At 44.0% G+C, this 144179-nt stretch overlaps 1 protein-coding gene across 1 annotated transcript; it reads right to left on the bottom strand.

The window, feature by feature from the left end:
• Positions 1-24601: 24601 nt before the first annotated feature.
• On the bottom strand, positions 24602-142221 carry LOC126470710 (uncharacterized). The gene is made up of 2 exons (XM_050098711.1): positions 141826-142221; positions 24602-24829 (listed from the first exon to the last, which is right to left on the bottom strand). Exons 1-2 carry the CDS (start codon positions 142219-142221, stop codon positions 24602-24604), a joined length of 624 nt encoding a protein of 207 aa, XP_049954668.1.
• Between the last annotated feature and the right edge of the window lie 1958 nt (positions 142222-144179).

Here is a 144179-nt window from a genome sequence, read left to right as displayed (position 1 = left end):
CCGAAATGAGCACTTCACAACAAGTAAGTTAAAGTCGTCCTACAAATACAAACAGTACTTCGCATAGTAGTTTATGTGTGGTTTCTTTTTTCTTCGTTTTCTTCTTCTTCTTCTGCTACAGCTACTACTACTACTTTTTTTTTTTTTGTTCTTCTTAGCTTCTATGGGACTCGAAGCTCCCGTGTCGATCTCACGTGCGACTTCCCACCATATACTTATGCCCGTCCTGTTGAATATTGTTTTAATTTCATTTACCTATGTACTCCTGCATCTCACCCTCGGTCTCTTTCAAGATGACTTCTCCATGAAGTGGTTTACCGAGCGAGGTGGCGCAGTGGTTAGACACTGGACTCGCATTCGGGAGGACGACGGTTCAATCCCGCGTCCGGCCATCCTGATTTAGGTTTTCCGTGATTTCCCTAAATCACTCCAGGCAAATGCCGGGATGGTTCCTCTGGAAGGGCACGGCCGACTTCCTTCCCCATCCTTCCCTAATCCGATGAGACCGATGACCACGCTGTCTGGTCTCCTTCCCCAAACCAACCAACCAACCATGAAGTGGTTTGCACTTCTACAAAAAGAGTGATATATGCAACAATGGCGTTATTGAAACTATTGTGATAGAACCTGAGATGACACAACGGTAGCCTGACAACAGAATCTATAAAGTAACTGACGTGATGTTCGGGATATACATGGGATATTCGGCCAAAACTTATCCATTAGTTAATCATAATTTTAACTAGGACCTTTACTGTTTACTTACAGTGCCAAATTACTCGATGGTGAGCGTAGGGGCTAGATACCGGCTAGGGTCAGATAAACTTCCCATTACAACTTTGTGATTCGATACTGTCTAAGGTTATTCAGAGTACTGTAAACAATCTCGCCCACTGGATGCATTTAAAAGCGCGTTAAGCCTCATTTATACAATTACAAATATGGGCCTTAAATTAGATACAATTAATACAACAAGTTCGTAAACATCTGCAAAAATTCTCTTCTTTGAGACTATAAAAATGAAATACAAGACCACTGACTATTAGTGTGTAGCTCAGTATTGGTCCGGAAAAACAAAAATATAAAAAAAACAAGCGACTTTGTCTTTGCCTGTGTATACGAATGATGGTATTTATCAACTGCATGAAATATTTACAGAGGAAAGTGCAGAATAAATAACAATTTACACTCCTAAACTTTTAAACAGTACAGTAGCGAGTACTGATATTGAAAATACATGGTGATACTGTAACAGCAATATAACGAATATTCTATCTATTAAATATGACAACTACAGACAGACAACAAAATTACATGTATTCATTATATGCTCAGGAACGCTTTTGTAATATCTGTATAACAATTAATTATAGGAGGAAGTGACAATAATGAAGAGGACCCTATGAAAGATTTTAGATACCATTCCAGCTTTTCCACAAATTCTGTTAGAGAATAAAATGAGTCGTATGTGGTACATATATGCAGAAAACCTCGTAATGCCAAGATATCTGATAGGGCAGGAGCCGAAAAAATAAAAAACAGTACAACAAATTCTTATGATATACGTGTTCCTGTTACTATCTATGAATCAATAATTTTCTTAATTTACAAGTAGGTGAACAGCGAAAAGGTACTTTATGCACATACATGATACGGTATATGATAGTTCTTTATTTTGACCAATTTATATTTTTTAGTGAGGAAATTACACATTACTAACCAATTACCGGAATACGTAAAGACTATGCAAAAATGTGGAAGAGAATAATATAAATAACTGATGGAACAAACATGAGAATTCTGCCGATCGCAGCATCGAAGAGCCCTGGATCTCGACGACCCGTTGTACGCATTTCTACGTGGAACCTGTGAGTTTACTGTTGGACATCCGTGCATCCTTTCTGATGTTCAAATGGCTCTGAGCACTATGGGACTCGACTGCTGAGGTCATTAGTCCCCTAGAACTTAGAACTAGTTAAACCTAACTAACCTAAGGACATAACAAACATCCATGCCCGAGGCAGGATTCGAACCCGCGGCCGTAGCGGTCTTGCGGTTCCAGACTGCAGCGGCTTTAACCGCACGGCCACTTCGGCCGGCCCTTTCTGATGTGTCCACTTCAATTATGTCCAGTTCGCAACACTAGCATGCAGAAAGGTAGCAGCATTGTTAATTCACTGAAATGTACACAAAAAGAATAATATCATTCTGGGACCTACAACTTCCCTGTGGTACCAGTATTTTGAGCAGTTTGTGTCAATTGCCCTTACTGATGACATTTATGACGGCTCCACAGCACCAAGTTTCTCCTTTGACCGCAGTGATGCACGTAAATGTGATCGAGAACATGGCTATGAAGCATTGATAGTAGAGGTTAAATTAATCACACCAAGAGGAAAACGAACAAATTGATGAACGCAGTATTCAAATGTTAGAAAAAATTTGAATATGACAAGAAACTTAGATCATTCATGGTAGGTATGCAAATGGTACAATTAAAGAGAGAATCATCTCGTTGCTTGGATGACGTATACATAAAGAAAATGATGTTGAAGAAGCAAAATTAACGTAGTCTTTACTGAAACTACGTCCATGTATAAGAACAACATGCAAGGTGACGTTCATAATTCCTTTGTCCACTGGTATTTTCTATATTTGTGTAGTTCCTAAACGCGGCGTCAGAAGCGCTTTTGCTGAATCCTTTTTTTCTTTTTTTGAAGTCTGGTTCATGCAAGGAAAAGAGTTTTTATCTAATTAAATATTTATTCAAACAGTTTTCGTAACAGTGTAAAGACATTATGAAATTGATCCGCATTTCGTGAATCCGGAATGACGTCATCTATCTAGGAAAGACACACACACCGATTGTTACCTACATAAGAATTCGAATCATCATCCTAGGCAGAAGAGAAGAGTCATAAAAACTTTAGTGGGCAGAGCTGATAACATCTGTGAGCCAATTTACTTGTGAGATGAATTAAGCCATTTGCGAACAGCTTTCAAGAGAAATGGGTACACTGACAAGGAAATAGATCGAGCACTCCACCCTAGAAGAAAAGTGTCCGAAAATACACGACAACAACAACCGTCGGCTGGAAAAGTTTTTCTTCCATTTATTCATAACATCACGGACCGTATTGGTAAAGTTTTGGCCATGTTTGAAGTGGAGACAATCTTTCGACCTACCAAGAAAATTAGAGAAAGTTTAAGATCGGTGAAAGACGCACGACACCCCTTAGCTACCTCAGGTGTGTGTAAAATTCCGTGTAGCTGTGGCATGGTTTATATTGGAACAACTAAAAGGAGTGTTAATACCCGCCAAACGGAACACAAAAGCAACTGTAGATTGCGACAGATTGACAAATCAGCTGTAGCGGAACACGTTTTCAAAGACGGTGATCACGATATAAAATTTAGCGAGACAAACGTGATAGTTAGGCCCTCACATTATTATACTCGCATGTATAGAGAAGCTATAGAGATCTAAAGTCGAAAGCATGTGTCGAGTGGTGACGCCATCTAAGCGCTCTATATAAGCGGGACCACCAGCGCCTAGCAGCCAGTTGCCGACTCAACTCAGAAGATGTTGCCCGCAGTAGCCAACGAAACGTCAGGAAGGAGAAGAAGTTTTATATATGGACCACGGCAAATCAGCCCGGAAGTTTTAAATAATGATGACGTCATCTGTTCATGACAAATGAAAATTTGTGCCGGACCAGGACTCCAATATGGATTTTCTGCTTATCGCCTTAACCACTTCGGCTATCCGAGAGCGCCTCCAGGACCGACCCAAACTTCCATATTTCACAACCATTACGCTCGTACATTTCATGATACCTGCACAGGTAGGGACTAATATTTTATCGTCATTTTAGCCCGTCGAGGTACGTATATAGCATGACATTTCTCCCATCCATATGCGGCTGAACAGTTCACTAAACGTGCAATGGTTGTTGTGAGTTCTGACTGGTTAATATGAGACATAAGGCCCTACACTTCTCTCCTAAACCTCATAGACAAAAGAAATAAATACATGCAACGATAGCGCTATGAACCAGTACAACCGTACAGTGACGAATTTCACTCAATGTGCCTTTTCTTTAACCTAACAAAAAAGCAACTGGATACTATAAGCCGGCCGCGGTGGCCGTGCGGTTCTGGCGCTGCAGTCCGGAACCGCGGGACTGCTACGGTCGCAGGTTCGAATCCTGCCTCGGGCATGGGTGTGTGTGATGTCCTTAGGTTAGTTAGGTTTAAGTAGTTCTAAGTTCTAGGGGACTTATGACCTAAGATGTTGAGTCCCATAGTGCTCAGAGCCTTTTGAACCATTTTTTGGATACTCTGCGATGGAGAGGAATATGGACGAAAGCAAATGATAATTAGTATACAATTGTCTAAACATTTGAAACTTCCTGGCAAATTAAAACTGTGTGCCGGACGGAGACTCGAACTGTCTAAACATTTATTACAGAAATTCAGTTACAGAAGCTTAACATTATTCACTACCCATGCTTAAAATCAGAGCCGGCTGGTGTGGCCGAGCGGTTCTAGGCGCTTCAGTCTGGAACCGCGCGACCGCTACGGTCGCAGGTTCCAATCCTGCCTCGGGCATGGATGTGTGTGATGTCATTAGGTTAGTTAGGTTTAAGTAGTTCTAAGTTTTAGGGGACTGATGACCTCAGATGTGTAGTCCCATAGTGCTCAGAGCCATTTGAACCATTTTTTTTAATCAGAAACCTAGTATAGTACATTGGTTGCGAGAATTGGACTCATTTGACTCTGGAGATTTGTTTTCAGGTTTGTGATGTTGTGACAGGGAACCGGACATGCACATTACCAAAAGAACCTACACAGACTGAACTAGGTGCTTCGCAACCCTAACCACTTTTGAGAAACCAAAGAAAGGAGTCTGTAACAGACGCTCCACTGACTTTATTATATGACTACGTAGGTGGTTCGTGGTTAACACAAGATCCAAGTGCTCGATCTAAAATTTCACACGAAATATTTAAAATACACCATCGATAGTCACAAAGAATGTAGTGAATCACTGCCTAGCCCTGCTGTCGCTGATGCTTTCACGTTTGTACGCGAGGTAACACAAATTTCAACGCGAATTAACACATGTTCTTGTAGGAACGTCAGTAGTCATCGAAGCCTGGAACAAGAGTGTCCTCTTGCCAAGAAATAACGGCCCTCGCTGGACGCTAAGTCCGGAGCAAAAATGTTGTGGTGCAGGCGATCTCCGCCTACCTCCGACGCCCACTACACAACGAAACACTAATTTTATCCTCGAATTCTTCCATTTGGTCCGTGTTTGCATACAAAAACAACAATATGGGAACTGTAAGTCTGCCTTGATGCAAAACACTTTTGTTATTTTTTTTTATTCCCCAAATTAGTTTCAGCGATATTTGTCGTTGTTTTTACAACGAAACACGCTAAGCCAAACAGAGGGACTGGAAAGAAAGCACAGGATGCTTACGGCCTCAGTGCCTTGAGGACAGAGGACTTTCAAGGAGATTTTGGTAACTTCCTCGGGCTATCTCCCCGACAACAATCAAAAGCCTTGGTTCTGAAAACGTTGCGAAAACGCGTTGCCGTCTTTGTACATCGCACCTAGGCAAGTCTCAAGAAAGCCAACGAATTTCCCTTGTCTCTGGTGTGGAGGAAAAGAAGAAAGGAATCGCCTCAAACTAGGCAATTTACTGTTTTCTTGAACATATAATATGTACCATAGAAAATGCTGTACACTGATGATGTGATGCTTGCGGCGGATACCAGCAAATACCTTGAAACACAAGTCTAAACATGGCGTGATAGTCTGTAAAGGTTTGGCCACTGTTCAAACATCCACAAAACGGAGTACTTCGAAACGATTCTACCTCCTGGAAATACACTCTTCTCAGCACTCTTCTCAGCAGGGTGCATACATTTCGACACCCAGGTTCTCGATTATAGAGTGACGGCTATGTCAGCGAGGATGTGTGAGCAAGAATCAAAGCGATCTGGAAGAGAATCAGAGATGTCACTGGCGTTCCTTGCGATAAGAATATGCCTATCCGCGGTTCTAGGCGCTTCAGTCCGGAACTGCGCGACCGCTACGGTCGCAGGTTCGAATCCTGCTTCGGGCATGATGTGTGTGATGTCCTTAGGTTAGTTAGGTTTAAGTAGTTCTAAGTTCTACGGGACTGATGACTTCAGATGTTAAGTCCCATAGTGCTCAGAGTCATATGCCTATCCGCCTAAAATCATGTTGCATCACACGGTACCGAGTGCTGATCGCATCTAGAAGTTCTGAGCATTCTCCGCATCTCATGTAAATGCCAATACTGAGAAGATCATTAAGCATTTCTCTGCTCAACCATATTGACAACAGAACGAATCGACGACTAACTGGAGTGGCTAGAGTCAATGATAAGAAGCAAGAAGAATGAGAACTTTGTTGGTATGGACACATCGTACCAGCATGGTTCAACTCACAAATCAGCTCAGCCCATCATCCTTCTGTAGAAGGCCAGAAACAGTGTGGAAGTCCAAAAATACAATGGCTGGACGTTATAAATGCAGATGTTAGATCAAGAAGTCTAAATCCACGGGAAGCGTTATATCGCAACAAATAGCGTGTTACAATGGGACGGCGCTAGGAAGAAGAAGAAGAAGAAGTGTAGTGAAAACAAAAACTTAAAATATCATTGAAATTCTTTTCAGTAGTTGGTGCCCCATTTGTACCACCGTACGCCGCTGTGAAAAATCTTTATTATCTTGGGATGGTTTGGGTTGTTTGGGGGAAGAGACCAAACAGCGCGGTCATCGGTCTCATCGGATTAGGGTAGGACGGGGAAGGAAGTCGGCCGTGCCCTGTTCAAAGGAACCATCCCGGCATTTGCCTGGAGTGATTTAGGGAAATCACGGAAAACCTAAATCAGGATGGCCCGACGCGGGATTGAACCGTCGTCCTCCCGAATGCGAGTCCAATGTGCTAACCACTGCGCCACCTCGCTCGGTTTATTATCTTAACGTCGCAAGGTTCATCAAGTTTTTCAACTACAGTATCTATGAGGATACGTTACATCTCATTCTACACAACATCAAAAACCCAAGTTGGACAACATACTTGAATAAAAAAGTTGTATTATTGACATATTAGATCTTCTGAACAATGTTTAAACTCTATATGCTGAGTTCTGCTGTCCATTTCGTGCTTTGACACAATGTCTAGTGAGACAGAATGTCATGTACGTGTCCACACTGAAACTGTAATTGCAAATATTCATGTATCTCATGATGATTGGTTGTAGCGAAAATTGGTAACAATAATAATGATTTTCGTAGCAGTTGACTGTGGTACCACATGATATAATTCACCGTGTTTATGAATGAATTTGGTATGATTTGTAATGTCACATATGAAATTCTTCATTATCTGGGTAGAACCTGAACTAATAGATCCCAATCAGGCCCTTCGATGCACACGTAGCACAACTAACGTGACGAGTAGTTAAAAAAAAATAACGAATAGTAAAAGGAAACACAAAAAGTTGGGAACTGTAGTGAGATTAAGAAGTTCACCAATAAAAGCAAGGAGACAAATTTGATAAGAAGTACGTTTACATGTTTTTGCGTAATTGCGTATTGAAATGTTGAGAGCACATTCTATTTTTTAGGGTGAGTAAATAAGAGAGGAAGGTTTAACTAATTATAAGTTCTTCAATATTAGTTATAAGAGAGCTTGCATAACAGAATGTTGATCTCCAAACATAATGACATCATTCGGGAAAGACATCGGAAAGAAGGTACATACACGGAAAGCCACTGTTTGGTGGATGGTGGAAGATAGTTTCCTGTCATATCTGCGATAGAAAGTGGGAAAAATGAATGCTGCCATGCCTCAGTAAGTGCATTCACCCATTTATAGCGGCGCTCCTGCGAAAGAAGCGAAACAGTTTTACAATCTATCACGAATAATGCTTATTAGCGTTGATTGAAAAGAATGTCGCATGTCCTACACTTTTATTAAAATTTATATATTGCTTATTTATGACTGTAGCTTAGTAAGTTTTCAGAGCACCTATCTAACACTTTCGTATTGTGGTGATAAGTCAGTATGATTGCACGTAAGTGCTGAGACTTCGTAGTATCAATTTAGCAATCACTTCTTAGTTATGCTGCTAGTAATAACTCAACGGCTGCACACAGTCCCAGGATGCCTCTAAATTCCGTTCGTCTCCTCCCTTAATCCTAATTGATGAGAATCCCAAATAACTGCACAGTAGTCAAGAACCAACATGCTTCCAGCTGAAATACGCTTACTCAGAATCCTCCCAGTAGACCTAAGTTTTCTATTTTCCCCCCTCCCTGATCCCACAGCATTTAATTTTATGTTAATGTCACTTCAAGTTACTTTCGAACATTACTCTAAGACATTTAACTGGCTTTTTTCAGTAACTGAACTCAAAATCTACTACATAATTATTCGGCTGACGTGTATTATTTTGTGTTTATCCAGATTTAATGTCGGCTACCATTCATTACATGAAGTAGATATTCTGTCTAAGTGGTTCGGAATTTCACTTCAGCTACACAGCGGTAAACATACCAGAAGTGTCTATAGCAAAAGTCTGAACACGCTTATACATAGCCAACTCATGAAATTACTAACAGTTCTTAGCAGCGCATTTCGAACTATAGTGCCTGAAAGAAAGGTGAAAAGGTGAAGCACTCAGAATGGAGGAGGAAGCGAAATGAAATTTCACGGACTGAAAAGGTATTTGACGTTATTTCAACGATTACAAAATCGAGTCATATTTGCAAAGAACTTGGCAGTATGAGTCCATTTATCGGTATGATGTCTCATCCCCTCTATCCTGGATGCATGCACTTCTTCGGTTGTGAAAGGTATCCTAAGGCCTTTGTATCTCTCTTAAGTCAAGCTGACCAACAGCTGTAACTAGTCTTCGATATCCCGAACACTGGCAGCACTGTGCCTCACATTTTCAGTCGGGGACAGACCTGCGGATCTTGCTGACCACGATAGTACCTCAACATCAGGCAGACAGTTATTAGAAACCCGTGCCATATGTGTACGAGCATTGTGCTCTTGAAAAATGGGACCACGATACTGTTCCATGAGAGGCAACACACGAGGACGCTGAGAGTCCGTGACGTACCGCTCGCTGTGTCGTCAATGTTCCTCAGTCACTGACAGCCTTGACCTGAAGTCTTATTCGATGGCTCCTCACACCATGACAACAGGAGTAACACCGTTGTAACTCTCCAAAACATTCGGAGAATAGGATCTCTCCCTAGGTCGCAGCCGTATTCGCCGACGATGGTCATCCGTGGTACTGCAGAACTGCAATTCATCGCTGAACACAAACCGATGTCATTCTTCAGTGGTCCATGCTGCTGATAGCATCCGGCCAGATGTTACGATGTGCTTGGTGCACAATACGGCGATTGTCCATTGCAGTGGTCAGACGTGGTCGGCTGGGGACGACGTATATGCCTGCCCTCACATTCCCATATCTGAATACTGCACGATTCGACCATCTGGCCAAACTGAAGCCGACAATGAGGCACCCTTTCAACCTTTGTCAGGTGCTGATAATGCTGTCTCGCGCGAGTACGGAGTATCTCCATGTCGTTCATAGTGATTACGCAACGTCTGTCGTAGTTCACGCCTCACGGTAAACACGAACAACACTAATGCATTCTGTTGGCATTTCTATTTGTCACAGGGAACTGCAGTATTAATCATTTACATACCCGCTGATGTTGTGTACGTTTACAAAGTTGCAATGAAATACGATCGTGTCCTCTAGGTGCTTCACTTTTTTAGTCAGACAGTGTAAATGTGGCTCTCTGTGACTAGAATACTTCACATTCAGTGTTTCTGTCGCTCTCGCTTGATGTAGCGAAACGATCTCAAGGCAAGTTTATGGTAATCTGGACTGTTTCCTTTTCACTTTGCCTTTTATTTCTCGGAATGATTTCACGATCTGTCCTGTCGCTTGAGTACTCTAGACTTTGTTTCCCTTTCAGGCTGAATTTCGACTCTGTAGGGAAGTAGACGGTTTGGTAATGTTATGTTCTAGTAGTGTTGAGCCGTGTGTCGGCTCTCAATATACACTCCTGGAAATGGAAAAAAGAACACATTGACACCGGTGTGTCAGACCCACCATACTTGCTCCGGACACTGCGAGAGGGCTGTACAAGCAATGATCACACGCACGGCACAGCGGACACACCAGGAACCGCGGTGTTGGCCGTCGAATGGCGCTAGCTGCGCAGCATTTGTGCACCGCCGCCGTCAGTGTCAGCCAGTTTGCCGTGGCATACGGAGCTCCATCGCAGTCTTTAACACTGGTAGCATGCCGCGACAGCGTGGACGTGAACCGTATGTGCAGTTGACGGACTTTGAGCGAGGGCGTATAGTGGGCATGCGGGAGGCCGGGTGGACGTACCGCCGAATTGCTCAACACGTGGGGCGTGAGGTCTCCACAGTACATCGATGTTGTCGCCAGTGGTCGGCGGAAGGTGCACGTGCCCGTCGACCTGGGACCGGACCGCAGCGACGCACGGATGCACGCCAAGACCGTAGGATCCTACGCAGTGCCGTAGGGGACCGCACCGCCACTTCCCAGCAAATTAGGGACACTGTTGCTCCTGGGGTATCGGCGAGGACCATTCGCAACCGTCTCCATGAAGCTGGGCTACGGTCCCGCACACCGTTAGGCCGTCTTCCGCTCACGCCCCAACATCGTGCAGCCCGCCTCCAGTGGTGTCGCGACAGGTGTGAATGGAGGGACGAATGGAGACGTGTTGTCTTCAGCGATGAGAGTCGCTTCTGCCTTGGTGCCAATGATGGTCGTATGCGTGTTTGGCGCCGTGCAGGTGAGCGCCACAATCAGGACTGCATACGACCGAGGCACACAGGGCCAACACCCGGCATCATGGTGTGGGGAGCGATCTCCTACACTGGCCGTACACCACTGGTGATCGTCGAGGGGACACTGAATAGTGCACGGTACATCCAAACCGTCATCGAACCCATCGTTCTACCATTCCTAGACCGGCAAGGGAACTTGCTGTTCCAACAGGACAATGCACGTCCGCATGTATCCCGTGCCACCCAACGTGCTCTAGAAGGTGTAAGTCAACTACCCTGGCCAGCAAGATCTCCGAATCTGTCCCCCATTGAGCATGTTTGGGACTGGATGAAGCGTCGTCTCACGCAGTCTGCACGTCCAGCACGAACGCTGGTCCAACTGAGGCGCCAGGTGGAAATGGCATGGCAAGCCGTTCCACAGGACTACATCCAGCATCTCTACGATCTCCATGGGAGAATAGCAGCCTGCATTGCTGCGAAAGGTGGATATACACTGTACTAGTGCCGACATTGTGCATGCTCTGTTGCCTGTGTCTATGTGCCTGTGGTTCTGTCAGTGTGATCATGTGATGTATCTGACCCCAGGAATGTGTCAATAAAGTTTCCCCTTCCTGGGACAATGAATTCACGGTGTTCTTATTTAAATTTCCAGGAGTGTATGTATCACGCTGTAAAGATTGTTCTGAGTCCTTCCATTCCATCGTTAATTGATTCTTTCATATTTATCGTTATGCTGAGTAGATTCTGTTGAGATTCCCCTCTGGCGACGTGTCTGGTCTTATCGATCTTCGAGTCGTTGCTTCCTGTTAGCCTTGTGTAAGGGAATAAGATCTTTGGGGGGATGGCCGGTTGGTTGCCTAGCGGTGACGAGTCGGTCGGTCGGGTTTTAAAATCGGGAATTAGAGAATGTCCCACGATTAGACCGCGGCGTGGCGTGGCGGTGGAGAGTTGGCTGTTGTTCCGAGAAGCCGCGTGGTCTATCCTGGCGGTGTGAGACGAGTGGTACGAGTTTACGGGACAAGGCTGTAAGCTCTGTGATTACCCGGGGACCACGGCTGTGGTTCCGAGTCACTACTCGGTGCGAGCGGCAACGGATGTCTAAATTTTCCGTCTGGAGGCAGGAATGATGGACTAGTAACTCGCCTAACCTGAGGAGTGGTATTTCGTCGCTGTGGGTACAGAGAAGACGAGGGCTCCGGTGACAGAGCGCGTGGCTGCGTGACTGTACCCAGTTGGGTACGCTGGCGACGTGTACACGGTCGGGTGTGAGGAACCTTTGCATCGGAGTTCACCTGCTGTTTCTCTGATAAACTGCAAGTTAAGTTGGTTAAAGGTTTAGATGTTAATTGAAGAATTTTGGTTTGCGCAACCAGCGTCTTTTCTGCCTTGTGGCTTCCTGCGTTCGGGTTTCCTGTCCCTGTCGCCGGTGTATTTATAGACAGTGATCTTTCCCGCTTCTTATTAGTACTGCCCGGTAGGAAGTGTATTTTTGGGCAGTGATTATTGTTTTAGATTACCTTTTTTTCTGCATTGTGGCCTCCTGCGTTCGGATTTCCTGTCCCTGCCGCCGGTGTAATTATAGACAGTGATCTTTTGGCTTCTTATTAGTACTGCATCGGAGGAAGTGTATTTTTGGACAGGGATTATGGTTCTTGATTTGATTCCTCCTCCTCCCCTGGCCTCGCGTGAGGTGGATGTGATTGCTGAATGTGAGGCGTTGTGGGTCTGTTAGTCCGCTTCTAGACTGAGCATCCATCGGGAGACAATTATGGCCGCCCTTACACCCGGTCGGTCAATTATTTCTATCCCAGGACATTTTGGTGGCAGGACATGGTATTAAAGTTGTTAGTTATTGTAAAATGTTAAGTTGTTGTATTTTACTATGATTGTTTTTTGGCCACTGCTTAAAAAGGTTCAGTTTGCCTTTCATTGGTGGGTTTTTAAAATTACGTGGCTTTAAAATTGTTAGTTATTGTAAAAGGTGAATGACTGTATCTTTACGTTGATTATTTTAATCTACTTGGCATCCTTTGAAAATGCTAGTTCTGCCTCCCTGTTAGCGAGCCCTTGTAATTTATATCTTGTTGTGCCAAAGTTTGAAAGAAGTCGGCTCCCTACATGTTCGATAGGGAAATTGTATGCAAATTGGTGGTTTTTTGTTTCATTACTTGGAAAGTTTTAATTTTGTTATTAAATGCTTTATCAAAGTCTGTTTTAAGTAAAATGGCTTGGCTATTAACGGTAAAGTTTTTAATTTCATTACTTGGAAAATTTTGATTTGTTATCAAATGTTTTATCAAAGTCGGTCTTAAGTAAAATGGCTTGTCCGTTAACTGTAAAGTAAATTGTTTTGAAAAGCCACTCATGCTTACTACCTTTTTTGGATCTGTTCCTGGTCAAGCGATAAAGAAATGACTTTTAATGGTTGAAGTAATCAATAAAGAAATTGTAAATTGCAACTCGACAGTAACCAACTAATTTGGCCCCGTTTCCCAACTGGGGGTTTTCCTTGATTAATCGTAACACCCTTCTCAAGTGTAAATAGTTCAACGTTCTCATTGAGCTCTCAGCTCCCAGGATTGCTGGGGCAGTATTTCGCGTTTGGCGCTTTGAATCTTCCAGTTTTACAGTATTTGCCACGAAATCTACTACAGTGAATACTTTTGCAGGTCCTATGACGGCCATAAGTTATGTTTATTTTAATGACTGCTGGGCACCAAACGTCTGAAGCAAACTATACAGCAAATCCACCGGCAATATGATCAGTAGGCAGTGATCCATGTTGCCATGTTCGATAACTGTCCGACAGATGGCTCAGAAAACCATCACTGAGCGAAATCAGACAGATAGTAAGCTAACATCCAGCATGAGCAGCAGTTTTCAGTTGGGTTGGGTTGTTTTTGGGGAAGGAGACCAGACAGCGAGGTCATCGGTCTCATCGGATAGGGGAAGGATGGGGAAGGAAGTCGGCCGTGCCCTTTCAAAGGAACCATCCCGGCATTTGCCTGGAGCGATTTAGGGAAACCTATTTCAGGATGGCCGGACGCGGGATTGAACCGTCGTCCTCCCGAATGCGAGTCCAGTGTCTAACCACTAGTTTTCAATTGTTCGGTCTCCTCTCTTCTGTACTTTATGAGACACTAGTTTTCGTTCATTCTGCGTCATTCTTTAAAAGTAACACGTTATTCCGCCAACGTTAGAAGTCGTTACTAGCCGTTCAGTCTTCTTTCTTCCTCCCAGTTCTCTTAATTTACACCTGAATCGATGTGAGGTCATGGTTGTACTCAACATAAAATCTAAAATGTCGGTGCAGGTGCACGTAATACAAAAGAACCATTTAATGTGTTTCGAAGGTACATGGCTTCCTCATCAGAAGTATAAACATACAATAATTTTCATTATACTGAATACTTTTACAAATATTGATCCACTGAAAGTCCCCAGAGTAATACCATCATTGCATAAAGGTTAAAAAGATAAAAACATACAAAAATCAGTAATAATTTCGTAGTCACTTCTCTGGGAATCGTGTTGTCTTCTTGGAACGTATGCCGTCAGCATCTGAACTTCAAAAAATAAATCAATACGCTCAGTATGTGCTGATTTGATTCCTTGACTTGCGCCATAGGGTGGTGGGGTTTCGGGTTCCGCTGAATAGGTCAGGAGTTCAGCTGGCGGCTACACGGGTAGCGGAGGCTGTGTGGCGTGGACTGGACGGTTTTTTAGGTTAGAAGGCCTCGGGAAAGTACGGGGTGGGCTGCAGTCTCAAAGGGTGCATGGCAAATACAGGACGTGCTTGGATCAAGGAACAGTCGGAATTGTAGTTGTAAATTTTGTAGTTGTGCTGGGAAAGTCCCTGAGCTTCAAACGCTAATAGAAAGCACAGAAGCTGAAATTGTTATAGGTACAGAAAGCTGGCTAAAGCCTGAAATAAGTTCTGTAGAAATTTTTACGAAGTCTCTGACGGTGTTCAGGAAAGATAGATTAGGCAGAATTGGTGGTGGAGTGTTTGTGTCTGTCAGTAGTGGTTTATCTTGTAGTGAAGTCGAAGTGGATACTCCGTGCGAATTGGTATGGGTGGAGGTTATACTTAACAGCCGAACTAAGTTAATAATTGGCTCCTTCTAACGACCACCAGACTCCGATGATATAGTTGCTGAACAGTTCAGAGAAAATTTGAATCTCGTAACAAATAAATACCCCACTCATACGGTTATAGTTGGTGGGGACTTCAACCTTCCCTCGATATGTTGGCAAAAATACTTGTTCAAAACCGGTGGTAGGCAGAAAACATCTTCCGAGATTGTCCTAAATGCTTTCTCAGAAAATTATTTCGAGCAGTCAGTCCACGAACCCACGCGAATTCTAAATGGTTGCGAAAACACACTTGACCTCTTAGCCACAAACAATCCAGAGCTGACAGAGAGCATCATAACTGATACAGGGATTAGTGATCACAAGCTCGTTGTAGCTAGGCTCAATACCGTTCCTTCCAAATCCACCAGAAACAAACGCAAAATAATTTTATTTAAAAAAGCGGATAAAGTGTCACTAGAAGCCTTCCTAAAAGACAATCTCCATTCCTTCCGAACTGACTATGCAAATGTAGACGAGATGTGGCTCAAATTCAAAGATATAGTAGCAACAGCAATTGAGATATTCATACCTCATAAATTGGTAAGAGATGGAACTGATCCCCCGTGGTACACAAAATAGGTCCGAACGCTGTTGCAGAGGCAACGGAAAAAGCATGCGAAGTTCAGAAGAACATGAAATCCCGAAGATTGGCTAAAATTTACAGACGCGCGAAATATGGCACGGACTTCAATGCGAGATGCCTTTAATAGGTACCACAACGAAACATTGTCTCGAAATTTGGTAGAAAATCCGAAGAAATTCTGGTCGTATGTAAAGTACACAAGCGGCAAGACGCAGTCAATACCTTCGCTGCGCAGTGCCGATGGTATTGTTACCGACGACTGTGCCGCTAAAGCGGAGTTACTGAACGCAGTTTTCCGAAATTCCTTCACCAGGGAAGACGAATGGAATATTCCAGAATTTGAAACACTAACAGCTGCTAGTATGAGTTTCTTAGAAGTATATACCTTAGGGGTTGCGAAGCAACTCAAATCGCTTGATACGGGGAAGTCTTCAGGTCCAGATTGTATACCGATTAGGTTCCTTTCAGATTACGCTGATATAATAGCTCCCTCCTTAGCAATCATATACAACCGCTCGCTCACCGATAGATCTGTACCTACAAATTGGAAAATTTCGCAGGTCGCACCAGTGTTTGAGAAGGGTAGTAGGAGTAATCCATCGAACTACAGACCTATATCATTGACGATCTCAAGTTGATTCCGTATTTCTAGATTTCCGAAAAGCTTTTCACACCGTTCCTCACAAGCGACTTCTAATCAAGCTGCGGGCCTATGGGGTATCGTGTCAGTTGTGCGACTGGATTCGTGATTTCCTGTCAGTAAGGTCGCAGTTCGTAGTAATAGACGGCAAATCATCGACTAAAACTGAAGTGATATCAGGTGTTCCCCAGGTAAGCGTCCTGGGACCTCTGCTGTTGCTGGTCTATATAAATGACCTGGGTGACAATCTGAGCAGTTCTCTTAGGTTGTTCGCAGATGATGCTGTAATTTACCGTCTAGTAAGGTCATCCGAAGACCAGTATCAGTTGCAAAGCGATTTAGAAAAGATTGCTGTATGGTATGGCAGGTGGCAGTTGACGCTAAATAACGAAAAGTGTTATGTGATCCACATGAGTTCCAAAAGAAATCAGTTGGAATTCGATTACTCGATAAATAGTACAATTCTCAAGGCTGTCAATTCAACTAAGTACCTGGGTGTTAAAATTACCAACAACTTCAGTTGGAAAGACCACATAGATAATATTGTGGGGAAGGCGAGCCAAAGGTTGCGTTTCATTGGCAGGACACTTAGAAGATGCAACAAGTCCACTAAAGAGACAGCTTACACTACACTCGTTCGTCCTCTGTTAGAATATTGCTGCACGGTGTGGGATCCCTACCAGGTGGGATTGACGGAGGACATCGAAAGGGTGCAAAAAAGGGCAGCTCGTTTTGTATTATCACGTAATAGGGGAGAGAGTGTGGCAGATATGATACGCGAATTGGGATGGAAGTCATTAAAGGAAAGACGTTTTTCGTCGTGGCGAGATCTATTTACGAAATTTCAGTCACCAACTTTCTCTTCCGAATGCGAAAATATTTTGTTGAGCCCAACCTACATAGGTAGGAATGATCATCAAAATAAAATAAGAGAAATCAGAGCTCGAACAGAAAGGTTTAGGTGTTCGCTTCTCCCGCGCGCTGTTCGGGAGTGGAATGGTAGAGAGATAGTATGATTGGGGTTCGATGAACCCTCTGCCAAGCACTTAAATGTGAATTGCTGAGTAGTCATGTAGATGCAGATGTAGATTTAGTTTTGATGATACAATAATGACTCATTTTGCATAGCTGGACATATGTGAATTTATTCAGTTCAAATGGTTCAAATGGCTCTGAGCACAAATGGGACTTAATTTCTGAGGTCATCAGTCCCCTAGAACTTAGAACTACTCAAACCTAACTAACCTAAGGACATCACACACATCCATGCCCGAGGCAGGATTCGATCCTGCGACCGTAGCGGTCGCGCGGTTCCAGACTGTAGCGCCTAGAACCGCTCGGCCACTCCGGCCGGCAATTTATTCAGTGCAGTGGAGATTCTTGTGTGTACATATTTCTGATATTGAAGACATATACGTTAGAAATGCGTTAAACTAGTGCTTTTGCAATATGTGTGACTGAGCCCATATTTTAGCTATCAATTTCCCGCTAGTTTATCGACGACCCTCTTTCGCTCACATTGTTTGTTATATTTCGCCTAGATGCTCGAAAAGCACCTCACTATTAGATTCCATCAGTTTGAGAAAGTAATACACACTAAGAGAAAAAATCGCAACACCAAGGAGTTGTGCGACATAAATGAAAGCTGATGGGCGTGTTTCTCCATGTCTATGAAAATTTCGCGCCAGTCACATAGGAGTGGCGTTAGTAGTACGACTATGAGGATGCCAATCAGGTTTGTTTTAAATCCATGCCGTAACTGTCGCGAGGGTTAGCTACCTATAAGATTGGACGTAGTGAATTCGTGGTAGTCAAGAATGCCTTCAAGGCGACAAAGATGCCATTATGAACACCTCATTGAGTTGAACGAAGTCGTGTAATAGGGCTACGAGAAGCTGCATTCTCTTTCTGCCACACTGCATAAAGTCTTGGCAGAATTATAGCCACTTTACATGATTGGTGGCAGCGGTGGTCATGAGAATGTACGGTTCGAGATGATCAGGTTCCTGACGGCTACTTGGCACTACCGAGAGGACAGACCATTGTGTTCGGCGTATGCCTCTGGCGCATTGTACTGCATCTGCAGCAGGAATTTGAGCAGCAGCTGGCACCACAGTGACACAACGAACTGTTACAAATCGGTTACTTCAAGTACAACTCCGAGCCAGACCCCATGTCCACTCATCTCAAACCTCCGTCATTAACGACTCCAGTGGTGTCAAGCGAGAACTCACTGGAGGGCAGGTTGGTGTTTGGGTTCAAAATGGCCATCTGGCGGCAGTCTGAAGCTGGACAGTGATGCTGTCCAGTCTGGTCTGCCCCCTGTGTGAAATGTTGGAACTCTAAGGGTAGCCTGGCCACCACTGCGTGGGCCGAGTTTCCGCCGACAGGTAACCATTCGTTTGTCCCACTGCTGCCCCAGCTGCAGTGCTAGGAGCTATACAGACTGGTTCGAGACTTTGGCTACCGCTCGTAGGCACCTCATTAATGATTTAGCATAGTACTCGCAGTTGGCGGGATATTGTGCAGTGTACTGAGACGCAATAAAGTGGTTTTAATATCCAACCTTGTTACGTCTTCTTATTTGTGCGACGGTGGAAACGATGATAATCTCTCGGATCTCTACATCATCAACAAATGTACGTGGGAACCAGAGGCGCGTACAGGTGGATATCTGTTGTGTTTTGTGATGAAAGCCGGTTCTGCCTCGGGTCAGTGTTGGTTAGAAGGATGCCAGTTAAAGACCTACGACCAACAAATCTGCGTGCTAGACGCGCAAGATCTACCCATGGAGTTATGGTGTGGTGTGTGGTTTCGTTTGAGAGCACTGCTATTTTCAACAGGATAACACTTGCCTACATACCACTGTTGTCTCCCAACATGCTCTACAGACTATCGATATGATTTCTTGGCCTGCTCAATCAGCAGATCTGTCTTCAGTCAAGCACATATTGGGCATCGTAGGACAACTCCAACGTCATCCGCAAACAACATTAACCGTCCCTGTCTTGACCGAGTAAGTGCAACAGTCATGGATCTCCATCACACCAAAAGACATCCGGCAACTGTGCAACTCAATGCCTGCACGTTTGCATGTCTGTATTCAACATTGTCGCAGTTACACCGGTTATTTATGTACCGTCATTTCACATTTGCAATGGCTTACCTCGCGCTTACATTAACCTGCAAAATTTCATTGCTCTACATGAATTATTATTCTTGCGATTTATTTCCGTCAGCGTATTATAAAGAATAAGGCAAGTAAAGAAATTAGACAGATTTCCTACTTTTTGTCTAAAATATTTTCAACTTGATTTTTAGATTATAATAATGTACTTTTTAAAATAAAAACAGGAAAATCAGGTCTACGTATATATAAGAGTTACAATTCAAACTATAAGTAACACGCACACAACAAATAACTAGCTGCCTGATTAGACATGTAATTGAAATGTTTTCTTTTGGCGAGACTACTTTCTTTAAAACAATGTGCGCTTTCTTCAGATCGTCTCGGGAGATCTCCACTAACTCGTACAATGAAAGTACTGACAATCTCACGAAACTGGAAAATTTAACACTGTAATTTTTTAAATTGGTGTAGAGCGCGTGAAATAGTCCGGTTACATCACTATCAAAAATGAAGGAAAGTAGCCAGAACTTTTTTCCTGGATTTTCTTTTTATTTCGAAGTCACACGCAAAGTTACTAGCTCTTTAACTGAACGCAACCTGAATGGATTCCTCTTGCCACTCTGTTGACATCTTGTACTGCGCAGCCGAGCGCTGCCAAACAGACGTGCCGCAGCATCCCACTACTGCAGGGCCCTATCAGTGTGAAGCACAGTTCCCATACAAAAATATGGAGGCAGTTACCATGAACTACTCTACGCATAGCAACATCTACATCTACATCGATAATCCGCAAGCCACCTGACGGTGTGTGGTGGAGGGTACCTTAAGTATCTCTATTGGTTCTCCCTTCTATTCCAGTCTCGTATTGTTCGTGGAAAGAAAGATTGTCGGTATGCCTCTGTGTGGGCTCTAATCTCTCTGATTTTATCCTCATGGTTTCATCGCGAGATATACGTAGGAGGGAGAAATATACTGCTTGACACCTCGGTGAAGGTGTGTTCTCGAAACTTCAACAAAAGCCCGTACCGAGCTACTGAGCGTCTCTCTTGCAGAGTCTTCCACTGCAGTTTATCTATCATCTCCGTGACGCTTTCTCGATTACTAAATGATCCTGTAACGAAGCGCGCTGCTCACCGTTGGATCTTCTCTATCTCTTCTATCAACCCTATCTGGTACGGATGCCACACGGCGAGCAGTATTCAAGCAGTGGGCGAACAAGTGTACTGTAACCTACTTCCTTTGTTTTCGGACTGCATTTCCTTAGCATTCTTCCAATGAATCTGTCTGGCATCTGCTTCACCGACGATTAATTTTATATGGTCACTCCATTTTAAATCACTCCTAATGCCTACTCCCAAATAATTTGTGGAATTAACTGCTTCCAGTTGCTGACCTGGTATATTGTAGCTAAATGATAAAGTATCTTTCTTTCTATGTATTTGCAGCACATTACACTTGTCTACATTGAGATTCAATTGCCATTCCTTGCACCATGCATCAATTCGTTGCATTTTCTCCTGCACTTCAGTACAATTTTCCATTGTTACAGCCTTTTGATACACTACAGAATCATCCGCGAAAAGCCTCAGTGAACGTCCGATGTTATCCACAAGGTGATTTATATACATTTTGGACAGCAACGGTCCTACGACACTCCCCTGCGGCACACCTGAAATCACTCTTACTTCGGAAGACTTCTCTCCACTGAGAATGACATGCTGCGTTCTGTCATCTAGGAACTCTTCATTCCAATCACACAATTGGTCTGATAGTCCATATGCTCTTACTTTGTTCATTAAACGACTGTGGGGAACTGCATCAAACGCCTTGCGGAAGTCAAGAAACACGGCATCTATCTGGGAACCCGCGTCTATGGCCCTCTGAGTCTCGTGGACGAATAGCGCGAGCTGGGTTTCACACGACCGTCTTTTTAGAAACCCGTGCTGACTCCTACGGAGTAGATTTCTAGTCTCCAGGAAAGTCATTATACTCGAACGTAATACGTGTTACAAAATTCTACAAATGATCGACGTTAGAGTCCTTTCTTGAAAACGGGGATGACCTGTGCCCTTTTCCAATCTTTTGGAACACTACGCTTTTCTAGAGACCTAGAAGAGGGGCAAGTGCCATAAGCGATCTGTCATAGTGTATCTCTAAATATGTCAAAATAAGGGCTATGTCGAAACCAGCATCGTTCATTTAGGTAGTCCATGTAGCTCTGTTTTTAACGGTTCACACACACTGATGAGCAAACCATTATGACCACTGCCCACTGAGAGACTTTATGCTCTCTGGTGGCGCTAGGGCACGTGACGCTGTAAGAGAAGCGTATGAGCGGAGCAGAGACAAATGGGGAATCATTCTAGCTACGATAAGCGTCGCTAATGTGGATATCCCCCTATTTAAGCGACTTTGACAAAAGCCAGATTCTCGTGGCCCAGTGCCTAGGAACTTGCATCTCGCAAACGGCGAAGCTGGTCGACTTTTGGCGTGCTACTGTCGTGAGCATGTGTGGAAAGTGGTTGAAGAATGCCGAAACCATGAGTAGGCGAAAAGAAGGTGGACGTCCATACCTCACCGCAGGACATAGGCTTGCCTGCTCTCTAAAGCAGGATAGACGGCGATCTGTGGCAGATCTGACGTCAGAGTACAGTACTGACGCAGGAAAAAGTATTTTGGGGCACACCGTTAAGCGCACAGTGTTGAACGGGATGTTCCCCAGCAGATGACCCCTGCGTGTTCACATGTTGATCCAACAACATCGTCGATTATAATTACAGTGGTCACGGGAATATCGAGAATGGACCTCTGATCAATGAAATAGTGTTTTCTGGTCTGATGAATCCCTTTTATTGGTAAACCAGGTCAATTTTCGTGTCCGATACTCCGTCATCCAGACAAACGGCTGCTCGAAACACGCAGCGCGCCACGGATTCAGGCCGGTGGGAGCAGTGTTATCTTATGGACGAGCTTCACCTGGGCTTCCATAGGACCTGTGGTAGTATTCGAAGGCACCATGACAGCTATGGACTATGTGAACGTTATTAGGGGCCACTTGTAACCCCTCATGCTTAATGTCTTCCCCAACAGCGATGGCATCTTTCGGCAGGATAACTGTCCGCGTCACAAGGCCACAATCTTCCTGCAATGGTTTGAAGATCATGAGAGTGAACTGACGTTGATGTCTTGGCCATCAAATTCGGCTTATTTGAATCTGTTGAAACCCAACTGGAACGCTATCGGGCGCCAGCTCCGCACCCACAAACCAACCGCCCGTAAGTTACGAGAATGGTCTGACCAGTGCATAGGTATCTGCTACCACAAACCTCTCGATACCTATCATGTACTTGTCGAATCCATGCCACGCAGATTCACTACTGAATAGCTCAACAGCATTCCAAAGGTGCGCCAACACGATTTTAAGTAGATCATGTTTTGGCTATCAGTGTAGATATCTGACCTTTTTCTCTCGATGTAGAACTCTTAAATATGAGAGAATGTTTTTACCACTTTCTGTTTAATTAAAAAAGTGTGCACTTTTTGTCTTGCGAAAAATTATCTGCCCTTTTGGCCAATTTATTCTTTATCGGAGCTTCCACACTTGTGTTTGTACTGTCCCGAGATCAATAACTTTTTTTTTCCGTTCGCCGCATATTATACACTGAAGACCCAAAGAATTTGGTACACCTACCTAATATAGTGTAGTGCTCCCACGAGTACGCAGAAGTGCCACAATACGACGTGGCATTGACTCGACTAATGTGTGAAGTAGTGCTGGAGGGAGCTGACACCGTGAGTCCTGCAGGGCTGTCCATAAATCCGTAAGGGTACGAGAGGGTGGAGATATCTTCTGAACAGCACGTTGCAGGGCATCCTAGATATGCTCAAGAATGTTCATGTCTGGGGAGTTTCGTGGCCAGCGGAAGTGTTTAAACTCAGTAGAGTGTTCCTAGAGCCATTCTATAGCAATTCTGAACGTGTGGGGTGGCGCATTGTCCTACTGGAATTACCCAAGTCCGTCGGAATGCACAATGGACATGAATGGATGCAGGTGATCAGACAGGATGCTTACTTACGTGTCAACTGTCAGAGTAGTATCTAGACGTAACAGGGGGTCCATTATCTTTCCAAGTGCACGTGCCCCACACCCTTACAGAGCTTCCATCAGCTTCAACAGCCCTGCTAACATGTAGGGTCCATGGAGTCATAAGGTTGTTTCCATAAAGGTACATGCCCATCTGCTCGATACAATTTGAAACTAGATTCATCTGACCAGTCAACATCTTCCCATTAATCGATAGTCCGATAGTCCAATGTCGGTGTTGACGGGCCCAGGCGAGGCGTAAAGCTTTGTATCGTGCAGTCATCAAGAGTACACGAGTGGGCCTTCGGCTCCGAAAGCTCATATCGATGATGTTTCGTTGAATGGTTCTAACACTGACACTTGTTCATGGCCCAACATTGAATTCTGCAGCAATATGCGGAAGGGGTGCACCGCTCTTACATTGAACGATTCTCTTCAGTCGTCGTAGGTTGCAGGATCTTTTCCCGGCCGCAGAGATGTCCGAGATTTGATGTTTTACCCGATTCCTCATACTCTCGGTAAGATCGTAAGGGAAAATTCCCACTTGATCACTACCTCAGAGGTGGTGTGTCCCATAGCTTGTGCGCCGACTACAACATCTTTTCAATCTCACTTAAATCTCGATAATCTGCCATTGTAGCAGCAGTAACCGATCTAACAACAGGGCCAGACACTTGTTGTCGTATTTGGTCGTTGCCGATCGCAGCACGGTATTTCTCCTGTTTACATGTCTATGTATCTAAATACGCAAGCATATACCAGTTTCTTTGGCGTTTCAGTGTATTATGCTTTTATTTCCTTTCTAGTGTGTTCATGACTCGGAAACCCATTTTTACGACCCCACTGTGCCATTTTATGTGATATTCGCTCGTTGTAGGCCATTTTAGGATACTTTGCTTTCTCACCGTTGCTATTATTACAGGAATTGTTATTCGCTAAATTCACAGAATTTTCCTCCTGAACGCCTTTTTTGTTTTCTTGTGTAGTCTCTCAATTGTATTAGCGTGATAGTTATTATTAATCGCTACTTGTTTCACAACTGCTAGTTCTGTGTTGCTTTCCTATTTGAGAACAGCCAGACATAATGCTTTGCGTAGGGAAGGTGGCAGGAGCAGCCCAGCATGTTCACAACTATTTTAAATAGAGCTCACCTTGGTACAGCGGGCCTTCTTGCAGAGGAAGTAGCCGTTGAGCTTGGCATTGTCGCGCTCGCTATCGATGACAAGGCCATCCGCCTTGTAGGTACACTCGTGCATTTTCGACATGCCGTCACAATGGCCGTTTTTACACGAGTAGAAGCCGGTCAGCGCTCCACACTCCGACCCGTTGTTACAGTTGAATTTTGGAAGTGATGAGGGATTAACCTGCAAAAGGGAGGAAAACATGCCATGTATTCCAACTAACAATGTCTCTTGTCAGAAGAGAAGGCTGGCGAACAGCTGTAGGCCAGGTTCACTACTGCAAGCTTAAGAAGACATTCGTAAAAGAGAAAAAAATAAATCTACATACATATCTTATGTAATATATTCAAAAGTGTTGACAAGCGAACTTCATCACACTCCACAGTACGCATATCTTGCTGCCGTCCACAACGTGGAATTTCGTTTTGTTTCGTGTAGATGCAAACCGTACAGCCGACATATTACTGGATAATACACTGAGGTGAGAAAAGTTGTGGGATACCTCCTATGTAAAATCGCTAAGTGGGTCTAAGCGTTCCATCCAGTCACCTGCAGACCAGTCTCATATGGCAGCTGAGGGCAGCAAAATGAAAGCCGACGTTTGAAATTTAACGTTTAAGAAATCGTTCCCGCAGGAGAATCATACAAACCTACAGTTGTTTGACCGCCGAACAGACTCCTGTACGGACGACATAGTTATAAATATCCCTGGCGTACAGAAATAACTGAAGGAGTTGAAAACAAGCAAGTCATCAGGTCAGGATGGTATCCCAATTCGGTTTTTCAACGAGTACTTAACTGTATTGGCCCCATACGTAGCTTGCTTTTACAGCGAATCTCTCACCCAGCGACTGGGAACAAGCGCAGGTGACTCCTGTGTATAAGAAGGGCAGAAGATCGGAACCCCCAAAAATTACAGACCAATATCCCTGACCCCGGTCTGCTGCAGAATCCTTGAACGTATACTCAGTTGGAATGGAATAAATTTCCTTGAAACCTAGCAGATTATGTCTACGAATCAGCATGGTTTTAGAAAGCATCGCTCGTACGATACTGATATACTGCAAACTATGGATGAAGGGCGACAGGCGATTTCCATATTTCTAGATTTCCGGAAAGCATTTGACACAGTGCCCGACTGCAGACTGAAAACGAGGGTACGAGCGTATGGAATAGATTCCCAAACATGTGAGCGGCTTGAAGGCTTCTTAAGTTGGTTCAAATGGCTCTGAGCACTATGGGACTTAACTTCTAAGGTCATCAGTCCCCTAGAACTTAGAACTACTTAAACCTAACTAACCTAAGGACATCACACACATCCATGCCCGAGGCAGGATTCGAACCTGCAACCGTAGCGGTCGCGCGGTTCCAGACTGTAGCGCCTGGAGCCGCTCAGCCACGCCGGCCGGAACTTCTTAAGTAATAGAATGCAGTATGTTCCCTCGACGGCGAATGTTCATCAGAGGCAAGGGCATTGGCAGGAGTGCTCCAGGAATGTGTGATAGGATCCCTAATAATCTATATATACATAAATGATTTGGCAGACAGGGTGGGCAGCAATTTGCGGCTGTTTGCTGATGATGCTGTGGTGATCGGTAAGGTGTTGAAGTTGAGTGACTGTAGGAGGATACAAGATGAATTAGACAAATTTTCTAGTCTGTGTGATGAATGGCAGATAGCTCTAAATGTAGAAAAATGTAAGTTAATGCAGATGAGTGGGAAAAACAAACCTGCACTGTTGGACTACAGCATTAGTAGTGTCCTGCTTGACACAGTTGCATTGTTTAAATATCTGAGGGTAACGTTGGAAAGCGATATGAAATGGAACAAGCACATGAGGATTGTTGTAAGAAAGGCAAATGGACGACTCGGTTTATTGGCCGAATTATAGGATGACATGCAGGTATTTCAGAAGCCGGCTGCTAGATTTGTTACCGGCAGGTTCGAATAAATGCAAGTGTTACGGAGAAGCTTCGGGAACTCAAGTGGGAATATCTGGAGGGAAGGTGACATTTTTTCGGGGAACACTGTTTAGAAAATTTAGAGAACCCGTGTCTGAAGCTGACTGCAAAACGAATCTGTTACCACCAACATACACTGCGCGTGAGGACCACGAAGATAAAATACGAGAAGTTAAGACTCATACGGAGGCGTATAGATAGTGGTTTTTTCCTCGTTCTATTTGCGAGTGGAACAGGAAAGAAATGACTAGTAGTGGTACGGGGTACCCCCCGCCACACACCGTAAGGTGCATTGTGGTCTATCGATGTTGATGTAGATGTAGAATATCGTGCTGATTGTTGTTGTTGTGGTCTTCTGTCCAGAGACTGGTTTGATGCAGCTCTCCATGCACTCTATCCTGTGCAAGCCTCTTCATCTCCGAGTAACTACTGCAACGTACATCCTTCTGAATCTGCTTAGCGTATTCATCCCTTGGTTATCCTCTACGACTTTTACCCTCCACGGCTCCTTCTAATACCAAATTGGTGATCCCTTGAGGCCTCAGTTCCTACCAACCGCTCCCTTCTTTTAGTCACGTTGTGCCACAAATTCTTCTACTCCCCAATTCTATTCAGTACTTCCCTATTAGTTGCGTGATCTAACCATCAAATCTTCTGCATTCATCTGTAGCATCACATTTCTAAAGCTTCTATTCTCTTCTTGTCTGAATTATTTATAATCCATGTTTCACTTCCGTAGATGGCTGCTCTCCGTACAAATACCTTCAGAAAAGACTTAGTAACACTTAAATCTATGCTCTATGTTAATACATTTCTCTTCTTCAGAAACGCTTTCCTTGTCATGGCCAGTCTACATTTTGTGTCCTCTCTACTTGAGCCATCATCAGTTATTTTGCTTCCTAAACAGCAAAACTCATCTACTACTTCTAGTGCCTCATTTCCTTATCTAATTCCCTCAGCATCGCACTATTTAATTCGACTACATTCCATTATCCGCGTCTTGCTTTTGTTGATGTTCACCTCACATCCTCATTGCAAGACAGTGTCCATTCCGTTCAGCTGCTCTTGCAGGTCCACTGCTGTCTCTCACAGATACACCTCCTAATATCGTATCGGACCTCGTTTTGCCCGGCGCAGTGCGGCAACTGGACTTGGCATGGACACAACAATTCGCTGGAAGTCCCCTGCAGACATACTGAGACAAGCTGCCTCTATAGATGTCCATAATGTCGAAAGTACTGCCGGTCCAGAATTTTGTGCACAAACAGATATCTCAATAATGTCTCATAAATGTTCGATGGAGTACATATCGGGCGATCTGGGTGATTGAATTATTCGCTCGAAAGTTCCAGAATGTTCTTCAAGCCAATCGCGAACAATTGTGGCCCTGTAACATGGCGCATTGCCATCTATAAAAATTCCATCGTTAGTTGGGTTCATGAAGCCCATGAATGGCTGAAAATGGTCTGCAAGTAGCCGAACATAACCAAGGACCCAGTGCATTCCATGTAAGCCCATGCCACACCATTATAGAGCCACCACGAGCTTACACAGTGCTTTGTTGACAACCTCGATCCATGGCTTCGTGGGATCTGCGACACACTCGAACCCTACCATCAGCTCTTACCAACTGAAAACGGAACTAATCCGACCAGGCCACGGTTTTACAGTCGTCTATGCCCAACAGACATGGTCACGAGCCCAGGCGATGCCGTGCTGTTAGCAAAGGTGGTACTCGCGTCGGTCGCCTGCTCCCGTAGCCCATTAACGTCATATTTCGCCGCACTGTCCTAATGGATTCGTTCGTCGAACGTGCCACATCGATTTCTGCGGTTATTTCATGCAATGTTGCTTGTCTTTTAGCCCTGACAGCTCTTTGCAAACGCCGTTGCTCTCTGTCGTTAAGTGAAGGCTTTCGGCCACTGCATTGTCCGTTGTTAGAGGTATTGCCTGAAATTTGGTATTATCGGCATATCCTTGACACTGTGGATCTCCAAATATAGAATTCCCTAACGATATTCGAAATGAAATGTCCCATGGGTCTAGCTCCAACTACCATCCACGTTCAAAGTGTAATTTCCATCGTGCGGCCATAATCACGCCGCAAACCTTTTCACAGGAATCACCTGAGTACAAATGACAGGCCCGGCAATGCACTGCCCTTTTATACCCTGTGTACGCGATGCTACCGCCATCTGTATATGTGGTTTACGCTATTCCATGACCTTTGTCACATCAGTGTAAACGTCTGTAGCCCAATGTGAGCAGCTCGTGGCTTGGGGAATGGGTGTGTGTGTTGTCCTCATCAGCATCTGATCATCACCGGCGCGCAAGACACTGAAGTGGAGCCAAATAAAAAGACTTACACCAATCGGTCCAGCTCCCCTTGAGGGGACTTCCGGACAAAAATGCCATACGCACATGTGATTTCTGTAGAAGCAAGAAAGTTCATCTGAACAGAGGTACGCACGAAAGAACACAAAATTAGAAAGCCTACTGGAGTGAGAGATAAAGCACGTCTGCATTGGAGCATAATATGATAACCACATGCAGTCAGACTAAGAAACTGTTTACTGCACTACGATTAGTGGGGAATATGCTTATATTGTGAGACAGGTTTTGTTACTACTGCGCTTATTGGAGCGTCATCTGACCATCTAATCACACCGCAAGGAAAAAAAATAGTACGCCAGGAAAGACGACGTCAATTTTGATCCGACGACGACATATGCCATCGGGGGATTGTTGATGTACTGATAATGATTTCAACGTCGTCCGCCAACAGATAGCGTTGTAGCATAGCTACGAGGGAGCCATCTGTGTACAGCCTGCAATAGGGAATGCTCATAGCCAGAAGGCTCAGTGTGGTGCAAACGTGTGAACCAAGCAGACAACCATGTCACAGAGACACACTTGTGCTTCCTACACCCAACGGAGCGAGTTTGATAGGAGTCAAATTGTTTATTTATTGTTCCGTGGGACCAAATTAAGGAGAAGTCTCCATGGTCATGGAACGAGTCAATACATGAAATTATAACACGATATTAGAAACTGATAAAATGATATATAAATAAACATATTCAGGTGACAAGTCGTAAGTTTAAATGAAGAAAATCAACAATGTAACACTGGAATTTGCTTAATTTTTTAGCTCTTCCAGGAGCTCCTCGACAGAGTAGAAGGAGTGAGCCATGAGAAAACTCTTCAGTTTAGACTTAAAAGAGTTTGGGCTACTGCTAAGATTTTTGAGTTCTTGTGGTAGCTTATTGAAAATGGATGCAGCAGAATACTGCACTCCTTTCTGCACAAGAGTCAAGGAAGTGCAATCTACATGCAGATTTGATTTCTGCCTAGTATTAACTGAGTGAAAGCTGCTAACTCTTGGGAATAGGCTAATATTGCTAACAACAGACGACATTAAACAAAATATATACTGTGAGGGCAATGTCAGAATTCCCAGATTTTTGAATAGGGGTCGACATAAGGTTCTCGAACTTACACCACATATAGCTCGAACAGCCCGTTTTTCAGCCAAAAATACTATTTTTGAATCAGAAGAATTACCCCAAAAAATAATACCATACAACATAAGCGTATGAAAATATGCGAAGTAGACTACTTTTCGTGTTGAAGTGTCACTTATTTCAGATACTGTTCTAATGGTAAATAAAGCAGCATTTAGCTTCTGAACACGATCCTGGACATGGGCTTTCCACAACAGCTTACTATCTATCCGAACGCCTAGGATCTTGAACTGTTCCGTCTCGCTTATAAAATGCCTATTCTATCTGATCAAAACATCGGTTCTTGTTGAATTGTGAGTTAGAACTCCTTCCTAGTGGCAGAAGGGTCCTTTCGGAGAATTGCCACTCAAGTTGGACGAGCTACGTAAGTTGTGAGACGATGCTGGTATCAGTGGTCATGGAAAGTTCAGTTACTCAGTTGCAACTGTTCACTATCCCGCATGGAACGGTTCGGCTCTGCTACTGACTGTTTTCGTCTTTGACCGTTTCCTCGCGTCTCTCCGTTCAGACTGTCAACAGAACATTTCTCACAACGAGCTACCGCTGATAGAGCAGAGGGAACAGGCTCTTGTGAGCGCCCTCTAAAAGTTTGTTCGTGGAGATTCTTTACTGCATTACAGCATTGGATACAGCAACCGTGAATGTCAAACATTTTAGAAACAGTACGAAATGGAATTAACCACGTAGGGGCTTTAGAAAGTAAGTTACAAATGTCATCCACGTTAAGACTACTGCGCAACGGGAGTGTCGCATTGTCAGTAGGGTAGGCAAAACATCAAAGCTGTACGTAGATTCATCGTGACACTCTTGTTGTCGATGTACCAAATGCAGTATCGCTCCCAGTCGCAGAAAAACGGTCCCAACAATATGACCAGGACCATATGGACGTGGGTGATGTTGATTTATTTTATTTTATTTACACGTCAACTTCCGTAGGATCAAATTGAGGAGCAAATCTCCAATGACATGGAACGTGTCAATATATGAAATTACAAAATAATAGTAATAACAGATAAAAATAAATGTTCATGAACCTGAAAAAAGTCAGTCCACAAGTTTAAGTAAACGCTAACAGCAATACAATAAGAATCAGCTTAACTTTTCAAGGAACTTCTCGACAGAATAGGAGTGACCCATGAGAAAACTCTTCAGTTGCGATTTGAAAGCTCGTGGATTACTCCTAAGATTTTTGAATTCGAGTGGCAGCTTATTGAAAATGGATGCAGCAGTATACTGCACACCTTTTTGCACAAGAGTTAAGGAAGTCCGATCCAAATGCAGGTTTGATTTCTGCCGAGTATTAACCGAGTGAATGATGCTTATTCTTGGGAATAAACTAATATTGGTAACAAGAAACGACAATAAGGAATATACATACTGAGAAGCCAATGTCAAAATACCCAGATTCGTGAACAGAGGTCGACAAGAGGCTCGTGAACTTACACCACGTATTCCCCGAACCGCCCGTTTCTGAGCCAAAAATATCCTTGTAGATTGGGAAGAGTTACCCCAAAATATAATACCATACGACATAAGCGAATGAAAATAAAGTAGACTAATATTCGCGTCGAAGTATCACTCACTTTTGATACCGTTCGAATAGTAATAATGGCAGTATTAAGTCTTTGAACAAGATCCTGAAGTGGGCTTTCCACGACAGCTTACTATCTGTCTGAACACCTAGAAATTTGGACTGTTATGTTTCACTAATCATATGCCCGTTCTGTGAAATTAAAACGTCAGGTTTTGTTGAGCTGTGTGTTAGAAACTGTAAAAACTGATTCTGACTGTGATTTAACGTTAGTTTTTATTTTCTATAAGCCATGAACTGAGGTCATGTACTGCACTATTTGAAACCGAGACAATGTTGCACACAACATCCTTTACTACCAAGCTAGTGTCATCAGCAAACAGAAATATTTTAGAGTTACCCGTAATACTAGAAGGCATGTCATTTATATAAATAAGGAACAGGAGCGGCCCCAACACTGATCCCTGGGAAGTTTAGATCTTGCATCATGTTATTTCCATATTTTCGGCAAGCTGAAAGCGCATCTGCGAGGTAAGAGATTTTCCGACAGTGAGTACGTTAAAATGGACGTTCTCGAATGGCTACGTGACAAAGGAGCAGATTTCTATAATCGAGGAACTGAACAACAGGTAGGACCCTTCGACCGTTGTTTACAGAGACTCGGTGCCTATGTTGAAAAATAGTGTCATTTATCTGTGTCACTTTTAAATGTAGTGCAACATTCAACAAAACTGACCTGCCCTGGCACAATAACGTGTAAGTTATATTTGGAATTCTCGTCGTAGGAACGGAGCTACCGGACGCCAAGGCCGAACACCATTTTACACCCAAAGTACGGCAGCGAATAAGGTGCTCACAAATTCCACGACATCCACTATTCATACGACTTGTGCTGCAGCTGTCTACGTTTCAAAAAATGGTTCAAATGGCCCTGAGTACTATGGGACTTAACATCTGAGGTCATCAGTCCCCTAGACTTAGAATTACTTAACCCTAACTAACCTAAGGACATCACACACATCCATGCCCTAGGCAGATTTCGAAACTGCGACCGTAGCAGCAGCGCGGTTCCGGAGTGAAGCGCCTAGAACCGCTCGGTCACAACGGCATCGAGTTTAAGTGTGGGTCTACGTAGTTTATCTACAGAAAAATGTTTGAAATTCATTTAGTTTCCTAAGAATTACGTATATTTACTATCATGTAAGAGTTTGCGATGGAACGATTCTTTGCAAAGCAAGTGTAATCGAATTTGCGATTCTAAAAATTGCTTCCCAACTATTCATAAATTTCCCGTAAATGAAAAAGCGATCGCAAAATTACTATGCAAAACTGCTGACATAGACCTCTTTCTAAATAACTGTTCGTGAAGTTCACTATTCAAAACCAATTTATTCTATGAATAGTATTACGTCAATGCATTCCTACACCACTGAAACAATGACGTTGCGATCTGCTACCGCAGTGAACGTTCCCCACTCATATACGTGTCCGTCTCCATCTGGCTAGAACCGTTCCCCCAACCAATTAACAGTTTAATGTTCCCATTGCAGCACGGCCATGCCACCTCTTTCATCGCAAATGCATTGTACTGCTCAATGTCTCACGGCCGACAAGATAAACGTTTATAGGAACAACAATAATAGTTTATCTAACGTAATTAACTGCTTAATTACAAACTAAATTTTGTTCAGCAGAAAATGTAACGGTTGGTTGGTTGTTTTGGGGAAGGAGACCAGACAGCGTGGTCATCGGTCTCATCGGATTAGGGAAGGATGGCGAACGAAGTCGGCCGTGCCCTTTCAGAGGAACCATCCCGGAATTTGCCTGGAGTGATTTAGGGAAATCACGGAAAACCTAAATCAGGATGGCCGGACGCGGGATTGAACCGTCGTCCTCCCGAATGCGAGTCCAGTGTCTAACCACTGCGCCACCTCGCTCGGTAAAATGTAACGTATTGCCCATGTCACAAGTAGGTCATGTATGAGAAATTTACAACACTGCGCTATATACAATATTAACAAGAAATTAAATTACTTACGCCCGTAGAAGACATGTATTCGTAAATTGCGAATACGATTAGACATCAACTGTACCGTTTATTAGTTATTTATTATTGCGCCGGATCGCAACTCGAAACCAGATTTCCCGATTGACATGAGAGGTTGCCTTAACCATTCTGATTACCCATGCACGTTTCGCCGGTCGACCCCAACCACCATATTTTACCGTGTCCTGTAATCGCTCACTATCTCTGATTCCCGCGCAGGGAGAGATTTCATTATTATTGTTGCGCGCCTATCTATCCAAGTAATACAGTTTTGCAGTGTCTTTATATTAATATGCAGTGTCGTTCAGATCTACATCTACATACAGATTTCTCAAGCCACCGTACGGTGCGTGGCGGGGTATACACCGTACCACTACTTGTCATTTCCTTTCCTGTTCCAGTCGCAAACAGAGCGAGGCAAAAACGACTATCTAAACACCTCCGTATGAGCCTCAGTTTCTCGTATCTTATCTTCGTGGTCCTTACGTGAAATGTATGTTGGTGGCAGTTTAATAGTTCGTCAGTCAGTTCTCTAAATTTTAACAGTAGTGTTCTTCGAAAGGAACGTCACGTTCGCTCCAGGGAGTCCCACTAGTGTTCCCGAAGCATCTGCGTCACACTTACATGCTGTTTAAAACTACCGGTAACAAATGTAACAGCCGTCCTTTGAATTGCTTCGATGCCTTCCTTTAATCCGACTTGGTGCGGATCCCAACCACTCGAGCAGTACTCAAGAACAGGCCACACTAGCGTCTTATATGCGGTCTCCTTTACAGATCAGCCACACTTTCCCAAAATTCTCCCAATAAACCGAAGCCGACCATTCGCCTTCACTACCACAATCATCATGTGCTCGTTCAATTTCATATCGCTTTGCAATGTTAAAAAAATGGGTCAAATGGCTCTAGGCACTATGGGACTTAACATCGGTCATCAGTCCCCTGGATTTAGAACTACTTAAACCTAAGGACACACACACATCCATGCCCGAGGCAGGATTAGAACTTGCGACCGTAGCAGCCGCGTGGTTCCGGACTGAAGCGCCTAGAACCGCCCGGCCACCGCGGCCGGTTGCAATGTTAAGCCCAGATAATTAAACGGCGTGGCTGTGTCGAGAGCAGGACACCACTATTGCTGTATCCGAACATTACGGGTTTGCTTTTGCTACTCATCCACATTAACTTACATTTAAAACTAGCTGCCATTCACCACACAGACTAGAAAATTTGTCTAAGTCGTATTGTATCCCCCTACAGTCACTCAACGACGACCTCTTACCAAACACCAGAGGATCATCAGCAAACAGCTGCAAATTGCAACTCACCATGTCTGCCAAATAATTTATGTATGTAGAGAGTAATAGCGATTCTATGACAGTTCCGTGGGGCACTCCTGACGATACCCATTGTCTCTGATGAACATTCGCCGTCGAGGACAGCATACTGCGTTCTATTACTTAAGAAGTCTTCGAGAAACTCTCATATCTCGGAATTTATTCCGTATGCTCGCACCCTCATTTACAGTCTGCAGAGGGCACCGTGTCAAATGCTTTCCGGAAATCTAGAAAGATGGAATCTGCCTGTTGCCCCTCATCCATTGATAGCAGTATATCAAGTGAGAAATGGGTAAGCTCAGTTTCGCGTAAGCGATGCTTTCTCATACGGTGCTAATTCGTGAACATAGCTTCTCGGCCTCAAGAAAATTTATACTAATCGAAGGGAGAATATGTTTAAGGATTCTGCAGCAAACCGATGTCAGGGATATTGGTCTGTAATTTTGCGGGTCCGTTCTTTTACCCTTCTTATATACCTGCGCTTTTTTTTGCGCTGGGTGAGAAATTCGCGGTAAATGCAAGCTCCACGTCTGAAGGAGCAGACACTGTAGACGATCTACGGCTGCATGAAATAGAAGAGAAGAATTCGAAAATTATGAATACATTAGACATCAGCTGTACAATTGATAAGTGACACATAAAAATTTGTCCCATACCAGAACTCTAACCCGGATTTATCGTTTAACACTTAACTTCGGCTATCCGTGCATGTGTCCAGTACCGACCCAGACCTCTGTATGTCACTGCGTCCACGTCCTGCATTCATACACAGTATATGATTCCAGCACAGGGAGAGACATTATTACTGTCGCGATCTATAAAGTGGTATATAATACAGTTTTTTTTATTTGATAGTGTCTAGTACTATGCAATGTGCCTAAGACGTGGCGTGCCGCGGTTGTCTAGTGGTTCTAGGCGCGCAGTCCGGAACCGCGCGACTGCTACGGTCGCAGGTTCGAATCCTGCCTCGGGCATGGATGTGTGTAATATCCTTAGGTTAGTTAGGTTTAAGTAGTTCTAAGTTCTAGGGGACTGATGACCACAGATGTTAAGTCCCATGGTGCTCAGAGCCATTTTGAACCTAAGACGTGCATGCATGTCTGTAGAGCGTTGCATATTACTATACAGATACAGTAAAACACAGGCATTGCAGATTTCTATTAAGATTAGATTAGATTTTCGTTCCATAGATCCGTGCTGAGGAGATCCTCGTGGATGTAGAACATGTCTTTTTTTTTAAGCTGAAATAACAATACTAATAGTACGAATATGTACAATACATCATTTGTTTCTATTAAAAAATTCGTCAATGGAGTAGAAGGAGTTGGCCACTAGGAAGTCTTTCAGGCTCCTTTTAAACTGATCTTTATTTGTAACTAAATTTTTTATGTTTGCTGGAAAAATATTGAAGATAAGTGTTCCTGAGTAGTGGACCCCTTTTTGAACTAAAGTAAGCGCTTTTAAGTCCTTGTGCAGATCATTTTTGTTCCTGGTATTGTATGTATGAACTGAGCTGTTTGTTGGAAAAAGAGATATATTATTTAATACAAATTTCATTAAGGAGTAAATATACTGAGAGGCAGTAGTTAGTATACCCAGTTCTTTGAAGAGGTTTCTACAGGACGTCCGTGAATTTACTCCACAAATAATACGTATTACACGCTTTTGGACTCTGAAAACTTTTGACTTGAAGAGTTACCCCAAAATATTATACCATACGACATTATGGAATGAAAGTAGGCAAAGTATGCAAGTATGCCAAGACAGGCCACAGCGACGATAGTATCATCGTCTCTCACTGCTCGGGAAACGTAGAAGTCTTCGAGCACTGAGGGACGTAGAAATAGTGATATATGAAAGTTTGACTCAGTCCCGAATGGATGGCCTAAGCGTTTAAGGTGATTTCTCTGGTAATGCGGCAAGTCCAGGCTCAAGTGACAGTCCGGCACAGATTTTCGTGTGTCACTAATAAATTGTACAGTTGATAACTAGACGTACTATTTGCCAATACAACTCTTCTGTTTCACTCAGCTGCAGATTGTCTGCAGTGTCTGTTCTTTCAGACGCAGATGCATGTCTGGAGAACATTACATGTTACTGCATTACGATATGACACTACAAAATTGCATTACGTCTGCTGCTCTAGTGTTTTGACTAAATGGACGTTTATAGCTTTCTTGCCTGTTCATATTCGCTTTCCTTTCACAAATAACCTTCACTCCACATTATAAGAGTGGCTCAATGCACCTAGTGTTGAAGATGTGAACCCACGAGAGATTTGTTTATATCTGATAGTAAAATATGATGAATTACTGCGATTCAGTTATATTTCGTATTCGGATTACAAATGTGACGACGAAGGATGCGGACATTTCAGACAGCGTTCTGGTCTGTGGGATAAATTCGTTTTTTTGTAAATTGGTTGCGTGAGGAAAGAGTGTTCGTGGAATGGCGTGCAGAGCGCCCCAGGAGGCGGGGAGGCGGCCGTCCCGCGAGTGCGCCGCCACTGCCTCTCCGCACGGTTTCCTATTACCACTCGAGGCCAGCCACTGCTCCCCTCTACCGCTTCGACTACATTTCCTCTAATTGCCCCATGTAGTAGACACAACACAAAGGCCTGCACGCAGCATCCGAGAGAAACAAAATGGCATTTTCCATTAAGGTTGCCAACCCGCCCAGGCTTCCCACGGGTGGAACTAATCGTAAGTAGGCTATCCACGGCCGGACGACTTCCTGGTATAGTGGTAATAAATTATGTACTCAGACCTTTCTCGTCACTCAGTCTGTCTATTAGTGGAAACTGTATCAAAATCCCTACAGTAGTTCGTGAGCTTAGTCTTCACATACGCACAGAGAAACGGAGCGGCGATTTAAATTATAATATCTAGTGACAGATATGTCCCAAATCCTAATAAATATGAGACAGATAACTCTACACTAGAGTTGTAAAAGTACCGTAGGCCACTGTAGACTACCAGAGATAAGTGTAGACTACAGCAGTTTCCCTAGTAGACATGGTCAGTTAAGATCGTTACTGCATTACTTTTACGTTAGGTATGTAGCATACCTGTCGAGCGTTATCTCATTTGGAACAACTCGTTTGCGTGTGCGGTCAGTGTCTTAGTAGATTCCACTAAAAACCGGAAGTGGTGAACAGCTTAGAAACTGTGTAAGGCCATATACAGGGTGTTACAAAAAGGTACGGCCAAACTTTCAGGAAACATTCCTCACACACAAATAAAGAAAAGATGTTATGTGGACATGTGTCCGGAAACGCTTAATTACCATGTTAGAGCTCATTTTAGTTTCGTCAGTATGTACTGTACTTCCTCGATTCACCGCCATGATTTCATACATGATACACTACCTGTGCTGCTATAACGTGTGCCTTTACAAGTACGACACAACATGTGGTTCATGCACGATGGAGCTCCTGCACATTTCAGTCGAAGTGTCCGTACGCTTCTCAACAACAGATTCGGTGACCGATGGATTGGTAGAGGCGGACCAATTCCATGGCCTCCACGCTCTCCTGACCTCAACCCTCTTGACTTTCATTTATGGGGGCATTTGAAAGCTCTTGTCTACGCAACCCCGGACCAAATGTAGAGACTCTTCGTGCTCGTATTGTGGACGGCTGTGATACAATACGTCATTCTCCAGGGCTGCATCAGCGCATCAGGGATTCCATGCGACGGAGGGTGGATGCATGTATCCTCGCTAACGGAGGACATTTTGAACATTTCCTGTAACAAAGTGTTTGAAGTCACGCTGGTACGCTCTGTTGCTGTGTGTTTCCATTCCATGATTGATGTGATTTGAAGAGAAGTAATAAAATGAGCTCTAACATGGAAAGTAAGCGTTTCCGGACACATGACCACATAACATATTTTCTTTCTTTGTGTGTGAGGAATGTTTCCTGAAAGTTTGGCCGTACCTTTTTGTAACACCCTGTATAGGGCCGTGTAGCCTAAAGAACGTTTTTGTTCTACATATCTCTGTCCATGTGTGTTACTTAAAAATAAACATCATTTATAGCAAAACTGAATTTGTCAATGTTTAATTTATGCTTTATTCGAATTTTTTTGTGAAAAGAGGAATTTTGCAGCAAAAATAAAAAAAACTATACAGATTTATGAGGTAGCACTGGAAAATGTTATTTCCATAAAAAAGGGGAAAAGAAAAGAAAACGCAAGCAGTCGTCGGCTCCCAGTTTCTCTCGCCTACATTCAGTAATGTTTCTTTCTCACCACTGCTACCAATACTACCTTTAATCCTGCCATTTACTATGTCATTTTTGTACTGTACCAAAACTGCCGAACTATAATTTCGGTAGTGCGCAATTCTACATATATTTAACACTTATCATTGTTATATAATTATGAATTATATTCACAAACCGCCCTCGTGAATCAGTCTATTAGTGAAAATTGTATCAAGAACCATACAGTAGTTTCTGAGAGTAGTTTCGCATAAAGACAGAAAAACGTGGTGGGTTGCTGGAAGAGGGGATATTTAATTTATAATATATCCATTGATGTCTCTCGACTGGTCTCAGGTCTGGAAAAATGACTTACACGTTGAAATTGTGCGATATACGAATAATTGAATTACCTATAGAATAATATATTACCATCACACATCTATTTCATAAAACCAGCTAATGATGTATCTCCTAAAATAAGAATATTATGGTTCAAATGGTTCAAATGGCTCTGAGCACTATGGGACTCAACTGCTGTGGTCATAAGTCCCCTAGAACTTAGAACTACTTAAACCTAACTAACCTAAGGACAGCACACAACACCCAGCCATCACGAGGCAGAGAAAATCCCTGACCCCGCCGGGAATCGAACCCGGGAACCCGGGCGTGGGAAGCGAGAACGCTACCGCACGACCACGAGATGCGGGCAAGAATATTATGTTGAGTGATAAGTCAATGAGCTGCATAGAGAAAAACATTTATGGACGTAAGAGTCAAGGAGAACAAAAACGGCAGGTCTGCATCTGTATAGACGTTTTCTTCAATATAGTAAATAAGAAAATGCCCAAGCCTACCTGCAGAAGTTCGTTAGATTTTGTATTTTGTATAGGGGAGGGAAAGGATCCACCTTGGTACAACAAACATATTAGGAAGTTGCTGAGAAAGCAGAGAATTTTGCACAGTCGATTTAAACGTAGACACTGCCCCGCTGACAAGCAGAAATTATGCGAAATGAAAGCAGTTGTCAAAAGGAGAATGAGAGACTCTTTTAACGAATTTGAAAGCAATATTTTATCTGCAGATTCTAAAAATAACCCCCAAAAATTTTGGTTGAACGTAAAATCTATGAACGCTGCAAATAATTCAATACCTTCTCTTGCTGACAGTACGGGTAACGTAACGGATGATGATAAACAGAAGGCCGAAATTCTAAACCTAGCTTTCAAAACCTCGTTTACGATAGAGGACTGCAGCATTCTAGATTGCGGTTTATTGGTAGAATCCTGAAGCGATGCAGTCCTTCAGCAAAGGAAATAGCTTACAATACGTTAGTTCGTCCAGTCTTAGAGTATTGGTCACCTGTGTGGGACCCTTACCAGTTCGGTCTGATTCCAGAGATTGAGAAGGTCCAAGGAAGAGCGGCAAGATGCGTGACTGGTACATTTAGTCATCGCGAGAGCGTTACAAATCTCATAGGAAGTTTGATGTGGGACACACTTGCAGATGGACGACGCGCTGAACAGAAGGGGCTGCTCACTAAATTCCGAAATCCAATCTTCACCGAGGATGTAGAGCATATATTATTACCTCCAACTTTCAAATCGCGTAATGATCACCACATTCAAAGATAAGGGAAATAAGAGCTCGTACTGAGGCGTTCACACAGTCTTTTTTCGCTCGCGAGCTCCGGGAGTGGAACGGAGTGGGGGAAATATGACTTTGGCGCGAATTGTGCCCTCCGCCACACATCGCTTGGTGGTTAGCGGAGTATATATGTAGATGTAGATGTAGCGCAGTTGGGAAGGGGAGGATGTGATATATACATTACATAAATGGTAAGCAGAAGTTGAAACAAATTGGAATGTGATACTGGCAAAGAAAGTAAATAGATAAATGCGCAAGAGGAATGGTCGCAATCGAAATAAGCCAGTCCAAAAATTGAGAATTCAGTTACAATATCACAGACACAAATTACATCCTTACTTGTCTAGGATTAATTAATTTGATGATAGGAGAAACAATAACACGGAAAAACTTACAAGAAATGTATTTAAGAAAACATGCAGAGCCTTAGACGACGGGAAGGTACGTTTGGAAGAAGCAACAATAAACTTCTGTTATAAGAAAGCATTGCTATTGCCGCCAGTCATATCAGGGCACTTGAAGTGCTGGGGGCGTAGCAGGTCGCTTCCCGTCAGACGATCCGGCCCAAATAAGCAATCTCCGCCTCGTCGGCCGTGACACCTGAGATAGCAGAAGGGGCTCAGCTTACTCCCACCCAACACACGTCCCCTCCTGCATCATCACCTTAATATTACTTCACGTTATTATTATTGATGACGTATAATCATGCAAATATCAGCGGTTCCTATCGGTTAGCAGTGCGATCTCGTACAGTTGACACAGTGGCTGCTCCTAGCAAGGTGACTGACACAAATAAAATAGAAGCAATGAAACTATTGAATATCTGTAAGAGTGTCGGAGTGTGAAGGGCGGAAGAGGGGGAGGCGGCACGGACGGACAGGTAAGAACAGTCTCACAAAAATCTTGATATTAGGTCGATGTGTTCTTATATAGATAATTGAAACTAATGCCATCTACAGCCTGTTATCTTTTTAAGAAACTGCCCAACAACGTGGTGCAACGTTAAGACGCTGTATTTCCAATCGTGAGGATCGAGTTGCAAATCCTGTTTGGCTATGCAGCTTCAGGTATTCCATGGTTTCCCTAAATCGTTTAAAGAAAGTATCGGGACGGCTCGATTGAGAAGGAATCGATGAAACTACTTTCCCACCAATGTCCGTTCTGAGTTTATGTTTCGTCACTACTTTATTCGTTGTTACTAGAACGCTAAACCCTAACTTTCCTCCTTTTTTTAACAACTGTTTCAAACTGTGTGAATGAGGTGTGCTACTAATATGAAATATTATAGGCATTGAAATATTTACCGCCACTGTTATTTCAATGCGATATTGCATACAGGGGCTGAGAAATAAATGGTTCAAATGGCTCCGAGCACTATGGGACTTAACATCTAGGGTCATCAGTCCCCTAGAACTTAGAACTACTTAAACCTAACCAACCTAAGGACATCACACAACACCCAGTCATCACGAGGCCGGGAAAATCCCTGACCCCGCCGGGAATCGAACCCGGGAACCCGGGCGCGGGAAGCGAGAACGCTACCGCACGACCTAGAGCTGCGGACAAAGCTGAGAAATAACTTTTGAAATCCTGAAAGGTGTTTCTGCAAGTCAAAAGTAAGTACACTACTGGCCATTAAAATTGCTACACCACGAAGGTGACGTGCTACAGACGCGAAATTTGACCGACAGGAAGAAGATGCTCTGATATGCAAATGATTAGCTTCTCAGAGCATTCACACCAGGTTGGCGGCGGTGGCGACACCTACAGCGTGCTGACATGAGGAAAGTTTCCAACCGATTTCTTATAACAAACAGCAGTTGACTGGCGTTGCCTGGTGAAACGTTGTTGTGATGCCTCGTGTAAGGAGGAGAAATGCGTACCATCACGTTTCCGACTTTGACAAAGGTCGGATTGTAGCCTACCGCGATTACGGTTTATCGTATCGCGACATTGCTGCTAGCGTTGGTCGAGATCCAATGACTACCCCCTGCGGGTCCAGGATAACAATAGGCCCGAGGTATTCCTGCCTGTCGTAAGAGGCGACTAAAAGGAGTTTCAACCGTTTCGGCCTTCCATGTGATGGTCCCCCTTGGGGTTTGACCTCCATTTCTCAAAATTCTACAGAAGTACGAGCCTTTTGGGGAAGGACGCCTTACGTGGTGTACCACGGGTCCTCAGTGCACTAAGACCTTGTCACTCAGCATTGTACCGGCGTTGTAACCCTACCCACTATTCCTCAAATTGGGCCTAAACGCCTGATGGGTTGTACAAGTTACGCCCATAGTGCGTCCCCATCTGCACCTACGATCATGATGGACTTTCCATGGCACCAGAAATCCAGCACGGTAGCCAGCCCGTTGTGGTGGGGTCGTCATGTACCCTCGAGGTTGTAGCCCCCTGACAACACAGGGATCGTACTGCCGATACCTGAGCTGCACCCTCCCCACGTCGGCCAAGGAGTAGATGCCCGTCTCCTTGGGGCATCAGGACTCCCGGCAACGGTCATTCTGCCAGGTGGCCCTTGCTGAGGCTGGGTGGCGCCCGTGGGGAGAGCCCCTGGTCGGAGTGGGTGGTATCGGGGCGGACGTTTCGCAGATGAAACGTCAACACGTATCAGGTCACTCTGCGGCCGAGTCTTTCAAAAGGAAAGGAACTGTCTCTGGTTCTGGTTCTCCTGCCCTTTCCCCCTTGGCCACTCCCTCGGAGGAGGGACAGGCCCGCTATTTGGTCTGTTCTCAGACCGATGGGGAGACGTTCGCCACCTCCAAGCCCATGTTCTTTGTTCAGCACATTGAGGACATCTTCGGGGAAATCGAGGCTCTCAGTAAGATGCGTTCGGGGTCCATTCTTATAAAGACCACCTCCGCCACACAGTCGGCAGAGCTCCAGGCGTGCGACCGCCTAGGGGACATCCCAGTGTCCATTGTCCCGCATCTGGCACTAAATAGAACGCAGGGGGCTATTTTTCATCGGGACCTCCTGCTGCAATCTGATGACGAGCTCAGGGCCAACCTGGAGCGCCGAGGCGTGCATTTCGTCCGGCGAGTCCAGAGCGGCCCCAAAGACCATCGCATCGACACCGGGGCCTTTATCCTCGCCTTCGAGGGGGACGTTCTCCCGGAGAAGGTAAAGGTAATGTGCTACCGGTGCTATGTGCGACCTTACGTCCTACCTCCTATGCGCTGTTTTCGGTGTTTGCGCTTAGGGCACATGTCATCACAGTGTGAGGCTGAGCCCCTTTGTGGCGATTGTGGACGTCCTCTTCGTGAGGAACATACATGCACCCCACCACCTCGGTGCGTTAATTGTCCTGGCATCCACTCGCCTAGATCCTTAGACTGCTCCGCGTATCAGAAGGAGAAGAAGATACAAGAACTCAAAACTTTGGATCGTCTCTCTTATTCTGAGGCCAGGAAGAAGTATGACCGCCTCCATCCCGTGCCATTGACCACTTCGTTTGCCTCAGTTGTGTCCACTCCTTCCGCAGTATCCTCACCCCTATCCTGTCCCCCCTCCGCCTCCTCCCCCCATCCGGGGTCTATGCCTCCGCCTCCCAAATCCCTCCCTTCCAAATCCTCCTCCCCCGTGGCCCCCACCCCCTCTACCCCAGGGGCCACCCTTCCTCCTCCTCCTCCTCCCCCCCCCCCGCCACCTGAGAAGCGATCCTCTTCTCAGGCGTCCATCGGGGAAACGTTCCGGACCCCAGCTTCCGAGGTCCGGCGTTCCAAAACGGACCCCGCACGTGAGGACCTTCTTCGGGTCCAGCCCACCATCCCTGTGCCTCCTCGGACTTCCAAGAAGGCCTCCAAGAAAAAGTCTCTATCCCCCTCTCCACCCCGGCGCGTTTCGTCTGACGCTCCATCCGTGAGTCGCTGCTCCCGGCCGTCCTCAGTTTCGCCGGGACGCTCTGCTGCCAGGCGCTCAGCTGGCCTCTCGTCGGCAAATGATGCTGCCCCTCCTACACAACCAGGGACAGCGGCCGCAGCTGGCGACGACTTGATGGAACAGGATCCGCCTCCCGCCAGTTGTAGCGTTGTTCCCTCGAAACCTGGCCCTCCGCGGCCGTCGAGGTGACCAGTTCTTCCCCTGTCTCGTTCCCCCTCTTTTTTGACTAGCGATGGCCTTGTTACATTGGAACATAAGAGGTATTCGATCTAATTGGGAGGAATTACAACTGCTCCTCCGCCTGCACTGTCCGCTCGTCCTTGGTCTCCAGGAAACCAAGTTGTGCCCAACTGACCATATTGCCTTTACCCACTATACCTCGTAGCGGTATAACCTCACCCCTGTGGACGGTATCCCAGCTCATGGTGGGGTCATGTTGCTCGTTTGGGACGATGTCTATTACCATCCCATCCCATTGACCACCCCACTCCAAGCAATAGCTGTCCGTATTACTCTTTCTGCTTTTACTTTTTCAGTTTGTACCATCTACACTCCATCGTCATCCGCTGTTAGTCGGGCTGACATGATGCACCTGATTGTTCAGCTTCCCCCGCCGTTTTTATTGTTTGGCGACTTCAATGCCCATCATCCCCTTTGGGGCTCTCCTGCATCCTGTCAAAGAGGCTCACTCTTGGCGGATGTCTTCAACCATCTCAATCTTGTCTGCCTCAATACTGGCGCCCCGACTTTCCTCTCGGACTCTACTCATACCTACTCCCACTTGGACCTCTCGATCTGTTCGACCACTCTTGCCCATCGGTTCGAGTGGTATGTCCTTTCTGACACCTATTCGAGCGACCACTTCCCCTGTGTCGTTCGTCTCCTGCACCACATCCCATCCCCACGTCCTTCGAGCTGGAACATACCGAAAGCTGACTGGGGACTTTACTCCTCCCTGGCGGACTTTCCGGACCACGATTTTCTCAGTTGTGACAGTCAGGTCGGATACCTCACGGCTGTTATCATCAATGCAGCCGAACGTTCCATTCCTCGTACTACCTCTTCTTCACCTCGTGTTTCTGTCCCCTGGTGGAACGAGGCTTGTAGAGACGCTATCCGTGCTCGACGACGTGCTTTACGCACCTTTCGCCGCCATCCTACGTTGGCGAATTGTATTGGATACAAACGACTCCGAGCGCAATGCCGTAGAGTCATCAAAGACAGCAAAAAAGCTTGTTGGGCCTCTTTCACCAGCTCCTTCAACAGTTTTACTCTCTCTTCCGTCGTATGGGGTGGCCTGCGCCGGCTGTCGGGCATTAAGGCCCACTCCTCGGTACCTGGCCTGACCTCAGGTAATGAGGTCCTCGTTGATCCCGTGGCTGTCTCCAACGCCTTCGGCCGGTTTTTCGCGGAGCTTTCAAGCTCCGCCCATTACCACCCTGCCTTCCTTCCCAGGAAAGAGGCAGAAGAGGCTCGGCGACCTTCCTTCCACTCGCTGAATCAGGAAACTTATAATGCCCCCTTTACTATGCGGGAACTCGAACTTGCACTTGCACTGTCCCGGTCCTCTGCTCCGGGGCCAGATGCCATTCACGTTCAGATGCTGGCACACCTTTCTCCGGCGGGCAAAAGCTTCCTTCTTCGTACCTACAATCACGTCTGGACCGAAGGTCAGGTCCCCATGCGTTGGCGTGACGCCGTCGTTGTTCCTACACCAAAACCTGGGAAGGATAGACACCTTCCTTCTAGTTACCGCCCCATTTCTCTTACAAGCTGTGCCTGTAAGGTGATGGAGCGCATGGTTAACGCTCGGTTAGTTTGGATTCTTGAATCTCGACGGCTACTTACTAATGTCCAATGCGGCTTTCGTCGCCGCCGCTCCGCTGTTGACCACCTTGTGACCTTGTCGACATTCATCGTGAACAACTTTTTGCGAAGGCGCCAAACGGTAGCCGTGTTCTTCGATTTGGAGAAGGCTTATGATACCTGTTGGAGAGGAGGTATCCTCCGCACTATGCACGGGTGGGGCCTAAGCGGTCGCCTGCCCCTTTTTATTGATTCCTTTTCAACGGATCGAAAGTTTAGGGTACGTGTGGGTTCTGTATTGTCCGACGTCTTCCTCCAGGAGAACGGAGTGCCTCAGGGCTCCGTCTTGAGCGTAGCCCTTTTTGCCATCGCGATCAATCCAATTATGGATTGCATTCCACCTAATGTCTCAGGCTATCTCTTTGTCGATGACTTCACAATCTACTGCAGTGCCCAGAGAACATGCCTCCTGGAGCGCTGCCTTCAGCGTTGTCTAGACAGCCTATACTCATGGAGCGTGGCAAATGGCTTCCGGATCTCTGAAGAGAAGACGGTTTGTATCAACTTTTGGCGCTATAAAGCGTTCCTTCCGCCATCCATACATCTCGGTCCCGTTGTTCCCCCATTCGTGGAAACAACTACGTTTCTAGGGCTCACGTTGGACAGGAAACTTTGTTGGTCTCTGCATGTCTCTTATTTGGCGGCCCGTTGTACACGTTCCCTTAATGTCGTCAGAGTTCTTAGTGGTTCATCTTGGGAAGCAGATCGCACAGTCCTGCTTCGCTTGTATCGGTCCATAGTCCGATCGAAGCTGGATTATGGGAGCTTCGTCTACTCGTCTGCTCGGCCATCCCTCTTACGCCGTCTCAACTCCATCCACCATCGGGGTTACGTCTTGCAACCGGAGCCTTCTACACTAGTCCTGTCGAGAGTCTTTATGCTGAAGCTGCCGAATTATCATTGACCTACCGGCGCGATGTACTGCTGTGTCGATATGCCTGCCGGCTGTTGTCTATGCCCGACCACCCCTCTTACCAGTCCTTCTTCGCCGATTCTCTCCACCGTCAGTACGGGTTGTATGTGTCTGCCCTGCTGCCCCCCGGAGTCCGCTTCCGTCGCCTGCTTCGACAATTCGATTTTGCCCTCCCTACCACCTTCAGAGAGGGTGAGAGCCCGACACCACCTTGGCTCGAGGCTCCGGTTCATATTTTTCTCGACCTCAGCTCACTCCCGAAGGAGGGTACTCCGGCTGCAGTGTACTGCTCACGGTTTGACGAACTTCGTGCTCGACTTGCCGGTCACACCTTTATTTACACCGATGGCTCCAAAACTGACGATGGTGTTGGCTGTGCCTTTGTCGTCGGGGCCGCCACCTTTAAATACCGGCTCCTCGACCAATGTTCCAGCTTTACGGCCGAGCTTTTTGCTCTCCATCAGGCCGTTCAGTATGCCCGCCGCCACCGCCATTCATCGTATGTACTCTGCTCTGACTCACTCAGTGCTCTTCAGAGCCTTGGAGCTCCCTATCCGGTCCATCCCTTGGTTCAACGGATACAGCAGTCCCTCCATTCTTTCGCTGATAATGGTTCTCCTGTCAGCTTTCCGTGGGTTCCCGGACATGTAGGAGTGCCTGGGAATGAGGCTGCAGATGGTGCAGCCAAGGCTGCATTCCTCCTGCCTCGGCCAGCCTCCCATTGTGTCCCGTCATCTGACGTTCGTGGGGATGTTTATAAGAGGCTTGTGTCGTTGTGGTGGGATGCTTGGTCATCCCTCCAAGGAAACAAGCTCTGGGCAGTAAAACCGCTCCCAATTGCTTGGACAACCTCCTCCCGACCGTCTCGGCGAGAAGAGGTCCTTCTGACCAGGTTGCGGATTGGGCATTGCCGGTTTAGCCACCGCTACTAGCTCTCCGGTGACCCAGCCCCGCAGTGCCCTTGTGGTCAGGCATTAACAGTGCGCCATGTTTTACTGTCGTGTCCCCGCTTTAGTCAATCTCGTGTTGTCCTGTCCCTGCCATCTACTTTACCGGATATTTTAGCTGATGACGCTCGAGCAGCTGCTCGTGTTCTGCGTTTTATAACTTTGACTGGCTTGTCCGAAGACATCTAACTTTTTTACTTATATCTGCATCTTTGTCAAGCCTTTCTGGTGTGCCCCCCCCCCCCCTCCCCTTGAGTTTTACTAGATTCCATGTGCTCTAACCACTGTGACTGGGCGCTAATGACCTCAGTTGTTGAGCGCCCTTAAACCCCACAAAAAAAAAAAATCCAATGACTGTTAGCAGAATATGGAATCGGTGGGTTCAGGAGGGTAATACGGAGCGCCGTGCTGCATCCCAACGGCCTCGTTTCTCTAGCAGTCGAGATGACGGGCATCTTATCCGCATGGCTGTAACGCATCATGCAGCTACGTCTCGATCCCTGAGTCAACAGATGGGGACGTTTGCAAGACAACAACCATCTGCACGAAGACTTCGACGACGTTTGTAGCAGTATGGACTATCAGCTCGGAGACCATGGCTGCGGTTACATTTGACGCTGCATCACAGACAGGAGCGCCTGCGACGGTGTACTCAACGACGAACCTGGGTGCACGAATGCAAAACGTCATTTTTTCGTATGAATCCTGGTTCTGTGTACATCATCATAATGGTCGCATCCGTGTTTGGTAACATCGCGGTGAACGCACATTGAAAGTGTATATTCGTCGTCGCCATACTGGCATATCACCAGAGGTGGTTGTTCTGGGTTCTGATTTCTCAGGATCTATGCACCCAAATTTCATGAAAATGTATCACATGTCAGTTCTCGTATAATATATTTGTCCAATGAATGAATACCCGTTTATCATCTGCATTTCTTCTTGGTGTAGCAATTTTAATGGCCAGTGGTGTACATTCGAAATTGTTAACAACAAGATTTCTATCAAGGATATATCCACGGATGAGCCAAAACATTATGACCACTGCCCACTGCGACGTTGGATGCCGCCTGGTGGCGTTGCAGGCACGTGACGCGGCAACTAAAGTATGTAAGCGGAGCAGACACGGACGGGGGATCACCCTAGCGAAGGTATGGGCTGCAAGTGGGGAAATCTAACGAGATAAGCGACTCTGACAAAGGGCAGATTATTCTTACGCAGAGCCTGTGAACGAGTATCTCGAAAACGGCGCAGCTATCGAATGTTCATGTGCCGCTGTCGTGAGCACCTACGGAAAGAGGTGGAAGAACAGAGGAACTACCACTAGGCACTAAATGGTTGGACGTCCATGACTGCTCACTGAACATGGGGTTTGGAGGCTTGTGTACTCTGTAAAGTACGATAGATGGTGATCTGTGGCATCGCTGCCGAAAGAGCACAATGATGGTGTACACACAAGTGTTTCGGCGCACTCCGTTCGTGGTAGACTGTTGAACGTGGAGCTCCGCAGCAGACCACCCCTATGTGTTCACATGTTGAGCCAACGACATCGTCAGTTATGATAGCAGTAGGTGCGGGACCATCGGGATCGACCGTTGATAAATGGAAACTTGTCGGCACTTCGGGTGAATCTCATTTTTGCTACACTAGCTCGATGGTCGTTCCTACAAACGCTGTCGTCGATGTGAACGGTGGCTCGATACTTGCAGCGCGCCACGAACGCAGATTTGTAGGAACACTATTATCCTGTGGGAGATATTTTACTGCGCTTGCATGGGACCTGTGGTAGTAATTGACGACACACTGACAGCTGCGAACCATCTCCTTTTCATGCTTGATGTCTTCCTCGATGGGGATGTCTTTTAACGGTATAATCGTTTGTTTTACGGAGCCAGAACTGTGCTACAGTGGTTTGAGGAGTACTATCGTGAACTCACGTTGATATCTCAGCGACCAAATTCGCCTGAAGTAAATCTTATGGACCCCATCTGGGACGCTATCTGGTGCCGTCACCCCGTACGCAAATCAGCATGGGCGCTGATGACCGCGCTGTTTAGCGCCCGTAAACCTCAAACACACACACGCAAATCAGCAGCTCGTCATTTATGCCTATTACATGAGCTGTGTGTAGACATCTAACGCCACATACCTCCACAAACCTACCAACAAACTGTCCGATCCTTGATACATCGAATCAATTATGTATTTCGTTCCAAAGATTAAAAACAAGCTACTAACAGGTGGTCATACTGTTTTGTCTCATCATTTTATTTATTTTTCTGGTAATTTTTACATGGCAACTGTGATTTCTTTCTAAACAAGACGACATATGTACTTTACAGTATTCTAGAGCTCTTGAAGAAATGGAGTATGGTGATCGACAGATGTAAAGGTAATTTTAGGAGTATCCCAAGAAAATAAGGCCGTCCGTTACTCTTTACAGTAACTGATATACTGTAAAATGTCGGTAGTCCCATAAAGCTGTTCGCAAATGTCATAAGTAATAGTTAGCAACTCCGGAAGACTGTACTGAATTGTAGAAAGGCCCTCGTAGGATCGATGACTGGTGGAAAAAGTGGCAATCGTCCCCAGAAAGTAAATAAATATAGATGATAGGCGCATATTGGTGAAGAAATACAAAATTGCAGAATTACAGTATTGGTGACAAGTCACTCGAACCTGTAACAACCATCAAATATAGCCGCGTGGTCTTAGGCGCCTTGTCACGGTTCGCGCTGTTTTATCAGCAGTCTATGTGTCTGAGACTTGCCCTGTGGTTACATCACGTTGCGTTCAGCGAGTCTCCCAACAGTAGACTCCACTGTTCAAATAAGACTATTACAATCGTTGGATTCCAAATGCTGCGTAATGCATTATGAGGCAGTCACAACCCTAAAATAATCAAAAGGCTGTTGATAATGACTGTACAGCCGAATCTGGTACAGTTACTTCATCACTTTGACTGCAAAAAACTGTATTACTCTACAAAGTGTGCATGCAAATGGTGGTCATGACTGCTTGAAAGAGTGCTGTCAAGACAAATACCGTATACACCGCCCGTCCAAAAAGTTACGAGACTAATTATATTCACGGAGCATAAGCGACGTCAGCGAAGTAACTACGGCGGTAGCTTGAAGTAACAGCTGTAAACAATAGACGTGTATTCGACCAGTCAGTTGCAAGCAGGCGGTGTTAAGTAGTGCACTTGCGGCAATAGTATGTCAATGCTTTTGAGTCGCAAATCGCAGTGTGTTCAAGACATTCTCCTAAATGCTTTGGCTCGCGAATTGAAACAACGATGCGTGGATGCTTGCAAAGAGTTGATTGAAACGCATAACAGGGGCAATTCTTTTCAGGAAAAAATCATCATGTGTGACGACGATTGGTGCTATCAATTCATACCTACAACATAACGACAAAGTGCAGAAATTCGCATGACGACGTAACTGACAATGAAGCCAGCGCGACGCCTGTGCTGAATAACATCCGAAAGAACTAGTTTTCAGACGGTTTGACATCGTTGCGTGAACGTTTCGTCCGACGTGCTCAAGTGGAAGGAGAACTCCTGAAGAATTAAAAACACCATCTTAATATTTGTATATTTTTTATGAATTAATTTAATTTAGACTGTCGGGATATAGTAAGCTTCTGTCACAGATTCAAGACCATTGTTAATACACTCCTGAAAATTGAACTAAGAACACCGTGAATTCATTGTCCCAGGAAGGGGAAACTTTATTGACACATTCCTGGGGTCAGATACATCACATGATCACACTGACAGAACCACAGGCACATAGACACAGGCAACAGAGCATGCACAATGTCGGCACTAGTACAGTGTATATCCACCTTTCGCAGCAATGCAGGCTGCTATTCTCCCATGGAGACGATCGTAGAGATGCTGGATGTAGTCCTGTGGAACGGCTTGCCATGCCATTTCCACCTGGCGCCTCAGTTGGACCAGCGTTCGTGCTGGACGTGCAGACCGCGTGAGACGACGCTTCATCCAGTCCCAAACATGCTCAATGGGGGACAGATCCGGAGATCTTGCTGGCCAGGGTAGTTGACTTACACCTTCTAGAGCACGTTGGGTGGCACGGGATACATGCGGACGTGCATTGTCCTGTTGGAACAGCAAGTTCCCTTGCCGGTCTAGGAATGGTAGAACGATGGGTTCGATGACGGTTTGGATGTACCGTGCACTATTCAGTGTCCCCTCGACGATCACCAGTGGTGTACGGCCAGTGTAGGAGATCGCTCCCCACACCATGATGCCGGGTGTTGGCCCTGTGTGCCTCGGTCGTCTGCAGTCCTGATTGTGGCGCTCACCTGCACGGCGCCAAACACGCATACGACCATCATTGGCACCAAGGCAGAAGCGACTCTCATCGCTGAAGACGACACGTCTCCATTCGTCCCTCCATTCACGCCTGTCGCGACACAACTGGAGGCGGGCTGCACGATGTTGGGGCGTGAGCGGAAGACGGCCTAACGGTGTGCGGGACCGTAGCCCAGCTTCATGGAGACGGTTGTGAATGGTCCTCGCCGATACCCCAGGAGCAACAGCGTCCCTAATTTGCTGGGAAGTGGCGGTGCGGTCCCCTACGGCACTGCGTAGGATCCTACGGTCCTGGCGTGCATCCGTGCGTCGCTGCGGTCCGGTCCCAGGTCGACGGGCACGTGCACCTTCCGCCGACCACTGGCGACAACATCGATGTACTGTGGTGACCTCACGCCCCACGTGTTGAGCAATTCGGCGGTACGTCCACCCGGCCTCCCGCATGCCCACTATACGCCCTCGCTCAAAGTCCGTCAACTGCGCATACGGTTCACGTCCACGCTGTCGCGGCATGCTACCAGTGTTAAAGACTGCGATGGAGCTCCGTATGCCACGGCAAACTGGCTGACACTGACGGCGGCGGTGCACAAATGCTGCGCAGCTAGCGCCATTCGACGGCCAACACCGCGGTTCCTGGTGTGTCCGCTGTGCCGTGCGTGTGATCATTGCTTGTACAGCCCTCTCGCAGTGTCCGGAGCAAGTATGGTGGGTCTGACACACCGGTGTCAATGTGTTCTTTTTTCCATTTGCAGGAGTGTATTTAAGATCTTTCGCTGCAAAAAGAAATTTTTCTGTAATGCTTCTCGTTTCACATCACTATTTTTATTCTATTTATGTGGCTTCCCATCCACCAATGTTACGGCATTCCGTAGCTTATCAAATATTTACTCACAAAATATCGACCATACGTCGTTTAGACAAATGTTATTTTTAAATAAAACCAATACCGCATCTTGTGGCGGAGGGCTTGGGCCGAGGACTTTCGGTTCTACAAGTATACTAAGGATCCAAACCCGAAATTACGCCGAAGCTCTTCTTCATCTGCCTGCCTTCTTCTTCTATTGCATCTTCTTCTAGCTAGGTATCTCTACATATCTAAATTAAAGTCTCCAACTGTGGTTTCTGTCTGTATGTTCGGGCTAACATCAGGAACTAATGTAGGGATTGTAGCACAGTTTTCACTAATAGATAGACTGATTAACAAGGAAGGTTTGTGTGTATAATTTATAAATATTTCGTTAAAATTGATATAACTACAATGAATTAAAGTCCCCTGCCGCTGTGGAAACAATGCCATTGCCACCTAGCGGTGACTGCGATAAGCTTTACGCCATCCAACTTAAGTACCAGGCCGAAGCGAACTACCGGTGCAGGGAGACCAGCGTGATCTAACACCGAGATCTTCGGTAAGCATGTCAAAGTGCTTGACACCGTTTTTTGTCCTTTACACTTTACTATCAGCTCGCAGTAGAAGGCATCACGGGTCTGCACTGAATATTTCAGAACAATATTCCTCTGTTTATGTTAGTGATATTAATTTAAATGTGTACAAAAAGAGAAATGCATATATTGCCCTGTTACGAATAGCATTCCTCTGTAATTTTGTTATTATTAGTATGATTTTCCGTTCTGTATCATGGTTATTTCGAAGCATACATTTCACCATGTGGAGGTTATTTATTGTTATTTTCACGCATATCAATACCGCCAACTGCATTCCGTTGTTGCAAATATTCCACCAAATACAAGCAGGTCACGGGAGTTACGGGATAGACGCTCGGCACAGCGGCTCATTACCCAAAGTTCCTTGTCATCAACTATAAAACTGTACGGCAAGGCCCGAATCAATATCAGCTGTAAATCTCCTGCTCACCAAACAATGAACCACTTCAGCGTAATGCATCCAAAGTGGCAAAAAACTTTAAATTTTGGGGAACTACATTCGTGACTTGAGATTCATTATTCGGAATAAGATATCTTCGTGTAAATACGAAACTGAAAACTCACCTACGCATATGACAAATTTAAGTCCCTCGGCACATTTTTGAATGTGAAGGTCAGTCTCAGGAACTACTGTGGAGATTCTGATACGGTTTTCAGTTGTAGATACGCTGATTTACGAATGAGAGTTGAATATATAATTTATTACCACTACGCCAGACAAGATGTCCAGCCTTAGACGCTTTCCTTTACAAGGAGACATTACTAACTCGAGCTCTTATTTTAAGGAGAAAAAAGCGCATCTGCAGGAGATCAGCGCCAGCAATCGATCTGGGCGAAAATTTGGTCATTATTCTGATATTACGCAGTTATGACCTTTTGAAAGTACAGTTTGTAAACACGCAGGAGCATTACTTGTTTGATATTCGCTCTACCCCACTGTGCCCGCTTGATGCCTGAGGGCGAAGTACTGTACAGTGGAGCGGGTAAGAGGTTTGTACAGGGTGTTTGAAAAAGGACTTTACAACTTTGAAAATTCGTATAAATTACTTCGTAGCACCTACAGAGATGATTGTAGTGTCAGTTTTCAGGGAAATACATCAAATTTTGTCTCGTGTGGTTCTCTAGTGCCGAATCGCACCGTAAGGAGCGCTAGCGGCATTTGCGTTAAAGATGGCTGTCTTCGGCGGACCCGAGCTAGCTAGCAGTACGTTTTGGTTTGAAGAATCTAATTCGGTGACAACAGTTCAGCGTAAATTTCGTAACAAGTACGCTAAAGATCCTTCTAGAAGGCCTACAGTTTTTGAGTGGCATAAATGTTTTGTAGAAACAGGGTGCTCGGTAAGACATTGGAAATCTTCAGGTCGTCCAAGCACATCTGACGACGTCGTTGAGCGAGTGAGACAACGTTTTGTCAACAGCCCTACGAAATCGACCCGGCGTGCATCTCGCGAACTGCATACGACTGTTTGGCGTCTGTTGAGAAACCGTTTGCATTTGAAACCGTACAGATTTACGATCGTACAGTCGATAAAAGACACTGATAAAATAGCTCGCGAGAGCTTCTGTGTGGATATTTTAAATCGATTAAGTGAGGATGAACATTTCTTGGACAAAGTGATCTTTTCTGACGAGTCGACGTTTCACTTAAGAGACAAGGCCAACACACGTAACTGTAAGATTTGGGGCAGTGAAAAACTACATCAAACATTGCAGCATGTTAGTGATAGCCCTAAATACAACGTTTTTTGCGCATTGAGGAAGAACAAAGTGTACGGCCCCTTTTTTCCGTGAGAGAACCATCGACGGGATAGTGTACCTGGATATGTTACAACAATTTTTGATGCCACTCATCGATGAGGATGACCAAGAACGAAATGTTTACTTCATGCAATATGGTGCACCACCCCACTACCTGGCTGACGTCTGGAATTTTCTCAGTGACCGCTTTCCAAGTCAATGGACGGCCGTGATGCGCCCACGTTCCTCAGACCTGATACCACGCTATTATTTTTTGTGTTTATTCATCAAGGATATCGTGTTTGTACCTCCTGTGCCAGAACTTACGCCACCACTGAGAAAGTTACACCTGCAATGCTACAGTGAGTTTGGGAAGAAATTAACTTCCGATGGGATGTGTGCAGGATAACCAACGGAAGCCACATACAGCATCTTCAGTTTAAGGTAAAAAAAAAAAACCTTGACGTGTTTCCCTACGGAATAACACTAAACCCAGCTCTATATCTTCTTCAATAAATGTATATGAGTGTTTAAAGTTGTAAAGTCCTATTTGAAACACCCTGTATTTGTAATGTCGGTGAACCAGTAACCGATAGTGCAGTGGCTCCAGGAGCGGTGCAGAGTGACGCCCAAATTGCAACGTTTAAAGGACAAAGAGCGAGACCTCCGGAAAGTCGTGATTAGTAAGCATCATTATATGTGGCTATTCGACTATATTTTATAAAAGGGAAACGAAAGCTGATGAAGTTTATTTTGTGCTATTAATTACACCTTTCAGTTTAACTACAGAAATCGTGAAAACTTCACGACGAAGACGTGCCCGATACAGAGCAAAACAGTGGACTGACATTCGCAGGTTATTTACAAGAGGATGACGATAATGAGGCTGCTCTTTCACTACAGTCACTTTCGTCAAGTAGCGCCGTCGGCACAAAGGGACAGGGATGTGAAAACGAGGAAGCAAGTTATGACGAAGCCCGCTTTGAAGACCTAATATCGTAGGATAACAATTTGCCTCCGTCTGTTACAGAACAGTATATGAAACGAGCTGTCGCTTTCTGATAAAGTGGAAAGAAGGGGAATCTGTCTTTCTGGACCGCCAAGAGGAACCTTAGATTATTAAAATAAAAAAGAGCGCTGTACATCTGCAGTAGATATCTTGAAAACCAGGGTACGCATCAACGAAAGCTTTCCAAAATCAACACAATGCGTCTATATAAATTTAATAAAACAATCAGGAAAAAGAAGACGATTCACGATGGTTATATACGACAGTGGGACGTTAAAGCTGCAGTGGAAGTAAAAAGCTTAAAGCGTCTGCTGGGTGAGTGTATGTTTTCAAGAAGTAACATGATATTGTGGCGCGAAAAATAACCCATCTTACTACAACTAAAAAGCTAGGTAATAAGACATACATACTTACTACGTGTGAAGAGTCTGTTGCTAACACCAGAGGTAGTATGGAAACCGACAGTGGGCAGAATGTGCGCAATATGGGTCAGAGAGGTTTTAACTTAGAAATGACGCCCGATCGATCTTTAGCCAAAAAAGGGACGAAAGACATCGACAGAGTCATGCAACCCATCAGTAACACGACGCATAGCTACACAATAATGCCAACGGCTTCTGGAGATGGACACTGGCTGTCACCTTTGTTTATAACTTTAAAAGAGCCGATCGGGACGTTTGGGATGCGAGTCAAACAAACTTTATTTCATCCGAACAGTGTTGTAGCAGTCGCCTAGTCTTCTGGAACAGTCAGCAAAGAACATTTACAGATGTGGTGACGGAAGGTGTTTTCTAAAGTCGTACAAGACGACAGAAGAACAATTTTAATCGTGGATTCGTTTTACGGCCATGAAAGATTGCCAGTGCATGAAGAGAACAGAGAAGAAACACTGCCGTTTCTGCATTGACCATACCGCCATGTAGAAAAAAATACTGTCAACCGCCGGATGATTTGGCTTCCGCATATCAAGGGCTTTACCAGCAGATTTACCAGCTCGACACGACTTCTGGGTGTCGATTTGAATTTCGACCAGCATAACATGATCCTTCAAATGCTATCTCGTCTTTACGGATCGTTACGTGCACCAGTATTTTGTCCAGTCTTCCAGTGCGCTTGGTATTCAAGCGGGTACACCAGTTACCGGCCAGATCAATTTGAACATTCAGTGAAATACTGTTTTGACGAAGGTAACTTGCTTCTTCATTGTGTCAAAGGCCGCGGTTTCTGACGTGTATCTACTACCAGCAATGTCTTTGTTTCGAACATTTTTATGCTGCGATTTGCAAATGCGTTGTAAGTGACTGGAACGAATGAGTGTGTCATTAAAGAAGTAGCGTAGCGGTACTTAATAATTTTCTTTGGACTGTAAAGCTGACACTTTGAAAGTGAAGTACATTTGCAGAGATTGTGCTATTCATTAATACAAGGGCACTGGTTGTCACTGTGCTGTACGGTACTTCACGCTCGGACATTAAGCGGGTGCGGTGGGGCGGAGTGAGTGACAAACAAGCGCTGTGCGCGTGTGTGTTTAAGACTTGTACTTTCAGAAGATCCTGACTGGGAACTAGCTAACTACTGGCCCGAATTTTCATGTGGGGCTCGATTGCTGGGGCTGATTTTTTTCTCCTTAAAATACGAGGTCAAGTTAATGATGTTTCTTGTTAGAGATACCCGTCTTAAGCCGGGTTGAGTTGCAAGCGTTATATAAAATTGTATTTTAATGTGGGCACAATGTAGCTATGTGGAACGAACGAATTATACTGAAAAACCGGAAGTAGTGTAGTAAATCTCGTACTGTAATACCTGCTGTTCATCTGTAATATTTTTTATGCTTCTGAACTCAGTGGTATTTTATTACAAAGATTTAAGGCATGCAGACACAGAAATTTTATGTTATCAAGATGATTCAGCGGTCGCTGTGGCCTAGTATACAGGGTGGTCCATTGATAGTGACCGGGCCAAATATCTCATGAAATAAGCATCAAACGAAAAAATTACAAAGAACGAAACTCGTCTACCTTGAAGGGGGAAACCAGATGGCGCTATGGTTGGCCCGCTAGATGGCGCTGCCATAGGTCAAACAGATATCAACTGCGTTTTTAAAAATAGGAACACCCATTTTTATTACATATTCGTGAAGTACGTAAACAAATATGAATGTTTTAGTTGGACCGCATTTTTCACTTTGTGGTAGATGGCGCTGTAATAGTCACAAACGTATAAGTACGTGGTATCACGTAACATTCCGCCAGTGCGGACGGTATTTGTTTCGTGATACATTACCCATGTTAAAATGGACCGTTTACCAACTGCAGAAAAGGTCGATATCGTGTTTATGTATGGCTGTTGTGATCAAAATGCCCAACGGCAGTGTGCTATGTATGCTGCTCGGTATCCTAGACGACATCATCCAAGTGTCCGAACCGTTCGCCGGATAGGTAGGTTATTTAAGGAAACAGGAAGTGTTCAGCCGCATGTGAAACGTCAACCACGACCTGCAACAAATGATAATGCCCAAGTAGGTGTTTTAGTTGCTGTCGCGGCTAATCCGCACATCAGTAGCAGACAAACTGCGCGAGAATCGGGGATCTCAAAAACGTCGGTGTTGAGAATGATACATCAACATCAAATGCACCCGTACCATATTTCTATGCACGAGGAATTGCATGGCGACGACTTTGAACGTCGTGTACAGTTTTGCCTCTGGGCACAAGAGAAATTACGGGACGATGACAGATGTTTTTGAACGCGTTCTATTTAGCGACGAAGCGTCATTCACCAACAGCGGTAACGTAAACCGGCATAATATGCACTATTGGGCAACGGAAAATCCACGATGGCTGCGACAAGTGGAACATCAGCGACCTTGGCGGGTTAATGTATGGTGCGGCATTATGGGAGGTAGGATAATTGGCCCCTATTTTATCGATGGCAATCTAAATGGTGCAATGTATGCTGATTTCCTACGTAATGTTCTACCGATGTTACTACAAGATGTTTAACTGCATGACAGAATGACGATGCACTTTCTCAACATGATGGATGTCCGGCACATAGCTCGCGCGCGGTTGAAGCGGTATTGAATAGCATATTTCATTACAGGTGGATTGGTCGTCGAAGGACCATACCACGCACGTTCACCGGATCTGACGTCCCCAGATTTCTATCTGTGAGGAACGTTGAAGGATATTTGCTATCGTGATCTACCGACAACGCCTGACAACATGCGTCAGCGCATTGTCAATGCTTATGCGAACATTACGAAAGGCGAACTACTCGCTGTTGAGAGGAATGTCATTACATGTATTGTCGAATGCATTGAGGTTGACGAACATCCTTTTGAGCATTTATTGCATTTATGTGGTATTTACAGGTAATCACGATGTAACAGCATGCGTTCTGAGAAATGATAAGTTCACAAAGGTACATGTATCACATTGGAACAACTGAAATAAAATGTTCAAACGTACCTACGTTCTGTATTTTAATTTAAAAAACCTACCTGTTACCAACTGTTCGTCTAAATTTCTGAGCCATATGTTTGTGAGTATTACAGCGCCATCTATCACAAGACGAAAAAAGTGGTCCAACTAAAACATTCATATTTCTTTACGTACTACACGAATAGGTAACAAAAAATGGGGGTTCCTGATTTAAAAAATGCAGTTGATATCCGTTTGACCTATGGCAGCACCATCTAGCGGGCCAACCATAGCGTCATCTGGTTTCCCCCTTCAAGCTAGACGAGTTTCGTTCTTTGTAATTTTTTCGTTTGAAGCTTCTTTCGTGAGACATTTTGCCCGGTCACTATCAATGGACCACCCTGTATAACATATTCTATATATGTGCGACGATGCTATGCTGATTTTGTGTGTGTGCCTTTTGACGATGTCACTACTTGATCACTATATTAGGACATGTTTAAACCAGATCTGAAGATGGTCATCGCTGACCAAAACCGGTGGTCTAAGGACCTTCGACTTTTATGACCACAGACGGAAACAAAAGAAATTTATTTTACGCTTTCAGGATCGCTGTTGCATTAGCTGCCGTGTCTCAACCTGTGTTGCTGCTAATTACTCATTAACTGTAAATGAATTCAAATACTTCCACTGTTTTTCATTGTAATGAGCTATACTTACCATTGTATTTGTACCGTAACTGTATTTAGTTTCGCATTGCACCACATGCTTGTGTAACTAATGCAGTGTGGAAAACAATAGGACAAAATTAAATTTCAAAATTAATTTATTTCTAGTATTAAACAACGTTGCAATAGAAAATATTTAAAACATACATCACTGGAATTGGCGGAATTAAAACTCTGAACAGTTTCTGACCTAAAACGTTCTTATTCGTCGACGACAGCAAACAATCGATACGGCCTTTTAATCGAGGGATAAGTTTAAACCATGCTTCCCATTTTTCGTTGTTGCTGCTTTGCGCACATTACCAGATATTTTCGCAGAAACGATGATCTTACGGTATCTTGAATTTAAGCACTGTTGTTTTAAAATCCAATTCTACATCGCATAGAGAAGAAATTGGATGAGTCATAAGTGAGGAAACACATCCTGAGGAGCAAACGATACTATCTATTACAGGCCAATATTCATTGTTACTTAATCATTGTTATTTTCTCTCCCAATCTTCTTGTTTACAAAATTTTAGGAAAAAGTTATCCACTATATGAGACACTAACGAATCTTAAGATGGTTCAAATGGCTCTAAGCTCTATGGGACTTAACATCTGAAGTCATCAGTCCCCTTGACTTAGAACTACTTAAAGCTAACTAACCTAAGGACATCACAGACATCGATACCCGAGGCAGGATTCGAACCTGCGACCGCAGCAGCAGCGCGTTCCCAACTGAAGCGCCTAGAACCACTCGGCCACAGCGGCTGGCGAATCTTCTACATCTACATCTACATTTATACTCCGCAAGCCACCCAATGGTGTATGGCGGAGTACATTTTACGTACCACTGTCATTACCTCCCTTTCCTGTTCGAGTCGCGTATGGTTCGCGGGAAGAACGACTGCCGGAAAGCCTCTGTGTGCGCTCGAATCTCTCTAATTTTACATTCGTGATCTCCTCGGGAGGTATAAGTAGGGGGAAGCAATATATTCGATACCTCATCCAGAAACGTACGCTCTTGAAACCTGTACAGCAAGCTACACCGCGATGCAGAGTGCCTCTCTTGCAGAGTCTGCCACTTGAGTTTGCTAAACATCTCCGTAACGCTATCACGCTTACCAAACAACCCTGTGACGAAACGCGCCGCTCTTCTCTGGATCTTCTCTCTCTCCTCTGTCAACCCAACCTGGTACGGATCCCATACTGATGAGCAATACTCAAGTATAGGTCGAACGAGTGTTTTGTAAGCCACCTCCTTTGTTGATGGACTACATTTTCTAAGGACTCTCCCGATGAATCTCAACCAGGCACCCGCCTTACCAACAATTTATTTATATGATCATTCCATTTCAAATCGTTCCGCACCCATTCTCCCAGATATTTTAGAGAAGTAACTGCTACCAGTGTTTGTTCCGCAGATCTTAAGATCTGTTCATGGTATTCTCTCATAGAAACGAGGCGTATTTGGAAAATAAGGTCCGATTAGGTGCGAAATGGAAACCACTGTGAAAATCCGATGAAACTCTGCACAGATGTGTTGGGCAGTGACTTTAGAGTGCCTGTCGATTGCTTCACGTCGCTCTTTTCACTTCAGACCGCAAAATGATCACGTAGAGATGCCTAAAACAACAGTGTATCCCGACAGGTATGTGGATCTCGTGAGAGATTTCCCCTGAAGCTATGCAGCCCACATAACATAAATCTCATGCGTTTCTTTCTTCAAGACAATTTTCAGCCTCATTCTGAAAGGGCAATGAAGACGCTCCTGCTGCGTTTTCGACGGAAAGTGTGTGATCACCGGCTCCCCCCGATGTTCATCTCTGCTCATATAAACCGCTTTCTAGGAAGACAACATTTTGACACAAACAACGAAAAGGAGGGCCGGCCGGAGTGGCCGAGCGGTTCTAGGCGCTACAGTCTGGAACCGCGCGACCGCTACGGTCGCAGGTTCGAATCCTGCTTCGGGCGTGGATGTGTGTGATGTCCTTAGGTTAGTTAGGTTTAATTAGTTCTAAGTTCTAGGGGACTGATGACCTCAGAAGTTAAGTGCCATAGTGCTCAGAGCCATTTGAACCATTTGAACGAAAGGGAGAACAGCGCAGAGAATCGGCGGAAAGCGCAGGCGGCGGTTTTCTGTGGCAAGAGCCCTGGACAGTTTGTTCAGTGCCACGACAAATGTCTAAGTCGGAGCCGGCCGGACTATCCGAGCGGTTCTAGGCGCTACAGTCTGGAACCGCGCGACCGCTACGGTCGCAGGTTCGAATCCTACCTCGGGCATGGATGTGTGTAGTGTACTTGGGTTAGTTAGGTTTAAGTAGTTCTAAGTTCTAGGGGACTGATGACCTCAGAAGTTAAGTCCCATAATGCTCAGAGCCATTCTAAGTCGGAGCGGCGACTATTTAGAGAGGTGGCGGGAGATGTAGCTAACTTTTGCGAATAAAAAATTTTTGATTTGCACTGTGGTTTTCATTTCGACACCGATCGGACTTTACTTTCCGAACAGCCCTCGTATATCAAATGACACACAAGAGTCATGACTTTTATCAGCCATCGTAGAGCATTAACAGTCGTAGAATAACTTGTGTACTACGTGTTGTTTACCGTGAGAGCACGTACACTATCGTTTCTTTCTCGTTCTGGTCGATCCAAACGCAAAGGAGCATTCAAAAGTTCACTTAATTTTCCCACATGTGTAAACGTGTTAGCGATAGGGGACACCGTCGGTATATAGATGGTCTACAACGCAGAACATCATTTGCCTAATTCAGTTTTGAACATCAAGTGGATATTCATACCATCCAGAAACATCTCCTCAAATGGGTGCCTCTACCGATCACACTCTAGTGTTCCGCTCGGAAGCGATGAGTCGGATACATCACTACCATCAGAAATGGGAGTGGAATGGAGAACAAATGACTCTTTAAGTTTCAGATTCGCCAGTGGTGGCACCACATACGGGAGGTCACTTGCCCCAGAGCCACGCCACTTGCGACTGGGATACCGTGGAAGTCGCTACTGCACTGCTGTGCTCGGTCAGTACGTTGGCACGCAGAAATCGCCTGCCCGCCGATCGAATTTCGGCCATCGGCCGTTCCGGCGCGCACAGTGGGCTCGCTCACGCGTCCACCGGCGAGAGAATTTTGTGAGCGCGGCGCTCCGGCGTCCCAGTGCCGTTCCCTTCCGCTGCGTCAACCGAGATGCCTTGCACGTGGCCCACGCTGACCGACAATGGCCGACGTTCCTTTCGTGGCACGAAACAGCAGGCCACGTGTCTCTTCCACGGCCTACGAACACACAAGTCCTTTGGGACGTAGAGCAGTTTCGAGGTCTGCTTTTAAATCTACATAAATGCTACATGCCACTGTACTGTGGAGGGTACTTTCTGTCACTGCTGGTCGTATAGTTACTCCACGTCCTGAAACGCTGTTACACTCAACAACATGGATTTTACACTTCATCGGAATGCTGTTGTAAAACCAGTAACAAAGTATTTTTTGCAGATAACTTACAATTAAATATTTTACGTATTTATCTGTTTGCTTTTAGTTGTATATTTACACCCTTCATACAGTTTGAAGAACGCCAATGTAAGTAGGCTGTTTAGATTTTTATGTTGGTAACGCCACGTAGCGCTCTGTATGAAAATCACTGACTGTGCTGTATGGAGTCTGAGGCTGGTCGGTATTGTTGCAAAATTTGCCATTGTAGTGTTGGGCAGTTGGCTGTTAACAGCGCGTAGCGTTGCGCAGTTGGAGGTGAGCCGCCAGCATTGGTGGGTATGGGGAGAGAAATGGCGGAGTTTTGAGAGCGGATGATATGGACGTGTGTCCATCAGAGACAGTAAATTTGTAAGACGGAATGTCATGAACTGCTATATACGTTATGACTTTGAGCACTATTAAGGTAAATACATTGTTTGTTCTCTATCAAAATCTTTCATTTGCTAACTATGCCTATTAGTAGTTAGTGCCTTCAGTAGTTTGAATCTTTTATTTAGCTGGCTGGCATTAGTGGCGCTCGCTGTATTGCACCAGTTCGAGTAACGAAGATTTTTGTGAGGTAAGTGATTTCTGAAAGGTATAGGTTAATGTTAGTCAGGGCCATTCTTTTGAAGGGATTATTGAAAGTCAGATCGCGTTGCGCTAAAAATATTGTGTGTCAGTCTAGTGTTGATCAGAATAGGTAAAGAGCGAAATGTCTGAGTACGTTCAGTTCTGCTCAGCTGTTTGAAAATCAAATATGGTAAGAGGTTTATCAGGACAGTAATTCATTCATTTTTCTAAGGGGAGGTTTCAATATGAATGCTATTGTGAAACCAGTAACAAAGTATTCTTTGCAGATAACTTACAATTAAATATTTTACGTATTTATCTGTTTGCTTTTAGTTATATATTTACACCCTTCATACAGTTTGAAGAACGCAACACAGAAGAATAAATCTGACTTTCTAAGTCTGTAGCTGGCGATGATGACAGTCCGGCGTTTTCTGTACTTCAGCGAGAAACTTCTGAAATATTCATCTAGCCATGGTAAATGAAAGCTGGAAAATTATGTCCGTCATTTTCAGCTTCTGCTTTCCTGCTTAATTTTTTTTTTTTTTTTAGTTTATAGTCGTTGTATTAGGCCCATTTGTCCCAGGCGGGCGTTATGTGGCCTATAGGTAGTACCATTTAGCGCGCTAATCAGCCAGAGACATTTTAAACACACAAACTATGTTTAAAAACATAACAAGAAATTAAAATTACTCGTCGTTTGTAAATTAAAATAGAGATTTTTTCGTTGAGTTTTCTTAAAAATAAAATGTAGTTTTCCGTGATGATTGTATAGATAAAAACTCATGTTCTCCACTAACTTTTTTAGCATCGTTTGCGATGCTCGTCATGATTTTGTTTTGTGACTTTCAGGGAGAAGGTGTGGATGAAAAATGGGATTTGTTGATCGTGAACATGAAATGAGCATAAGGCTATGTGAGTTTTGAGAGAGATCTTTGGGAAAAAGTAAGTGGGATGAAAATAATGGCGAAGAGGGCCCCGAAGCAAGCAGATGCGGGGGAGGGAGGACCACTGACAGAGAGAGCGAAAGGAGTGCTGTATTAAATCTAGAGGGATAGATCCACCTCTGAGCAGGTTTCATTGTCATTACGGCGAGATGGTTAAGTTTTCGTTCGTACCTGTTGCGGAGGCCTTGTATATGAATGGTTGTGGAAACGTAATGGTATAAACGCGGCGGAGGACGGTGGTTGGAAATCAGGGATGAAAACGTAGAGTATCTGTGCAAGTTTGCGGAACCTGTAGGCGATTAAAAGGTGTTCGGTTTGGTGGAGATGTGGTGGAAATTAGTAAACTGATACAGACTACTCATGGGAGGCGGTAGGTGGATGCAGAAGGCGAGGTGGAGAGCTTGACGTTTGAGGTGTTTGAGGTGGTGATAGAATTTTGTGGCGGCAGAAATGGAGGAAACACTGGTATAGAATTGGAACGGTCGGATCATGGTTTCATAGATGCGAACGATGGTGGACAGATGCAAGTCTCATGTCTGCAGGTTAATAGCTTTAGCAGTACTAGTCTGTTGTATGGTTAGTAAGTGAGATTCAACTTATTTTACGTTCGAGGTTATTCTGACGTATTTTAGTGTCTTAGCCAACTGGATAGGATGGTTGTAATTGTTGACGCAGAAATCACAGGGGTGGAAGTCTCGGGTGGTTGGTCCTGTTATTGCTTGAGTCTCGGCAGTATTCGTCTTGAGAATCCGCCAGCAGGTAAACTGTTTGAGATTAAAAAGATCGTTCGGATCTTGGAAGGAACTGTACAGGGTCAAGGGAGGCAGTGGCGTCGACATGCTAGATGAGGCAGGCAGGAGGAGCGGGTTTGGGCAATGCAGAGTATATACCGGAGTGCAGAAAGGGGAGAGTCTTGGAACATACACAGAATGGGTGACTGAATAGAAGGAATGAAATAAGGTGGACATACTTTATTGGAAGAATATGACTCTTAAGTTTCAATAGGTGAAGGGAACGCCATACATGGCCGAGCGCTATTTCAAAGCAATGGGGCACAAACATGGCAGATTTACGGTTGTGGCGTTGACAGGACATGGTGTTCATAAAGTATACGTACTACTCCACTCATCAGTGAAGAAAGGGAAAGGACAGTACGAAGGAGCGTCTCGGTTCATTACACACAGAGAAGTTACAAACTACTAATTCGCATTATTGGGCTACGTTACAAATATTCGTAACACACAGATTTCCACACGTACAAACCATAGTCACATTTGGTCTTTCTTATGATACAGAGAAGGAAGTTAAGATTAGTACCGTCATTGGGAAGTTTGTGGAACATATGTTGGGCATAAACCTTCTGATATGAGCTACTATATAACACGCTACAGGTTCATAACGTAGGATCCCGTGTTCGATCAAATTAAAACGTAACACCTATCTCCTGTTAACTACCTTATTAAGAGGGTTTTGTCTATTTTCGGAACAATATGTCAAAAAGATGATTTCCTCTATTATCTGTCGAAAACGAAGAATATCTTTTCTTCAAAGCACAAAGATTTCGTTGCCGCTTTACGTCAAAAAATTAAACAGTATACAGTGACTATATAAGGACAGGTCGTCGGGGAGAAAATTTCTTTTATAGTAAAAAATGTTACGGAAACCAGGCTCCAACATAATGGATGTTTTGAAATACTTTGTATATTGCTAGAATGTCAGCAATAAAGCCCTTTGACCGAAACTACTCCGGCTTTCGCAATACAAAAACAACCCCTGCACCCGCGCTCATCAAGCGGGGGTTAAATCGAGAATGCGTGGGATAGCGAGGCAAAAGTTAAAAGAACTTCTGTTTGTGAAAACAGTGACCAAAAACAAAAGCTTCAGCGCTCAGTTTCAGTCCATGTCGCACTGCACGGCTCGTAGAGTGCACAGACGGGCTATAAATTCCCTGCTTTCGACGACCAGTCAGCCCTGAGCTTGCCAATCTAGGAAGTGAGTGAAAAACAACCTATCTCGTATGCAGTAAAATTAAGGCCATTGTGTTTTATTCGCGAAATGCATCACTTTTATCAGTAAAAACAACACAGTAACACGGTCTTTATTACCTTGCTTTGAAAATATTCTTAGTTATACCGTGCTCTTGGAGTCCAGTGATAAAATTCCTTTAGCTTTGTGCCTAGTAACTTTCAGCCATTGCTCGGTGGTAACTAGATGGCTTGCAGTCGGTGACTCCATTCTTACATATTCGCACTACCGACCGTGACGTCACTGGTACTTAGTATGACGCCTTACTCAGCAGTGCTTCCTTCACGTGTCCGTCGGGCTACCTTCAACCTTACTATGACTCGATCTCAAGCTGCGCTGATATGCAAGTCATTGCCTTTGTTGGTGGGTGTCTTCTGACATTCTGATTTCAACTGCTCCTTGTTTCAAGCCAACCTAGAAACAATTGTTTTTGCTGATATCTGCCACTGAAAGAGCGTCAGTGAGCACATTATTTTGGACAAGTTTATTTCACTCAATGCTCACAGAAACAGTTGCGTCAAAGCGTGATAGGAACCATCATTTCCTTGAGGCTGCTACTACGAGGCTGTTGATAGTGATTACTCTACTGAAACTGTTGTAGCAATTAAACAATTTATGTGATCATCGTATGAAATTAAATTTATAGTGATAAATTGTTCGTGTGATAACGCAGTGGGCGTTTAACACAGTTATGTCTCTGTTTTCTGGTTTCGTCGCATTATTGGGGCTGACCACTTGTCTGTCTGGACATAGTGCACATATATAATTAAGGCGAGGAAGGTCAACGATCACTTCAGTGAGGATTCAGACCACGCTCAAACTCTACAAGAATCGGCGAAATACCGCGAGTAATGAGGATAATGAGCAGTAGGGTCCGGATAAGTTGGGAATTTGAATCAGATGGGAGGCGTGCTAGGGTTGCGATGACCACTGTGTCTGGATGTGACACTTGTCAGCGCGTCTGCCTAGTCAGCAGGAGGGACAGGTTAGAATCCTTGTCTGGCACAAAATTTCCCGCTTTCCCCATTGATTTAATAAATGCCCACTGGCAGCTAAAGTCATTAAATCTTTTGGGTTTTGATTCATAGTGGCTGCAGGAACAGAATTGTATCCGTTCTTTCGGGCGTGTCAGGCTAACTGAAAGCGTTTGTCGAGTTAAAATTATAGATTATGTGGTCCTACTGACAGTTCCTGATCTCTGTCCGTCGTACAAGCTGGGACAAACATTCCAAAAGGCAAAACACATTTTTGACACGTGAAAATATACATGCATGGTTGTATCATAAATTCATTATTATTATTTCATGTCTTTTAGTTCATTTTTAAAGCTGTTTTCTCTTCATTCCCACAACTAGCCCTATCCCAACGATTACACTTACTCCGAACACTGTCATTATTTACAACTATAAAAGTACTTCCCGCCACCCCTAATGTTCAGTTCAGTTGCTTGTGGACTGGAAATCTGACTATATCGGGTCTCGCTTTGCAGACTGTGTATCTTTGTGTTAATGTATTTTGCTGTGAATCTTCGACTCTGATTTTGGATTGTGCTTCACGACTGACTCAATAAAGGTACATTTACCAGCTATTAGAACGGATTAATTATTTTCTCTTGTGCAGACCTCTAACGGCGACAATTCGCTGCTCTGCTGCTCCTGGCCACCTGTCTTCCCATGTTAGTATCTCACAGAGGGACACCACAATTCTTATCTTTGCTTCCAATATAATCATGTGTTACAGATGTGCGATAGACACTCTGTTGTGCACATTCTGAACTCGTTATTCATCAAAGAGCGTTACCTGTTACCTTAAGACTGGCGACTGGCGACTGGCTACTGGCTATCAATAATGCAAGTATACAGTGTGACTCAGCTGCCTTTATCTATGGGTTTCATGCAACCCGCAACGCCTTCAAAAACGACGTGCACGATTTTCATATTCTCTCGCTCGCTACGCACAAACTACTAATCCTACAAAAAAAATGAAAAGAACTATTTGTAGTAAATTTAATTTAGTTACATTTTGTAGCAGAGTACGCTCTCCCTAGAGGCCACAGTTCTCGAATTACTCAACAAAAACGTACAAAAGTGACCTTCAAACGCGTTTTTATTAATTTGAAATCCAAGACCTCCATCGAAAACGTAACCCAGTACGAAACTTACGTAAATTAAATTTAGTTTGCTCATAGCAAGCAAGAGAATATGAAAATCTCGTCTCTAGTTTTTGAAGGTGTTGCAGGTTACGTAAAACCCATAGGCAGGGCCATCTGAATCGCTCTTCAGTAACAGTAGCCGGTCGCAGTGGCCGAGCAGTTCTAGGCGCTTCAGTCTGAAACCGCGCGACCGCTACGGTCGCAGGTTCGAATCCTGCCTCGGGCATGGATGAGTTTGATGTCCTTAGATTAGTTAGATTTAAGTAATTCTAAGTTCTAGGGGACTGATGACCTCAGATGTTATGTCCCATAGTGCTCAGAGCCATTTGAACCATTTTGAACCAGTAACAGTTGTCTGTGATTATAAATGACTGCGCCATTTCAGAAACTGATCACAGCATACAAAAGACTTGGAATAACAGTCCACACACGTATCAAAAGTGACGGTGACACAAATTGATTCAGCGGATAAAGCAACTGAAGGTTTCGATTTATTGGTAAGGTATAATGAAACTGCAGCTCTGTTGCAAAGTATGGTGCTTGTAAATGCTCGTGTGTGATACTCCTGCATATGGCATGAGTGTATGGATAGGCGTGGACTACTACATATTCCCAAAGCATTAAAAATCGCCTCAGTTCATTCGAGCGTGCTGAACAGATCTGTAGTGGTAACCACCTGTAGAACGGCACTGATCATTACGTATGAAGTAGCTCAGAGAAATTCCAGACATTTCCATTACCGGTATTCTGCAGATTCCTATATAGTATTAGAGCATGGAAAGGTAATGAAGAATTAAAGTAATAATGACAAGAAGCGAAATAGCACCACATCTGATGAAAAGTATCTGGAGACCTATTAGTTAGCATTAATATGGAATGTGTCTACCCTTCAACTTTAGTACGGCTTGAAAGAGCCGTAACCAGAGAAGGGAGTGTTGTTGGAGACTGACGTAACGAGCGAAGTTGAAGTTTTAACTCATACCAAAGGTGTTCCATGGGCTGAGGTTGCGACTATGAGCACGACAGTCGATTTCAGGAATGTTATTGTACATAAACCATTGCCAGCGTCACGGATGCTGCTTTATCACAGGATGCATTGTCATGCTGATATACACTAAAGAGCCAAAGAAACCTGTCAGCTGCTTAACATCGTGTAGCGCTCCAACGAGCACGCAGAAGTACCGCAGCACGATGTGGCATGGACTTGACTAATGTCTGAAGTCATGCTGGAGGGAACTTGTGTCATGAATCCTGCACGGGTGCCCAGAAATCAGTAACCGTACGAGGGGGTGGATATCTCTTCTGAACAGCAGGTTGCAAGGCATCCCAGATATGCTGAATAATGTTCATGTCTGGAAAGTTTTGTAGCCAGCGGAAGTGTTTAAACTCAGAAGAGTGTTTCTGGAGCCACCGTGTAGCAATTCTGAAAGTGTGAGGTGTCGCATTGTCCTGCTGGACTTGCCCAAGTCCCTCGGAATGCACAATGCACATGGATGGATGCAGGTTATCAGACACGATGCGTACGTACGTGTCACCTGTCAGAGTCGTATTTAGACATATCAGGGGTCCCACAGCACTTCAACTGCACACGCCTGACGGCATTACAGACCCTCCACCTGCTTGAAGAGTCCCCTGCTGACGTGCAGGGTCCATGGATCCATGAGGCTCTCTCCATACACGTACACTTCCATCCGCTCGATAAAATTTGAAACGAGACTCATCCGACCAGGCAAAATATTTCCAATCATCATCAGTCCAACGTCGGTGTTTACAGGCGCGGGTGAGGCGTAGAGCTTAGTGTCGTCTACATCTACATGGTTACTCTACAATTCACACTTAAGTGCCTGGCAGAGGGTTCATCGAACTATTTTCATACTACTTCTCTACCATTCCAGTCTCGAATGGCGCGTCGGAAAAGGGAACACCTAAATCTTTCCGTTCGAGCTCTGATTTCTCTTATTTTATTATGATGATCATTTCTCCCTACGTAGGTGGGTGTCAACAAAATATTTTTGTATGGTGGCGTGCTCATAGTCGCAACCTCAACCCATGGAACACCTTTTGGGTGAGTTAAAATTTCAACTTCACTCGTTGGTGAATGAAATTTCGTAAATAGATCTCGCCAAAAGAAAACCGCCTTTGTTTCAATGACTGCCACCCCAACTCGGGTATCATATCAGTGACACTCTCACCCTTCTAGCGCGATAAAACGAAACGAGCTGCCCTTCTTTGCACTTTTTCGATGTCCTCCGTCAAACCTACCTGGTAAGGATCCCATACAGCGCAATATTGCAGCAGAGGACGGACAAGTGTAATGTAAGCTGTCTCGTAAGTGGGTTTGTCGCATCTTCTAAGTGTTCTGCCCACAAAGCGCAGTCTTTGTTTCACCTTCCCCACAATATTATCTGTGTGGTCTTTCCAATTTAAGTTGCTCGTAATTGTAATTCCTAGGTCATCAAGGGTACACGAGTGGGCCTTCGGCTCCAACAGCCCATATCGATGATGTTTCGTAGAATGGTTCGCACGCTGACACTTGTCGATGCCGAGCGTTGAAATATGGAGCAATATGAGGAAGAGTTGCGTTTCGTTCAACGATTCTCTTCAATCGTCGTTGGCTCTGTTCTTGCAGGATCTGTTTTCCGGCCGCAGCGATTCGGAGATTTGATGTTTTACCGGATTCCTGATATTCACGGTACGCTCATGAAATAGTCGTGCGGGAAAACCCCCACTTCATCGCTACATCAGAGATGCTGTGTTCCATCGCTCGTGCGCCAACTGTAACACCACGGTCAAACTCACTTAAATCTTGATACTCTGCCATTGTAGCAGCAATAGCCTATGTAACAACTGCGCCTGACACTTGTTGTCTTATATAGGCGTTGCCGTCCGCAGCGTCCTATCCTGCATGCTTGCGTATTTGTATTTATATCTGTATTTGAATATGCATGCCTATACCAGTTTCTTTGGCGCTTCAGTGTAAATAATCATAACCTCCAAACTGTTCATCTATTGTATGTGGTACATAATTATTAAGGACAATAAGAAGACAACACTCGAAACACGAAAAACACCCGCATATGGTAAACTCCAGACTCCACTGTTGGTTTTACGTGTGATGGCAGCTGACATTCTTCAGGAATTCGCGAAATCCAAACCATTCACATGGACTGGTGCAGGGTATAGCGTGACTCATAGGCGCAAATCACTCGTTTCCAGGAATCCACTGTCCAGTGGCGTCGCTCCGTGACTACAGGAATGCGTGGCTTATGAGGAGCCACTTTACCATTGTATCCCATTGTTTTTATACGCAGTCACTGTGCTAGCTGGACTGCTGGTAAAACTTTGGAAGTCACGAGTGATTCCGTCTTCCACTTTCATGCGAATTTTACAACTGTCATCCGCAATACTCGACGAACTCTGCACGTTAATACGTGAGGTCTGCATGGTCTGCATGGTTGTTCCTTCGCGTTTCCACTTCACAATCATATCATCAACAGTCGACTTTGGCAACTTTAGATGAGTTAAAATATCCATGATGTATTTCTTACGCAGGTGACATCAAAATGAATACCATTATCGTCGTCACTGAACTCTTCTGATCCACCCGAGTGTTACTACTTCTCTAATGACAGCACAGTACTTTCCTCCTCCTTTTATACTGGCAGGTCCACCTGTCATAACATATATTGGTAAGTTCTGCATTACATAAGGGTGTCCGGTTACAATGATCAGATACTGTAAGTGGTAAGTTAAAATCATGTGCCCTGCTAGGCTTTGAACTCCGATACCTTTGTTTTGCAAGAAATTACTCACTGACCTATCGCTTTTAGCGAGTGAGGTGGCACGGCGTTTTGCGCAAAGGACTCACGTTCCAGATGGTGATGCTTCAAATCCCTACCTGGCCATCAACATTTAGTTTTCCGTAGTTTACTTAAATCGCTTAAGGCGTATGCCGGGATGGTTCGATTGACAAGTACATGGTCGATTTCCTTTCCTATCCTTCCCTCATTCCCAATTTGCACTCAGTGGCAATGGTCTCATAGTCGACAGGAAGCTAAATCCTAATCTTTCTTACTTCATTGCTTTCGTCTTGACTTTTAACTTCCAGATTCTGGAAAGTTTCTTCCTCGGTGGTGCGACACTAGACCTCTGTAATAAAGGATCCTGCTCCAGCACACAGTTTTAGCACGATCACAGCAAATACACAGCTTAAAGTGAAACAATAACCCTGAGGCTGTGGTGAAACAAACTCAGTTGTAATCTACGGCGTACAGTCATCACAGCATATAGCCTCCCATGCTTGTAGTAAAAGAATTAATACGACATATTCCCTGGATTAATTCTAAGGGGTTCATTTTTATGAAACTTCGAGTTCATGCATATAAGCAGCTTAAATTACTTATCCAATATGCATGAGTTTCTTCGTTTTCACGCAGCGCAATAACCATTCCATTGTAAGGGGGTGTACGGATTTTCGAGAAACATTTTTTCGAACCGTATTCTGGGAGTACCTTGCCATCCTGGACAATTTCGAATTCTAGAAGCTCTTTGTCACTATTATATTGTGTGTCACTCTGTCCTGCACAGTTTGTGAGCAGTACACGACGATAAACATGTAGCAAAAGTCATGATGTCATTGGCACTCTCGGGCTGCTAAACGCTTTTGCATGGACGGTTCACCTGTGAGAAAATCACACACTTATTCAAGCTAATTCTCAAATGGCCATGTAGGAGGTAAAGAACACTCAAATTTATCTCTCCAGGTATGAGGATGAATCCTGTTGACGGCGTTCCAAAACACATGGAATTTCTTCTTGGATAATAAACATTTATGATCAAATTCTTCTCGCACTACTCTCTGATGTGCTGCCCAGCTTCCTTGATGTCTTGTAAACCAGTCTTCTCTACCCTCGTCTCCATTATGACCCTCCTAGTGCACAGTACAGTAAACACCTCCACGTGGTCCCTACGGAAAACTAGATTCATGCTGCACACAATGCCATCCATCAAGGCTAATTTCAGGAGCTCCTTGACTGAGGAGTAGCAGGTCTGGTGTAGGTGACTGACATACGGCCGGAAGAGCGGTGTGCTGACCACATGCCCCTCCATATCCGCATCGAATAACACCTGAGGGCTGAGGATGACACGGCGGCCGGTCGGTACTTGTGGGCCTTCGTGGCCTGTTAGGGCGGAGTTTAGCTTAGTTTGGTTTTAGTGTTAAATCTGATACACAGATGAAACTTCAGTTTCATAGTAATTATGGCAGAAGAAAATTAAAAGGCGTTCTCGTATTCGAAAACATACCCTGGTAAGCAAAAAAGTGATCTTTCTGTTCAAATTTCTTTTGCAGTCCATTTAAATCTAAAGAAACACATGAAACACAAGAAGAAAACGAAATTTAGTGCTAATAATGGAGTACAGTGATACGAACTGAAACCTGGCAGGATACACAGTCTAACATACACCCACTGGAATCATACATCGGATTGATTTCGTGGCTTACCTGCTGGAAAATCCTTCATAACAACACAATTCACGAAAAGAAAACGATAAACGTGTAATCTGAATCGTCAGCAAATACTTCGTTCTCATCACCTGCAGTCTCGCCAACGACTTTAAGTCATTTGCTCCAGAGGTTCCTCCCCTCAACTGCTCATTTTAAACACATCACACAAGACGCACGAAACAAAGAGAACTTTAACGTCAGCTAACGCTTAAAAAACAGGAGACGATAGCAAAGGTTTCAAAAATGACGAATTTTTCCGTTGATTCCGCTATTACGAGTACCATCTGGCAAAGACTACTAAGTCTGCAGACGTCGCAGACGTTTGTGGGAGCGGTAAATATACGTTTGACGCCGCAGAAAATCATCATAACCGACGCGACGTAATATCACGCCCGCTGCGCATTCCCATTTCCCGCAAGCGCCGCAATATTCCGTCAGCCGCACGCTTAGCGCTACACACGCGGACCGCTCAACTGCGTATGTGGCCGCTTCAGAGACGTTGATCGGCAGCAGCGAGAATGCATAAACTGAATCTGTGCCTACGCGGTCGATAAATGGTGGGATAGTGTTGTATCATTACGAGACGCCCTGTAGCGACGTTTTCGCGAGTTTATTAAAGGAAGCGTCGAATTCCGTGATTTGCCCACGTCAAAAGTGCTATCCTTGGTATTTAAATTCTTTACTTAAAAAGATGAAGTCGAAGGTAGTATTCCGGCATTTTAACAACGCATAGAGTGAGCGGTGTCGACGCAGTGATCTGCCACAGACGATTTATTGGGCTGTAAGAGCCGGCTGTACCCACTGCTTTCCACACATGTTTCGTGGACTACATGAGTCGCTATCGGATTTACAAAAGGTCACACTCGCATAGGATCTCGTAAGCCCCCGCTTTCTGAAACATCACGTCAGAAGCACGTTTTTGGTTCCGTCAAAGATGACTTTAGGCTACAATATATCAAGTTAACGTATTTTCACTTTTTAATTTTACTAATTACTTATATTTTATGATTTTCTTCTTCCGTGTCCGGGTGCACCAATTATATCTTCCCTTCCCAGTAATTAGCAACGTAGATTGCTTTGTCATTGACTTTCAAAATATCATCTTTAGTGCATGTCATAGACATGTCTGGGCAGATCAGTAGGTGGTCCAAGTCCTGTATTGCTCCTCATTCACACCTATCGCTATCACTGTAACCCCATTTAAATAGGTTTGATTTGCACCCAGTTACTCCAGTGCGCAGCCGGTTTAATGACCTCCAAGTTGTAAAAGGTAGTTGAAATCCTGCAGATCCCTCCTCAAGTAGTTCCATTGTGGAGTGTGGCACCATTTCTTCCCAGAGAGATAGTCGCCTTGCGACGGGCTTGGTGGCGAGCTCTTCAGTAGTTTCCATGAAACTCCTGCGGGATTTCAGCCGGACACGTTGTTTTCGGTGCATATACATCGGGTGTCGAGGACCATTCTTTTGTTTTGATCTTTCGATCTCGGCGGCTACTTGTCTGCGGATAGTGGGTGGTGCTATGCCTATGATGGGGTAAATGATGTCTGTGGGGGTTTATTTTATGATGCAAGAATATCCTTTACAGCGTATCAATGTACTAGACAATCACTCGCTTACATGTCACATGACTGCCTATACAGATTTCTCCACAGCATCCTTTGTATTTTTACGTTAATTGTATGTAATTCACACCACTGTTGATAAGTTACACCTGGCGGTGCCAGGCAGGTTCGGGTTCGTGGCCTTATTTGTGGAACCTGTTATGTAACACTTGTGTTACTTTCACATTGTCACCTCTCTTTCCTTTCCCTATCTTAGCTCTGAATAGGATCAAAAATGGTCCAAATGGCTTTGAGCAATATGAGACTTAACTGCTGAGGTCATCAGTCCCCTAGAACTTAGAACTACTTAAACCTAATTAACCTAAGGACATCACACACATCCATGCCCGAGGCAGGATTCGAACCTGCGACCGTAGCGGTCGCGCGGTTCCAGACTGTAGCGCCTAGAACCGCTCGGCCACTCCGGCCGGCTGAATAGGATCTGTTGCACTGATCGGAAACGGCACTTATTACTAAAAAAAATGGGGATACATGGTGTTTATTCTTTCATTATAATCATTCCTCCCACGCGCCACTAACGAATGGAACACTGAAGGCAAGAAAAGATAGTGTTGCCAGTAGTACCCCTTCCTCACGCACCGTAAGATGGTTTCCGGAGCACAGAAGTTTGGAAACACCATATTTCGTCCTGGCTTACGTCATACGGCTTACTTTCTCTAGCATGGATCTGCCGTCTATTGTCAACCCAAACCAGGGAGTTTCCAGGGTGACTGCTTGTCCCAACATTAGCATATAGCAGCAAGCTTCGGCCAAATGCCATTTACTAATTCCATTCTTATATACCAAATATTTGATGTTAATTATTGACTAATCGGATGGCTGTACAAAACATTTCATCTTAAAATATTTAGTACTCATAAAAAAGGGGGATTAGAGTTAAAGGACTCATCGATGACTAGGTAAATACAGATGCAGTACACGTTCGAGGTATGGAAGGTAAACGGTCTTTTCCTTGTCAAAGAAACCATCATGACACATGCGATCTGGGGAAACTGTTGAAAACTTGAAACTGGATGGCCGGACAGGGATATGAACCGTCTTCCTCCTGAACAAGAGTCTAGGCCACTGTCTCAGATATTACGGATGTGTCATGTTGGCAAATCATCGATGCTGGTTTCGGTTTCATCAACCACGTCTAAATATTGATGGCCGATAATAATAGACCACAAAAAAGATACACTATGTGATCAAAAGGACCCGGGCATCTGGCTGGAAATGACTTACAAGTTCGTGGCACCCTCCATCGGAATGCTGGAATTAGCCTTGATGACAGTTTCCACTTTCGCAGGCTTACGTTCAATTAGGTACTGTAAGGTTTCTTGGGGAATGGCAGCCCATTCTTCACGGAGTGCTGCACTAAGGAGAGGTATCGATGTCAATCGGTGAGGCCCGCCACGAAGTTGGCGTTCCAAAACGTCCCAAAGGTGATCTTTAGGATTCAGGTCAGAACTGTGTGCAGGCCAGTTCATTAAAGGGATGTTATTGTCGTGTAACCACTCCGCAACAGGCCGTGTATTATGAGCAGGTGCTCGATCGTGTTGAAAGATGCAATCGCCACTCCCGAATTGCTCTTCAACAGTGGAAAGCAAGAAGGTGCGTAAAACATCAATGCAGGCCTGTGCTGTGATTGTGCCACGAAAAAAGAATAAGGGGTACAAGCCCCCTCCATGAGAAACACGACCACACCATAACACCACCGCCACCGAAATTTACTGTTGGCACTACACACGCTGGCAGATGACTTTCACCGGGCGTTCGCCATACCCACACCATGCCATCTTATCGCCACATTGTGTACCGTGATTCGTCACTCCACACAACGTTTTTCCACTGTTCAATCGTCCAATATTTACGCTTCTTACACCAAGCGTAGCGTCGTTTGGCGTTTACCGGCGTGGTGTGTGGCTTATGAGCAGCCGCTCGACCATGAAATCCAAGTTTTCTCACCTCCCGCCTAATTATATATATGAAGATAGTAACTGTCCTCGAAAGAACAGATACCACTGATGACCGTGCAGCTTCTCTAGAATAAATGATAATAGTGTGCGCGAGTAATGAGTAGATGGGCAAATATCTGGCCTGTGGGCGAATGCTCAATGTCTTTACAACCCTTCCGTGAAGGGGCAAAGTGTTTTTCCCGGGCGACTGTACAGTATATGGCAGTGAAAAAGCGAGAAACTTTTATTTCTGGAGTAAAGAAAACCCACATTTTTATGAAGAACTTGAACACAACCCACCACCTGTCATATCTGGGCTGCAATGTCTGCAACCCTCTTGGTAGGTCCATGTTTGTTTGACGGTGCTGTTAATCACATTGCGTATCTCACCACGTTACGAATTTAGTTTATTCCACATCTGCAAGATCGGCGACGTCAGAAGCAACGAGCATGTATAAAACATATAAAAAGTATAACTAACTAATATGAGGAAGTTGTATGCAATACGTTTGAAACAACGTGGCATATAATTCTAATAAACAAAAGAAATGAGCTGATTTTCACACGTCATGCGAGGTGCTACGTAATTAAAACAGTGCCTATTTTTTTAATTGAAGTTGATCATTCTACAAATCTTTTGAATTGAGGAGGGAATGTTTACATATTTCAGATTCTTCTAAAAGGTTTATTTTATAGCCTCTGTCAACTGTATGCAATTGACGACTGAATTTTATTCTGAAAGTCGTTATTTGGTCTCTAACATCAAAGTTACGACGTTTCAAACATTTTAGCATCAATATTGAAACGTGGATGTTAATCTCACAGCATCGAACATCGCTATTAGATCCTCGTGTAGACCTGTTAGCAGGTGAACCACTTCCAGTCAGTCGAGCTCCACTGAAACTGAAAACGTTTGTTATAGATACCAATGGATGGCAGGAATGTTGTGAAGCGACAGCATATTTCATGTGGATTCTTGGAAATAACTAGTGTAGGTGTACCTGACATATGGAGAACTGCTACGAATTTAAGATCCAACCGACAACGTAAAATTTGGACTCAATTAAGACAAGATTTGGTGAAAGGACAGTTAAACAGTCTATATATTGAGATTAACTGAAATATTGGACAAATAATACGAGGATGACTAAGGCAAGATTCGAACCCACTCGACCATTTTCCCAGCGCGTTGCTTCTCTCCGTATTACTCGGAACGAGGCCGCGCCGGCCTCTCTGGCTACATGTTTCGTTACCGTGCCGTGTTCGTGCGCTTTAAAACGGAAACTACGTACGCAGAGAGCGCTGGTCTCCCCGGGGAATGGCGTGTTGCGAGGCGCGCATTAAAGAGGGAGCGAGGGAGAGGCGACGCGTCCTAACTCACGCCGTATGGCCTTGTTTTGCTGGCCTCCGCTTCAGTTCCTCGGCCTTGCTATCGATCTCGCAGCTCGACCTTTCTTTCGCAGCCTTATGTTTACTCTGCTCGGTCTTTCATTCCTTCACCACTTGCCACCCTTTCCCCTCTCTCGTTTTTAATTTTCTACTTTCCTCCGAGCCCGCCTTAATACCTCGTAGCGCAGACTTAACAACGGGCTCGTCTGGCTGCCTAACACTGTGACGGCTCCTCGATAGAGCGCCAAAGAAGAAAGAGAAATTGCGTCCGACTGTAAATGCACAATATTTTCCGGGGCTCTCTTTCTGCCCATTTCGGTACGGAAAGCTTGCCGTTATCACAGCGGGTACGGCGCCGTGCGGCCTTCGGAACTCCCGAGAATGGGAATACACGGGGGCTTTATAGCTGCAGAGCTGAGAGGCACTTAAAACTTGGCAAATTTTTTCTCGTCGACAGTGGGATGGTGCGTGACGTGTCTAGAGCCGCGTCCTAGTTAAACGCCACGCCCTCCACGTGTTCTCGTCAGCTGGCGAGGCGTGGCTCGCAGCCAGCCGAGTGGATTACGTGATCTAGCTGGCACCGGCAACCTTCGCCTTGTCTGTTTACACAGAGGTGGCTGCGGACTTACGTGATATTACACCGAGCCGTGTGACGCAGTGCTATTATTATTCAACATTTCAGAGCTAGCCCTAGATTACTAAACCCTCGTAAAATTTGCGATGGCAGTAGAGTATAAAACAGGACTTTTGTACGTAATCTGGTGTTTAATATACCGTTGGAGATACGATAATGGTAACTAGCTTATGCGTAACCTATAAATTATGACTTCTTTGAATAAAATGTGGAGTAGTAAATTTGACAATGGTTTAGTAGCAGTGTAACATTTACCCCCTTTCGTGTTCTAGGCTTAACTAAAAGATTGTAATAAGTGAAAAGAGCATTATAGACTTTCACCTTACGTCCACCGCACTGGTTTGCTATGATATAAGCTCCTCCCAGGAACACTGCACAGCACATGGAAAAAAGGAGTGTCTGTGTTCTACATCTACATCTACATCTATACTCCGCGAGCCACCTTGCGGTGTGTGGCGGAGGGTACTTATTGTACCACTATCTGATTCCCCCTTCCCTGTTCCATTCACGAATTGTGCGTGGGAAGAACGACTGCTTGTAAGTCTCCGTATTTGCTCTAATTTCTCGGATCTTTTCGTTGTGATCATTACGCGAGATATATGTGGGCGGTAGTAATATGTTTCCCATCTCTTCCCGGAATGTGCTCTCTCGTAATTTCGATAATAAACCTCTCCGTATTGCGTAACGCCTTTCTTGAAGTGTCCGCCACTGGAGCTTGTTCAGCATCTCCGTAACGCTCTCGCGCTGACTAAATGTTCCCATGACGAATCGCGCTGCTTTTCGCTGGATCATGTCTATCTCTTCTATTAATCCAACCTGGTAAGGGTCCCATACTGATGAGCAATACTCAAGAATCGGACGAACAAGCGTTTTGTAAGCTACTTCTTTCGTCGATGAGTCACATTTTCTTAGAATTCTTCCTATGAATCTCAACCTGGCGCCTGCTTTTCCCACTATTTGTTTTATGTGATCATTCCACTTCAGATCGCTCCGGATAGTAACTCCTAAGTATTTTACGGTCGTTACCGCTTCCAATGATTTACCACCTACGGCATAATCGTACTGGAATGGATTTCTGCCCCTATGTATGCGCATTATATTACATTTATCTACGTTTAGGGAAAGCTGCCAGCTGTCGCACCATGCATTAATCCTCTGCAGGTCCTCCTGGAGTACGTACGAGTCTTCTGATGTTGCTACTTTCTTGTAGACAACCGTGTCATCTGCAAATAGCCTCACGGAGCTACCGATGTTGTCAACTAAGTCATTTATGTATATTGTAAACAATAAAGGTCCTATCACGCTTCCCTGCGGTACTCCCGAAATTACCTCTACATCTGCAGATTTTGAACCGTTAAGAATGACATGTTGTGTTCTTTCTTCTAGGAAATCCTGAATCCAATCACAAACCTGGTCCGATATTCCGTAAGCTCGTATTTTTTTCACTAAACGTAAGTGCGGAACCGTATCAAATGCCTTCCTGAAGTCCAGGAATACGGCATCAATCTGCTCGCCAGTGTCTACGGCACTGTGAATTTCTTGGGCAAATAGGGCGAACTGAGTTTCACATGATCTCTGTTTGCGGAATCCATGTTGGTTATGATGAAGGAGATTTGTATTATCTAAGAACGTCATAATACGAGAACACAAAACATGTTCCATTATTCTACAACAGATTGACGTAAGCGAAATAGGCCTATAATTATTCGCATCTGATTTATGACCCTTCTTGAAAATGGGAACGACCTGCGCTTTCTTCCAGTCGCTAGGTACTTTACGTTCTTCCAGCGATCTACGATAAATTGCTGATAGAAAGGGGGCAAGTTCTTTAGCATAATCACTGTAGAATCTTAAGGGTATCTCGTCTGGTCCGGATGCTTTTCCGCTACTAAGTGATAGCAGTTGTTTTTCAATTCCGATATCGTTTATTTCAATATTTTCCATTTTGGCGTCCGTGCGACGGCTGAAGTCAGGGACCGTGCACCACATTCGCAAGGTTTTGTTATTATTATTATTATTATTAATTGGCCTTCCACATTAACCCTTGAAACAGAGAAGTGAGTATTAGCAAAATTGTCATACAATATCATATACACAACATAGTCATAGTCAACTACAGTGGGTGTTGGGTGTTGGGCTGTTTGGGGGAAGAGACCAAATAGCGAGGTCATCGGCCTCATTGGATGAGGGAAGGATGGGGGAGGAAGTCGGTCGTGCCCTTTCAGAGGAACCATCCCGGCATTTGCATGGAGCGATTTAGGGAAATCACGGAAAACCTAAATCAGGATGGCCGGACGTGGGATTGAACCGTCGTCCTCCCGAATACGAGTCCAGTGTGCTAACCACTGCGCCACCTCGCTCGGTAAACTACAGTGATTCAAGGTAAACTGCATCATATACTTTGTACAGTTGAAATGGAAGAGAATATGTTATTTGGAATAATAACGGCGGGGTCAGGGATTTTCTCTGTGCCTCGTGATGACTGGGTGTTGTGTGATGTCCTTAGGTTAGTTAGGTTTAAGTAGTTCTAAGTTCTAGGGGACTGATGACCATAGATGTTAAGTCCCATAGTGCTCAGAGCCATTTGAACCATTTTTGAATAATAACGGAGAATAAATGTTGACAGGAGCTGTAGGCAGTACTGCGGGTCAATAGCTTCTGAGTATCTTGAACATTCGAATTCTACACCGATGACAAGACCTCTCTCTGGTATCTCTCTTTCTGACCACCGATTGTTCAACACACTCGATCTTCTTACGTTGGATTCTTGGAGTCTAATTTACATTTATGCTAGCTGAGAAAACCGGCGTTTCCCGGGAATTTATCGATTCCAATCATCTAGAAGCCCATCTTGAAACCACACTCTCTCTGTTCGTCTTCTCTTGTCGCTCTCTCTGTCCATCTTCTCCTCCCCCCTCTCTCTGTCAATCTGCTCCTCACCCTCTGTACATCTGCTCCTTCCCCTTCTGTATATCTGCATCTGCTCCTTCCCGTCTGTCTATCTCCTCCCCCTAATTTCTTCTCCCCTCCCTCCTCTCCCTCTCTTTGTCAATCTCCTCCTGCCCCTCTCTGTATCCATCACCTCCTCCCCCTCTCTTGGTCCACCCCTCCTCCCCCTTTCCCTATTAATCTCCTCAATTTTCCTTTCTGTCTCCAACACCTCTCTTTCTTCCCTCAGTCCATTTCCTCCTCTTCCAATTCTCTGTCAACCTCCTCCCCTCGCCTTTCTCTGTCCATTTGTCCCTCTCCTATCTGTCCATCTCCTCTCCTCCTATCTGTGCCTATCTCCTTCTCCTCGCTGTCTCTACATTTCCTCGTCTTCCCTTCTCTTCCCATGTTATCACCACAATAGGAGGCTGGTGGTTTCTACCTCCACAGAATTTCCTTCCAGATTGTACCTAATATGTGTATCAGATTTGATTCAAATCGTTCCAGGAGTTTAGGATGAGCTTTTGTCCCGTGACTTTGCTTGTGTACGCACATGTCAAATATATTTAACATATTTCATGTGTATTTGTACACATATTTAACCTATATGTCTAGTGAATTTCGCCCTGCAGTTTCATTTTCGCTCAGCTTAATGTTTGTGATATATCTCCTGAAATATGTGCTGCACAATGATATAATTTTGCAGATACATCCAGTGGTATATATGCCTACTGTCTGCGAAATGTGTTATGAATAGAGTTAGTAGTAACGAAGTAATAAATTTAAACGTCTTGCATGATGCGGTAATTTCTCACGCATTCAGTTTTTATTACATCGTATTTCCTGGAATAAGTGTAGTACAATGATGTAGTTTTTCTGATACAGTCAGAGGTATGTGTGAATAATGTCCGCAAAATGTGTCACGAATACAGTTAGTAGTAAAGAAGTAATAAATTAAAACTTCATGCTTCATGTGACAGTTTTACTGCATGAACAGCGAAAATGTAGTAATAGACAAACTGTTTTCGTTTTGTCATTTTGTGGGAGTCGTCAGCGAGAAAATGATTCGTAAAGGCTTGAAACGATGTGTAAAGTCGTTGCAAGTCTCTAAGTGCTTTCATTCTAAAATCATGGATAACTAAAGTAAGGCCAATCTTGCTTCATGGGCTATACTGCTTTCTCATCCCCACCCCATTGACAGGTTGGTGGTTCTTACCCCAACAGTGATTCTTTCCAGTCAGTAAATGACATGTGTACCAAGTTTGGATGAAATTGGTCCAGTGGTTTAGGACGAGATGTGGAACATAATATACATACATTTTTATAATTTGTATGGATATCCACTTCTTGCACAAATCGGGCAATACTTGTGCTGGTGTAAGCTGGCGCCAGCACACCAGGCAGCAAAGAGGTTGCGAGAAGGTCGATAAAAGCCAAAGACAGACTCGCAACAAATGTGCCGCCAACGCCCTCTCGGCTGCCAGTATTTAAATCGCCACCGCGGACCGGACTGCCCAGTCAGTTCCAGTCAGTCATCCAGTGAGTCAACGAGTCAGGACACCAGTCGCTGCCCAGTGGGAGTTGCAGCTGCAGTTAGCTCAGCCTCTAGCTCAGAGTCAATGAGTACCTAGCGACCAGAGTAGTGTACATAGCGGACTAGTACTACACCAGCAGTGAGACTAACGTGGACTATTACAGATGAGCTTTTACCACAACAACTAGCTTCAGTTAAGTAGCTTTTTTATTCTTATGAATGAAGAACCCAATTAATACATGCTTGCATTTTGTGTTATAGAAAGACGATACCGGCCACCAAACAACATTCTCTCCTTGCTTCCCATGGTATAAGCCTACAGTGACAACGAGATGACATACAAAAACTGACATAGTCTGCCGTGAACTGCTGCCGAAACTGTTGCTATTCACAATATATATAAATGACCTTGTGGATGACATCGGAAGTTCACTGAGGCTTTTTGCGGATGATGCTGTAGTATATCGAGAGGTTGCAACAATGGAAAATTGTACTGCAATCCAGGAGGATATGCAACGAATTATCGCATGGTGCAGGGAATGGCAATTGAATCTCAATGTAGGCAAGTGTAATGTGCTGCGAATACATAGAAAGAAAGATCCTTTATCAATTAGCTACAGTATAGCAGGTCAGCAACTGGAAGCAGTTAATTCCATAAATTATCTGGGAGTTGGAATTAGGAGTGATTTAAAATGGAATGACGATATAAAATTAATCGTCGGTAAAGCAGGTGCCAGACTGAGATTCATTGGGAGAATCCTAAGGAGATGCAGTCCGAAAACAACGGAAGTAGGTTACACTACACTTGTTCGTCCACTGCTTGAACACTGCTCACCGGTGTGGGATCCGTACCAGATAAGGTTGATAGAAGAGATAGAGAAGATCCAACGGAGAGCGGCGTGCATCGTTACAGGATCATTTAGTAATCGCTAAAGCGTTACGGAGATGATAGATAAACTCCAGTGGAAGACTCTGCAGGAGAGACGCTCAGTAGCTCGGTACGGGCTTTTGTTGAAGTTTCGAGAACATACCTTCACCGAGGAGTCAAGCAGTATATTGCTCCCTCCTACGTATGTCTCGCGAAGAGACCATGAGGATAAAATCAGAGAGATTAGAGCCCACACAGAGGCATACCGACAATCTTTCTTTCCACGACTGGAATAGAAGGGAGAACCGATAGAGGTACTCAAGGTACTCTCCGCCACACCCCGTCAGTTGGCTTGCGGAGTATGGATGCAGATGTAGATGTAGAAGTAACGTATTATAAGCTATTTTCTTTGTTGAAGGACTGCACCGCTTCAGAATTCTACCCATAAACTTGACGGATGTTACCGCTTCCAAAGACTGGGCATTTATTTTGTATTCGTACATTAATGGGGATTTTCGCCTTGTTACTAATATTGAGAGATAATGGCCAGTCATTATACCGCGCATTAATTTTCTGCAAATCCTCATTGATTTGTTCATAACTTTCGTGTGATACTACTTTCCTGTAGACTACAGCATCATCGGCAAACAGTCTAATGCCGCTGTCAATAGCATCAACCAGATCTTTTACGTAAATCGTAAAATGCAGCGGGCCTATTACGGTGCCCTGGGGCACACCTGATGTTACGCTTGTTTCTGTTGGAGTCACCCCGTTCAGAACGACATACTGTTCCCTGTCTATTAGAAAACTTTCTATCCAAACGCATATATCATCGGATAGACCGTAAGCGGGCACTTTTTGGAGCAAGCTTTGGTAACAAATCACAAGTAAAGGCAAAAATCCTGTACTGAAATATTTTTCTGGCGGTTGCATGACACAACACGTCATGTAAAACTATTCACCAGGTTCAGAAAGAACGGAAACAAATAACCCATTCAGTGTAACCCTTCTGTCAAAATTCATCGATGCAATGGTAGCCAAAGATGACATTGCACGCCGGAAGTTGGTTGATTGGCACGTTTGGTACGAACAGCAGTGGCTGTCTGAAAACTTATTATGTCCGTGGAGTATACGTCAGTAAGACAAAGCGGCTGCTATTATTATGACAAAAGGTGGAAAGAATGAAAAGACATCCTCGCGAGGGATCTGGTTAGAGAAAGAGTTAACGACTGTAGGTGAATATCGATCTACTTCCTCGTATTCGCCTAAAAAAAGAATACACGAAGAATTAAAACACGGAAACGCAGATGGCAGTGTTCATATTATTCACAAACAGATAGCGTGAATGGAATTTCTATGCTCAAATGAGTATGAGATAGTGAGATCAAGGAGAGCATCCCTTTCCTGAAACAAAAGCCAGATCCACGATAAGCCAAGGCTCAACAGGTGCGCACCCTGCAGAATCCCTTTGGGCGGAGGAAGGAAAATATAAAGAAACGTGCACCCAACTTTGAAATGATCCGTAAGGATTAATCCAGAACTAAAGTAGAAAGCAACAGAACCGAAGGGAACGTTTGTGAGTAATTAAAAATGGAGCTCAGGCGTATTGACATACACGTCGATGATGACACTCTCGATTCGGTCAGGCATACAGGAAAAGCACTGAAATACCTAAAATTTAAGTTATTAACAGTTTTCATATGTGTCATACTACACGGAAACGCTAAGCACATAGGAAGCAAAACAGCAAGCTTCCCGCTGGCGGGTTTAATCAATATGAGCGAGCTCCTAATGGGGAACGTTGTCACTCTCACAGAAGGCTATTGACAGAATTCCAAGAGGCAGCCTTCAGCTCCGCTTCCCCATAAAATTTCACGCTTCATCGATACCTCTCGCTCAAATATTGTGTACGTAAGATAAATTAAGCCACGAACGCCAGCATGGAGTCTGCAAAAGCGCGTAGGGGGGAATGAGATAAATACATAGCACCCAAGTGACTGATTGAACTTATACTCTCTCCATTAAGATTGAAACACCACGAGTGAAGTCTGCAAATGACGTAAAAATTGCAGTACACTCAAATAAGCTGCGCTCTCCCTCTACGGGACTGAACATCAAAACTGCTTTACCAGGCACATTCCGACTGGAAAGGCCAAGCGTTTGTTTCCCTCTGAGCTGAAACGCGGTTAACTGATTAGGTTGTGATGGGACCACAATGCGTGGCATGGTAAATTACTGAAATCTCAAATGTGAAACTGCTTTACCAGGCACGTTCTGACTCGATAGGCCAAGCGTTTGTTTCCCTCCGAGGTGAAGCACGGTTAACTGATGAGGTTATGATGGGACCACAATGTGTGGCATGGTAAATTACTGAAATTTCAAATGTATAATACGTGTTGGACTGAGAAGCGCCTAGTCCTGAAAACAATTAACTTCAGCGATGATAGAGGTATCGTTGAATGTAATTTTATGTCCATTTAACTAGTCATGCTCCCTGGATGGTGCAGTCACAGGCACCTGTTAATTTCAATCCGGCGTTGTTCTATCGTGTGCACAGTCTGCCAGACTGTCCGCACTCATACGGTATTTTATAAACGCCGGGAGTTCTGAGGCCTATATTATCTCTCACACGTCTCGTCGGTCGGCGCATTTTAGCTGGTGGCCTGAGGATTGACTGGAAGTAATTTTTCTTCGGGAGCCAGCAAATCTTCCCCGTTAATGAACTACAGAAAGGAAAAGACCTCTTCTTCGAGGGTGTTTGACTTGCGCCTACGTCCTGAAATTGGCTGTGATATTTGTTTATCGTTGTAGCAATTCTCAAGGAAGACTGTTAGTAGGTGATTCAGTTCTTGTGTCAAGTCAATACATCGCACCATACAGTCCGGTCGCTGCCTCTTCATCCGTAGGGACCTTCCTACTTGCTTCCGTCTTATTCTGCCGCTCCGCTTAGTGCAGCAAATTGACTTCGGCTATCTTCCAAGTTCCAGTAACCGGAAAATTTCTAGAAATAAATACCCTTCAAAACAGGGAAAGCCTCACAACCTTATAGTACATTCAAAACAGTATCAAATACGCACGAGGTGTAAGATTATTCGCGGATTTCATTTTGATGCGGAAAATGATCTCTATTATTATCAAAATGTATAAAAATGCTTATTTATGTTTACACTCATTGAAAAACATTACATACAGTACGTAAAATATTGTTATTCCAAGAGTGCCCTGTACATGTATTGTATTGTCACTGGTTTGTACTCAGGGATTAGCTGAACCTGCCCTTTGAGTTTCACCAGCGGGAAGTATCAAGCTAGTGGGAGCTTTCAGGGCACGGCTAGTACTCTGATCACGTGAGTGTAGTACCAGTCTGGTACGAGCCAGAGGTACGGCCTCAGATGCTGCAAGCCCATGCATACATTCTGAAGTTACCTCACTGATCTGCAACGCTCTATAGCTGTAACGGAATTATCTCGACTGAAACAGATATACTACTCTACATCTACAATTTCCTTTCCTGTTCCACTCGCAAAGAGGGCGAGAGGAAATGCTGTCTATATGCCTCCATATGAGCCCCAATTTCTCTTATCTTATTTTCGTGGTCCTTACGCGAAATGTATGTTGGCAGCAGTAAAATCGTGCTGCAGTCAGCTTCAGTTGCCGATTACCTAAATTTCCTCAATAGTGTTCCGTGTAAAAGACATCGTGTTTCCTCCAGTGGTTCCCTTCTGAGTTCACGAAGAATCTCCCTAATGCTCACGTTTTGCTCGAGCCTAAAGGTAACAGATCTGGCAGCCTGTGTTTGAACTGTTTCGATGTTTTCCTATAACCTAATCTGGAGGAGATCCCAAACACTCGAGCAGTACTCAAGAAGGGGTTGCACTAGTGTTCAGTTCATGGTCTGTTTACGGGTGAACCACACTTTCCCATAATTCTTCCAATAAACCAAAGTCGACCTTTTGCCTTCCCTACTGGCACCCTTAAGTGCTGGTTCGAATGCTGGTAGTGGATGTTAATTTACACTGCCAACACTTGGCCGCAAGTGGTGTAGAGATGGTGACGTGAAATTCTTGATCACAAGTCTTTGCAACAACGCCGTGCATTAAAATCCAAACCTCTCCTCACCGTCTCATGAAATGAGGGCATGTGACACTGTCCGTCCGTCGGATAGGGACGTTAAGCTTGGCGGAAAGGTGCCTTTGGACGCGAAGAAGGGGGAAAATGTTTCCAATTAGGCAGCTGAACCTGCCCTTTGAGTTTCACCAGCTATTCATGTCATACGACTTTATTTCCCTTTACCACAGGAAGTCGAAGTTTCCTTTAAAATATCTTACAGTACTACACGATAATTGAGAAATTAACGCTGTATGCGCATAGAAGTTCGTAGGTTATATCGAGATACTTGCGCTACAGGTGAGCAAATTTGATAACAGTAACAAAGTTCTTTATAAAATAGACTATATCCTCACGGACTGACGAACAGCTGCATTTCATGCAATGTAAAACAAAACAAGGGACTAGTGTTACAAAGATCTCGTTTAAATTCGCATCTCTCGATCGCCATGCTCTGTGGTGACGCTTAACATGTGTTATCCATTACACTAGACAACACATTGACAGTCAATTCTATCTATAATAAAGGCGTTACAATTGTTGACGTGTAACGTAATTACGCCACATTTGTCAGCGTGTGACGAAAGGCACCAAGACTTGGTTGCTACGTAACAAAGAAGGAAAGTACACTGAAATCTAAAACCGAGACATATACGTTTTAGAGTGTCAAGTAAGCAGCACCATGGTATGCCGCAACCAGGGGAAAAGGTTGTCTGAACTAATAAAGAGCACTATGTATGTCGGTCGCCGAAAAGCACACAAGACGATGGATCCTCTTGTCGACAGCATGTTGTTCAGTAGTTCAGGACAATGCTGGTACTTTCGTATAACGAATGCTTATTTGCGTTAAAATATTACTCCTCATACGTCCTTTACTGGATGACGATGGGGTGTGCTGCCCTACTTTTCTCTACGGTTATATGATGCTGCACACCTCTATGTTCTAGAAGACAATGTTCCGCGCCGGAACTCAGAGCGCTTTGAGTTACTTTCTACGTGCACCAGTGTGCTTACCTAGCTCTCGAAGTCACATTACGTCAGCTCTATTGAAAATAACTGACATGCTCTCGTGAGGCTTTTATGAAACCGGCTCTCTCCCCTATCCCTGCTCTGTGAACGGATATGGGTCAGCATTCTTCTTCCCATTGTCTGTAAAATGCTTTCGTTCGATGAGTTGTGACCTTCTTGCAATGACGAGTGACTGTTGGAATCAGTCTACTGGGATGCTGAAATATTGCTATCGAGTGGCCGAATGTCTAATTACTGATTAGAAAATTTCATCGGCGAGGAAGCTGATTTATGTTTCATTCGATTCGACTAAATAATTTTGTACAACGAAAACATGCAGTTTATTGGTAAACGTTTAAGCCATTAATACATTTACCCTCGTCCTACTGCAACTGTATCCCTCCTGTTTTTCCAAAACGTATCTGTGTATTGGTACTGACAACGTTACATAACATCGTTTCTGAGGAAGTTGGAATGAGTTAAAGGTATTCATTGGAAGACATCGCCTGGGAGAACGAAATCCGTCACAGACAGAAGGTTCTTAGTTATGTGAAAGCGATTCCTTCTCCTACGTTCGGATGAACATGCTGCTCGTTTCCCTGACGAGAAACGTCCCCGGGTTACCAGTGTTTGTGTGTGTGTGTGTGTGTGTGTGTGTGTGTGTGCGTGTGTGTGTGTGTGTATGAGCGAGCGCGCGTTGGAGCATCTGCAGAAGTTTGTCTCTCTGGCACATCAAGCTGTAAATCCGAAACAGACTTGTTCCTCGTTTGTTATGTAACGACAGGGGGCTGCATATTATCGACCGAAAGGACGGATAAATGCAAGGTGAGGGTCGTGCACGCTCCTTTCTCGTGTATATTGGTCTCTTATGCAACAGAAAATTGAAGGTATAGGTTCTAGCCTCTCTCACTGCGCAGTTGACTGTGCAACATGTAATGCATTTATAAATGAAAACTAAATTTGTGAAATGTGTGAGTACCAGAAGCAAGTTATGATCGTGCTATGACAATACGAAGAAATGAGATCATCATCATTACAGCTGCAACGGATCATTTAGTGCCTACCAGCCACATTGTCAACGTCATTTCTATGAGGTATGGAGGGGTGGGGTTTGCACAACTCTGCCCTGACCTCGGAGCTGATGATCAAGTGGCTCATCAATTGGTGTCATGATTATAAGCGCAAACTTTCCAGTCCTCCCGCGAAATAAAATTTCCTGGCAGCTCCGTAACTTGAACCCTGACCTCCCGCACGACAATGAAATGTGCTTGCCAGTTCGCTGCGGAGGTGGATTCTCTAAAATACAGTCACATTAAAACAACAGCTTTTTTTCTCGGTTTAGAGTTTAGCTGGTAGTTTTCACAGAGTAAGCATGACAATAAAAGAGTGTGTTCTTAGTGACATACAGAGAGCCAGCTTAAAATTTTAAAGCAGTGAATGTTGTTCACCCAAGCTACCGTCCCAACCATCTATCCTTATTGATTACTTCTTAATATGTTTCATACTTGTGCTTTTTTCATTCCTCCATGACGAATATGGACCCGACTGATTGTCATAATTGAAGGTATTATGTCTTCGAGATCCGTGTCCACTTGTAATGAAATAAAGGAAGACACCGTCTGGGTTATTTTATTTGGGCAATCGCTTTCGATCCATGATATAGGTCCTCCTCGGATCCATTATCCTGTTGTTTTTCATTTATAGTCAATCACAGTCGCATCATTAGAAATGGCCAACGATATGTTCTTTCTTTGGAGCATAAATTGAGAAAATAAACTCTCAAGAAACGCTCGTGAAACGCGCCAACCACACGCGACCCGAACTGTGATTTCCTGCTTGTTATGACTAGTCACCTTAACCATTTTCTTTTCGGAAACTCTAAATTAAACTGACACGATCTTTTTTTTATCTGTCCGTGGAATTCAACTACAATGTTGTATGTGAGGAGGATTATTGCAAAAGCTTATGCTTCCTTCTGGAGTAACGAATGACAAAGAAAGCATAACCTTGGAATCATAGGCTTGTATTATACATTATGTTAACGTGAAATCTCGATTTCAGTGTAGTTTTGAAGCTGATTATTGGTGCGTCAATTTTTGTTTAGCAACTATTATCAACATTGTCAAAAATTTAAACTGCAAACGTTTGATAACAGAGAATATAAACAAAAAGAGAGGCATCGGTAAATATATTAAAAAGAACACATTGCAAAATAGAGCTAAGACAACAGGTTACTTATCTGAACAAAGATGACAGTTAATGTCACACTAATGGTAAGAAACTGGCGCTATAATCTAAACCATCTGTCTAGCTGAAAACACCTCCATGAATGACTCAAAGTTTCTTTGTCACTGATGGTTCCACTATTGATTTATTTACACTACTACCACAGGTTCTCCTTGGGGTACGTAGAAAAATGGTTCAACTGGCTCTGAGCACTATGGGACTTAACATCTGAGGTCATCAGTCCCCTAGAACTTGTTGTTTGTTGTTGTGGTCTTCAGTCCTGAGACTGGTTTGATATGCTACTCTATCCTGTGCAAGCTTCTTCATCTCCCAGTACCTACTGCAACCTACATCCTTCTGAATCTGCTTAGTGTATTCATCTCTTGGTCTCCCTCTGCGATTTTTACCCTCCACGCTGCCCTCCAATACTAAATTCGTGATCCCTTGATGCCTCAGAACATGTCCTACCAACCGATCCCTTCTTCTGGTCAAGTTGTGCCACAAACTTCTCTTCTCCCCAATCCTATTCAATACTTCCTCATTAGTTATGTGATCTACCCATCTAATCTTCAGCATTCTTCTGTAGCACCACATTTCGAAAGCTTCTAATCTCTTCATGTCCAAACTACTTATCGTCCATGTTTCACTTCCATACATGGCTACACTCCATACAAATACTTTCAGAAATGACTTCCTGACACTTAAACCTATACTCGATGTTAACAAATTTCTCTTCTTCAGAAACGCTTTCCTTGCCGTTGCCAGTCTACATTTTATATCCTCTCTACTTCGACCATCATCAGTTATTTTGCTCCCCAAATAGCAAAACTCCTTTACTACTTTAAGTGTCTCATTTCCTAATCTAATTCCCTCAGCATCACCCGACTTAATTCGACTACATTCCATTATCCTCGTTTTGCTTTCGTTCATGTTCATCTTATACCCTCCTTTCAAGACACTGTCCATTCCATTCAACTGCTCTTCCAAGTCCTTTGCTGTCTCTGACAGAATTACAATGTCATCGGCGAACCTCAAAGTTTTTATTTCTTCTCCATGGATTTTAATACCTACTCCGAATTTTTCTTTTGTTTCCTTTACTGCTTGCTCAATATACAGATTGAACAAAATCGGGGAGAGGCTACGACCCTGTCTTACTCCCTTCCCAACCACTGCTTCCCTTTCATGTCCCTCGACTCTTATAACTGCCATCTGGTTTCTGTACAAATTGTAAATAGCCTTTCGCTCCCTGTATTTTACCCCTGCCACCTTTAGAATTTGAAAGAGAGTATTCCAGTCAACATTGTCAAAAGCTTTCTCTAAGTCTACAAATGCTAAAAACGTAGGTTTGCCTTTCCTTAATCTTTCTTCTAAGATAAGTCGTAAGGTCAGTATTGCCTCACGTGTTCCAGTGTTTCTACGGAATCCTAACTGATCTTCCCCGAGGTTGGCTTCTACTAGTTTTTCCATTCGTCTGTAAGGAATTCGTGTTAGTATTTTGCAGCTGTGACTTATTAAAGTGATAGTTCGGTAATTTTCACATCTGTCAACACCTGCTTTCTTTGGAATTGGAATTATTATATTCTTCTTGAAGTTTGAGGGTATTTCACTTGTTTCATACATCTTGCTCACCAGATGGTAGAGTTTTGTCAGGACTGGCTCTCCCAAGGCCGTCAGTAGTTCCAATGGAATGTTGTCTACTCCGGGGGCCTCTATATACTCCTTTCACCTTTCTGCTTTCCCTTCTTTGCTTAGAACTGGGTTTCCATCTGAGCTCTCGATATTCATACAAGTCGTTCTCTTATCTCCAAAGGTCTCTTTAATTTTCCTGTAGGCAGTATCTATCTTACCCCTAGTGAGATAAGCCTCTACATCCTTACATTTGTCCTCTAGCCATCCCTGCTTAGCCATTTTGCACTTCCTGTCGATCTCATTTTTGAGACGTTTGTATTCCTTTTTGCCTGCTTCATTTACTGCATTTTTATATTTTCTCCTTTCATCAATTAAATTCAATATTTCTTCTGTTACCCAAGGATTTCTACTAGCCCTCGTCTTTTTACCTACTTGATCCTCTGCTGCCTTCACTACTTCATCCCTCAAAGCTACCCATTCTTCTTCTACTGTATTTCTTTCCCCCATTCCTGTCAATTGTTCCCTTATGCTCTCCTTGAAACTCTGTACAACCTCTGGTTCATTCAGTTTATCCACCTCCCATCTCCTTAAATTCCCACCTTTTTGCAATTTCTTCAGTTTTAATCTACAGGTCATAACCAATAACCATTGTGGTCAGAGTCCACATCTGCCCCTGTAAATGTCTTACAATTTAAAACCTGGTTCCTAAATCTCTGTCTTACCATTATATAATCTATTTGATACCTTTTAGTATCTCCAGGGTTCTTCCATGTATACAACCTTCTTTCATGATTCTTAAACCAAGTGTTAGCTATGATTATGTTGTGCTCTGTGCAAAATTCTACCAGGCGGCTTCCTCTTTCATTTCTTAGCCCCAATCCATATTCATCTACTACGTTTCCTTCTCTCCCTTTTCCTACACTCGAATTCCAGTAACCCATGACTATTAAATTTTCGTCTCCCTTCACTATCTGAATAATTTCTTTTATCTCATCATACATTTCTTCAATTTATTCATCATCTGCAGAGCTAGTTGGCATATAAACTTGTACTACTGTAGTAGGTGTGGGCTTTTTATCTATCTTGGCCACAATAATGCGTTCACTATGCTGTTTGTAGTAGCTTACCCGCATTCCCATTTTCCTATTCATTATTAAACCTACTCCTGCATTACCCATGTTTGATTTTGTGTTTATAACCCTTTAGTCACCTGACCAGAAGTCTTGTTCCTCCTGCCACCGAACTTCACTAATTCCCACCATATCTAACTTTAACCTATCCATTTCCCTTTTTAAATTTTCTAACCTACCTGCCCGATTAAGGGCTCTGACATTCCACGCTCCGATCCGTAGACCGCCAGTTTACTTTCTCCTGATATCATCCTCCTGAGTAGTCCCCGCCCGGTGATCCGAATGGGGGACTATTTTACCTCCGGAATATTTTACCCAAGAGGACGCCATCATCATTTAATAATACAGTAAAGCTGCATGCCCTCGGGAAAAATGACGGCTGTAGTTTCCCCTTGCTTTCAGCCGTTCGCAGTACCAGTACAGCAAGGCCGTTTTGGTTATTGTTACAAGGCCAGATCAGTCAATCATCCAGACTGTTGCCCTTGCAACTACTGAAAAGGCTGCTGCCCCTCTTCAGGAACCACACGTTTGTCTGGCCTCTCAACAGATACCCCTCCGTTGTGGTTGCACCTACGGTACGGCTATCTGTATCGCTGAGGCACGCAAGCCTCCCCACCAACGGCCCTAGAACTTAGAACTACTTAAACCTAACTAACCTAAAGACATCACACACATCCATGCCCGAGGCGGGATTCGAACCTGCGACCGTAGCAGTAGCGCGTTTGCGGACTGTAGTGTCTAGAACCGCTCGGGCACGGCGGCTGGACGGGGTACGTAGAAAATCACTGCTGGGGGCAAATGTTTACCTTGAATCAAGCGATATAAATGAAAGAAATGAAATTCATTAGAATGAAACTGTAGGTCCAGCATATGTGAACGATTTGCACTGATATTATTTCATGTCATTTCACCTCCGTTGCTGATGTCTTCATACATCCATTCCTTTTAGTTCAGTACATTTAATTTACTTGGTAGATACATAGGCCAGACATTATATTAGCTATAAGACAATGAACAATTGATGTGGTTATGGAATGTACGTAATTTCTGACTTAAGAAATTCAATACGGTGTGGAGCCCCTATAATCTGCAATTACAATTTGTAAGTGCCTTACAATGGTATCAAAGCAGGTGTGGGTATGGTCCTGGGAAATATCCTTGCATGCCGTTGTTATGCGAGTCCACAAAGTGGCTGCTGGAAGACTGACGACAAAGTTGACGAGTTCGATGGAAGACGCACCAGGCGTGCAGGCAAGAAAAGCAATGGAACTCATCGTACTTCACAGAAGGTTGCCACATTTCTCGCCGAGTACTATCCTGCTGGAATATGGCATGTGGAATTTTCTGAAACACGGGCAATACATCGGGCATTTAGCGGTTGCTGTCCAAATTGCTTTCGATTCGTGAGAGTCCACAATTCGAGATCGCATTTTGCATGCAACGGTACGCTAACCCATTCTGCGTGTCGTTTGTTCCCTATGCCATCAATGATACATGGTGTCGGAGGGCGGTTACCAATGTAGCTGATACATGTATCACGGAAAAGCAAACGTCCTATCTGTATGTCTATGGTGGCGAGCCAGAAACAGGTTTTCCCCCAGAAACTCCGCCAAAGTCAATCCAGCAGCGTCTAACGATCGCCATACACAGCAAAGAGTTGAACAATAATTTTAATTGAAATTAAATGTTTAAATACTGTTACAAGACTTGTCTAGATTATGTACAAGTACGCCAATGTTAAATGCTTTGAGTCTCAGCAAGATCCGCTGATTAGTTTCACCAAAAATCCACTTAGTACGAAATTTCAAAAGCGCGTAATAATACAACCAGAACGTTTTACTTTTAGATCAATGGTGTTTTTTATGTAAAAACATATGGTAGAAGTCTTCACGAAGCTACTTCTTTTACTTTTTGAATTATTAGGCAAAAAACAATTTTCATGCCAAAAACTGCAAAAACGAGTTAGATTAACTAACCTTTGTAATTAATCTAGAAAGCTAAAATGACAACACTGTATTTAATATATGTAACGATGGGGCTTTACCAGTTGTCAAGATGATAATACAGTTTAACGTAGCTACAGAAATTAGAAAAGAGACAGTTTAGAGGTCTATGTACTCTCTGTTCTGTCTGAAAAATTCTGCAAGTCAAAGTTTTAGAGTTACCGAGCTGAGAATTTTACATTAAACAAACAGTGCACACATTTAATCAGAGAAAAATTGCGAACAATGTTAGTCCTTAATGAAAATTATGTAAATATTTTTGAAGTCAGAAATGCTGCTGGCGCTGGAAGCGATCTAACAGCAGATGCTTCGTTTAGCGTCCGCTCCGAGGGTATGTAAAGACCGACGCTTCTTCACTTGACAGGTTGATGGCGCTAAAGACGACCAATGTCACTGTTTTTCGATCGAATTAGATATTGCGCTTGCCTAGTGCAAATGTGTAAACGTGAACCTACTGGGATTGGTAGTTTACTGGAAGGCCTGTGTTTCGTTTTCATGTTTTGTTTTGTGAGCTACCCGCTATGTTACAGAAAACGGATTGGCAAGTAGCTTAGATTATTCTCCTCGTCTAAGGTGAGCAATTAACTGTACGAGAAGTATTTGGAACTAAGAGTAAAAATCGTCTCCGAAGTGTGTCGAGTGCTGAGTACGATAGAAAAAACAATAGTGAGTTGCAAAATTAATACTTGTGCTTAAGAACGTTTATCATAATATACTGCTTCGATAAACGATGGTAGACTTTGATTTATCGTTGTAGCTCCTGACTCCCATGCATTATTCTTAGAGAGTTCAGCATTTTATTTCAGTTGTGGAGGGGTGAGTTGCTGATCTGTGGGAAGCACGTTCTCCATCGCTTTCTGGCTGTCTGCACCAATAGGCCCTTGTAAAACGCTGTGGCATTCAAAAATTGTACAAAATTAAAAATTCTAAATATTTGAACTTCGAAAAATGTTCGAAACTAAAAGAACGGAACAAAACCATTTACTTTTACCCGCCGCCTCACAGAATGCTATTATTACTGCAAGACTTCCTCAAGCGAGGGTCGTCTGAAAATTGCTATATTTTGTCACCTAGCTGGAAAAGTACTTACACCAACCACTGATATCTCTTCTTTTGCACAACAGATATCGAAATCCGCTTTCGTACCGGAGGTCGCTAACGCAGGCTTGTGCGGTGGCGCTTGGCTTGGTGGAACACAATTATAATCATGGTGGTGGAAGAAATTTTCACCAAAAATATTTGGTTGGAAAGGAGACTGGAGATGGTGGCCTTCAGTTCCTGGCCATCAGGCTCTGCTTCAATATTCTGGATTAAGTTTCAAACGTCTCCGCAGTGTCCCACGAAATGAGGGCGTATGACACAATTTATGATGATCAGTTCGCCAAATGGGAGCACTAAGCCGGCCGGTCTCCTTGCTGCTATCTGAGAGGACTAGGCTATGTCGCTGCACCAAGTTTCACTCACTCCCTTCTCTTACCATCATACAACAGAAACAAGAGACCATACAAGGCCCATTACAGTCTCCTACACTCATCACATATTCTGTAACACACCGGATCGGCAACGGAACAGCCTTTGGGGGCTTCCAAATCAACAGTTCCACACGATTGTCTCTAACGGATATTGGCGCAGTGGGATTCGTTCAACCGGTCCCATGGTCAGAAGACTGTCGAACTGTCGACGGAAATGGTTTATATCCACTGCAGTATTCATGTTCTGCGCCAACACAGAGACTGCAGGTGTATGGCTAGTAAAAGCCATGCGGACGAGATGACGGCTTTCCAAATCTTTATTTACCTTAACCGACTCAATATCCGCTCGCCTCTGCGTTTGTAGTTTTCTATCACCAGCTCCAGCCACGAATCACTGTCACGGCAGCACAATACGGAATGCTGCAGTGTGACCAGCAAATTTCCTGGAGAGCGAATATTCTGCGCTGTTCCAGTTCCCTCTCATGCCGATATTGCTCCCTTTGACGTCGGTTTGGCACATTGGCACTTAATTTCACGATCTCACTTTGTTAGGTGCCTCTTGCTAAAAAAAAAATACAGGGAGCTGCTGGTTCCACATGTTTTTTTTAATATGCACAAACATTTTTAATTAACCTTGGAGAGTGGCAATACACGATCAGTGCAGTACACGGTAGATGAGTTTGCAATCAACCACGACTAGTTCGCCGATGAATAACAGTGTAACATCATTATCAGTGACAGTATATTTTTATACGTTATGTCCAGTTTAAAGAGTCAGCTATCCATGTTGATACAGATTATCTCTGTAACAAAACCTACGAACACTTCTTGTGTGTAAGGAGCTTGCGTGAAATTACCATTATAACGGCAGCACGTGGGACATGGGCTTCAATGAATTTTTATTTTGTGTGTTTATTACTATCGTTAGTTTTTGTGTTTTGTTCTAATCCTTTACACATGAGTTTCTTTGGCTCAAGAGATTTCCGAAATTTAAGTACTTGCAAATAATGTGGAGTGAATCAAACCTTTATGAGACGTAGAAAATACTGTTATCAATGTTTTGAGCCAGTAGTATCATTTCTAACTTCACGTCCGGTAAAAGAAAAAGACACCAAAATTTTGAAACTGTACTACATACAAAAAATAGGTTGAGAACAATAAGCAAGATGGCAGGGATTCTTGGTCCAGAGAAACGGGATTCAAACATACATTCAGTCATTCTGTGATTTTTTTGCGTCTGGTTTCTGGTTTCCCAGAATGGAGAGGGATCCCACAATAAGATCATAAGTCCATTGACTACGCCAAGCTTACCCAAACGAACTAGTGTTGCATTATCATGACATCGATGACAATTGAACATTTAACTTTTATTCTCTTTCCATGCTGCATACATCCCTACAAAAAATCGGTTCAAATGAGGAAGGTATAAAGTGGTTGCAATGTTTAGCAGGTGAAATCGTGGTGGGGTTAGAAATTAAACTACTGATGTTTGTTTGGTGGTTGTTGTTTCTAAGCTAAGCCATCTATACATGATGGACTATTTTCATTCGCCCTTTCAGCAACTTCATATAATTCGGATGAGCTCTGTGGAAGTCTTCACCTCATCCAAACGAGCTAGTGCTACATTATCATGACCTCGCTGACAACTGAATATTTAAACTTTATTCTCGCTCTCTCCAGCCTTCATCCAGTTATTTATTTCAATTGGGGAACTATTTCCTCTAGGTCATATGCTATTTTTATATTCCTTGTTTTTTACTCACTTTCCTCGTTAATTTAAATTTATGAGGGATGTAGGTTCTCGTCTTTTTGGGTGTTGACTTTGTCTATGAGGTGAATTTAATTTTTATTTTTATCGTGTAATGATCTGATCCAGTATTCGTCCCTCTCAGAACTTTCCGTTGTAGATTTCACTGTACAAATTTTTATTCGTACAGACACGGTCCTGTTGACATTATCCTTTTTCCGATCTCGACGTTCCAATACTTTGAACTTATTTGGTCTTTTCTTGAAGTATACTGACTTTCAGATAGTGTCAGTTTTCTGTAGAAATCCACCAGTCTCATGCCACTCCTGTTTGTGCTTCTTTGTGCTGGTCATTTCCCTGTTATGTCCCTTTATTTCTTTTACTTTCATAACTCAGCATTGAGATCTCCAATAAAAATTCTCAGGTGCTTTTTATATATTTTTGTTGCCGTCTTACCTAAAAGCTCCCAAAATCCGTCCACATCTTCTCTGTGTTCTTTCTAATTATTTTTATCATTAGATGGATGGCTCTGAGCACTATGGGACTCAACTGCTGAGGTCATTAGTCCCCTAGAACTTAGAACTAGTTAAACCTAACTAACCTAAGGACATCACAAACATCCATGCCCGAGGCAGGATTCGAACCTGCGACCGTAGCGGTCTTGCTGTTCCAGACTGCAGCGCCTTTAACCGCACGGCCACTTCGGCCGGCCATTAGATGGAGTGAGGGCATTTATTATTGAGTATATTTTGTTTGCAGCTTTTATGGTTAGTGTTGATAGCCTGGGAAATTGTGATTTAATTCTGTTATGGGTTCAGTTATTTCGAGACTCACCACAAATCCCGTTCCGAATTATGGACATTGCTTCGTTACTTATTTTCCTGGCATTCACTTGTAAATTGTGTACCCTTGTGATTCTATTGCTTGCTGATCAATGTTTCTCATTTCGAAGTGCAGTTATTTAGAATCCCTTTGCGATCCATTTCGTCTGTCAAAATTTTGAGTTTCCCTGGTGGATGGAATTTATGTTGTGTGTTGTTATGTAGTTCATCTGTCCTGTCTTGAGGCTAAATTTTGATCTTGCGTCGCTCTTGATATTTTAAGATGCTCTGACTCGTCCAAGTTATCTTTCAATTGATTACCCACCGTATCCGACTGCAGTCTTCTTGGCAAGTGGCACCCTCAAGTAGGATAATTTACTGCCACAGACAGTGAATTACGCACATAAATATACTCACGGCACTTTTGTGGTCGTGAGCATCGTTGTCACCTAACATGTAGAATACGAATAGAACTACTTAGAACACCACCTGTTGTGGCGTCATAGCGTGTACTCGTATGCTCCGAGATTCAAATGCAGCAAATGTGGACGGATATACTACTGTGAAAATCAGGTACACTTTCATACTCACTCAAGCCAGGTCGACGCTACAATGCATTACAGCCTCATTTAATGAATACAAATTTTCTGTAATAAAAGGCCGTTTCCTTCCGTATACTATTCTCATATTTACATACATGAGCAATTAAGTTAAAAACATCTAACTACAAGCGACTAGCACAGCTTTCCCACCAGGTGATGAAGGCTATGCGTCGTGGCATGGAATCCGCTGCCATCAAGAGCGTTGGCTTCCGCCCCGGTAGCTGACGGATTGCCATCCTACGACCCCGGGTTCGATTCCCGGCTGGGTCGGGGATTTTCTCCGCTCAGGGACTGGGTGTTGTGCTGCCTTCATCATCATTTCATCCCCATCCGGCGCGCAGGTCACCCAATGCGGCGTCGAATGTAATAAGACCTGCGCCAAGGCAACCGGACCTGCCCCGCAAGGGGCCTCCCGGCCAGTGACGTCAAACGCTCATTTCCATTTCCAAGAGCGCTGGCGAGCTACGGTGGTACACAACTACGCTCAGCCGCAGCTCACAGCTTATAGTTCTGCTTTAGGTCCAAGATGCGAACATCTTACTCGGTGGCGTCCCAAATGTACTCAAACAGATGTAGGTTATTTGAAAAGCAGGGCCGGGGGAATAAAGTCTCCAATTTCTGTGGAGTATTCTGTAAGTCATTCTAGTACTATCTGGGAGCGATCAGGTGCTACTTAGCTGAAGAAACAGTCACTAAATTGCTGTTGGCGAAAAAACGAATGAATGTCGTCAGACTGTAGGTTCCAGTATCGTTCGCCAGTGGGAGTCGATGCACACGTATCAGGGGCATCAAAAATTTCGATCTGAACTTCTCTCACAATAGATCATATCCAACAATTCATCAACGGAACTTTGTTACCACTAGGATACATCGCTTCATGATGTTTTCGACATACAGGTTTCCTGTCATCGCCTTGAACACAGCTGTACCACGGCTAACCGTACTCCGCGATCTGTTTCTATACACACAGTATCCAATGACAGCGTCCTTATGCCCTGTGACACACGGTGACCAGAGGTGTCTTCCGTAACACGGATAAGATGTGGCGCAGTGGTTGAGCACTGGATCCCGTTTGCGACGATGGCCTTTCATATCCCGGTCTGGCCGTCCAGATACAGGTTTCCCCGTGGTTGCCGTAAATCTTGTTCTCTGAAGAATTTTCAAAACAGAATGAAATCCCTTTAAACTTCCGTTCGCAATAAATCACACAAATTTTAAGGTTATCGATCGAACTAGTACTGATTACATTTACGAACCACTCAAAATCGAACTATCACATACAAAATGTTGTGCGGAAGACGTACCGAAGACTACGTTTTTTTGGCTGAATGCTTAGAAGGTGAATCAAATTTACTACGTCCGCCGCCGTAGCGCAGTGCTGGGATGCGGAGGACTGGGTTCGGTTTCCGCTACTACCAGGGATTTTTCCTTGTTGAGTGGACGGTAACGGTGTGCACACAGATCTCGTGATGCCAACTTAGGAGCTACCTGAGTGAGGAGTAGTGTCTGCAAAGTCTAGAAAGCCGAAAACGGCTGGGAGAGCAGTGAGCTGACTCCATGCCCCTCTATACCACATCCGAATGACGCCAATGTCAAAGGATGACACGGCGGTCGGGTGTGCCCGATTGGTACGTCTGGGCCAGAAAACGGCTCTTTGGTTCGCTTTGCTACACTACGCTCGTCCGTCCTCTTTTGGAGTGTAGTTTAACAGGTAGGATTGACGGAGGACTTCGAGAAGGTTCAAAGAAAAAAATGGTTCAAATGGCTCTGAGCACTATGGGACTTAACTGCTGTGCTCATCAGTCCCCTAGAACTTAGAACTACTTAAACCTAACTAACCTAAGGACATCACACACATCCATGCCCGAGGCAGGATTCGAACCTGCGACCGTAGCAGTCGCGCGGTTCCAGACTGTAGCGCCTAGAACCGCTCGGCCACTACGGCCGGCGGTACAAAGAAAGGCAGCTCGTTTAGTATTATTACGAAACAGGGGAGACAGTGTCACGGATATTATGACCAAGATGGGGTAGGAATCATGAAATGTGGGGCTTTCGTTGCGGTGGGATCTTTCCACGAAATTGCGAACGCCAGTTTTCTCCTCTGAATATTTCGTAGACGCTCAGCTACTTAGGGAGAAACTATAATCGTGGTAAGGCAAAAGATATCAGTAATCGCACAGATATATTTAGATATCCAATTTTCCCACGCATTATTCGAGAGTAATAGTCTGAAAGCGGTTCTATGAACCCTCTACCAAACATTTAACTGTGATTTTATTCATAGCAGTTATTCACTCAGCAGCTGTAGTATAAATTATAAATTATAATTCAGTGGTAAGTTGCAGAATTTCGCTTTAACGGTTTCAACAAATTAATCTATCATGTTCAGAAGCTTAATGCTGGTTTATTACACGTTAATATCTTCTTGACAGAAACATAATGTCATGACGTGGTGAAAGCTGTACGTGTTTTATACGATAATTATAAACACATAGCGATAATTTACAGTAAATTAATCACATTTATGTACAGAGACAAGTTGATGCACCAGCGCGAACAATATGTACAGTTTTCGACATTTCATGGCATTATTCTTCTGTCAAGAAGATATTGACAGCTGCTAAACCAATATTAAGCTTCTGAAGCTAACAGATTAATCTGTTAAAAAGCGGTAAAGCGAAATAAATTTCCTAATTGTAACTGGTGACTGAATTTTATCACGAAATTTAAGAGTTAACTGCAGAGTGATCAAGCAAATGAAAATGTAAATGTGGATGTAAAGTGTTTAAGGCATATGTCGCAATCGTTCCTCGACACACCCAATATCTTTCCACATCCTTCCCTAGTCAGAGTTCGTGCTTCACCTCAAATGACCTCGTCGTCGACGGGAGTGTAAACCCTAATCTTCATTCGTATTTTGTTTGTACGCTACAGAGAAGAAGTGGTAATGGTTGCTCACCGGCCTTTGTTGTCCGTCATTTAATCGGCGACTGATTTGCTGCGGTGTGGTCGTTGTATCCGCTGTTACTCCGCTATAGTCGGCGACGTCCCGTTTCATCAGCACGGTGTAGCCCACGGCAGTAAACCCCTGAATGGAAGTGCTCGCGGCCCGCCCTTGACACGGAGCTATATTAAAAGCCCAGTGCCGGCGCGACCTCGGAGAAGGAGTGTCACACGCATCGCTTAACCACGATAAAAGGCGCTCACCTCGCTTGCGCTGGTCGCGACTGTCACAATGAGGCCAGCACGACACGTCATGAGGATGATTCAGTCCGACAGCCGGAAGGTATATGATAAGGCCAACAGTGGAAACGTCCCACATCTCCTACGCTATAGAAATCGAAAACTCTTCACACTAGTTCCAGTACGGTCACGATGGCCTTCTTCTACTGCAGGGGCCCCCTCCTCGTTGAATTTCTCGAGCGTGGATCCACAATCAACGCACAGCGCTATGAAGACATTTTGCAGAAACTGCGACGCGCAGTAAAGTCAAAACGCCGAGGAATGCCGTCGGACGGAATCATCGAGTTGCACGATAACGCCCGTCCCCACACTGCCAATCGCAGAAAGGCTACGCCTCAGCGACTTGGTTGGGAAACACTGCAACATCCTCCGTACAGCCCGGATCTTTGACATCTTTGGTGATCTCCAGAAAGACAGGCGTGGACGTCGGTTTCCCTCGGTCGAGGAAGTGCAAGAATGACCCGCCAGGTTAGCCGAGAGCGCTAATCTACATCTACACATCTACATCTACATTGATACTCCGCAAGCCACCCAACGGTGTGTGGCGGAGGGCACTTTACGTGCCACTGTCATTACCTCTCTTTCCTGTTCCAGTCGCGTATGGTTCGCGAGAAGAACAACTGCCGGAAAGACTCCGTGCGCGCTCGAATCTCTCTAATTTTACATTCGTGATCTCCTCGGGAGGTATAAGTAGCGGGGAGCAATATATTCGACACCTCATCCAGAAACGCACCCTCTTGAAACCTGGACAGCAAGCTACACCGCGATGCAGAGCGCCTCTCTTGCAGAGTCTGCCACTTGAGTTTGCTAAACATTTCCGTGACGCTATCACGGTTACCAAATAACCCTGTGACGAAACGTTCCGCTCTTCTTTGGATCTTCTATAACTCCTCCGTCAACCCAACCCGGTACGGATCCCACACTGATGATCAATACTCAAGTATAGGCCGAACGAGTGTTTTGTAAGCCACCTCCTTTGTTGATGGACTACATTTTCTATGGACTCTCCCAATGAATCTCAACCTGGTACCCGCCTTACCAACAATTAACTTTATATGATCATTCCACTTCAAATCGTTCCGCACGCATACTCCCAGATATTTTACAGAAGTAACTGCTACCAGTGTTAGTTCCGCTATCAAATAATCATTCAATAAAGGATCCTTCTTTCTACGTATTCTCAAGTTGCCACTCCCTGCACCAAGTGCCAATCCGCTGCAGATCTTCCTGCATTTCGCTGCAGTTTTCTAATGCTATAACTTCTCTGTATACTACAGCATCATCCGTGAAAAGCCGCATGGAACTTCCGACACTATCTACTAGGTCATATATACACTCCTGGAAATGGAAAAAAGAACACATTGACACCGGTGTGTCAGACCCACCATACTTGCTCCGGACACTGCGAGAGGGCTGTACAAGCAATGATCACACGCACGGCACAGCGGACACACCAGGAACCGCGGTGTTGGCCGTCGAATGGCGCTAGCTGCGCAGCATTTGTGCACCGCCGCCGTCAGTGTCAGCCAGTTTGCCGTGGCATACGGAGCTCCATCGCAGTCTTTAACACTGGTAGCATGCCGCGACAGCGTGGACGTGAACCGTATGTGCAGTTGACGGACTTTGAGCGAGGGCGTATAGTGGGCATGCGGGAGGCCGGGTGGACGTACCGCCCAATTGCTCAACACGTGGGGCGTGAGGTCTCCACAGTACATCGATGTTGTCGCCAGTGGTCGGCGGAAGGTGCACGTGCCCGTCGACCTGGGACCGGACCGCAGCGACGCACGGATGCACGCCAAGACCGTAGGATCCTACGCAGTGCCGTAGGGGACCGCACCGCCACTTCCCAGCAAAATTAGGGACACTGTTGCTCCTGGGGTATCGGCGAGGACCATTCGCAACCGTCTCCATGAAGCTGGGCTACGGTCCCGCACACCGTTAGGCCGTCTTCCGCTCACGCCCCAACATCGTGCAGCCCGCCTCCAGTGGTGTCGCGACAGGCGTGAATGGAGGGACGAATGGAGACGTGTCGTCTTCAGCGATGAGAGTCGCTTCTGCCTTGGTGCCAATGATGGTCGTATGCGTGTTTGGCGCCGTGCAGGTGAGCGCCACAATCAGGACTGCATACGACCAAGGCACACAGGGCCAACACCCGGCATCGTGGTGTGGGGAGCGATCTCCTACACTGGCCGTACACCACTGGTGATCGTCGAGGGGACACTGAATAGTGCACGGTACATCCAAACCGTCATCGAACCCATCGTTCTACCATTCCTAGACCGGCAAGGGAACTTGCTGTTCCAACAGGACAATGCACGTCCGCATGTATCCCGTGCCACCCAACGTGCTCTAGAAGGTGTAAGTCAACTATCCTGGCCAGCAAGATCTCCGGGTCTGTCCCCCACTGAGCATGTTTGGGACTGGATGAAGCGTCGTCTCACGCGGTCTGCACGTCCAGCACGAACGCTGGTCCAACTGAGGCGCCAGGTGGAAATGGCATGGCAACCCGTTCCACAGGACTACATCCAGCATCTCTACGATCGTCTCCATGGGAGAATAGCAGCCTGCATTGCTGCGATAGGTGGATATACACTGTACTAGTGCCGACATTGTGCATGCTCTGTTGCCTGTGTCTATGTGCCTGTGGTTCTGTCAGTGTGATCATGTGATGTATCTGACCCCAGGAATGTGTCAATAAAGTTTCCCCTTCCTGGGACAATGAATTCACGGTGTTCTTATTTCAATTTCCAGGAGTGTATATGCGCTGCTTCCTGGACTCGGCTAGGCGCGCCGGCCCCGGATCGAATCCGCTCGCCGGATTAACGAGGGCCGGTGTGCCGGCCAGCCTGGGTGTGGTTTTTAGGCGGTTTTCCACATCCCTCAAGGTGAATACCGGGCTGGTCCCCACGTCCCGCCTCGGTTACACGACTCACAGACATTTGCAACACATCCGCCCTTTTCCATGATTTACACTAGACGCAGACAGATGGGGTCCTCTGATTCCGTCCTGGGGAGTATGGGGTGGCAGCGACAAGGGCATCCGGCCACCCCTTCAAACTAACATGCCAAATCCGATTTAACCACGACAGCCCCGTGCACAATGCGGGACAAAGGCGCAAGCGATGAATAGAGGAAGTGCTAGAGTGGGCGCGGTTGTGGATCCGTCAGCAACCGACTGCGCTCTACGAAACAGAAACTGATTGCCTGTTTTCCCAGTTTGGTAAAGGTCTTAACGCGTGTGTAGTTAACACTTTCGAATGGAATCATTCCATAGCCCCGTTGTGGCGGATGTTCGGTTTTACTTTGACTCCCCCGTACACAAGGAACAACGCCAGCATTTGTTCCATCAATCTATTCCTCCTGCTAAGAGTTCCTCTAGCCATTTCGTCTACCTCTCAAAGTTCATCCAACCATCCAATTTTTAGCGTCCATTTGTAACACATTTTGGCCTTAATTTGAGGAAGAAATGTCAGGGAATATACGTTTTGAGCACAGTGTTGCATGGTTGTGAATCATGGACCGTAGGAAAACCAGAAAAGAAGACAGTCGAAGTGTACGAGGTATGGTGCTACAGAAGGATGTTGAAAATTAGGTGAACCGATAAGAAAGGAAATGAGAAGGTTCTCCGCAGATCGACAAGGAGAGGAACGGTTGGAAAATTCGACAAGAAAAAGGGACAGGATGATAAAACATGTGCTACGACATCAAGGAATAACTGCCATGCTATTTGAGAGAATTGTAGGGAGTAAAAACTGTTGGTGAAGGCAGATATTGGAACATATCCAAGAAATAGCTGAGGATTTCGGGTACAAATGATTACTTGAGACCAGGCACAAGAGAATTCGTAGCGGACCGCATCAAACCAGACAGACAGAAGACTGGCAAACACACCTACCCACAAAAAAAAAAAAAAAAAAATAAATAAATAAAATAAAATAAAATAAAAAAGCCCTACATTTCAAAAGCACTCAATATATTTTTCTCATATGTGCCTATGGTCACTTTCTTTACTTCCATAAAATGCCCTGTTCCCGACATACAGTTTTATAAACCTCTGCGTGAAAGTTATGTGGCTATTTGATTCCAGCACGCAATGTAACTGTCGGTCGCCTGATTGGCTGTTGTTATTATTTGCAACTGTTCCATCGTGTGCCGTGTGTTCTTTGCTTCGACAAGTGAACTTAATTTAATCACTTCTACACTCCGTAGGGGGAGCCTCAGTAAATTCCGAACGAGAACGCTGCTCGCGTTTCTACCTGGATAACACAAAAGAGGATTTGGTTCCATACATGCCGTACACGGTGTGCTTTATTTATTCTCTCCTTTGAAGCTTTAGTATACATGAGCGACACCTGTTTCACAATAACAAAATAGTCTCTCTTTCAGCTACGTAAAACAAAAATCTCACTCTGATCTGGACAGCTGTCAATACAGAAATTATGGCTTTTAATTTCAGCACCAGAAATCCGTATGTATCCGGCTATAATTCCAGCAATTTTCTGCGCAGGCGGACAAGTGCACACCCCACTGCATTTGTCCATTATTTGATTACTAGTAGCTTATATGAGATCAACAAAATCACAGCTTTGAAGGCTTGTTACTTTACCAGCTATCTGGACGCAATTCCATAACTTAAAACCACACAGAACAACATTAGAAGCGTTGTTACACTGGTTAACGTTTCTGCTGAAAATCGAGACAATCTTGCTGTCTGCTAAATAAAAAAGAAATGAAATAGCCCGTGGGTCTCATATCAATGATAATATTTAGAATTACGAATAGCCATATTACTTCAAACACGATTTGAATCATAGTATAACTCTTTAACTCTCACTTGCATAGCATTAAATACCATTTGTGCTGTGACCGATTGAAAAAGACAGTGCCGTTCTCGCAGACGCGTATGACTGACGTGCGATAATTTTCTTACTAACCACGTAGTTCATACATCCGGTGTCAATTTCATTAAAATATCAACGGATATTTTTGCCACGATATAATTCAAAAGATTACAACAACAAAACTCTCAACCATAGTGAAGCGGCCTTCCTCAGAGCTCAGAGTCTACACTCTAAGAAAGACGGCCGCAATACGGCCGCAACGTTGTAATTGCGGTATTTCAGTTATTTAATATTACACCTAACAGAGCTTTTATTCTTTTTCTCATTCAAAGAACATTAATTTGGGCACTCACGTCTTTCAGCTGCATTCTTCTACTACTATTCCAAGTACTAGAAAATTTTACACATAAATTACTTTGTTATCATTTTAAACTAGTACACCCTTTGGAGAACGAAATGGCATTAATGGTAGTTTAAAAGGGCATGCTGCTAAATTCGGGCTCGTGAAAATCTACAACTCGCCGTAAAGCTCAGTCACATATTATGCAGTCAGAATGAATAAGTTAAACAATATAACGAGCTACCCTCGGCGGTTCAGTGCTTACCTTTGTTGCCTCTATTCTGGCTTCTTTCGGCTTAACACATCACTTTCGCATTTTTGAGCAAACAATGACGTCACAAATTATTTTCTAGATACCTAAAATTTTTCACTATTTCTACTGCCCTTTCATCAGTTTTGAGGTTTATTAAGTTCGTATACATTTACTTACTTCTCCTCATTACTTTTGTCTTAGTTTTCCTTATCCATAAATCAAACTCTGTGGTGGCTAGTTTCTTCATTTCACTCAAAAGCACCTCTCGGTCTTCTTTACCTTTTGCACGAAGGGCTATGTCTTCTATGAACCTCAGAATTTGTATCTTTTCCGTCCGCACTTTTATTCCTGCTTTGAAATTTTGTTTCGTTTCCTTTATTGTTGCCGGCTGCTGTGGCCGAGAGGTTCTGGAGGCTTCAGTCTGGAACAGCGCTGCTGCTACGGTCGTAGGTTTGAATCCTGCCTCGGGCATGGATGTGTGTGATGTCCTTAGGTTAGTTAGGTTTAAGTAGTTGTAAGTCTAGGGGACTGATGACCTCAGATGTTAAGTCCCATAGTGCTCGGAGCCATTTGAACTTTAATTCTTCTACATGCAAGTAAAAAAAAGTGTGACAAGTTCAAACCTTATCTTATACTCGTCGTAACATCATCTTGTCTTTCTCGCTTTTCAAGTTTTAGTATTCTTAATATCAGACCAGCTGTGTGGCTGGATTGAAGAGTTTTTAGCAAACGGAACACAGCATGTTGTTCTCAATGGAGAGACGTCTACAGACGTTAAAGTAACCTCTGGCGTGCCTCAGTGGAGTGTTATGGGGACCATTGCTTTTCACAATACATATAAATGACCTAGCTTTTCGCGGATGATGCTGTAGTATACAGAGAAGTTGCAGCATTAGAAAACTGCAGCGAAATGCAGGAAGATCTGCAGCGGATAGGCACTTGGTGCAGGGAGTGGCAACTGTCCCTTAACATAGACAAATGTAATGTATTGCGAATACATAGAAAGAAGGATCCTTTACTGTATGATTATATGACAGCGGAACAAACACTGGAAGTAGTTACTTCTGGAAAATATCTGGGAGTATGCGTACGGAACGACTTGAAGTGGAATAATCATATAAAATTAATTGTTGGTAAGGCGGGTGCCAGGTTGAGATTGATTGGGAGAGTCCTTAGAAAATTTAGTCCATCAACAAAGGAAGTGGCTTACAAAACACTCGTTCGACCTATACTTGAGTATTAATCATCAGTGTGGGATCCGTACCGGGTCGGGTTGACAGAGGAGTTAGAGAAGATCCAAAGAAGAGCGGCGCGTTTCGTCACAGGGTTATTTGGTAAGCGTGATAGCGTTACGGAGATGTTTAGCAAACTCGAGTGGCAGACTCTGCAAGAGAGGCGCTCTGCATCGCGGTGTAGCTTGCTGTCCAGGTTCCGAGAGGGTGCGTTTCTGGATGAGGTATCGAATATATTGCTTCCCCCTACTTATACCACCCGAGGAGATCACGAATGTAAAATTAGAGAGATTCGAGCGCGCATGGAGGCTTTCCGGCAGTCGTTGTTCCCGCGAACCATACGCGACTGCAACAGGAAAGGGAGGTAATGACAGTGGCACGTAATGTGCCCTCCGCCGCACACCGTTGGATGGCTTGCGGAATATAAATGTAGATGTAGATGTAGAACATACTTACTTGTCACTATTTTCGCCTTATTTCACTTACTTGTCTTCGTACTGTATCTTATAAAGATTTCAAATACGTTATTTCTGTTACGGCGTAAAGTCAAGCGCCGGCACGCCAGTCGGGAACGATAGAGAAGAGAAGGCTGTGAGAAGACGTCAGTCAATGGCACGCTGACCGACCCCTCTCCAGGACGACAACGCGACAGCAGCGGCCGGTATGTGATGAAAACATAAGCGCTGCGACCGACTGCTAACGCCCCAATTCAATAGTAGCTTCAAGACTAGCGACTTGGATAGAAGCGTCAACTCTATGTAGCACCGACTTGAGATTGTTTATACTGAAAAACATTGCTTATTTTGTATGTCGCCCTTTCCTTGCGACACTTCTGTGTAATTGTCTAAGTTAAGTAATATCATTTACTTTTTTGTAGTAAAACTCATTAATGCGATCTGTTTGAATTGTTTGCCTAGCGATCCGAGTACGTAGGATTCCTAGACTTCACATATTTGACGACGAGCATGGAAACATAATAATTCCACAAAACATCGTGGAGGGTCTTCTTAAAGTTTAACAAATACAATTGAGGCTACCTGTTTTTCCCTTAGCATTCGAGTGTCCACGTTATTATGTATCAGCCCTCCTTCGGTAATTCTTCTATGGTACTACCAACAACACAGTCCTTTAATTTAGTCCAGTGCTCGCGTTCTCAGACTTTCACCATTGCCTGCTTGCTTCTATTTGGCACTATTTAACTGCAGCCTACTGTTCCTCACTGCTGGATTACAATTTTTCTCAATATTTACAACTGAGTATGTCTTGCAGTTCAGCATTTGTAACAAATTTTTATGCAACTATGATGTAGTCTTTTATGTAACTATAATGTAGTCTTGTGACTCACAGTTTAATAGAAGTATTCACTTCCTCTCTTTGAATTTCTTGTGCAGGTGTGTGGGGTGAAGCGGATTGTGGTAAAAACTACCACAGAACTTTAGCAACCTTTTACTCTCTCGTTCATTTCACCTTACCCATATCTTCTAGTTATTCTGATTTCAACTCTCTCCTATTCACTCTTCAGTTCTTCCAAAAAATGAAATTTTTATTTCCTTGTGCATTTTAATAGCTTCCCGATTTCTTACAACATTATCGCTCTTTCTTTTCAGTATTTGCTGCGTCCTTTTCAACTAAGTTCCTTATGTTCTTCAGTGCGAGTTCTTCACAATTTGATGTCATAGTGTACTGAAGGCTAAATATGAATCACTAACAAACCTATCACAATTTTATGAATATTTTTCGCCAACAGATTTCCCATATATGAAAAAAATTGTTGACAAACTGCTGTCAATGTTTGGCTCAACATATCTGTGTGAAAAACTGTTCTCTCTAATGAAGATAAATAAATCTCCACGAAGAGCCACTCTAACTGACGCACATCGCGTCAAATATAATTAGACTTCTTCAGCGAGAAGAGACACACACCTCCGCGTGATCTGCTGAATGACATTTCATATACATGAGAACACATAAGCCTATGGTTTGTTTAAGGTGAATTGTATTCATTCATTTATATATGTTTGCTTATTTCTATGCTTAACGTACTCTTAGTTCGTCATTCATTGGTCATGCTGTATTCTAAATAAGCTATTATGTTGGCCTGCTGTATTCTCATGACTATAGGTAGTAGTCAAAGGAGTATTTAGTTATCAGATGTCAAAGTAATTACTTTTGTTTCATACGCATAATCTAATGAAAGGAATTTAATTAAACGTATTTATTTTGCACCATACTTTAATGCATTGAATAGAACGAGACATTAGACACCACATAAATGTCACAAGTTTACCTCTGGTTTGATACTCGTTCCTTCTCCAGCTGTTACGGTAAGCTGTGCTAACAGCTTCAAGAACACAAACGCTGCTCTTTTTCCTGCCTGAGGTGGAGCGCTGCTCATTGAGCCGATTTGCCCTCTCCTTTGCCATACAGTGCAAGTGGTCGAGGTACCTGAGGAAGGAGCTTTTTAACGATATTCTCTTCCAGTGCACACCACTTAAGAAGCTCCGACGTCTTTCTTATTATGCTGGGTGTTAGGTCCATTGATAATTTTTGATACGTCTCCTCCTCCAGCATCAACCGGATCTTCGCATCATAGTCAGCTCGTTCCATAATGGCTGCATTGCCCTTTCCTGATGGCAGAACTACGTTAAGAGGATCACTGCGGAGCTCGCGAAGACTGTGCATTCGTATATACCATATACCTAGTCATAATTGTAATTTTTAATTTTTAATAGCTATTAAGATACTTATTTTGTACTTTTTAGTCCACTTTAAAAATGTTGTATATTAGAAATTGATTTTTTATTGAAATAAATATTTTCTGCTTTTTCGTCTTTCGTGTGAGAAATTTTTCAGTCGCTTTCAAACATTTTCATGGTATTACAACAGAAATGTGTAGTAAATTTCAGATTTATTTCAGTTATTCTTCACCTGACTAAGCCAAGACTTTGCTTACACCAATGTTTATGTCGCACAAAGACCATGAAGGTAAAAGTTAGAAATATTCGAACTCACACGTGTGGTTATCAGCAATCGTTCTTCTCGTAAACAATTCGCAACTGGAATAGGAGAAGGGGGAAGTGACAGTACTACACGAAGTATCCTCCATCACACACCAGACAGGAAAGCGAGTTAATATTGCGTTGACATCCACTTCTGAGCTGTGTTGAAAGTTTCAGTTCTGTAGCTCATCGGCAACCAATAATCGGCAACTCTCCGCTACATACCGCTCACGAAAACGAGTTAATACTGTATAGTAATCCAGTTCTGAGCTATGTTTAAAATTTGAAGACTCTTTCTCATCGGGAAGTTAGTTTAAAATTAACTGCAAAATTTGTACCGAACAGACTAACAGACAGCTAAGAGAGCAAGTTAATAAAAAAGTGTTAAAATGAGTCATGAATATTCCAGACTCGCTGACATTGCTCCAGTTGTTCTTGAGTTATGCTTTTATATACCTCATTTCACCCCGACCCTCAGCTGTAGGGATACTACTGTCACGATAATTTTTTCCAAGTTGTAAGTGATACGTGTGGCCCGTTTGGTAGAAACTGCTTCCGGCTCTGAAGAAGTGCAACTAAAATTGATTGAGTTGTCACAGATTGTTTTTGCAGCGGGTAATCACGCAAATTGTGCCTGTAGGCGCTGCGACGCAATCTGCTAAGCACAGCCGTCATACAGGAAGTCCAACTGAACAGGTAGTGCTCTGCATTATTCCTGTTCGTCACCACCTTCTCTTCTATTGCAGGTTCGTGATTCTTACCCCCGCACTATTGCATTGTCATCCAATTCTGAGCGACGTTTAAAATTTCAAATCTTTAGCTCATCTAGAAGTTAGTTTAAAATCCATTGTAAAATTTGTATTGAATAGACAGACAGACAGACAAGAAAGCGACCTGATAAAAACGTGGTAAAATACTACATGATTTGTAAACTGATTAAATAATAAAAGAAAACGATCGGAGAATATGTTGGAAGAAATATCAAGCAAGGTAAGCCAAGGATAGTAAAAGCAACGAAGAATAGAGTTTAACGTTACATTGACAACGAGGCCATTCGAGACGGGAGCACAAGCTGGGATTAGAGAACTATAGGATAGGAAACATCCCGGCATTTGTCTTCAGCAATTCAGGGAAATAACGGAAAACCAAAATTTGGATAGCCGGACGGGGATTTGAACTCTTGTCCTCCCGAATGCGAGTTCAGTGTGCTAAACATTGCACCATCCCACTTATTGCTACGGATACAATGTAACTTGGCAGGACGAGCTACTTCTGCACGCAGATAACATAAGAACAAGACGCGAATGAAGTGCTGAGCAAATCGTATTCTGCTGTTTACAAGCCAAGCAAAAAGTATTATGTAGACAAGTTCATTTAAAAGCGGAAAATAATTATGAGGTCAGAGTTATTCACATCATAATCCACCGAAAATACTTTGAAAGGCGTCGAGGAATGCAATACTTTTCAAGTTTTTCTCCACACTGAGGACTTTGTCCTTCCTGTGAGTCATGTAATTATGAATTTCTATCCATCCTAAAAAGTTCATAAGTGCACCCTTCTTCTTTTTATGTAAAGTAGATAGATTGTTCACTGTAGTACTGACATTGTACCTTTCCGTCAGTAAGAGAGATGCAATGATAAATTTGCCTGCTGCGTGTTTTCTTCGAATTTCCGTGTGTTACTTATATCCAGTTTTACAGTTTCTGACTTAATATTCATTACATGCCGTTTTGGAGATTCCTGTGGTTGCGAATTTATTTCAGTCAACCTTAATGTTATGTATAAGTGTGAGTATTTTCTTCTTACTGAATGTACTTGTCTATACAGGGCGTATCTGAAGTGAATGTAGAAAATGAGATGGCAAGCTGAGTGGGCCAACAAGCATATTTCCCATAGCAACCCACGTCGGTATCCCTTTGAGTGCGGCACCAGGCATCGTTAAACCACGTCGCGCGCCGCCAAGGGGGTAAACACACAACATGCCGTCGGAGCCGTCATGGTAGCACGTTTGCCGGGCAACAATTTCAATGCATTTGTGACATCGATGTAAAAGAGAGGTGGAGCTGAAGTTTTATGACCTTTATTTGCAAACGCTGTAGTCGACGCAGTTGCGTATATTCCAGGCGAGACAACACTACGGGTTTTCCGCCCCTTACTGGTACCTGAACGCATTGCTTTTGGCTGTGCAAATGCCTGTTTGATAGGTGTTGCATAAAGGGCAGCACCTGTACACACTGCGGAGTCTGGTTGGCCTTGCGCCAGTCTGTCATCAAACGTGGACACTCCTGTGTTTGTTACTGTGTGGAGCGGACAAGAAATGGGGCGCAATTACTGGGAGGAAAGGGCAGACATGCACTGTACTTACGGGGCAGCGGATGGAAATGCTCACGCTGCTCACCGTTTGTACATTCGTCGGTTTCCGAATCGTTGAGTGCCAGATCTAAGCCCATTTACTGCCATTCACAGGTTCCTACGAGAGACTGTTTCACTTGTATGTTTTCCACTGGCACTTTCTCGTAATGGCAAATGCGCATTTAAGCAAAGCCTTCTAGATACAAGGCCTACGCACAGCGGCCATATTGGCACGTTACGTCACAAACTGTTGGCCATCTTATCTTCAGTCGGCAGTCTTGCTGGCGTGTGTATTGTGTTGAAAGTGTGTGACGCGTGAAAGTGATATACATTTCATACAGTGTTCGCCTACAGTTCTTCGAGGTATGGGATAGCAGGGCTGCGTTCCCTTTTTCCAGGGAAATTATAAATCCCAAAAAGGCATGAAAGTGTACATGTTTCGATTTCCCAAATGTGTGAAGTTGAGAAATCGCTGGATTGCAGCTATTCCCAGACAGGAATTTGTGTCTACGCATCATTCAAGGGTAAGTAAATGACAAAAAATTTGGAGCGTGTTTCTAGAATGAAATTTTCACTCTACAGCGGAGTGTGCGCTGATATGAAACTTCCTGGCAGATAAAAACTGTGTGCCGGACCGAGACTCGAACTCGGGTCCCGAGTTCGAGTCTCGGTCCGGCCCACAGTTCTAATCTGCCAGGAAGATTTGTAGCGTGTTATTTGTTTCCATTGCACCACATTTGCCAATTGTTTTTAAAAGCAGTTATGTATCATGTACCAGTACCATTTGTTTCTTAATTATGGACCATTGCTGCGAGGTTAATACGAAGCTGGCTGTGAAATGTCTCTCATTAATGCAATTATTGTCACACAGAATAGTTATATTAATTAGTGTGACTCGAAAATGTTTAGTATTCTTTATCATTCCTACCATATGATTGAGTTTCCAGTAATTTTATTTGGAAGAGGTACAGAATGATTTTGTTCAGTTTTACATATACAGCTATTCGGAAATAATTTCAATTTGAGTAAACTACCTTAGAAAATTTCTTTAATGAATTCAGTGTTCGACAGATTGAGCTGTATAGAAAGCAGAATTTCGAGGTAAGTGCATTATGATTAAATTAACAGCACTCTGTGACACGAATTTCAATCAATGATATCGGACAAACAATCTTTTCATGTTTAAGGTTCTAAAGTTCCGGAGAAACAGGGAAATAAAATATTTTTTCGGGTTTTTTCATTTATTAAACATTATGTCAGGAGGTGCTCCATTTCGTCGAATGATCTGAGTTTCGTGTGAGATCAGCAAATTTTGAAGTGGAGAGGAAAATTTACGAAAATAACCAGGGAAACAAATTCTTAAATTCTGTAGGAGCTCCAGCAGCTTTATTTAAAACCGAAGACGTCTGCTTGTTGTTGCATATTTCCGATTTTTTTACTGCAAGAAAGCGTAGCTCCTGAGGTAAAAGACAGAATTTCAAAATACAGCTTGTATTCATGCCTAGAAACATGTATTTAAGGCAAATCGTCAAAATAATTTTACATCTTGAAATAACATAGGGCAGTTATGTTCAGTTACTTTTCGCACTGATATAAATTTCCAAACTTTCAGCCGGCCGGAGTGACCGTGCGGTTCTAGGCGCTACAGTCTGGAGCCGAGAGACCGCTCCGGTCGCAGGTTCGAATCCTGCCTCTGGCATGGATGTGTGTGATGTCCTTAGGTTAGTTAGGTTTAATTAGTTCTAAGTTCTAGGCGGCTGATGACCTCAGACGTTAAGTCGCATAGTGCTCAGAGCCATTTCAACCATACTTTCATTACAAGGACATGTAGAAGAGGAAAGCACGAGCGTCTCTACGCGGTCTCAGCTCTAAAACTCGTATAGCTGCAGAGTGCTTAACAGGAGCGTTCCGATACAGACCCGAGCATCAGTATGTGACGTCACAAGTGTGCGCGCAGGCCTGTAGTCTAGGTGGTGTTGATTTAAGGCTTACCCGGGGTATTCATTTCGTGTTACAGGTGCGAAGGCCTGGCGGACACGGTCGTCAACGCACAGTGCATACACCAGGGCTTAAAGAAGAGGTGTTAGCACTGCTGGAAAACAAACCCTCAACAAGCTCACGGCGTGTTGCACGGAAAATGGGTGTAAACCATTGCACAATTTGGCCTGTGTGGCATGAAGATGATATGCGCCTCTACCGCCTTCAGAAGACGATTTTCTGAATTGAATTCTGCCAGTGGTTTTTGCAAATGTGTGCCACTCAACCGGACTTTCCGAACAGTGTACTTTTTACGGATCAGGCGTCCTTTACACGAGACCGCGCCTGATTAGCCGAGCGGTCTCGGGCGCTGCAGTCATGGACTGTGCAGCTGGTCCCGGCGGAGGTTCGAGTCCTCCCTCGGGCATGGGTGTGTTTCTTTGTGCCTAGGATAATTTAGGTTAAGTAGTGTGTAAGCTTAGGGACTGATGACCTTAGCAGTTAAGTCCCGTAAGATTTCACACACACATTTTTTTTCTTTACACAAGAGGGTATGTTCATCAGCCACAATCAACACCTGTGGGTACGGAACAATCCACACGCCGCCTTTGTTCGCGTTCACCAAGATCGCTTCGCTGTCAACATCTGGGTCGGCTTGGCAGGCGATAACCCGGTCGGTTCATACATGTTTCATCGACGACTGGTCGCAAACAGATATTTAATCGTTTTACGAGAACATTTTGTTGGAACATGTTCCCCTCAACGTGCGAAAGAGAATGTGTTACCAACACGATGACGCACTTGCGCACCTTGCACGTGTAGTACGAATGGATTTGGATGAAACCTTTGGTGAGAACTGGATAGAGCTCGGCGGGCCCCGACTTGACGCCCATTGATTTTTTTCTTCTGGAGCCACCTGAAATCTCTTGTCTATAAAACACTCATTGAGGCTGATGAAGAACTAATGGCGCGCCTCATGGCAGCCTCCGATGCAATTTCCACTTTTGCCAGGAGTGTTTGAAAGAGTTCGACAGTCACTCCAGCGTCGTTGCACGGCGTCCAATCAAGGACGATGGCGTAGCTTCGAACACTTTTTGTAAATGTTTTCAAATAAAGGTTATAAAACTTCACTCTGACTTCTCATTTTCCTTGATGCCAGAAATACATTGAAAACATTCCCCTGCAGACCTGCTACCATTACGGCTCGGACTGCATGTTTTGCGCTTACGTTACGCAACGCTGTTCAATGACGCCTAGTGCCGTATGCTGAGGGGTGCGGACATGGGTTGCTATGTCAAATATGCTTGCTACGACCCACTCTACCAGCCGTATAATTTTCTACATTCATTTCAGATACACCCTGTATAATCCTTTCCGCTTGACTATAAACAGCAGACCACGGTTTGCTTAGTACTTTTCTCGCATCTGGTAAACATAATATTTGCGTGCAAGGATGTATCGATTTTGCTGTCGAGTTACTAGCTATCCCTGGCTTATATAGCTTAAGATTTCCTCCGAGATATTTTATGAGCACTTTCTGCTTTATTTTAATTGCTTTCAAAATCTAACTGTATTTTATACTTGCTGTTACTAGCTAATGTTGCTTTTTACGTGTCATATAAATTTTTGTTAATTTCTTATCATTTAAGCTTACGACTGAAGCCTTATTCACTCATTGATGTTTCGATTTTACCACCTTCAATGCCCACTACTGACCTTCCATGTCATTTATTGTCCGCTATTTAACCACCGACTCTCCTCGTTTTACACCACTTCGCTGTGCACTGAACAAATTCGTGACGCTTGAGATGCTTGTGCCTCAAACATCGCATAACAGATAGATTTAAAATATATCATAAATGGCTTACGCTACGATAGAAAGTAGAGTAAACTAAGAGCAATAAAAGGTTACATGCCCCGTAGCACATTAGGAGACACATAAAATTGTTTTACGTGTCTCTCAGCGTTGTGATTTATTTTAAATCCACGTTTGTGCGATGTTTGAGACGTAAGTTAATGCATTATTCACATGAGCGTTTCATAACGTAATGACGAGTTCCCAGAATGAGATTTTGACTCTGCAGCAGAGTGTGCGCTGATATGAAACTTACTCGCAGATTAAAACTGTGTGCCGGACCGAGACTCGAACTCGGGACCTTTGCCTTTCGCGGGCAAGTGCTCAATCAACTGAGCTACCCAAGCACGACTCACGCCCCCTCCTCACAGCTTTACTTCTGCCACTACCTCGTCTCCTACCTTCCAAACTTTGCAGAAGCTCTCCTGCGAACCTTGCAGAACTAGCACTCCTGAAAGACAGGATTTTGCGGAGACATGGCTTAGCCACAGCCTTGGGAATGTTTCCAGAATGAGATTTTCACTCTGCAGTGGAGTGTGCGCTGATATGAAACTTCCTGGCAGATTAAAACTGTGTGCCAGAGAGCTTCTGTAAAGTTTGGAAGGTAGGAGACGAGGTACTGGCAGAAGTAAAGCTGTGAGGATGGGGCGTGAGTCGTGCGTGGGTAGCTCAGTTGGTAGAGCACTTGCTCGCGAAAGGCAAAGGTCCCGAGTTCGAGTCTCGGTCCGGCACACAGTTTTAGTCTATCAGGAAGTTTAATGACGAGTTGCTATGCGATATTTACCACTTCATTAGATGTAGTACTCTCTACAATGCACAATTGTGTATGATATTTGCTACTTAGCTTTAATGTGCTTTTAATATTGGGCACTTTAGAGTATATGAACTGTCTTCTAAGACGCTAGTTTCTTGCTTTAAGCAGTGTCACACTTGCTAGATAATGTCACGCGACAGCGTCGGTTTGAAGTGTAGTGCAGTATTCAACAAAAGTTACTTATCCTGCCATAATAATGCGCAAATTGCTCCGTGTAGTCCCCCTGTATTTGAAATACGAGGAAGATACTGAGGTCACCAGTGTTATTGTCGGTATTTGCTGTAAATATGAGTTCATCGGTAAATAGCGTTAATTAATGCACATCACGATTGGTGTATAAGCAGGGTAAACATTCGAGTGGCACAGCTCTGGCTCCAGTGTGTAGACGCTGCGTACACTATTGGTACAGTTGAGCTCTACCAAAATTACGATTCAGTAGTTTTGGTAAGTACATAAATGACGTACTAACTGACAACATTACCTGTAACATTGATAGCATTGGAAGGAAAAGAATCGTAAATGAATGTGTGAGAGAGAAACTGGGAGCAGACGGCTTCTCTTCATTTTTGGTTCGTTTTTTACATAACAGGAACCGCACATCGTTCAGTGTTAGTCCACTGAGTATTTTACATCACTAGATATGTAAATTGCAGTTTATAAGTAATAAAAGTTAGTTACTCGCGTAGCTTCTGCGCTTTCGCCTAACCAAAGTAATAACTTTTGATACAAGTACAGTTTACATGCAGAAACATAGGAAAATCTATATGATTATTGTTGTTATTTTGTACTCAAAGGAATGTTCTTCATCATGGTCAGAATCAAGCGTTCCCGTTATCATTTGCAAGTGAGAAAGTTATTTATGAATAACAGAAACATGTTTTATATGAGATCGACGAAATATTTAAGCGATGTTTAATATGTTTGTGCTTTGCGGACTTTTTTTAAATTTTACCTTTCTTTGAGGAACTTGCGTTTTCTAGAGCTTTATGATAAATTTGTATTTCTTTTCCTTTAATTTTTACGATAAAATTCCTTTGTTTCACGTTACAAAACAACAATTTTCGAAAGAAAAACAGAATTTAACATTGACAGTTTCAATTTTGCTATAAATACTTTTTATTTTTAGGTAACAAATGGCTCTGAGCGCTATGGGACTTAACATCTGAGGCCATCAGTCCCCTAGAACTTAGAACTACTTAAACCTAACTAACCTAAGGACATCACACACATCCATGCCCGAGGCAGGATTCGAACCTGCGACCGTAGCAGTCGCGCGGTTCTGGACTGTAGCGCCTAGAAACGCTCGGCCACCGCGGCCGGCTTTTAAGTAACAGAAACGAGGATAAATTTGTGGAACAAGCATGATTCGTATGCTACCCGGCCATTTGCATACCATCACTCAGTTTCTAGAAGGTTCTACGCTCACGGCTTCTAGAGGAATCTACACTGAAGAGCCAAAGAAACTGCTACACCTGCTACACCATGCCGCAACACAACGTGCCTTGGACTCGACTATTGTCTGAAGTAGTGCAGGAGTGAACTGACACCATAATCCTGCAGAGATGTCCATAAATCCGTAAGAGTACAAAGGAGAGGAGATATCTTCTGAACAGCACGTTGCAAGGCATCCCAGATATGCTCAATAATGTTCATTTTTGGAGAGTCTGATGGCTAGCGGAAGTATTTAAACTCAGAAGCCACTCTGTAGAAATTCTGAACGTGTGGAGTGTCGCATTCAAAAAAATGGTTCAAATGGCTCTGAGCACTATGGGACTTAACATCTGAGGTCATCAGGCCCCTAGAACTTAGAACTACTTAAACCTAACTAACCAAAGGACATCACACACATCCATGCCCGAGGCAGGATTCGAACCTGCGACCGTGGCGGTCGCGCGGTTCCAGACGGAAGCGCCTAGAACCGCTCGGCCACACTGGCCGGCGGAGTGTCGCATTGTCCTGCAGGAATTGCCAAAGTCCGTCGGAATGCGCAATGGACATGAACGGATGCAGGTGATCAGACAGGATGCTTAGGTACATGTCACCTCTCAAAGTCGTATCTAGACGTATCAGGGGTCGCGCATCACTCCAGCTGCACACGACCGACACCATTACAGAGCCTCCGCCAGCTTCAACAGTCCTCTGCTGACATGCAGGGTCCATGGATTTATGAGGTTGTCTCCATACCGGTACACGTCCACCGGCTTGATACAATTTGATACTAGACTCGTCCAACCAGGCAACATGTTTCCAGTCATCAACAGTCCATTGTAGGTGTTGACGGGTTCAGGGGAGACGTAAAGCTTTGTGTCGTGCAGTCGTCAAACTCAAGTCGATGAAGTTTCGTCGAATGATTGGCGAGTTGACACTTGTTGATGGCCCAGCATTGAAATCTGCAACATTTCGCGGAAGAGTTGTACTTCTGTCACATTGAACGGTTCTCTTCAGTCGTCGTTGGTCCTCGCCTTGCAGGATCTTTCTGCGAGCACAGCGATGTGGGAGATTTGATGTTTACCAGATTCCTGATATTCACTGTACACTCGTGAAACGGTCGTAGGGGAAAATCCCCACTTCATCGCTATCTCGGAGATGCTATGACCCAACGCTTGTGCGCCGACTATAACACCACGTTCAAACTCACTTAAATCTTGATAACCTGCCATTGTAGCAGCAGTAACCGATGTAACAACTGCGCCAGACACTTGTGTATTACGTAGGCGTTGCCGACCACAACGCCGTATTCTGCTTGTTTACGTATCACTGTATTTGAATACGCGTGCCTATACCAGTTTCTTTGGCGCTTCAGTGTACTAAGACAATGATGGCACACGCAAACAAAGTGATCGAAATGAGGTAACCCTGGTAGGTACGCAACGCACCTAACTTACAGTTAACGTGGCTAAGATCTTAACTGACGGAGACTACTATGACAACTACCGTAGTCTACGCTTGCTTCTGACAGTCAATGGCAGCCAACATTATTTTTATGACTCTAACTATAGGTGAAATGCGTACAAGCTTTGTGCACTAAATGTTCGAAATATGCGAGTTCGCAGAACGTCAGATTGTTCAAAAAGTCGTCGTGTGCTAGAGGTACAGCTGTTGTGAACTATGTTAACTACGTGTCGCTGTTCCTGAAGATTTTGTTCAACTTTTTCAGAGGAAACATTTCCACCGTTGAGCCCACGAAAATGACGCAATGTCTTACATTATGTGGGAATGAAAATGTAATGGTACGGAATTCAGAATCTCGGAAACCGTCTACGGTATTATTCAACAGCCTCAGTGCGAAACAGGGCTTCCCACACTGAACAACGGCACGCGTCTTTTCCACGTATCGGGGCGGCTAACTACCGAAGCCAAGGGCTGATGAACGCGAGAGAGAGCAGTGTATTTTTGCTTGCTTTTTGTTTCGTTTCACAAGCCTGACGTGGTCGTAAACAGCTGCGTGGCAGCCGATACACTGAAATACGTGGGCGAATACGCCAGCAGGAGCGGACAATTAGCAGCAGTCACGAGGACGCCCTCGGCGAAGCAGATGTGCGGCCGCCCCGAGAAACTCGATATCGCTGAAGGTAGAACGTTTCGAGGGAAAAGTGTACAGTTGTAGGGACTCCAACGCGAACCACTGCGTAGGGATGGTTTCATTTTATTTCTCATCTTTCAAATTTTCATTTCAACTTCTGAAACACCAATTAAAAGCGCATCCAAAACAGTGACTGCAGAAGCCGCGGTTTTCGAGTTTTTCAAGAAAAACATAAAAATGTGTACTTAAAATGCTACCACCTCCCTCCCCCCACCCCGCCCCCACCTCAAACTCATATCCCGCCTGTTGGTATTTTTCCTACTTTGTTGATGACACTCCCTCCTACTATTGTACAAAAATTTTGCAGCTACGTGAAGTTTTCGCTTTAACTCTCCTTCGTTTACAGGACTACCATGCACTGCTATAAACTTGAAGATTCATTAAATTAACTTTAATTCTCTTACAAAATGAACCATGTTCCACATGGTATGTTCATCATACGTAACAGCTCTGCCTTTCGGAGGCCGAGGTATGGTACGTCGACACATCTCCCTGTCTTGAACTTTCCTCTTCAATTCCACAAAGTTATTGCTTTCTTATCTCACACGGTCCGTTAGTTGGTGTCTTCTTCTTCTTCTTTTCCCTCTGTTCTCCTTTACCATCCTTCCAGTTCCTTGCTGAATTAAGCACTGTCTTCTCAAGATCTGGCCTAGCCAACTTTTCTTGCTTTCCTCATGACGCCTAAGTGCTTTGTTGCCTCCATCTCTTTTCAATATCTTCTCGGTTCCTGACACTGTATCCCCACCTCATCCTCTTTAGTTTTCACTCTACCCATATTTCCAGTGCCTCCAGTTTGGTCATTGTTTCATAATGTCCTGGTCTCTACCCCGTCCAAAGCTACACGGCATGTACAACATTTGGCCAATCTTTTCCATGAATTTGTATTTGTGTTAAACTACTAAATTTAGTTCGGTTCAAATCCGAATATTCCAACGTAATAGTAGAAATTCCATTTCTTCATTAATAGGAACTTTGTAATTTCTTGCGTGCTATCGACTTTTGGCGTTGTGTTGCTGTAGCAAATTGCTCTGGCAGGTTAGACAGTAAGCTCAAACTTGTGGAATTTTGCGTCCATAGGGGTTTCTTTAACGGCTGTAATGGAAGCAATAAATGAATAAAAAATTTAAAAAAAATGGTGAGAGTGGAGGACTGACACTAAGAACCTCTCTATCACACTGAGGAGACAGAAGCCATGGCCGGCCGCGAAGCCGTGCGGTTCTAGGCACGTCAGTCCGGAACCGCGTGACTGCTACGGTCGCAGGTTCGAATCCTGCCTCGGGCATGGATGTGTGTGATGTCCTTAGGTTAGTTAGGTTTAAGTAGTTCTAAGTTCTAGGGGACTGATGACCTCAGATGTTGAGTCCCATAGTGTTCAGAGCCATTTGAACAGAAGCCATGGGACAGCGATATGCACACATGCAAATGGCAGTAGTGTGGCGTACACAAGGTATAATAGGGCTGTGCATTGGCGGTGGTGTCATATGTAGTCAGGTGCTTCATGTGAAAAGGTTTCAGACATGATAGTGGCTGCACGATGGGAATTAAAAGACTTTGAACGCATAGTGGTAGTCGGAGCTATATATATGGGCGATTCCATTTAGGAAATCGTTAGGGAATTCATTATTCCGAGATCCACAGCGTGAAGAGTGTGCTGAGAATACCAAATTTCAGCTATTACCTCTCAAAACGCACAATACAGTCGCCAACGGTTGTCACTTAACGTCCGAGGGCAGTGGCGTTTGTGTAGAGTTGTCAGTGCTAACAGACAAGCAACTCTACGTGAAATAACCGCACAAAACAATGTGGGACGTATGACGAATGTATCCGTTAGGACATTACAATGAAATTTGGCGTTAATGGGCTATGGCAGCAGAAGGCAGACGCGAGTGCCTTTGCCAATAGCACATCGTCTGCAGCGCCTCTCTTAGGCTCGTAACCATATCGGTTGGACCATAGACGACTGGAAAACCATGGCCTGTTCAGATGAGTCCCGATTGGTAAGAGTTGATATTAGGCTTGAGTGTTGCGAAGATCCCACGAAGCAGTGGACTTAAATTGTCAACAAAGCTCTGTGCAAGCTGGTGGCTGCTCCATAATAATGTGGGCTGCGCTTACAAGGAAAGGACTGGGTCCTCTGGTCCAGTTGAACAGATCATTGACTGGAAATGGTTACGATCGGCTACTTGGAGACCATTTGCAGCGATTCATGGACTTCATGTTACCAAATAACGACGTCATGTCACCGGGCCACAGTCGTTCGTGATCGGTTTGAAGAACTTTCTGTACAGCTCGAGCGAATGATTTGGCCATCCAGATCGCCCGACGTGTCTCCCATCGACCATTAATGGGACATAATCGAGAGGTCAGTCCGTGCACAACATCCTGCACCGGCAACACTTTCACAGTTATGGGCGGCTGTAGAGGCAGCATGGCTCACTATTTCTCCAGAGGACTTCCAGCGACTTGTTGAGTCCATGCCACGTCGAATTGGTGCATTAATCCGGGCAAAAGGAGGTCCGTCATGATATTAGGAGGTATCCCATGACTTCTGTATCAGCGTATATGCAAACAAATTATGAGAACTTTAATGTGACGTGTTTTGAGTGAAAAGAAATGTAATTGAGTCGTTCAATGGCTGGAGTGAAATAGGAAAATGTATGTTGGTTGTCACGGGCGATCAAGACATGGGCTATACAGCTGGCGGAAATGAAAGTGAAAGAGCCGCACGTCCCTCAGGGAAGCGCATTTCCTTTCTGTGGCAGACTACTGTACAACGAAGCAACAGGTGCAGCGCGTATATTACGACCGGCACCCACGTTATGCAAAACTCTTTCCATTAAACTAGATCCACTGCATCTGACAACTATGACAAAACAAAATTAAACTTTTACCACTGCAGAATGGAAGTCGTGGCTCGCTATTTTTAGTTCTAAAGCTAGTTCGAGTTCATCAGCACCCTGATTTCACGCGAAGAATACCAAATGCGGCGTAACTTACAAAGAGCACAGAAGGCCGCGCTGTGAATAAACTGGTCGGTGAGGGATTTTCACTTGTGCAGCTGCTGTAGAGACGCAAGGAATTGAATCTACCCAATTAGTCAGCTTTGCCTATCCCACTGTCTTACTGACGCCCAGTCACTACGAAACACCGGTTCCGTGTTCATACTTCTACGTTTCTCGCAGGCTCTGTACAACTCATTTACAAAGAAATTATCAACACCCTCAGCTTAGACATGGACGAGCAAAAGTAAAGAGTAACGCATTAATTATTGTCAACCTAAATAAGAACCATGTACACTGTCATGTAGTCTTAATATTCACAGATGTCAGTGCCTTGCTAATATGTTTCTAATGTAAAGTACAAATACATTAGTAATAGAAAACGCTGATGTATATGTAAGAGTAAAATTTCATTCCAACCAGACACATTTTACTCAGAGAATTTTAGAACTTGGAAGAGGATAGCTGCTTTTTTCATCGAAAAACTAATCGTGAGTTGTTTAAAGAAGAAAGTTAAATAAAACATGGGGTAAACGTATGGAACGTGAGAAATGATTGCAGGAATTATATCTAATACAGGTCATATTACTTACGGAAAACTTACTCCGTTGCATTTTTACCTATAAAGTAAAAGAGCTCATTAGCCTATCTTCAGTTTTCGAACTTTTAACACGTAAAAAATAGTACTTACTTTGGGCTCTTTTTTCCATTACAACAGGCAGTCATGAAGAATACTATTCACTCCAGAGTAGCGAAAGTAAGGATTTATTTATTTTTATTTGGCGTATGGCTATACATGCAACATTAATACATCAAGTGTTAGACATTAAAATCTTATAACAATCATAAATATAATTTATCTTTATATTGGTCAGTTAAAAGGTTATATCGAGGTTTGAGATCCATTCTAGCGCCGATGGGGATGCCTCCAGGAAGTCGGACCAGTTCCCTGCATATGCTCGCAAGGAGCATTCACCATGGATGTGTTGGATCGTCTGTCTAGGGGCACCGCAGTCACATTCTGGTGACATCGCTCTTCCCCATTTGTGTAGTGAACCCGCACACCTGCCATGTCCAGTACGTATTCGATTTAATGCGGACCATTTTTTCCGTGTTAGTTCCATTCCAGAGATGTTGCAGTTATAGCTCTCAAACCAGGTCTGTAGTTGGTCATTTGTCTTTTGTTTCCAATCTAGTCTCCATTGTTTCATGTGGTCATAGTTATTATTTTGAAGCTGCTCAGCTGTGCGTATGGGTGGCTTTCTTGATTTCAATCGAGTTTGTCGCAGTTGTGAGAATTCTTCTTTAATTGGTAGTTCTGGTTTTGTCTCAATCTTTCTGAATTCGTGCAGTAGGGCCGCTTTTCTACGCAGGTCCGGGGGCAGGATATTACATAGCACCGGTAACCAGTACGTGGGCGTTGATGTAACAGTTCCAGAAATCAACCTCATTGTGTTATTTAATTGCCTGTCAATAAGTTTGGTGTGACAGCTATTAATCCAGACTGGAGCGCAGTACTCAGCCACAGAGAACACTAAGGCGATAGATGAGGTGCGTAATGTTTTTGCGTTAGCTCCCCAAGTAGTACCGCTAAGTTTTTGGATGATGTTATTCCGTGTTCCAATTTTTGCAGTGGTGTTCTCCAGATGTTTTCGGTAAGAAAGAGTGCGATCCAATGTTATACCTAAGTACTTTGGAAACTTATTATGTTTGAGGTTGGTGTTTCCGAGTCTTACGTTAATAATTTCATTTGCCATTTTGTTATTAAGATGGAATGCAGATACTTCAGTTTTGTTTGGGTTTGGCTTGAGTCTCCATTTCTTGAAATAATTGTATAGTATTTCAACGCCATTATTAAGGAATTCCTCTGTATTGAAGAGATACTTGTCTCTGGTAGCCAGTGCTATGTCATCCGCATAGCAAAATTTTCTTGACTTTGTGTTTGGGAGATCTGCTATATAGAGGTTAAACAGAAGAGGGGCCAATACGGAGTCTTGCGGAAGCCCGTTGTTAATAAGTTTTGTTTTGCTTGTCTTTCCGTTTAGGGTGACCTGGAAGGTTCTGTTACTCAGCATATTATGTATTAAGGACGTTAGAATCTGGCAAGGAATCACTCTTAAGAGTCTGTAAATTATTCCATCTCTCCAAACAATATCATATGCAGATGTTAAGTCTAGAAATACAGCACTTGTTTTCAATTTCTGTTGAAAGCCAGCCTCTATGTAGGATGTTAATGCTAGAACTTGGTCACAGCAACTACGGCCAGGTCTGAAGCCTGGGGTGCGTAGTAGACTAGCCTCCCCTGGGCAACGTGATTATATCGCGGCTAAATAGTCTACAAACTTGGCTACCAGACTATCCTTTGGGATCTCCTGGGTAATTCAAACTTGCAACGAAGTGACCAAACGAACGAAAGCAAGGAAATATAAATTTTAAAAAAATGTATACTACCTTACCCTCAAGCGGCCACAAGCATAAAATTTGCACACCTTCGATTTTAAGCGAGAATTGGTGCAAAAGTGAACTTACAAATATAAAACCACGCGGTTTCGGAATGGAATGTGTGTCGGAATAAACAAAGGGCAGCAATACCTTGTACAGCAAGTATTGGATAACACAAATTCTAACAACCGTACTGCTCTACGGTACCAGTCCTTGGGATAGCGATGTGCACATATACAGATGACGGTCGCGTACACAAGCTAGAAGAGGGCAGTGCATTCGTGGAGTTCCCATTTGTACTCAGGTGATTCATGTGAAAAGGTTTCCGGCGTGATTATGGCCGCACGACGCGAATTAACAGACTTTGAACGCGGATGGGTATTTGAAACTAGAGGACGGAAGATTCCATTTCGTAAGTCTTTGTTACAAGATCCGTAGTATAAAGATTTTGCCGAGAATACCAAATCTCAGGCACTACCTCTCACCATTGAAAACGCAGTGGCCAACGGCCTTCACTTAACGGCGGAGGGCAACGGCATCTGCGTGAAGTTTTCAGTGCTAACAGACAAGCAACATTGCGTGAAATAACCGCAGAAAACAATGTGGGAAGCACGGCGAAAGTATTCGTTAGGACACTGTGTCGAAACTCAGCGTTAATGGGCTATGGAAGCAGACGACCAACATGACTCCCTTTGATATCAGCACATCGCCTGCAGCGCCTTTCCTAGGCTCGTGACCATATCGATAGGACCCTAGACGACTGGAAAACCCTGACCTGGTCACATAAGTCCCGATTTCAGTTCGTAGGAGATGATGATAGTGTTAGAGTGTGGCGCAGACCTCACAACACCGTGGACATATGTTGTCAACAGGACACTGCGCGAACTGGTGGTGACACCATAATGACATGGACTGCCTTTACATGGAATGTACTGGGACTTAGGTCCGATTGAACCAATCATTGCCTGGAAATGGTTATGTTCGACAACTTGGAGACCACTGGCAGTCATTCGTGAACTTTACCTTCCCAAAGAAGGATGGAATTTTTGTGAATGACAGTACGCTATGTCACTGGGCCACAAATTATTTGCAATTTGCTTGACGAAGATTCTGGACAATTCGAACGAATGATTCGGCCACTCAGATCGCCCGACATGAAACCCATCGAACATTTATGGGATATAATCGAGAGGACAGCTCGTGCTCAAAATCCTGCACCGGCAACACTTTCGCAATAATGGACGGCCATAGAGGCAGCATGCCTCAATATTTCTGCAGGGGACTTTTCATCGACGGTAAGATGAATAAAAAATTGAATGTTTCGATATCAACGTTGAGTTTCATTGTCTCTGGGCATAAATCAACATTTGTAACTCAGAAAAATGCTCATGAGGCGAATTCAGGTTACTGGAGCTTTCAAAGTTGACAAAGAGGGTAAAGAAAGAAACACTTATTATGGCTCATTTTACAGTATGAGTACCTCCCAAGATATGTCTCAAATCCTCCTGCACACCGCTACCCACTTTCATTCTGAGTGCCTCAATTACTGCAACTACACTATCTGATCAAAGGTATCCGTACACACCTATGTAACCGAGCGAGGTGGCGCAGTGGTTAGCACACTGGACTCGCATTCGGAAGGACGACGGTTCACCGGCCATCCTGATTTAGGTTTTCCGTGATTTCCCAAAATCGATTCAGGCAAATGACGGGATGGTCCCTTTGAAAGGGCACGGCCGACTTCCTTCCCCATTCTTCCATAATCCGAAGAGACCGATGACCTCGCTGTTTGGTCTCATCAATCAGATCAACCAACCAACACCTACGTAATGCGGATTTGACCACCAGATATCACGAGAGGTGTAGGGTCTAAATTTGGGATAGCTCGACATTTCGTACTGGGAATTGCTGCAGCCTAGCGGAAGCAAAGTAAAACAGTACTTCAGGCCACTTCACTTGTTCTGCAGTTTCACCACGTCAGTTCATCCTCGCATTCGGTTGTAATCAACATAAACTCAGTTTCGGAAATCTTAAAACTTTTGCAGGCACGCATTCATAATTTTTTAATACGGTTTCTGTGCTTACGAATAGTCTTCTCTCTTAGTATATTATGTTAAGAATAATCTCAGCTTCTATAATGGCTTTAGTTTTAGCAGCTACTACTTTTCGTTGTTTTGTAACTAACCTTAAATTTACGTAGTAATAATGGTCTAAATTCTGGCTAGTATGTAATGTCTACATTTGAACTGTAGGTATATTTTTGGACCATTTTGTCTGTATGACTAATCTGTGCTGTTTTCGTTCTAGAATGCCGATAAAAAAGCCAAAATACAGCACGCAGGGAAAGAAGAAAAAATGGAATGAAACAGATATGAGCAAGGTGAATCGCGCAGTCTGACATAAAATTATGTGGACATTGAAGGCTACTAAAGTAGTTAATGTGCCACGATCGACGTTACAAGCATTCTGCAAAGCTGAAATTTCTCCCACAAAATTAATCTCACGGAAAATTGGAAGAGAACCTGTATTAGGTACAGAATTGGAGAAGGAGCTAGTGTCTTACCTAATACACATGGAAGAGGTATTTTATGGCTTGACACTTGGTGAACTACGCCGAACTGCTTACCAGATAGCGAGAAGGAATGGTCTACAACATCCATTTAAGAACGGAGAGGCGGGAGGATCTTGTGTCGATCTATTTTTGCAACGTTATAAGAAGGCTGTGTCGTTGCGTGAGTGCTGTGGAAGTTATTTTTCACGCGCTCTGGGGTTTAATGAAAAACATGTTGAAATTTTGTTTAATCTGTTGCAGAAGCCTTATCTGAAACGCAACATGTATCAGAAACACAAGTTTTCGGCTGACGGGATCCGTAATGTAAACGCGATGGGATTAACAACTGTAAAAAGTAAAATTCCTTGTATTATTTTAAAGAGGAGTAACCGACAAATTGCTGCCCTTACCTCTGTTGAGCGATCTACAACAATTACAGTGATTGCATATATGAGTGCTTCTGGGTATTATATCCCTCCTTTGGCTATATTCCCTCGCAAGAATACGAACAACCAACTAATGTGAGGGGCTCCTCCAGGGACATTCGGTGTTGCACATCCCTCATGCAGGGTGCAGACCAACATCTTTTGTACATGGTTCAACCATGTAGTACAAAAAGTGAAGCCATCAAAGGAATCTCCAGTTTTACTGAAACTGGATGGGCTATTCACTCATGTGCGTAATGACGACCTCATTGATAGTGCAAGAAGTAATCACGTGATAGATGTGTCGCTTCACCCACACTGTACACACAAGCTGCAGACCCTACATAAAACTTCCATGGCACCTTTAAAAGTTTGAAGTGGTAAGGAAATGTCTTCACCATTGAAATAGACCACTAAATATTTATGAAATGATAGAATTGCTTGGGAAAGCATATCTGAAAGTACAAACAGGGAAAACAGCAGTCAATAGTTCACAGTCACAGAGATGTATCCTCTTGACGAAACTATGTTTACTGAAGCTGGCTACTTGGAGTCTACGAGTGATGCAGCGTAAAGCTGTAGCTCGTTGTCAGTGCCACAGCAATACGACGTAGAACAACCCTCTCAAGAACTCGATTTCATTTCATTTAGTCCTACGCCGGGAACATCATATGTGTCAGCCCCTTTAATGCAGGAGCCTCAGCAAAACAGGTCTACCTCATCGGCTGTTGATCCCGACGAGATTGCTCCCGTTCCTACGGCAAACAAAGTGAAAAACAACGAAGGACGTAAAGCCGGAGAATCTGCCCAGATAACTGGCACTCCTTACAAAACAATGTTGCAAAAATTTCTAGACCTACTGAAGAAAAAACTTCTACTCATCGTCGCAAAGGAAACGCTTCGAAACAGAAGCTGAAGTTTGAAAAAGAGGGTGAAATCTCATCGAAAAGGTGACAGTTGAGAGAAAATGAAAGAAATAGAAAAATCAGAAACCGAAATGGACGAAAAATGCAAGAAGATAATTCATATGTGTCACAGGTAGATGATCCAGCCTAGCCACTCATTGATGACGACTTGAATCATTTAGACTTCCCTGCAGGAAAAAACAAGCTAGACACAGAAAACGCAGAATACATTTTTTGTGCATGAAACTTTTCTGATGACGTGCTGTGGATTACCTGCATAGTGTGGAGTATGTGGACACACAACAAATGTGTAGGAACTGATAAAGTCATTTAAATTGTGTGAGTTTTGTCGACTGATTAGAATGTTTTACATGATGTGACTACATTTTTGGAGGAACGATTGTGATTTAAAAATAAAAATATCTCATATTATTTTTCATCTACTTTATAAAATGTTTCGAAGATTTAATTTTGTAAATAAATTGTTTTTCCTTTATTTTACTTAGTTTTTCTCAGTGATGTCTCAATATTCTAATGACTAGCCAAAATTTAGACCACACCTCAAAGTTATGATAACTTCTCAATATTTTTAAATGCAAAATAAGAAAAAAATGTCTTCCGGGAAACAGAGACAAGAGACTCTTAAGCCATAGAAAGTATAAAACAACTTTGTTATTGACAGATTGTAGTGGAATGGTGTGGCGTGCAGCCGACCAGTCCTCACAGTACTCTGCATATACCTACAAAATAGTCGACACAGCGAACTCGTGGCGTTTCAGAAACAACTGCGACAGGCTGGCTACTACTCCCTACTACTCAAATCGCTGTAAACATAAATCACAAAGCTATTTTAATTAAAGTATAAGTTGGGTGGACGTAGTCGGAACGTGCCGTGACCACAACGACACGACTCTTGTCAAGTGAGTTTGCAAAGATGTCGCAAGGAACTTCAAAATTAGGAGTTATATTATTTGTTGGGATCGATGCAGTACCGTCTCTTTAGCGGAAATTCTTACGGTGTATTTTTGCCTAACGTACGGCCCAGTTACTCCACGACATCTTCGCGATGTAAATTTGTGTTTTGGTCTCAAATGGTTCAAATGGTTCTGAGCACTATGGGACTCAACTGCTGAGGTCATTAGTCCCCTAGAACTAAGAACTAGTTAAACCTAACTAACCTAAGGACATCACAAACATCCATGCCCGAGGCAGGATTCGAACCTGCGACCGTAGCGGTCTTGCGGTTCCAGACTGCAGCGCCTTTAACCGCACGGCCACTTCGGCCGGCGTTTTGGTCTCAAGTAAAGCTCATGAACAACTAGTTATACCAGTACTGACCACTCCTCCGCTGCAGATGCACATTGGGACTTTCGACACATATATATTCACTATTTATCCAGGAAGTTGACCGTGCTTATTCAGACTCTCTATCAAACTGTTTTAATTCCTTTATACATATATTTGAAGATATATTCCAGTCACTTTGATATTTTTATGACTGGTTAAATGAATTTCTAAATGGCGATGTCAATTCAGAGCTACATTTTAACGTCCCGACGACCACGAAGTACGCTGAGTAAAACATCGTATTGGAAAATGAAACCGCTGTCGTCTTGTTAAAGTACCCAAGTAATTTGAGGAAACTGCGAGTAATCTACATCTTGATATCCGGTTGGTAAGGGGATCAGGTTCCCTCGATATAGTCTTCTAATATCTTGATCAGTCCGCCATCTGGACTGGTTTTATCTTGGCATATTGTGTCGCTGTGTCACGGCCTTTCACAAAATATTCTGTAAAGGTTACATTGTTCTGTTAAATACACCTCTGAAATTGGTCCCTATAATTAGTAATGTAGATACTCAGTGAGAAACGGGTTCAGCAATCATGTTACATTGATGAGCATCTTCAAGAGATATTCGTACGACTCGTCTAACAATCGCTTCCATTACGCCCCACTTATTCGGAATACTGTGTTTCACAACTGCTCAAGAATTAATCAGTGATAAATAGCTGTATGATAATATTTAGCCACGCTGGCTGCTATTGGAAGGATTAAAATATCTATTTAGCCTGTTCCCATTACTGTACACTCCCAGCTATGAAGCCATTTTCAGAAAACAAATTATAAATCCAGACTGAGTTTCTGGACGTGCACTACAGCAATGCTCCATCATACGACACAGTGGATACGTGGCGAAGCCGCTTCCAGTGAGGTCGAAAAAGCTTGAATGACGAAGAATGTAACGGCAAAGCATCTCTCTGTGAAGAACTTGGAATATAAGGGAAGTACATGCTTTGGTGCTCCAAGACCTGCGTACAACAATCGAAGAAACAGTGGAAAAAATAGAAATCAATCCTGCATCAGTTTTCAACATCTTGCACGACGCTTTGAACAAGACAGATGTCGTCACCCATTGGGCTCCACTACTGCTACACCCACTTAAAAAGCCAGCCGGACAGAGGCGGTAAGGAAAGCATTCCGGTTGCGTCAGGCCAATTCACATGACTACGATAGACGAGTGACGGGCGGGTCCGGGACAGAAGAACAAGCAAACGGCACTATCATGCAGATCCACCATGGTCGAAAGAATGGAAGACTCAGCCATTATCAGGCAAGGTGATGAAGTACTTTTTTCCGAAGCCATGCTGTGGAGCTAACAGATTATGCTCATTCTGCACGCGACACAGTCACCCAAGCTGTTTCTTTGGGTTATCAAATTTTGCCTCAGCGCTGTATTTTCTTGACATGGCACCCAGTGATCAAGAAACAATTGCGTGGCAGGTATTTTCAGAATGTCATCGAGGTGATGTTCGATGCGAAACATTTAGAGAACAGACAAAATGTTGTCTTCTTCAATGAAGGTCTCCGCCAGTTCATCCATCGTTGCGAAAAATGTGTAGTCCTGACAGATGAACAGGGTGAGTCAGCTGCTAAGACTGGCCATCCCAAATACATCCAGAATAAATAAATATATCGAGGTGCGGTTTTCACCATGCTACAATGGACAATACGGTGAATATCTTGACGTTCTCTAGTGATTTTTAACTTTCATAGTCGCCAAATTAGTAACCGATCTCATTTTTTTAATGGAATTACGTACATTTTCTCTGGTGTTTTAAAGAAGCTTCAAAGATAACTTCAACGACATAACATGTATGGGACTTGATCAAGTAGTATCAAGATAACAGAGCCGTAAACCACTGTTCTGCCATCAGGAGAAGATGCGGCGATACAGTACTGCAGTGCCTGTTTTATTTAGAAATATGCTGGAAAATTCCATTGCACATGCATGCATGCAGGCAATTATGCTCAATATTATGCAATAATGCCCGATGCCGACACCAGTCCACATAATTTTGATGCACGGATATGACATAATCGAAGCGGTTCCGTTGACGATTGGACGGGTATCTGAAGATGCGCAAATAATTTGGTATAAGGATGTCCGGCGTTAGCGAGAAGATTTTACGGGCAAATATTCTCGTTAGAAAATACTGCATGACGTACTCCAACCGCTTTGGCATCTTCAAATCCACTCATCTCAAGCGCGCAGAAAATGGTAACTGAATAAGATAAACAGATGCCACCTGAGCTTAAAGCACTGCTTTTCGAATCATCTCCCATGGGACAACCCGGCAGCGACCTTTCTGATAGTTTTAATGACGCAAGCGACGAACGTGACTACGATTGTGTTTAAAAATGTAAAATACCAGATAACAGATTTCAATACGGCAAATTCGGCTTGTAATTCGTTATCAGCGACCTCAAAATATTTTAACCCGAAGTTTCACTCGAATCTGCTAAATTTATGACTATTTAACCACTAAACTGGATCCGCCATTTTGAATTTTGTGATTCTGACGTCGATCCCAAACATCTAAAAGGAACAGAGTTTTGTAGGACTTTATATCCACTTTTTTACTATGGCCAGATTTCCAACCGAGTTGGGACAATGGTTTGCAGTACTGTTATCTTGACACTGTTTGATCATATACTATACTATACATATACTATAAACGGTAAAAATTGTTCGCGAACATCAAGCAATCCACCATATCGTCCACTATAGCTTGGCGAAAGCAGCACGTTGATATATTTATTCATTCTGGGTATATTTGTGTTGGCCTGTCTTAGCTCTTTCACCCTGTACATAGGGTGGCTGGAAATATTTTGAAAAGCTTGTAAGATTCTTGTAGTGTAGGTTGTCCTGAGAAATAATTGTTAAGAAAAAATTCAGTATGTTGCGCCGTTTCCGAGTTAATTAGCATTGAAGATTGCCAATTAGGCCATTTCGCGCGCAAACTCAAGCACCCCCCCCCCCCCCCCCCAGATGCAGTTAGTGTCAGTTGTTCTCATACCGTAATTGATAGCGCGCGAGACTGTTCAGCCTTTGGCTCGGGTTTTATCCTTAGTGCCGCCCTATGTCCAATTTTTGTATCGCTCTCTTGTTCTGTTTTAGGGCACCAAACGAAAAAGACGTTTGGCGACACCGTCTTTGGCGGACCGTTTGAATTTGCGTGAAAAACGGCTTGTTTGGCTAACTTCAATGCTAACTGAACTCGGAAACGGCGCATCGTATTGAACTTCTCTCTTAACAATTATTTCTCAGCACAACCTATCTGCAACATCCTTACAAGCTTTTCAGACTGTTTTTGACCGTCCTGTATGCAGGGCGTCGCAGGAGGAATGGTCGGCCGACCGATGTGGCCAAGCGGTTCTAGGCGCTTCAATCCGGAACCGTGCTGCTACTACGGTCGCAGGTTCGAATCCTGCTTCGGGCATGGATGTGTGTGATCTCCTTAGGTTAGTTAGGTTTAAGTAGTTGTAAGTCTTGGGGACTGATCACCTCAGATGTTAAGTCCCATAGTGCTCAGAACCATTTGAACCATTTGAGATACGGTCAGTACTCAGGGGTAGGACAGGAACGATCGTTCGAAATAAAAAAGAATGGTAAACATGAGCACTGATTCACCTTCAATACTGTCAAACAAATTTCTTCTGCTGCACGCTCTTTACTTTCCACATTTTGGGACGAGGTGGTCTAGTAAACACTGACTCTAAAATGCTGTGAGCTGTAGTTCAGTAGAAGAGACGGGCTTCACAGTTGGGAAGATGAAGCCCGTTGAGGTATGCACTTCAGAGGCCATGTTTTCTGGACTAATTTCTTGTTTTGGTTGTTACTACAACCTCTCAAAAGACGTAAGGCAAAAATCCTGCAGTAGAAGAGATTAGCTTCACAGTATTAAAGAAGTGCTCATAGCTCTCAATGCATACATTTTACAGCCCATGTTTACCAAACATTTTTGCTTCCAAAGATCGTTCCTGTCATATCCTCGAATACTGACATTCCTTCTGGGAAATCTTGTATACTAATACGTACCATCACCAAATCTCATGGTCGCAAAGTAGAACTTCGAGGCGATAATTAAACGTTTATGCCTACCATTCTTAGTCCTATTACGAAATAGTTACTCTGCCAAATGGACAACAGTGGACACGTACCTGGGGGCAATCGACGTTGTGGATGTTCGTACAGTCCTGGAACAGTATTTCTGTTCCATTGCGCCTCACCGTGACGTGGATCTGGGGGCAGAATCCAGTGGTCCTGGTGAGGCACCACTCGCCGCATGATGCCCAGGGACAGTTGTTCTTCATCATGACGGTTTCGGCGGTGTGGCACATAACAGGTACGGGATTGATGCTTGATCTAAAGACACGGTGTGACGGTAGGTACACGACCACCGTCAGATAGACGATGGCGACGCAGCTGGCAACTATCGTCAGCTGGCACAGACAGATGCTGCCGCAGATGCGACGATCCTGTTCCGGGATGACGCGCGGCTTGTTTTTGCGGGCCCGCGGGCCCTTCCTCGTCTTTGGTAGCGGTCGTCTAGCCATTTTGTACTCTTCACCTCGGGACTCTGGAACATAAGACCGCCAATGGAATGTGTACTACCAGCAATACTGCAAGAATAGTTTTTAATTGGTGGTTGGAGGGGAGGGGGGTGGGGATAAAACCACGGTGCTTTATAGACTCTGAAGTAAGTAAGCAAAATGGCTTAGTGTTGAACGTCCTATAGAGGGTGACGATCAGGGAAAGTTTGAAAGGGAAATCGGCCGCGACTTTTCGAAGGAACCATATCGGAATTTCTCAGCATTCACATCTGGGTGGTCGCCTTTCCTACTGCTACGTGGAGGAGCCGAGTTTAATTCCCGGTACTGCCAGGGATTTTTCCATGGTTGGAGGCCTGGAACGGGGTGGCTCAGCCTCGTGTTGCCAATTGAGGAGCTACTTGAGTGAACAGTTAGTTAGTTACATGTTCTACAGATAATTTGAACGGTTCTTTCAGCGAAAAGATCGAAACTAGTCAGTTTATAGGATATGTATGCATGATTAGTCTTAACATTAATGAAATTATTATCACTTAATTCCTACTCACGCAACTACACTTAAGAAAAGTCTTCTTTTCTTTTCTGGCTACCAGCTTTTGAGTAGAAGTTCGTCAATGGAATAGAAGGAATTGTCGGGGTGAAATGATTTTCAATTAGATTTCAGCCTTACTTCGCTACCTGTCAAACATTTTGCGTTATTCGGCAAATAATAAAAAAAAAATTGTTGTTGCATATTGAACTCCTCTCTCTGCCATTGACATCTTTAACAAGGGATAAGAAAAGGTCGTTTTTCCCTATAGTGTTGTAGGTATGTGCATGTTCTTCTCAAATTGTGATTAATTATATATGACAAATTCAGCCTGGAATCTCACTGACTGGAGTCGAATTGTCTTCGGCGATGAGTCCCGCTTCGAACTGAGCTCCGAAGACGTGTCTGGAGACTCCTCGGACAGCGGACAGATACCAATCTGACTGTCGCCTGCCATGCGACTCGATAGCCAGGAGTAATGGGCTGAGGTGCTATTTCTTTTCATTACAAGACGCTTTTGGTTAGCATCTACGGCACCCTTACAGCATAGCGGTTTTCTTCTTCCGTATCCGGACGCACCGATTATATCTTCCCTTCCCAGTAATTAGCAACGTAGGTTGCTTTGTCATTGACTTTCAAAATATCGTCTTTAGTGCATGTTATAGACATATCTGGGCAAATCAATAGGTGGTCCAAGTCCGATATTGCTCCTCATTTACATCTATCGCTGTCACTGTAGCCCCATTTAAATAGGTTTGATTTGCACCCAGTTACTCCAGTGCGCAGTCGGTTTAATCACCTCCAAGTTGTAAAAGGTAGTTGAAATCCTGTAGATCCGTCCTCGAGTAGTTCCATTGTGGAGCGTGACACCATTTCTTCCCAAAGAGACAGCCGCCTTGCGACGGGCTTGGTGGCGAGCTCTTCAGTAGTTTCAATGAAACTCCTGCGGGATTTCAGTCGGACACGTTGTTTTCGGTGCATATGCATCGGGTGTCGAGGATCATTCTTTTGATTTGGTCTTTCGATCTCGGCGGCTACTTGTCTGCGGATAGTGGGTGGTGCTATGCCTATGATGGGATAAATTTTGTCTTTGGGAGTTGTTTTGAGGCATCCTGTGGCAATACGTACAGTTTCGTTTACGGTGACGTCATCTTGCTTAGTGTGAGCAGAGTTCCTCCAAACTGTCGCCGCGTATTCCGCTGCTGAGATACTCAGCGCCAGACCCGTGGTGCGCAAAACGTGTGGTTGAGCTTCCCACGATGAACCTGTTAGCTTCCGCAGTATGTTGTTCCTGACACAGACCATATTTTTAGTGTTGTGACAGTGCTGCTTAAAAGTAAGCGCTCTGTCCAATGCTACTCCCAGGTGTTTTGGGCTGTTTGTATGCTTCAGCTCTTCCCCTTGCCACATGACTCGGAGTTTCCGTTTGTCTTGT

This window comes from Schistocerca serialis, chromosome 3 (assembly GCF_023864345.2).
Source record: "Schistocerca serialis cubense isolate TAMUIC-IGC-003099 chromosome 3, iqSchSeri2.2, whole genome shotgun sequence".
NCBI lineage: Eukaryota > Metazoa > Arthropoda > Insecta > Orthoptera > Acrididae > Schistocerca > Schistocerca serialis.
This window is presented reverse-complemented; position numbering and strand designations above follow the sequence as displayed.

Coding starts and splice junctions, on each gene's coding strand:
- LOC126470710 (XM_050098711.1), bottom strand. CDS start 142,221: ATGGCTAGACGACCGCTACCAAAGACGAGGAAGGGCCCGCGGGCCCGC. Junction 24,830..141,825: donor ACAACGTCGATTGCCCCCAG/GTACGTGTCCAC, acceptor TCCCTTTTGCAG/GTTAATCCCTCATCACTTCC.